The 143,338-nt window shown below is 44.1% G+C and overlaps 3 protein-coding genes across 24 annotated transcripts; 1 reads left to right on the top strand and 2 right to left on the bottom strand.

The window, feature by feature from the left end:
- Positions 1 to 816: 816 nt before the first annotated feature.
- Positions 817 to 8,640, top strand: CKB (creatine kinase B). Of its 2 annotated transcripts, none has more exons than XM_080596142.1 (8): positions 817 to 959; positions 1,721 to 1,933; positions 3,049 to 3,203; positions 3,934 to 4,066; positions 4,956 to 5,127; positions 6,627 to 6,750; positions 7,502 to 7,691; positions 8,277 to 8,640. In XM_080596142.1, exons 1-8 carry the CDS (start codon positions 833 to 835, stop codon positions 8,453 to 8,455), a joined length of 1,293 nt encoding a protein of 430 aa, XP_080452268.1. In that variant the 5' UTR covers positions 817 to 832; the 3' UTR covers positions 8,456 to 8,640. The 2 variants fall into 2 exon arrangements, with proteins under 2 accessions (XP_080452268.1, XP_080452269.1); XM_080596143.1 differs by lacking the exon at positions 1,721 to 1,933 and adding an exon at positions 2,382 to 2,569 and having other exon boundaries at positions 863 to 959.
- Positions 8,641 to 29,690: 21,050 nt separating this feature from the next.
- Positions 29,691 to 93,776, bottom strand: MARK3 (microtubule affinity regulating kinase 3). Of its 16 annotated transcripts, none has more exons than XM_080596126.1 (20): positions 93,681 to 93,776; positions 83,205 to 83,243; positions 77,385 to 77,576; positions 71,440 to 71,493; positions 64,544 to 64,592; positions 63,794 to 63,859; positions 61,507 to 61,577; positions 56,002 to 56,058; positions 54,891 to 55,127; positions 54,669 to 54,788; positions 53,860 to 53,959; positions 53,520 to 53,632; positions 52,579 to 52,732; positions 50,587 to 50,804; positions 45,746 to 45,849; positions 40,897 to 41,061; positions 39,922 to 40,179; positions 37,498 to 37,524; positions 32,454 to 32,498; positions 29,691 to 30,235 (listed from the first exon to the last, which is right to left on the bottom strand). In XM_080596126.1, the coding sequence occupies exons 1-20, from the start codon at positions 93,759 to 93,761 to the stop codon at positions 29,890 to 29,892; spliced, it is 2,496 nt and encodes an 831-aa protein (XP_080452252.1). In that variant the 5' UTR covers positions 93,762 to 93,776; the 3' UTR covers positions 29,691 to 29,889. The 16 variants fall into 16 exon arrangements, with proteins under 16 accessions (XP_080452252.1, XP_080452261.1, XP_080452262.1 ...); XM_080596135.1 differs by lacking the exon at positions 93,681 to 93,776 and adding an exon at positions 91,097 to 91,720; XM_080596136.1 differs by lacking the exon at positions 32,454 to 32,498.
- A 24,462-nt stretch (positions 93,777 to 118,238) lies between these two features.
- EIF5 (eukaryotic translation initiation factor 5) lies at positions 118,239 to 125,808 on the bottom strand. Of its 6 annotated transcripts, none has more exons than XM_080594424.1 (13): positions 125,677 to 125,808; positions 125,311 to 125,506; positions 123,827 to 124,024; positions 123,011 to 123,290; positions 122,671 to 122,752; positions 122,274 to 122,446; positions 121,781 to 121,892; positions 120,964 to 121,103; positions 120,321 to 120,479; positions 119,931 to 120,092; positions 119,494 to 119,658; positions 119,118 to 119,252; positions 118,239 to 118,634 (listed from the first exon to the last, which is right to left on the bottom strand). In XM_080594424.1, the coding sequence occupies exons 4-13, from the start codon at positions 123,080 to 123,082 to the stop codon at positions 118,542 to 118,544; spliced, it is 1,293 nt and encodes a 430-aa protein (XP_080450550.1). In that variant the 5' UTR covers positions 123,083 to 123,290; positions 123,827 to 124,024; positions 125,311 to 125,506; positions 125,677 to 125,808; the 3' UTR covers positions 118,239 to 118,541. The 6 variants fall into 6 exon arrangements, with proteins under 6 accessions (XP_080450550.1, XP_080450551.1, XP_080450546.1 ...); XM_080594425.1 differs by having other exon boundaries at positions 123,827 to 123,970; XM_080594420.1 differs by lacking the exon at positions 123,827 to 124,024.
- Between the last annotated feature and the right edge of the window lie 17,530 nt (positions 125,809 to 143,338).

The following is a 143,338-nucleotide window of genomic DNA, read 5'->3' as shown; positions in this document are numbered from 1 at the left end:
GAGAAAGATAAAGAAACTGTTATGTGAAGGTGAAAAGCACATCAAGATAGTTGACTGCTTTATTTCGGTAAACAATGAAATTCTCAGCCGCTTCATAGCTGTGAGAGAAATCCTTCAGACTGATGGAAGTCACTATTTATGAATTCAAGGTGAGTTTCAGAGGGGTCAAATCCCAGCCTTTCTGCTCTTGTCTTCAGGGAGAAACCAGACTCTGTAATAAAATTTAAGGTTCCCTTTTTGCATATGACAAAAGCAGGAGACCTTCTACACGTTACATAATATATACATGTCCAAATTCAGATATAAATGAGCCAGCCCATGGCTGGAGGCGAGGAGAGGCCAGCGTCCAGCCCTTGGGGTGGCTCAGTGATGGACCCTGCTCCTCACAGGTGCTACAGGCTCACCAGCAGCCCAACAGCCATGGAGAGACTTTGTCAGGCGAGCCCGCGGGCCGTTAATTGCTCCCATCACCGCCTCATGCCGGTCCCGGCCCTACAGAGCCGTTATTTGTGGGGCGGCAGATAATTACACCTTACTGAACCCTCAACCAAGGCACGAAGCCTCAACAAGAAGCCCCGTTGCCCGCCCTGCTGTGTAAAAGCACCGTGTTTTGGGGACACTCGCGGCCCTGGGCTGATGGGGCGCGGAGGCTGCTTCGTGCCCACAGCCCCGCGAGGGACCGGGCGGCGCCAAGCACGCGCCGACCCCCGCCCGCCGCCCGCCCCGAAGCCGCGCAAAATGGCGGCCGGCTTGGCCGCGGCCGGCGACGGGCTGTTGGCTCCGCCCCCCCGCGCCTCGGCCAGTGGAATGAATGGGCTATAAATAGCGGCCAATGGGGCGGCGGCTCGCTCCCTATATAAAAGCGGCGCGGCAGCAGCGCCGCGGCTCCAGTTCGGCGAGGGCAGCGGTTGGGTGCGGAGCTGGGCGCGGAGGTCATTGCTTTGGCTGCGGAGCCCTCGGTAAGTCCCGGGGCAGCCGAGCCGTCCTGAGGCTTTAAAAAAAAAAAAAAGAGAGAGAAAAATTATTTTCTTTTTCCTTTTGTATTGTATGGGTGCGGCTGGGAGGGCGTCGGGGGGAGCGGGATGGGGGGATGCGGGGCAGGGGGCGCGGCGCAGGTGCTTACCGGGCTCGTCCGCGGCCGGCGCCCCGCTGTAAACCCGGCTTAACCCGGTATTTAGCAGGGTAGTTACATAGGTTCGCCCCAGCCAGGTCCCCCGAGGGAGCCGTCCGTTGTATAACGCCTCCCACCGCTCCGCTCCCCAGCGGGGCAGGCGGACCCGGCCGACCGGGGCTCCGCGGGCGCTGCCGGACCCCCCCCTTTCCCTGGGGCGCGGAGCCCCCCGGCCCTCCCCAGTGCTTTCCTAGACCCCCCAGTGCTCCTTCAGCCCCTCTAAGCCATTCCAGGACCCCCCTAGGGCTGCCCTGCCTGCCCTCGGGCTCGTCCCTTCGCCTCCTTCGTGTCTCCGAGCAGCCGGGACCGGCCCTGCCCTTGCCGGGGTGTTTAAAGGACAGGGCAAGGCTTGCGAAGGTGGAAAACTTTTTTTCCCCTATCTTTTTATCCCGCCTTGTTTTGGTGGAAGGTGTTGTGACAACAAAGGTGTGAAAGGCACGGGTGGAATGACAGCCAAGGTGACCTTGCTGGGTGCCTGGCGTCCTCCCCTGGGTGTTGGGGAGGCTTGCCGAGCCCCCAGGTGATAGGCTCCCCCTCTCTCTCCCCCAGTGACTGCGGTAGGGTCAGACATGCCCTTCTCAAACAGCCACAACCTCCTGAAGATGAAGCACTCTGCTGATGATGAGTTCCCCGACCTGAGCGCTCACAACAATCACATGGCCAAGGTGCTGACCCTGGACCTGTACAAGAAGCTGAGGGACAAACAGACTCCCAGTGGATTTACGCTGGATGATGTCATCCAGACTGGGGTTGACAACCCAGGTAACGGCCGGGCCCGTTAGATCTACATAACGATCTGTTCTCCCTCGTTCCTGGAAGTGCTTCTTGACAACAGCCCCCAAGGCTCTCGAGCTGCCGAGAGGCAGGTCTCGTAAAGCGCTGCAGGATGGCTCTAAACGCATGGCCGTGTTAAAAGAGGCCTTGTTCCGTCAAGCCATGTTCCTTGCTGTGATCTGACACACCAATTCCCAGACACTTCAATTATGTAACTGCTCTGCTAAATACTTTAAATCCGAACCAAAAAAAAAAGCTTGTTCTAATTTTTACACAGCTTGGGGGGGGAAATTCTCTTATGCTGTGTGGGCTTACCCGGCTGTTCTGATCTTGTCCTATTCCAAAGTGGATATGTGATGTTCTGTAGCACTTCTATGAAAAAAGGGGGAGCAGATGCGTTTACGTGTTAACATTACAGTATTTATTTTTACTCTAGCAATATCAAAATGGCCCAACTAAATAATCAGAGACTGCCTCCCGATGAGGAGTACCCGGACCTGAGCACCCACAACAACCACATGGCCAAAGTGCTAACCCCGGATTTGTACAAGAAACTGAGAGACAGAGTCACGCCCAGTGGCTTCACCCTGGATGATGTCATTCAGACTGGGGTTGATAATCCTGGTAAAATGCGTTGAGAATATTCTGTGTGAACCAGCTGAAGTAACTGGTGCTTTTGAATATGGTGACTTAAACTAAGCTTGTGGAGGTGGTATTTATGAGCAGACTACAAAAATGCAGTTCTGTCTGTAGCTGAGCAAACAAAGCGATGCGTGCTTGCTTAGAGCAAAGCATGATTGTTTAGGTATCGTTTTATCTGCTGGTCTAAATTAGCTAGTAAAATCGGATGTGCTGTGCAAAATTGTCCTAAACCAAAGCTTGACAAAAACATGTTTTAATGGCAACAGCTATGGTTTTCCATAGCACTGCATTTTGACTAACTGGATGAAATGTACAATGTAGGGTCTCTCAACTGCTCCTATGTGAGAATGCATTTCTAAGTGACTAGACCTACCACTAAAGAACTTGCCTGGTTAGTGCTGCGCTGGAGTACAGCCAAACATCACCCAAACTTAGCTCTTCTGACTTTATTACCACTCCAGGCCATCCCTTCATAATGACAGTAGGATGCGTAGCTGGCGATGAAGAATCCTATGATGTGTTTAAGGAACTCTTTGATCCAGTTATTGAAGACAGGCACGGTGGCTACAAACCAACTGATCAACACAAGACCGACCTGAATGCTGGTAACCTGCAGGTATACACTTTTGATCAATTAAAGGCCTGGGTAAGGTCGTTGGCAGTTGCCTGAACTGATTGCTCAGGCCCTGTCCTCTCAGTTTCACCCTGCGTGGACTGATGGGCAGTGTGCCCAGTGCAGTCTTACTTCAGAGCCTGCTGCTGTGGGGTTTCAATAGCTGGGTAGAACCAGGCAGCTGGCATGCAGCAGGAACTTGCTTGATGGGCTGCTGCAGCAGAGGCTATGCCAAACACGTTGAACGTGTATTTGTCAGCTCTTGGCTGTAGTCAAGTGAAACAGCCCGTTCCGAGGAATCAAGGGCTGTTACAAACCTTAACACTTCCTATGTTATGATCTTGTATACTAAAAATGAGCTGGTGGTCTCATGCTATAGAATAGCCATTGTTATGGCTACCTAAATAAGGATTTCTTATGTTGATGCCTCTGGATTGCAGATCTAAAAGGGGTAACAAGCTCAGATGCTGCTCTTAGATGTAAAACTGATGGCCTGATGGTGTCCCTATTTTCTAGCATGTACTTGGTAGCCCTAGCCTCAGCTTCAGAACAAGGGTTGTGTTACACAGATATTTGTGCTAAAGCTGAAGAAAATGGTCCCCAAGTATGTCTGCTCAGAGGCCAAGTAGTCAGTCTCAAGTATAAGGTGCACGCCCAAATGCACAGGAGCTGCATTATTTAGGGTAAGTATTTTGGCAACAAGGCTGTACTCACCGATTTCCTAATCTTGTAGGGTGGTGATGACCTGGATCCCAATTACGTGCTCAGCTCTCGTGTCAGAACTGGCAGGAGCATCCGTGGATTCTGTCTTCCCCCTCACTGTAGTAGAGGAGAGAGGCGGGCTATTGAAAAGCTCTCTGTTGAAGGTAAAGTGAGAACCCGCTGATCAGGGGGAACTACTAACATCTGGGCGAGAGGTGCTCCTTGCAGTTTGAGAATGGAGACAGTTGGCAAAAGCTGCCTTCCTCAAGGCTTAGTCTGAACACAGAGCTCTCCCTGAAAACGGCAGTTTGAATTCCAGTTGCATCAGCATTACAGTTTCTAGCTTAGAGCAAGAGCACATGTCAGAGGGAAGTTGGACTCTGTTAAGTTGACCTTTGCTGATCTTGAAAGCTTTCTCTGTGTGTGGGGAAAGAGGCTGGTTCATCATGGCTCAAGCTTGAAATGTAACAGGTATGTAGCAACTTCAGGGCTTGAGTCACATTTGCAGTATTTTGTGGCTGCTTTTAATTGACTTTCATTAAGGTTCAGCTTGCTTAGAGGTGTAGTCTTGCTCCAAGTGTGCAGTTGACTAGAGCTCACTCTAGTCTTCAGTGGAACTTCTTAGCTGCAGTTTTTTGTTGTCTCCCACCTCCTTTAAGTGAGAGGGAAGGAGACTCTCAAGGTGCATTCCTGGAGACCGATGCTGTCACTGTTCCAAAACTTCTCAAGGGCAGAGTAACAGTCCTTGACTAGAATACTGCTTGTTGTATTTGTGACCTTGATTCTTCTTGGAAGAAAGCACTCTACTTCTACAGTTAAGCAGCCGTAGTGATCCCATACTGCATGTATGAGAACAAAGGCAACTTGTTTAAGCCTGGAAGGTGCAGACAAATCATCTGATACAGCCTTAAGTTCTGCAATGCCACAAAGGCATTGACATTACAGATGAAAGCAAGGGAGGAACCAAAACGAGCAGATAGTTTGAATGCAGTCTCTAAAATGCTGGCAACATTTGTCATCTTTGGTTCCATCCTAAAAGTGACTCTCTTTCAGCTCTGGGTAGTCTGGGAGGTGATCTCAAGGGGAAGTACTATGCCCTGAGGAACATGACCGATGCGGAGCAGCAGCAGCTGATTGATGACCACTTCTTGTTCGACAAGCCTGTTTCTCCTCTTCTGCTGGCATCTGGGATGGCACGAGATTGGCCTGACGCCAGAGGCATCTGGTGAGTGTATGCCCAGAAGGGAGGCATTGCATGAAGTCCCTGGAAAAAAAAAAATCTTGAAATTTTGGTTGTGGCTAATACTGCTGGGCAGAATGGCAGGCTCTGAGCTCATACTGCTGAATCTGAGGAGAATCTTCTGTGGTATCCTCTGGGGAAGTTGCATCTGAAAGCAGAATTTGGAGAAGTGTTAGCATTGGGCTGGTACGAACAAGCCAGCTGGGCTAGCTTTTAGGCAGAGTCTACCCTTCCAGCACAGGTTTGTGAAGCACCAGACTGTAACCAAAGCAGCCTAGGAAAGGAGATAACTTCTAAAAGAGTTGATGTATCACTGCATTTGTTTCTCATCTTAAGAGTGTAGAGTAACTTCGGGTGACAAACCACAGCATGGGTTTAGCTGAAACCTGGTGCTGGATTTGTAGTAACTCCTGTGTAGTCTCAATGCTTCTGCTTTCAGAAACTCACTGATGCCAGACTAGGATGGCTTTACCTGTACAAGTGATATTTCCCCCCCCCCCCCCCCCCCCCCCGAGACTCAATGGCATGAGTTGACTGCTGCAGAGGTGTGGAGCAGAAGGATTCTGCTTGTTAGATGTGGGTCACCTACATAGAACTCTGCACCTCAGGAGCTTCTGCAGCATAATTAACTTGCTCCCTTGTAAGCGAAGGGCCAGTTTTTAACAGCTGGAACACTCCAAGCTTATTACTGTAGCTGCTTCAATACAGCTCAGAGGAAGCATGCTTTGTTTCTGTAGGTCACCTTTAAGATTGCGTCACCTACCTGCAGATGCAAGCACTAGATAGTGCTGTCATCTGAGCATGACTAATGTACAGGCTTGAAGTGTAAAGTCTCAGTGCGCATAAATAACTTTCATCAGGTACTAGTTAATTCTTGATCATAATCAAGCTGGGAAATTATTAGTGTGATAAATATTGACCAGCTGCAAGCTAAGGTAGAGTGGTCATTGGCATTCGGAGGTTTTTATAGCATCTCTGAAGAGCCCTTGATCTAAATGAATAGTGGAAATTCTCCTTAGTTCTCTTATAAGGTACAAAGTGCAGCCTAACAGAATGTGATAAAATTCTGATAAGTCTTGGTTATACATTGTCAACATGGTGTCCTTATGAACATCTGTGTACTGGGCTGTGTCAGTGTCTGCATTAATCACCTTCCTGCAAACTCTGACCAACCTAAATCTAAATCTGTAAACTCAGGACTAAAATAGGTGGTTGACTGAATTTTACGCTTTCATACATGGCACTAGCCAGGGTTATGGTTACTGCTTATTCTGACCTGTCTAGGTACAGGCCACTTCCAACCACCTCATGAAAAGAGCAGGGTAAAAGTACTAGGTTAACTCTTAGTGCCTGGATGAATAAAAAAAAGCAAGATGAATTTTTTTGAAGGAGCAACTGAATAGGCTTCTCGAAAACAACAGTAATGAGTAATTTGGTGCTGTTATATCTATATTGAAAATGGACACTTTTGTCTTGTCTCCTAGGCACAATGATAACAAGACTTTCCTTGTCTGGATCAATGAGGAGGATCACCTTAGAGTTATTTCCATGCAGAAAGGTGGCAACATGAAGGAAGTATTTACCCGCTTCTGTACTGGACTAACACAGGTAAATCAAATATTGACTGAGCTGTAGGTGTAAATGTTAAACATTTCTCTGGTTTGAGCTGACAATATATGCTCTTCCAATCCAGGAGTGTAGGATACATCCAGTGTTGCCAGAGTATTCTCTGTTGTTCCACAGAGTACTTCTTTGTAATTGGGGTCTGTGGGGGCACTCTGATGAGGCCTTTAGCTGTGAGGGCTCTAAAATGTCTGTACTGGCAAAGCATCATGAAATCTAGAGTGAGTTTTCTTAATCTGATACCCTTATCAAAGTGTCTAAACTGCTTAAAGGCTCTCTACATGGTTCTATAAATCCCAGCATTTAGAGACTGGGTAGGAGGAGAAATTGCTTGAATGCGGATGGACAAAGATGGACTGAAGTTTCTAGGCTGAATGCTTTTCTCAGCATCTGGTCTTCATATCAACTTGAGCCTTACCAGCCCCTTCCTTAATCCTAACAGATATGCCAATTCAACATGCACTAAATCAAGCTTGCCAGTAGATAGTGACTTTAGGCTTTGTAGTGGAGCTTCAGCTTAATCTTGCTCCCAGCAGTGAGAAAGACGAAGGCCTTAAAAGCCCCTGGTTGGTGACTTTCCTTCCCAAATGGAGGGGGCTTATGTGACTGACTGAAATAGCTGCTCCAACTGTTGTGGCTGTTGCTATGCGACTGAAGCTGTAAATGAGCACTAATGGATGACCTACATCTTTCAGGCAGAGAACAATCTCTAAACATTCATTCTTTCTATTTATAGATAGAAAATCTCTTCAAGTCCAAAAACCATGAGTTCATGTGGAATCCGCATTTGGGCTACATCCTGACCTGCCCATCCAACCTGGGAACGGGGCTCCGTGCTGGTGTGCACATCAAGCTGCCAAACCTTGGGAAACATGAGAAGTTTGGAGAAGTCCTCAAGAGGCTTCGGCTGCAGAAACGAGGCACAGGTGAGAAGTGAGGGTGCAGTGATGCCCATGTCAGGCTGCCTCTGACCAGGCAGCAGCGAGAGCCTGGCTACAACCAAAGTCAAGTCTTGGTTCATGCTGACAGTGACTGTCCAGAAGGGAGCCTTTGAAGGCACGTGGTTAGAACCGAGCCTTAAAGTCATAGTTTCAAAGAGGTGGAGATGCAGATACTTTGCTTAAACCTTATCATATCCAGCTTCTGAGCACTCCTAGGCATATCCTTCCCTGTGGTATTCTGACCACCAGATAAGGTGGACCTAGTAAGCCTGTTGTAAGCAGGGATGGGAATTCTGATTTAACTTGTGACTGGGAAATAGCTACAGCATGTACTTCTGGCCACAGGTTAGATTACTCATGGATTAAAAGAATTAAAAAGCTCGCCTAATGGTGTGCTCAAAGTGGCTCATGTTTAGTCACATGTAGCTTTATCTCCCTGCAGGGAGGAGGAGGTGGTGGCAACTTGTAGAGAACTGTCTTGCTGTGCTCCCACCTCAGGCTGGTGAGGGAAGAAAGGTAGACTTACTGGCTCAAGCAGTGGTCACGTACTAATTAAAACTCTTGCTCCAGGTGGTGTGGACACAGCTGCTGTTGGAGGAGTGTTTGATGTCTCCAATGCTGATCGCCTTGGCTTCTCTGAGGTGGAGCTGGTGCAGATGGTGGTGGATGGTGTGAAGCTGCTCATTGAAATGGAAAAACGCCTTGAGAAAGGCCAGTCCATTGATGACCTCATACCAGCTCAGAAATAAAGCACTTTATTCTCATGCTTCCTAACTTATTGGATGAATAATAAAATGTCACTCCAATTCAAACCCCTGGGGTCAGAGCCCACTTAGTTACACTGTAGAGAAGTCTTCCATCCATCTGTGTTAGAGTTTATTTTTTGATGGCTGAGATGTTGTTGAAAATGAAATAAACTGTTGTTTTGGCCTGACGGTGTGTTAGATGTGTTAACTGAATGTCTGTGAGATTTAAGCGACTTGATTTTCCTAGTTATGCTAAGCTGGCTGTTTTTGTGTGCTAGCACACCTTCCTGGCTGCACTGCTGCAGTCTATTTGCTTGAGTGTGCTTACAGCAGTGTCAAAAGCGAGCCTTTAATATGACTGCAGTTGCTGTAAACCTGAGAACTAGTGCTAAACATGAGTCATTTCAAACCTGCCCTACCTTGGAGGCTTCAGCTTGTGCATCTGCTCATGGCAAGTGTAAACTGTTATTAGCCTGACTAGGGCAAGTCAGACTGACTCCTGGAAGGGAGGGGAAATGGAGCTGGGTACAAAGGGCTGCTGTTCAGAGACAGGTCCTCCTGGGGCTGCAGGGCAATGCTCTGAGGTCAGACCTCAGCCTGTAATAATACCTCCACTAAACTAGTTTATGAAAAGATCACGTCCTTTAATCTCTGGAGATGTGCAGAAGCTTGGTGCAAATGCTAATTGCCCTTCTGGGGCTGAAAGTGAGGTGAAGCTCAGACTGAAATGATGCCTCTATCTGAGCTCTTTTGGTTTAACCAAGGAAGAGAGGTGGGTTGCAAGCCAGTTACAGGAAAACAGAAGTGCTGCTTTCTTTAGCTGTTTTTTGTTGGTCTGAGCCAACTGAACAGCATAGTCAACTAAAACATACCAAATACATATTTTTTTCCAGCCCTGGTCTGGCTTGCAAGCTCAGGCTCTTCTATGTGGTGTCATCAAGTAGGTCTGTTCTCCAGGGTGACTGCAATCAGTCCACACATGTGCTTGCTGTGTGGAGTACCCACCTTATTAATCTACAGGAACAACTGTTTTTTTTTTTCCCAGAAACTGTGAGCATTGGACTCTTAAGTAACAGCTTTTGCAGCTCGTGCAACCTGGGAAGCAGAGCACTTTCTCAGCACCTGGGGTTTACAGAGGGAGTGTGCTGAAAGGCTGATAAATAGCTTTACAGAGAGCAGCTTTATGTAGGCTTGTGGAGATAAGTGAAGCTTTCTTTTGTAGAAGCTGAGATATTTCGAAGGCAGTGATTGCGTGCTGTCACTGAGCTGAAGTGATGGCTCCGGCTGGGGTAAGCTAAAGGCTGAGTGAATGTCTCAGATGAGACTTTTCTCAAAATGGAGCTTTTCGTATGATTCAAATTTAGCTGGGTGAGGGAGAGGAGATCACATGTAGGAATTTTGATCTGTGCTGAGTCCTTTTTGAGTTAATTGGCACAAGGCTGGCAAGAGCAGGGGAGGGAAAACGGTGCCAGAACCAGCCGATTAGTTCTGGGTACTTTTTAGATCCTCCTCGCTGTGCTTCGTGTCACTGTTCCACGGACACTCAGCAAACAGCTGGTGCTGCATCGTGCAATCAGAGAGGCAACACTAAATTAATGCTCTCTTCATCACAGCGTTGTTACTGCAGTCAGCAATTATCTAATGCAAGGAGGTGCCTGAAAACTTGCCTCTTTTTTTTTTTAAATTTATGTCACTTGGACTAATAAAACTGTCTTTCCTTGTGTATCCTGTTTTCTTAACTCATCAAAGCTGCTGCATCTCTGGTTTGAGCACCTGGGTCCCCGCAGTCTGAGGTAGGAGCTGGAGCTAGCTAACAAATTATAGTGAAAACGGCAAGGTAGTCTTTAATGCCTGAACCCAACTAGAAAACATTTCTTTTTTCAATCGATTTTCTTTGCCACCCACTGCCTTAGCTGTGTTCCCTCTCTGCTTTTGTTTCAGCTTGTAGCAAGTGATTGAAAATGCTCCAAAGCACAAACGTGGCATGGCAAAAGGCTGGACACAGTGCTCTGCCCCTGCTGGTACTTTCTAAAAAAAACGGCGATCGAGAGAGAAATTAAACCTTCCACCCTTGTGTCTTAAAGTTGTCAAGGTGCAGCTCGGTTTGTTGCTCCCCATCGTGCCCCAGGTTCCTAGCGTGGGGCGCTGGCACCTGGCCATGCGCAGCAGTCACTCTTCCTGCCTTGGGCACCTGCAGCCGCAGAGCTGTGGCAAGCCATCGTGTGTCAGGGATGCCACGGCGTTAAACCAGAGGGAGCGGAGGAAGGTCGCAGGTGGCTGGTGTGCTTTGTACAGGGAGCCGAGTTAGCCTTGCTGACGGAGCCGCCCGTGTCACGCAGCTTTTGGGAAGGAACCGGAGCTGGCAGTGCCATGGGGCCGGGTGAGCTCACACCGAGCATCACCCAGCGGCGATGGCGTCGCTAGCCAGCCTCGAGCGCTGCACGGGCTCCTCTTGGCCAAAAAAGCGCTGATGAGCCGTGGGGGTGGGAAGCCGGGCGGGAGGAGCCCTTCCAGGAGCGCTCTGCCAAGGGTTCGGCAGCTCAGGGCTTCCCCTCGGAGGCTCAGGCTGCACTTATTTCACGTGCAGGTCGGGGAGCAGCGGCGGCTGCTGGCACCCTGCTGCCAGGGCTGCTGGCTGTAATGTGCTCCCGTTGCGCTGCCCTGTTGCACAACCCCACACGTGCTACCGTCTAAACACGCACGCCGGCTTTAGAATATTTTCAAGGGAATGTCTGCCTTTTAATCCCTTTTTCTCCTGGATGTTCCTGCCTCCCCCAGGGAGCAGTTGCCCAGCTGCAGCTGCCGGGGGCAGCTCGGGCGATGCCAGCAGCGGGATGCAGGGCGAGCCACCCCGTCCCCTTGCTGCTGCTGAGCAGGCAGCACGTTGCCTGCTGCGTTCCCAGGCTCCTTACCCGAGAAATGCAGCTATTTGGGCAACCATTTACTTCTCCGATTACGCTTACTGGCGGCAGACTGCCCATAAATGCTTCTTTTAACATTTTTATGCCATCTACTGGGAAATCGTTCCTGGTCTTTTACCCGCTTGTGGACTAAGCCACTTGGAGGACGGTGACGAGGAGGCTGCGAGCTCAGCACCGCGGCGCCGGCCTGGGCGTGCTGCCACACCACGGGAAGCTCCCGGCCCTGCGGGAAGAGGCCGAGCTGCCCGCAGCCTCCCTCGTGCCCCAAGCTGAGCAGGCGACAGGGGACGGCAGCTCCACAGGGAGGTCCCGGGGCTGCAGGGGGGCTCTGGGCTTCTGCACCGATGTGGCTGAAGCGGATGAAGCCTCTGTCTCCTGAAAACAAGGGCTGGAGCGAGGTGGCTTGATCTGTTGGCCGCCCCTGCCCATGTGCCAGCCGCAGCCGGGGACAGGGCAGCGCTTGCCTCCAGCTTTCCATTTTGCCCAGCGTAATTAATCCATCATTAAGCTAAGCAGGAAAACAAGGGTGCTGTTGCCTAACGGCCCCGGCACCCACCTGGGAGTGGTGTAGGGAGGCGGTGTAGGCTCCAGCCTGCCCTCGGCGCGTTCCCGTATTTTACGCAACGCGGCCGAGCTGGAGCTGGGCTGTTGGAGTGATTTCTCCCCACCCAGCCGCGGCAATGTGGTGGCGTGCTGGGCAGGGCACGCTGCCGGGAACGGAGACGGCGTCGCAGCCTTTTCATCTCCTGCTTGCTTTGCTTTTTGCCCCGGGTAAGGAGCAGTCAGCAGGCTCCTTTGGCTGCTCTGCTCTGCCTTCCTCTGGCTTCTCTGCCTTCCCCTGTCTCCTAAAAAAAAAAAAAAATAAAAAAATCCCAGTTCCTAACTGGGCACAGCCCACACGGGCAGTGGATCCAGCCCTCTGCCAGCGGGACAGGGCACGTCTCTGCCACCCCGTGTGGGTTTATTTGTCCCAGTGAGGGAGGAGCCAAGTCCTGCGCTGGAGGAGGACACCCCACAGCCCCAGACGTCGTGATGAGCCTGTTCGGAACAAGCTCTTGCATCACTTGACCCTCTTCCCCTGGTTTTGACATGTTGGGATTTATCTCCCCAGGCAGAAATTACGCGTTCGAAACCTCCCAGCCAGCTCCGTGTAGCGGCACAGCCCAGCGGGGAAACGCCACGGCTGGCTCTGCGCTTGGATTTCAGAGGTGTTTTGTGTGTCAGTATGCTGGGTTTTCCCTGCGTTTTAAAAGATCGTCTTTATTTTTTTTTTTTTTGTACAAATGCTACCCAGAGCCAGGCTGAGAGCATCAGGTGGGAAGACACATCTGCTCCCCACAGTGTGGGGCTGATAAGTAAATAGGCAGCGTGGTCTCAGGCTGGAATTAGCGATTAATGAGGAAAATCTGCACTTAGCAGACAGGGTAAAAATAAACAGAGACACATCCAAACCTAGCAAAGATGTTCGTTTTCCTCCTCCAAGCAGTGAGCAAGAGCGTGAGAGCCCATATAAAATTTCCAGTGGCAAAATGTCTCATGCTCAACACCTGGCAAAGTGGATAGCAAGGGTACCTGTTAGACCCCAGATGAATGGAAACATCGAGGTTTTTGTTGAAAGGCAAAAACTTCAGCCTAGTGAAACTTTCATGGATTACTCAGGAATGAGTGAAACCCTGGCAGGTAAGTGAATGTAATGCAACCGAAAATCCGTGTTCATTACCCAGGTCTGGCAGGGGTGCTTAGCATGCACACTGGACATTTTGCCTCCTGTTTGGAGCACCCCGAGTGCTCGGAGAGCCCCCAAACCACCCCAAATGGTGCCTGAGGCTGGCAGCAGGGCCAGCTGCTTGGCAGAGCCCTCCTGTAACGGAGGACGGACAGCGGGAGGCTGGCGGGACCGTGCGGGTCGTCCTCGGCGAAGGGATGGCATCGGGTCGGCTCGCTGCTGTGCAACAGCCTCCGAGTTGGGACTTGTCCGGGGAGAGCTGACTCCAGAGATACCCGTGGGAACCTGCATGGGAAGAGGATTGCAACGGGCGCGAACGCCCATGGCCCCAGAGAGTCTGCTCCTCGCCACGGCAGGGTAAGGGCTGGCTTTTTTTTTTTTTTTTTTTTAAGGCAAAGCATCACCAAGCGTCCTAATGCAGAGCTGGAGGGAGCCCCTCTGGGATGTCCCCTGCCTGGGGGTGGCACGGGGCTCCTGCAGCGGGGTGGCTGCTGGGGCCCTGGGCCTTGCACCCACCCCAGGGGGCAGGAAGGGTCACCAGGAATCAATGGCTCAGCTTTGTCCCACTGCTAAGAAACCCCAGATCCTCTCCCAAATCCTATTTCCCAAATCCTAAGAAAACCTCGGGAGAGGTTTGAGGACTTGTCATAAGGTCCTGAGCAGAATAAGGCTGCCGAGGTGTCCTCTAGCCCCTGTTTATCTTGCTAAAGCGCTCACTTTGACTTAATCCCCCCGTGGGGTGCTGTAAGCGGGGCGCAGGGCACGTCTGGGTGCCAGGCCACCATAACCACGCTGCCAGCGAGCAGGGCACGCGTCCAGCCGCGGGCTGTAAGCTGGGTGTTTTCTGGTACTTGGTGGTTCAGTTTGGTCGTTCGTTGGGCTGATTATTTATTTGTTTACCTATTTTGCAATGAGCCCTGTGGTTTGCAGAGAGGCTTGTCAGCAGGACGGGCCCGTGCAGCTGAGCATGGGGGGAGCTGCCTGCCGTGGGGGGCAGCAGCGTGTGCCGCTGCCCGGGCTGAGCAAGGTGACAAGGACAGCATCAGCACGGGGAGGGGATCGCCTGGTCTCACAAACGTTGCTTCTGCTCGTGAAAATAAGAGCTGGGTGAAAGCCAGCAGCACCCTGAGGGGCAGGGATGGTGGCAGAGCTGTGTGCTGCCTCTTCCAAAGGCCATGAGAAGGAGGCTCCGTGCAGCGCTGGTCCCAGGCTCTCCGTGACTCCTGCAGATACCTGCAGGTATAACCACAGTGGCAATGCCGGAGAGTGGAGGGTTGTCGAGAAAAACCCTTCTGCTTGGACACCAGAGTGATGGTGACGATGACAGGCTGCGTCGCAAAACTGCACTGGGGGCAGCATCGTCAAAGGAAGCGCTCCCAAAATGCCCGCCAGTTTTTGTATTTATTTTTTTTTTTGAGCAGATGGAAGTTTTAGTTGTTTTGTTTGTGTGTTTGTTTTCCTGACAAGGAATCAAAAAAAAAAAACCAAAAAACAGGCTTCAAGCAGTGGTTATGAGAAAGGTCAGTGAGTGGCTGGTCAGCTGGAGCCCCTGAAGGGGCACGGGCAGCAGATGGTCAGTGTGCCTTTTCCAAATACTTTTATATAATCAGTGTTAAAAACAGCAATGACACATGTTCGTATTTAGCCTATGTGCTCTCACAGCCATTATTTCCTGCTGTACCTGTACACCCTCCTTCTCTCTCTCCATCATCTCCATTTCTCTTGCCATTGGTGTAGCCACATTGCGATTTTTTCATACAATTTAGTTCAAGAGTGAAGCCTACGCAGGGAACAGCTCCTCCAGAGAGCCATCCTCTAGATTTGTTTAAAACGCCCTGCTGATTTGCCTTTCAGCTCTGTTTATTCACTTTAAGTTAAAGCTAACCCAGAGAAGGGATCACTGAAAACACGTGCCAGTTTACCTAAAAGGGTTTTGCATTATGCACATCAAGAAGATAGAGAGAAACGATGAAATGCACTTATAAAACCAAGAGCTATTCGAGGCTGAACGGTTATTAAAAAGGCTCAGAACGCCAGGAAGCAGGATGAAACGACTTGTGCCTGCTGGTAAGATGCTAAGAAGTATGTTCCTGCGTGCCAGCAAGGGAAGGGGGGGGCACTTTGTCTCTTGCTGCACTCTCAGCCCCATCACCCTCCCAAACACAAGCCCCCACCACTAAGCCTTGATTAATCTTTGCTTCTGACTTCTGTGCGGGCCATTCGGCATCAGTTAATATTGAGCTTAGGGGAAAACCCAATAAAAGAACCACTAATCTTTGAACTTGGCGCATAATCCTCCACGTGCTGTTGCCCAGCATGTCCCTTCTTGCCTTTCTTCCCCCCCCGAGAAAGCCCCCGAGCGCTGGCTGCGACAAGGCTGGGACACGACGGCCGTGTCCGAGTGGCTGCAGCTTCCCAGCGAGCCCTTCCTGGGGATATTTTGGGCCTCAGAAGTGAGCCTCTCAGAGAGGTAAACTGCGGTGAAAGACTCTTATCAAGCCAGACTCAGACTGCAGGATATTTGCAAAATAAGATGGAGATTAAATATATATTTATTTTAAGCCTTGTCGTTTCCACTCTGCACAAAGCATGCAGCTAAAGTATATTTGAGAAGCTCCGACAGCTTGGCAGTAATTTCTTTCCTTTCCTTTCCAAGGCAGAACCCCACAGAGCCCCCACTAGCAGCAGCTGCTCACTGGGGGATGTGACCCTGACCCAGGGGAAGGAAACCCCCAGGGCTGGGGCCGGGGACATTGACAACTGTGAAACCCCAGCCTCTGGCTTGGAAAAGAAAACAAGACCACTCCTTCAGCTGATGCTGGGCTCAGTAATAACGTTACTATGAATCTGTATAAAGTTGCAGTTTTTGCAAAGCAGCACGCAAGGCTTTTAACCAGCCCTCCGGGAGCATCTTTATCCCTGTTTGCAGTGGAGGAAGCAGCTCTGCTGGGGCTGGGCAGGAAGGGTGGCTCTTGGTGCCTCCCTCTTGGACGTGGGCCTCTGCCCTCCCACTCAGCTTCGGAGGTGAGCTTTGGAGTCTGGTCACTGCTCTTCTCCAGAAGGACTATAGAAAATATAGAATCCAGGTTTGACACGCAGAATCCCCCCCTTAGCTGAACATCTCTCAAGCACAAACTCACTCACAGCCCTGGGCAGGGATTTTGACCAAGTATTTTTGTCCCAACTAGCTGGATTTTTATTTATGCCACTTTTAGTCTGTTCCTTCCTCCAGATTAAAGAAACAAAAACAAAAGTAAAAATAAAGTACGCAGGTCTCCAGAGAGCTCAACCTTTCCTCTCCCTGCTGCCTGCCCTTCAGAAATGGCATGCCTGCCGAATGTCTCGTGGGAACTGAGAAGACTGTAAAAAAGCAAGTTACCAAAGGTGAAGAGCCCCACGGTCCACTTGCTCCTCCCCGGCTGGGGACGCTGCTCCCCCTTAAGGCCACCTCCCGCCGATGTGGGGAGACCACCACAGGGCACGTCACCCTACCACCCAGCTTGGTGCAGCCCCTCACTTTCCCAGCACTAACACCCCAGAGCAGATGTGACCCTCTCCTAGCCCCCAGTTTCAGGGACTCTGCTTTGCCCTTGAGGCTTTGGCTGTTGGGGGCCGTGGGACCCCTCATGTCCGGGTGCTGGCACTGGCAGCAGAGGGGCTCGGGGCTGGCAGGAGCATTTGCAGTGTATGGGGATGGCAGCCAGGCTCCATCCTCAGCAGCCCGAATAAGGAAAGGGGGTAAAAGCAGGCACGAGCCAAGGAGAAAGCCCATCAGCGCGTGACAGCGCCGTAGGAAACCCGCAGCCGGAGCCAGGCTCTCCTGGCAGCTTCCTTCCCTCGTTCTCATGGAAACGAGAGCGATGCCCTCCTGCTTCGCTGTTTTCTCAGCTTATTTTTAAACACACCGCCTGTTTATGCTTCAGCATCTCCCTTCCCGGCCCCAGCGTGTGCAGGACGTGGGGTGAGCTGCACGGAGCAGGGCAGCCCCTCGAGGTGCAGAGCGAGGGATGCAGCCCCCCATGTGGCATCGCCAGCGAGCCCCGGCCCCAAGCAGGATTGGTGCTGAGGAGCTGGCAGTAGCTCCCGCGCTTGCCGTAGGTCAAAGTCACGTTCATCGGGGCCAGGAGCGCGGGCTGGCGTCTCTACACTGAGCAGACGCTGAGTAAAAATATCTCCCTTGGCCCAGGCGCACGGAACGGCCGCCTTTCTAGTAGAGACTTCCAAATCAGGGCATTTCGGTTCCCCCTCGGTCCTCTCGCTTCCCGCGTGCAGGCTTTGAATGGGGAATGCTCCTTTCTGCCTGCGCTAGAAGCAGCCGTCTGGTGTTCCTATTAAAGGATATAGTTTAAACTCTGGGCTGTCCTGGTGTTCGTGCAGGCTGGAGGCAGCAACCCTTGGCGAGCGTGTCAGGAGCTCGGGTGTGTTTGGGGATGCTCTCAGTTTGTGAAGGGCTCAGCTCTGGAGCGCAGCAGGGCATTGCTACAAACGGGGCAGCCCGCGGCAGAGGTGATGGGTCCCAGGAACTGATTCCCCCTTCCTACCGCCTGGGTGGTGCTTCTCTGGAGCAACCCCCACCAAGGGGGCTTGCAAAACCTGCAAGCCTGCTGTGATGCTTCCTGCAGTGCATTAGGGTTTCGGCTGATGTGTTCACCCTGCCACCCTGATAAGGTTCAGCTTGGCTCAGGCGTTCACAGAAGCCATAGTGTTGTCTGCAAACAGTAGGCGGGGTTACCTCTCAGAAAACCTTGCCCATGGACCAGAAGCCCTTTTCCGTATGTGCACACCAAGGCATGGGGCTTTGCCTTCAGCCAGGCCTGGCCAGCAGTGCGTTGGGCTACCCCTGTCCTTCCTTTTCCCTCCTTTCTCCTCCTCCCAGCTCCCTGAAGGCAAGGAGGGGCACAGGCTCATCACAGCAACAGAAGACTTTTTCCACGGAAACAGATGTCTGCTTCGGTCGACGGGTTGTCTTTGTGTTGAGCTCAGTCCCCTCTCTCGTGATTGTCACTGCCATTATTATCTCCACGACCGCTTTTCCTCCAGGCTTCCGGCACGTTCCTGCTCCAGGAACTCGGTACTTCAGCCCTGCCCGCTCCCAAGTGCCTTCAAAAGGCATCCGCGAGACCTGTGCTTCCTGGTGACAAGTGCTCCTTCCCTCAGATCATCTGGGGACGCCACCCGCAGTGTGTGGCACGGGGCAGCCCAGCTGGCACCCCAGGAACCGCTCTGGGGACCAGGCAGGAGGGGAAGCGGCGATGCTCTCGGCTAGCGCCAAACTGGAGGGCGGCTTCGCTCCTTCTCTGCCAAGGGAGAAAACATCGAATTCAAGTGTGTGACAGCCCAAGCAAGAGCCAACACTACATTTTTTCTCGGTTGCTGTTGGGTAAGAGATTTGTAAAAAAAACTTGTTTCCTTTTGCAGTGGTGGTGAGATGGTCACAGTTACCCAGGCAGGGAGACTTTAGGACACGTCCCCCAGCTTCAGACACTATTCCTGGGTCTCATCTCCTTGCTCTCCTCTCCTGGATGCATGCAGGACAGCTCTGACACAGGCGGCCACATTGTGGCGATAGCCAGAGCTGTCAAAGAGAACAGCCCTTTTCAGCACTGCTTCAGACAGATATCAGATCCTTATGGTGAGGATTCAAGAGATTTTCTGGCTCCCCAGAGACATGGCTGGCCAAGCGTCTGCCTGAGCTGACTGAATATTTATGGCCTCTGAAAAGCATAGCAGCAGCTTGCCCACAGGACAGATAATCATGGGGTCAATGAATCATTCCCATGGAAGATGAAAAAAAAAATGTCACTCCTCCAAGTTCTTCTCTGAGCTCCATGACTGTAATGCATGCTTGAAGGTCCTCCTGGGCGTCCTTGGATGCTATGATCCCCTTTCCCTTCTCTTCTCCAGGAGAGAAACAATTTCAGCAAAATTCTCACAACACTGTGAGAAGTTACTGCTTTACTTCACTGAGAAGAAAATTTGGGATCTTCTCACAAACTCCTCTGCTTATATCTACCAACAGAGAGCTTTTGCTATCCTCCACGTCAGCCAGACTCATCCAGAAGTCTGAGACAGCCAGGAAGAGACTTAGCCTTAGGAAAGTTTGACTCCTGCTCTTCCTGCCTTGTGACAAACTTGCACAAGCAGCACCAGTCCCCATGTGCGCAGCCAGGCCCTGCCCTTCCTCTTTCACACAGTCCCTAGCCTGGCCAGCATGGAAGGGCCTTCCAAAGCAAGGCCACGTAGCAGCCAGCAGAACAGCCAGCAAAAGGAGAAGTTAGTCTAGCAACTAGACGAGAAATATGGGCTAGGAAACGTCCTGGCCCCAACCCAGCCTGGCCTCAGGCCAAAAAAGAGAAATGAAACCGGCTGAGATAGGAAGAGGCTTTTGCTATGGTTAGGCAGCATTCCTCCACTGCCACCTGCCACGGCCACTGTGACAGAGAGGAAGATAGCAGCAGAGTAGGGTGCTCGTCTGTGGAAAAGTACAGCTAGAGAAGGATGTGCCAGGAGTGGGAACTTCCTTCTTGTGGGTCTTCTCCCACACCCCAGGCTGGTTCCTGGGGGCAGGAAGGCAGCAGCAGCGAATACTGGTGAATATGCTTGGGTTGTAACACAAAAAATAGCACGGAAGTGGGTCTCTCCCTCAGGGAGGTCAGTGCTGCAGCCTGTCCTCTTTGGGACTCTGCTCCATTTCTGTGCGGTCTCCTGGTTCTGGAGACGGAATCACAGAATGTGCCGAGTTGGAAGGGACCACAAGTGTCATTGAGTCCAACTCCTGGCTCCACACAGCACCACCCAAAAACCAGACCCTGTGTCTGAGAGTGGTGTCCAGACACTGCTTGCACTCTGACAGGTTCGGTGCTGTGACCCCGGGGAGCCTGTCCCAGTGCCCGACCACCCTCTGGGTGCAGAACCTTTCCCTAACCCCCAGCCTGACCCTCCCCTGTCCCAGCTCCATGCCGTTCCCTCGGGTCCTGTCGCTGTCCCCAGAGAGCAGAGCTCAGCGCCTGCCCCTCCGCTCCCCTCGTGAGGGAGCTGCAGGCCGCCATGAGGCCTCCCCTCAGCCTGCTCTGCTCGGGGCTGAACAAACCGAGGGGCCTCAGCTGCTCCTCGTACATCCTCCCCTCCAGACCCTTCACCATCTCTGTAGCCCTCCTTTGGGCACTCTCTAATAGTTTTATGTACTTCTTACCATGTGGTACCCAAAACCGCACACAGAAGTAAATGACTAGTTGCACAGTGTAGACAGGCTTCAGGCTGCACTCTGCCTCTTGGCACCCCCTTGTCCTCCATGTACTGGGATCACACAGTCTGTGTGGATTCTCTGTAGCGAGATGGCCTAGTTAGAGACCCCATCACTCTCAGAGATGGGATTTAGTACCTTTTCCTGAATCTCAGCCCACTCTGGGATTTTCCACACCGCAGCTGTTGAGTGGGATTGCTGGCAGGCCTTTTTGTCTTTGATGGCATCAAGGCTGAGCAGGGCTGCATTCTAGCTCCTACTTGGCTTAACACCTAGTTTCCTTTGCCACATGCCCCAGAAATGTAGGTAAAGGAGGCCACGTGCCTTTTAGACTCAACAGCAAATTGTACAACTACATAGCAGGGCAGACAACTTGCTGCACTACAATCTGAAGCACTGGTTTGGGAGCTTAGGTTTGCTGATGGCCATGCTCTCTTTGTGTGCACACTGAAGGTTTCTACAGCAGCACCAGCCATTCTTCAGGGTGCCAGAGAGTGGCCTGAGGTCCTCCTAAGCTACATGAAGAGCACCTTCGCTGCAGAAGCTGCCCATGCCTCAGCCCTGATGTGTCAAGGCAGGAGCCAGACCGGCCATCATTCTGCATCCCTCGGAGAGGAGCCTGAGGCTTTGTTTTGCCTTCAGCCTGGCACTAGCACGTGTGTCGGGTGCTGCAGCTTAGGCAGTCACAGACAGGGCTGGAGAAGCCACCTCTCCTGCACTGCACTTACAGACGCCTATGGAGCCTGTCCCCTTCACTGCGTGCTGAAGCAGTGTGAGAGGCAGCCAGAAAATCTTCCTCTAGCACAGCCAGTTCGACAAAGCCAATACCACACAAGAGGTCACTGCCAGCGTGACCCACACGTTGGAGATGTCTCCAGCCTGCCTGCTTGTCCACAGGGTAGCTAAGGGAGGGCAAGTTACAGTGACGAGCACGGACTTTGTAGGCTCAATTTGCTGTAATCTTCAGAGCTGTTTCCAGTGGTAATTTCATTTGAAAAGACGGAGTTACTGTGCTGTTTCCAAGACACTGCTGGGGATGCTGAGAAGTGGAAGCTCCTGGATTTGCCCCCCAGCAGGCTGCAGGGTGCTCAGGCTGGGCAGAAGGCATGGCTTGAGACATCCCAGCCCCACCAAATGGTACAACAAAGAAGTGGATATTATTCTAAAAAATACGTGTAAATTTGAGCTGGTCTTTTTAAAGAGGTTTGTGTTGGAAAAACACTACTGAACTCATAGCAGAGATAGGCCAGCACCCCCAGTTGTTTATGTCTCTGCACTAACAGCTGAAGGGTTTCTGCGTTCGGGGGGAAGCCACTGTCAGGCTGAATCGGGATCTCCCACCTCTTGGTCTGTGGGGCTTCTGCAGCTGTTGAAGCAGGCCAGTGCAGCCTAGACATGGTAAGGGGAAGAAATTACCTTTTTCTGTCTCCAGGCTCCAAAGGTCAAGCAGTGGTGGCAGGAGAAAGGAGAGCCCCTTAACAGCGCCCTGCACCATCCTGGGAGTGAGGGGTGGGGGAACAGGAATCAGACCTCTTTGGGAGGTCACAATTTGGCCTCATTTGTCTTCATCCTCTGCAACACCATACTCACAGGGTTGCCATATCACCAGTGAATTTCTCAGTACAAATCTCTGTTTCTCTGCCACCAGATGACATTGCATGAGAGGTGACTGCCAGTAGCACCCATGCACCCCCAGCCAGGACATGTGTCTAAGCAGTCAGTAAAGATAAAAGGGCCAGTTACAGCCCTGAGTGCAACAGGTACAGTCAGCAAACCACCAATTTCAATGCAGCATCATGCTGATCCAGAGCTTTACTTCCAAGTTTTTGGTTTTCCATTAGCAACATGTCTATGTTTGGCTCATTCCAAATTTAGGACTTGTTTTCATCCCCTCCCTTCCCCTAACTCAGCCGCTAAATGAATGAAGCTCAGCCTTGCAGTCCAAATGCTGAATGCTGCTGCTTCCAAGACATACAGAAAACTGGAAAATGGCATCATCCAAGTGACATACAAGGGTAACACTGAAATATTTGTTGTTCTCACATGTTGTCATAGGGCAGAAGGGGAGGATAAAGGTAACAATAAGTTAATGAGAGATGCTGGATGCAGTTAACAGATGGTTTAAACAGTGTGTTTCCCCCTACATGTTAGTTCTCGTCCTTCCCATTTTATGTTTTCCTTTGCTATAAATATTTTAAGTTACCAGCATCATTAGGTACACAAATGAGACCTCAGCTCTCTTGCGCTCAGCTGAATCCATCCCTATTTTACCAGAATTCACCCCGAGTGCAGCTCTGACCTGAAAAGCAACTGCTTAAGGAGAGCTGCCTCAACTGTGGGATCTGGTCTCTGCTGTGAACCATCATGGGCTTTTATTGCCCAGTTTCCTGGAGAAATAAGCTTTATGCAGCCATGCACCGTGTGAGCACGTGTACCCGTCTGCTGGATCTGTCCTCCCTGTAACTTGTGGACCTGCAAGCTGGCTTCAGCTGGGTTTGTCAAACAGATCTGAGCAGAAGTCCCTGCAAGCCCTCTGAGACCTGAGAGCTCAGAGGAGGAAGGGGCCTTCGTGTGCAGCCCCTGCAAGCTGCAGCTTTACCCCAAGAGCTGTCTGCACCACTCTGAGACAGTGCAGGGAGGTTTGCAGCTGGGCCTCACAATCCATATGACTCCAGGCAACTTCAGGTGGTGCTCACGGAGCTCCTCTTCCACCACCAGACAGCACCTGCTCTCTTTCCCTTCACAACTTGTGAAAACTACTTGCAATTGCAATGTCTCCCCTGTGCAGATCCAAAGGGCCACGGAGGAGAAAAATGGAAGCACTTGCTGGTGCAGCGTTCTCTTCCCTAATAGGAAATCTGGAAAGTGCTGAGGGGCAAAAGTCATCTAGATGGGATGACTCCTGCTCCTCTTCGTCACAGGACTGCTCTGAATTCAACAATTCATTACAGTCTGGTGCTTCCTTGAGCTCAGCCGTCCTCCAGGTGGAAGGATTTGCTGCAGCAATTTAACACTGAGGAGACGCCTTCCCGTTTGCCAAGCTCTGTACCACAGACTTGTGTTGAGACACTTAAGTGGGCCCTGGAGCACTTGTACTCTTTCCCCAGCTAGAACAGCGCTTATCCTGTCTGGAGAGATTCACAGAGCTCTGACAGCAGAGGAAACCTCAAAATTGACTGTTACTTGAATCTAGACTTTAATTAGAAGAAGCATTCAGCCAGGAGGGTTCAGCCAATGCTCATCTCTCCCAAAGATGAGAAGACAGCAGTAAATTTCAGATGGCGGTGACAAAGGGGTCAGTTAGATAAAACCATTGAAGTACCCGTATTTGACCAAACACATTTGCTCCTGGTGGCTGCTGCCACGTCTCTCGGTGACGAGGAGCAGAACTTGCTGAGAACAAAGCTCTGCTCACCGCTCCTCGTGCGTGCCTGTGCCCAAAGCGCCGAGCACTGCTCACCAATGCCGTGACTCCGGTACAGAGCAGCCTCACGAGGCACACAAGGGCTCGGTGCGCTCCTCCTGGCTCTATCTGCAGCAAGGAGTCCTTTCTGCAGAAAGAACACGAAGCCCGAGATCAGCTGCAAGAAGCAGCTTCTACACTTCCACTCCCGGAATCCAAACATCAGGGCCATAAACATTAGCACCAGTCACTGCTAATCCCCCGACTGCAAACTTTGGTTACAATAAAAGCGAAAGCCTCAGCAAAATATGTAACATGAAGAACTCCTGAGCAAATAAGGAAGTTTCATTTCTTGCTTGCTCAAAGCACGAGTGACAAGATTTGTTTGAAGATTAAAACAGACTCCAGGCATGGAAAATGCCAGGCGTAAGGCTTTACGGAGTTACTTAACACAGCGCAATATAAATGGCAAGCGATCCCGGGTTATTTTCGAAAGGGCTGGCTGCAACTTACAGCCTTGATGAGGGCGATTACCAAAGGATGAAGAGCAGAGCAGCTTCATTAATTACATCTCCCAGCAGGAAGACGAGGACTCCAAAAAGCCGGAAAGGCGTTTAGCTGTTGGGTGTTACGTCTGCCCCGCTCGGCAGGGTCGCTTTTTGGGGAAACTGGAGAAAAGCGAGCCGGGGGTTTTTGCTGTGCCGGTACCCTGCGGAGCGGGCCGGCCCCGGGGCTGCTCCCGGCGAGCCCCGGCCCTGGAGGGGCACCCTGCGGCCGCTGCCGGCACTGCAACCTGCCCTCCTGCAGCCCCTGCGACAGGGCTGGGGGCTCGGCATGCCCAGCGGGGCCTCCGGGCAAACAGCGGAGCGGGTGATGGAAAAGCCAGGGGCTGCGCCAGCGGCAGAGGTTTGCTTCTTCATTTATAAAGAATTATTTTTCTTAATAGGAGGGTTGAAGAGCCGATTTTATTCACCCCATACATTCAGGGTGATCCTATCAGCGACTACAAGGAAATACGAAGCGCGTGAATACTTTGTTTTTTTATATGAATATAAAAACGCATGAATACTTTATGCCCCGAATTTCCTAACAGATATCAAACAACAACAGACCGGTATTAAAGCGGCGGCTGAGAACGGCGGCGTTTCCATGCCTTGAAATTCAGCGCCGCGGTTCCCACAGCAACCACAACCACGGGCACTTCACACGAACCTCACGGCTGAGTCTCGGATCACGCAGTTCTGAGCACCCAACACATGTAGCAAAAGACAAGCAAAAGCAGTTTTGTTTTCTCCTGCTATAATGATCTTACCTGCTAAGTCACATCCGCTACAGGGCGTTAACGGCACTTGCAGGTGACTATGAACTCACAGCTGGCAATTAATACCCTGAAAATAGCTTCTGTACACAAATACTTACAGGAGTCAGTCAGTATTGACACATTTTCTGTTTTCAGTTATTGCTGGAATGAAAAGCCCACTGTTCACAGCAAAGCTTAGAAGGCTGAAAAAGAGGGGTTAGGAATCTTTAAAATTTTTTTGCTTCAAATGCAAGACTGTTTCAGCTTCAGAAAAGACCATTTCTTCATGGTTTTGCTAATTTTATCTAGCCCTTCTGCTTGGAGGCAGTACCTGGTGGCAGACCAGAAGAAATAGGAAAATGAAAACCAGAGTTATTTGAGTGAGTTTAAGTGGTAGCAAGGAGTGCACGCACAGAAGGACTGCTGTATGTCTTCTTTCTTCCCCTCCTTAAGCATTTACTACTGCTGTACCACTGGACACTGATGGGCCTTTGGTATGAAGCAGTATAACTTTAAAAAAATTCTTATTACGTTGAGCTTTCATCCAAAACTTATGTATCTTCCTGCTGGCTGACAGTTTGTTCTTTGAAGCAACAGAGCCTTCAAAGCAATGGTCAGTGGTGAAGTCAACGAAACAATTTACTACTGAAGGGAAAATTTCTGGTCAAACATGGAACTGTCACAACCACACGTTATCAGAACTTCAGGCTGGGGGCTTAGTTGGCAGTACTAGTGATTTCTAATAACGTGAAACTTAGCCTGATAGGAAAGCACCAGGGCCCTTCTATGAAAGCTTATAAAGAGATCATGCTGACGAAACACAGGAAATTGCAAATCTACATGCTTAAATATTAATGTACAGTGGGATCAGCTTTTCAGAACTATTTAATGCTTCCTAAACATCTGCAATGTGAATTAGAGAACAATTTTACATCAGTAAGAACCCCCTGAATAGTAGAAAATAATCATCTACTGTCAAGATACTCTGAATATTTAACTCTTCAAGTTAAGAGAAAGACCTGGTCTTGGATAGCTGATCAAGAGAGTGTGCTGCAAGAAACTCTCAACCACCTTTGAAACACAGAGACCACTACGGTAGCTTGCTGGTGGCCTCTGCCCATACCCAGCCTGGTACTGAGTGAGCACTTGAACCAAAACCAGCCAGAGCAAGCGGGTCTTGACCCAAAGCCATGCATGTGCTGCCGCTCTAGCTGATGTCTTTAACAGAGAAAAGGGTTATCTGGGTTGACTGTAGTCCCAATTAAATTGCAATCCGTAACACGTTGTATGACACAGCAGCTGTGGGAAAGGTGATTAAAGCCTCTACATGTTATCCCAATAGGTCCCCGTACATTTGAGCTTATAACTGAAGTGGGGAGATCTGTATTTAAACTCCAGATCTGCTGCAATCTTCCCGTATGACTGGAAGGCCTGAACTTCTGGCTTTATTTCTGTAACAAAGATGTGATATTAATTTTAGGTCCTGATTTTATTTTATATTTAAATCTAGATTATTTTGACAGAAAATATTACAATTAAAAAATCTGTGATCCAATATCTTACTATATTTGATCTCGAAACTTGACCATAATGCAAGAGAAAAAATATGAACCTTGCCCAAATCTCTAGTAAAACCTTTCAATCTACAAAGATTGGACCAGATGCTGTAGCTTGAATAAAAGTCATGTGCAATGCACTTAGACCAGCAGCACTAGCTGTTTCCTTAACCTACCCCCTAGATCAGCAGCACTAGCCGTTCCTTTGAACTACCTCTCCCTGTTTCTCAGCATGGTCCAAGACCTTAAACCTTGTCTTATGTCTATTCCATGACAAGTAAAATAAACCACGGCATTTTAAAAAGCCTAAGTATAGACAGAATTTATATGAGGAAAAGTTTATCTGAACCTATTTATTCCTCTTCAGTGTTCAGTTTTTCCATGTACATATCTATAAAAAACACTTTCATTTAAAGCAGTCAGCCTCTCCCATAACTCTGAAGACATTTTTCTCTACCGATTAACCAAGAGACATCTTCAGAATCAGATGACGTGGGTTTTAGCCATGCAAAACTTCATTCACAAGCAATTCATTATAAGCCCTCCCCTCACCCCAACACTACATTCAGACCACATTCCAGGACACCAGTCATGTTATTACAAAAAAACACTTTTGGGCTGCTAGACATGCATCTTAAAATGCCTAGACCCACTGCTACATCCTTACCACGTGCTGGCCACCGATTAATTTTAAAACTCATCTCTTATGCAGAGAGAAAACAGCTGTAGTGCTGCAAAGCTGTATCATCAGCAGCACTGATAGACCTACACTGATCCTCAAAGCAGATGAATAAACAAAAAGGCCTGCATTCTTGGAAGAAGCTGAAGATTTGAAGAAGTTTGCAGATCTGAAGGAAGCAGTTTCCTTTCCGGGCAGCTCCTAGAGGCTTGAACAGTAAGCGTGCAGTATGATAAAGAAACAAGGGTATATTCTTGCAACTTGGTAATTTTACAAGGTATTTGGGAAGGAATCTGTTGAAAACTGTTTCTGATCATATTAAGTCATTTTTTTTTAATACCTTAAATACAGATTTACTCTGAAAGAACCTTTCGAAAACACCTTAAGAAAAATACTTAAGTACAAACTTTAAATATCCAAAGTATGATACTGGTGCACTTTTTAGAAACAATTACATACTTAACAGGTGAAGTAGGAATGGAGTATTTCAGAAAACATTTAATATGAAACCTTTTGGAACTTCCATCAAATACAGATTTACATCATTTATCAGAATACTTTTTCAGTTCAGACAACAAAGTGCACTGCCAGGTGAAAAAAATACATTTGGAGGAGTGCTTAAAATGTAGGAAGTGAAACGATAGGTGACTCTTCACCTGAGAAAGTACAATGACTGCCCTGAAATGTCTTATTGCTATTACAAAATGGAGTTTTCATGGCAAAAACCATACCGAGCAGCACAGGCACGGGCAGAGCACTGAAAGCCAACTGAACTCCAACTGAACACCTGGAGTTCTAAAGCCATGGCAGGATACAGAATATACAGAGAATAAAATGCAAATTCAGGAATATTTACTACATTTAACAACTATGATTACCCTTTAAACTAGCATAATCAATATCAATGCTTAGGGAAAGAGGGGGGAAGTCTGCTGCCTTCACAGACTACAGGTCACAAGAACTAACTTGCAAAATATTAAGGGGTTTGCATTTTCACCTCGTGTCAAATCTGAACTGTGTACTATGAATAACTATTAGCTCACTGCAAATTTAAAATGCAAATTTCGGCTCCAGTTTAAAGCACATGTGAAGTACATGCTTAAGTGCCTCACTGAAATATAGCCATAAAACATCAATACAAAAAGTCAAGTAGATAATGCGGGATATTATCTACAGAAGTCCTTCATGAAATAAATTGATTATCACTAGGAAACAAAGCCTGAAGAAATCTCTTGATTCTAGTCTGCAAAAATCAAATCCAGCTCACCACAGTGATGGTTAAGAAGTGGGGACCATCCGATAGTAGCTTCGTGTCCTACAGAAAGCTAGTTGGCCATCAGAGTTCATCGGGGTAGGTTTCCACACTGTAAGTCACAAAAGTGACAACGGACTCCTCAGCAGAATCTAGAGACACAGCTGGCATAAAGCCATCAAAAGCAATACAACCAGAGCCAAGTGGAAGCACGCTGGAAGAGAGCTGCAAGGAAAGTTTCAACTGCTGCTGCCTATGGCTGTAGTTTAGTACGCTGGATGTTACAACGGAGGAGATCAGTAGCAAAATTAGATTCCCACTTTTGGGTTTCAATACTGCAGACACCCAGAAAGCAAAGTACTGCCGCACCTGCAGCAATACCTCACAACGGCACTGACTCGGACGTGGTGACTTGCATCAAAACATGGTGGTTGTTTGAGAGTCCTTTTGTGCTTTGTATCAGCCTGACCTAGTCTAACGTGGAGAACTTGGTCTGAAAGAAAAAGTCACTAGTCAATGTTTAGCACACTGCATCGTTCTGCAGAGGAACTGTGGAGCAACGGAGAAAGGCTCTTAGCTGCAATCAATACTCATAAACCAAAAGGACAAAGATACAATTTTAGTAGTTTAGCAGAAGCAGAGGAATGGAAGCATTTACCCAAATTTTAATGCACAAATCAACTACATTTTAAAATTTTGATTCAGACTTAAATAATAAATAGGTGGGCAAAATATAATGCAAGACTTACTCAGTAAAAGTGAACTTTTAATAATCTCATGAGCTCTACTTAGAAAACAGGACTAATAATGTTCACAACCGTAAATCCAAACCCTTCACACACTTTTTTTTTTTCCTTAACACAGCAGTGAACTGTAAACCTGCGTTTACTGGTTATCTCTTCAGTTATTTTAAATATTAACTCAAGTGTTTCCTCCTTGGCCATTTCAATTTTTAGCACCAAAATTAGCCCAAAAAGAGGTACTGGTACAGCTCGATGTTGTAAATGAATTGTTTACATATAATACTTTATATATTATACACACATACTGTACATTCACACGTCCACACAAACAGGAGGCATATTTAAATGAATATATTCTGTGTTTCAATTTGTTGTCAAAGACTTAGGAGCAATGGAAATAAAGCAGAAGGGGTAATATTTTACATAGTAGGCAACTTTAATGCTGTAGTGCACTTATAAAAAAGTCCAACTCTCCCTCCCAGCTCAGCAGCTTTTTTTTTAATATCACTATTCAGAAGGATGCAGAAGTTATTGCCTAAATGTTATTCTATACATTTCCATTGGAATTCTCAAAAACACTTGCTAACTAATTTACAACTTAACTATTTTTCTTGTTACAGCTTTAACTCATTGGCAATTTTGGAAGCAATGTTTTTAAAAGCTATGGATGTTCCCGATATCCGCTTAAAGCGAACTCCATTCAGGGACAGTCTTGGCAGTTTACACACCTCCATCTCCCACTGTACAAGGTTTTCCGCATGCCCATCTCCATGGACGCAGAAAAGCAAGAAACGCTCTCTCTGTTCATAGTCACAATTATTGGCATCCAGGACCTTTCGGATTTCCCTCATCATGTCATTGGGATCCATGGAGCTGGTGGTTTTCATGCTCCACGTAAAACGCAGCGAGCGAGGCTTGGCTTCCTTGTTTTCATCCTTCTGATCCACAGCTACATTGCGGCTGAAAGACAGCAATTTATTAGTTAGCAGGGCAAGAGACTTCCTCCAAGTTCTGTGTTAGTGAAGCAAACTCACACTCAACACACACTACTTGTACAAAAGCAGTGTCTAGGGGCTCTGGCTGTGAGCAGCGCCCCGTTTTCCTCACAGCTACACAAACACACAGTGAAGATAAAGCATTAGCGTTTGGGACTGAAACAAAGGTCAGGCTTGACTTGTGAAACAACTGGAAGTCATTGGAGTCAGGAGCATGAGGGAAGTTACCTTACTGTGGTAAAACTACACACATCAGCTACGATTCAGTTTTAAGCTGGGTGCTGCTCAAAGCCCTATTCTTGGGCCATGTGGCCTGGGGCACCTGGCATCAGCTTGGTTCTAGAAGTTTCTGGAACTTCAAACAGCTGCTTGGTGATGTGTGACAAAATATTGTGACAAAATGGCGCCCAGCCCGCCCCACAGGAGTGCTGGGCCATGGGAAGTACCCACACAAACACAACGGCGACAAGCACCTCCTCCTGTGCAGGAGGCTGGGGACCAAGGGCTGGAAGGGCCATGGCGTGCCTCCGCAGAGGCAACCAGCAGGAAGCAAAATGGAGCTCGGGGCCCTGTGCCGGGTCACCTGCCTGTTGACCCAGGTCCAACACTTGCCACCCAGTTCTGGGCTACATGGGTTTCACTCTGAAATCACTATTTTCACAGATAGGCGTTTGAGAGGTTCGCTGAAGAACCACTGTATTGTAGGGTACTGGGGTTACTTTCAACAGGGTGGAGATACTCTGTCTTTAAATTTGTCAGTGATTTGTTTACCTACATTAGTTACTGGTATTAAAGCGATGAATCTTTCACTGCTAGAAGCTACGCAACTAAGCACCTTGGAGTTTGAAATGCAGGAGGGAAAGTTGGAAGTCACTATTAAACATCTTGACATTGTTAGCAAAGAACCTAGGTAAAAGGGTTCCTACTTTCCTATTACTGCTGCAGTTTTAAGAAAGCACAAAATATTGAGGCTGAATCTCCCAAATCTGCCTTTTTTTTTTTAATCTTTTCCCTTGGTAAGGAGAAATAAGGTTATTCAGGATAATGAAAAAGAAACGTTCCAGAAATTTCTAGTTCATAATGATCCTTCCACTTTCATTAAAATCAGTGGTTGTGCAGCTAAAGAGTAAGGAGCTACATTTGGACCTTTAGGATAAAAAATGACAGATTTACTTTAGGAATGTCTACATGCTGTCAGTCATCTCTTCAAATTTACTTGTTCCCAGGGCAAGAGATTTTAATATACTGACAATAATGCTTTAGTATTTTCTGAAAACACATAACCTAATTGACCCTACACCATGCAGTTTAGGCCTCATGTTGAACTTCAAAGTTCAGTTTACAGTTATTAAGTCAAACTCTTTCTTAAAATATTTGGCAATGAATTTTTGGTTACATGATCCCTTCCTTCTCCCAGCATTAAGCAGACAACTATGAAAAAGTTACACAAAAAGCAATAGCAAAGTCAAAACAAAATAAATCTATCACAAAGATAACACATTTCATAATTTTACATTCTATTAGAAAGACTTTCAGTAACTGTGAGAATCATAGGATTATGCTGTCAAATCCAGCTATGTGGTTTGCCAGATGTTACAAACATCAGCAAGCAAATTAAAGAGTATTTTCTTTTAAGGTTTTAATTTAATAAAGCTGCAAGAACTGGCAAAAGGGATAGAGGGAGGAACACCAACTTTTATTCAATGCTCATTATATTTCAGAAAGCCTTTTCTACTTGAAAACAGTTGGTGGAATGAACACAAATCTGTTGATTTCTAGTGTTTTTTGATATGAAGATTTGAGGAAGAGTTTAACATGAAAAATAGCTCAGCCATTTGTGATTTTGGAAATGAAAAATATATTTTAATGTCCTTCAGCGGTTATCCCACACATCTGCAGTCTCACTAGACACCATTTACCTACAGATCTACAAGACAACAGCAAATTATAAATACTAAAATGCAAAAAAAACACAAGGGAAAAGGCAACATGAAAGATGAAAGTTTAGAAACAAGCCAGTCAATGCTTTAATAGCTGTTTCGCAGACAAAAATGCTTCTTTGTTTAGTTTCAAAGCCTTAAACAAAACAAAAGCTGCTGCCTGAAGCCACTGTGCCACATAATCAAGGGGAGAAAGGTTCAAACTCACCTAAGTAACATTTTAAACAAAAATTTTACCCTCACCTTGAGCCCTCAAATCTCCCGTTCCTCTCATATTCAGTTGGGAGCCTCATTGAAAAGAATGCAGAAGCAAAAGGAAGTGGGAAAGAGAAGACAAATCTTACACTACAATATACAATATCTGAATAGTTGCTCAAAGACACTGTAATCATACCAAAGTTGTGTTAAAATACAAAGCAACAAAGATGTAATGAACTTACTAGATTAGAACAAATTCAGAACATAGCATCTTGCCAAAGTGAAACAAAGCCTATTAACTACAGTTTTTAAAAAGACCCTTAGCTACATTTCACATTGTATGCTTACATAAAAACGTGGTAAAACTCATTAAAAAAGCTGAATAACTAAAAGTATAAAACATTAAACTAAAATTGCAACATATTAAAATTACTTTATCATTTAATAAATTCCTGCTAAATGATACATAGCTCCTAATCATTAAGCTATTTATTTAAAAAAAAAATCACGATGCTTGCACACACACCAAATACCAAAGTATTAGATGTTTAAACAATACCATACCGTTTAAAACAAAAGAACAACATACATATATATTTTAACAGAAGTTTAGAGGTAAATCTGAGATTTCTCATGCTGTGATAGCTATTAATTCCCATGCTGATGCATCTTCTACATCCAAAAGAAAGCCTGAGCTTTCTTTTTGTACTGCTTAAAGTTGCTGATCACTAACATACCACTACCCAGTTATCACAGAGAATTACGGGGAAAATCATCATCTTCCTCTACGTTCCTATTATTGCAGTACAATGTCTCTACATCTCAGTGTTAATTCTGCTTGTAGGGAAGCCATCTTTATAAAACTCTTATCGATGCTACTCCGAGTTAGTACAGGGCTTCACCCAGTAAAGTAAATATATTAAAACACTTTGGCTATCAGGCGTCTAGGGACAAGAATGTAGGACAACAAGCTTATTTTTTGATGCACATCATATTTGTATTAGGTTGCGTGAGGTGTCACAAGGCTTAATTTCCTCATTTTCTTCCTTTTAAGGTGTTGTGGTGAGGAAACAGGCCTTTAAGATCAGTGGAAAGAGCACTCTTGCTCTGTACAGTCTTGTTGCAATGGAACAGACACTGCAAGAGTGCACTGCAGAACGCAGTGACAACATTTGCTGTGCAGGAGATGGAGTTCAAAATCCATACTGCAATATAAATATAGGTTAAAAAAAAAAGAAAAAAAAGAAAAGCTAGGTCACTCATCATGTTGCTCATCACAAGAACATCCAGCCAGAACCCTATTCTGTGAGGTACTGCACAGCACAGGGTAAGATGCTGGTTCCTCTGCTAGGAAACGTTTTCCATTGACTAATAAAATGCTGTAACATGCAAAAGGGATACATAAGGAAGATGGTGAGAAGAAAACAACTGACGAGTCCCCAAATAAATCTAGCACTTCCAAATGTGCTTTATTGGCAGTCATTTTCATCACATTTTTATATTCAAGTGTTAAAATTCAACCTTCTTAAAGGGGGAAACTTCCAGTTGTTCCCCGCAGTAACACAGAAGGATGACCGACTCAAAGGCTGCAGCCTTCCCAATTTCCTTATTTACTTGACTGCAGCCAGTACTTCTATCTGATTTCTGAAACCCATGTTAAGAGTTTAAAACATCAATAGCACTGATGATCATTTAGGTATGCATATTAAGATCATGTGCTACTCTGCTATGGTGGATACCAGAGAATGTAACAAAAAGATTGATTAGGTCTGCACGTACAATCCACAAACTCATCTTTTACAAGAATTTTGTAAGACTGAATTAGGAGAAGGTTGGCAGGGAAAGAATTATTATTTGTATCAACTGAACAAATCCACCACACCTTCCAGATACTGGAAAGAGAGGCTCTTTTTACTAGGGAAAGCAAACAAGTGTGCATGACACTGCACGACAGAGAAATTAAGAGTACTTGAACTTTAAAGTGACATTGTGTTCCTACAAAGTGGAGGCAATATCTTTAAGAGCTGCAAGCATTTACAGATCATTTTACTTCAATTTATTTTGATTTTAAACTTGCCAAAGGTTGTAGAAAATGGGATGATAACCAGAATTCCCAATGACAAATAGCCTTACTGTTACTGGCACCTGTCCAGTAAAGATTGAGGAAGTTATGTTCTCAGACGTTTTTAGGTTGAATGGTTCAGGTTCTGAAACACTGTAGTCTGAATTAAAGAAAGATCATTAGTTAAAAAACACATGCCACCTTTAAATAATAACACTATTTCATGGGAACCTTTTTGAAAAATCTTACTTTATTAAGTTTTTCCGTGCCTCAGTGTTCCACTCATTTAGCACCAGGCACTTGTACTCGGTGACACTCACTCTCAAATATGAAACACCAGCCAGAGAGCGGTGCCCATCTCTGTAGATGCTCCCTCCTTCACGAAGGAAATGGTTACAGCACAGCACTCATGCCTTGGGAACATTAACTTCCTGTGCTGCCAGTATTGTTTTGGTGGGTCTGCAGCTCAGATGCAGCCCTTAGGGCTCCTCACTGCTAACACAATTGTCACTTCTGTAGAAACCACAAGTTGCTGTGTTACGTTGTAAATTTTCTGGTTTTGCTTGTATTGTTACATAAATTAATTTTATGGACCAAGATGCTCCTTCGTCTTGAGAATGGAACAAATATATAGAAAAGTTACGTTCTCATTTGTCAGGCAATGCCTGTAACACTCCTTTATTTTTAAATTATTATTTTTTTGCTATAGAGTTTCTGAAAGGCTTTCAAAAATAAGAATGTTTCCATATATCTATCCTGAGTTATGCTGTGTTTTCTGTTCTTTACATCTTTGTATGCTCTTTGTTAAAAATCCAACTAAACATAAAAGAGAACTGTCTAAAATGATATAGAAAAACAGCAAAAAGGGCAAGATTAAAATCACGCTAATTTACGGAAATGGACAAAAGATGCTGCGGTAAAATCTAGAACACAGAAAGTGATTTTTGCTGTCAGAAAAAAAGTTAGCTTTCCACAATATGCATATTGGCAAGCACAGTGCATAGTACAAGGTTTTATATATGTATATATACACATACATATATACACACACGTATACAAATATATATACACATATGTATATACACACATATATGGATATATACACACATGTATATGTATATAGTAGCTCTGTGTAGCAGGTACACTAGTAGAACTAAGTTGTTTAAGAAGGAATGACTGTATATCTACTTTTATTCAGCTCCTCAGGAATGATGCTGCAGTACTGTACACGTGGGTTACAGTAGTTCTTGCAGTATCAAAGATAGTGAGTTTAGGTGAGATTCATAGCATATGAAAGAGGAAAAAAATGCTAACAAATAACATTTTCAATTTAATTTTGTACCTACAAACAGCATCAGGTGCAGAGGGATACAATGCACATGTAAAACAGAATTTAAAAAGCACAGTCTGGTTCTGTGTAGGTGGTATAAGACTCTGCAAATCTCTTATTGAAAAGACAGCTGCTGCAGCTTCCATTGAATGTATTTCCACTATAGTCTAAAATTTCTGGCCAACTAAAGATTTTTTTAAAAATAATTAGAAGTTACTGTTCTTTTTTAAATCTCAAAGTTGAAGAGTAGCGTTCCAGTTTAAATCTGAACATTTTTCATTTTAGCATTTTTCATATTTCTTCAGAGCAACAGAATAGCAAACTTACACACATCCAGTTGTGGCGGTTTCGCAGATCACAATACTTTGTTTTAAAATGAATGCAACTACAGAGACAAAAGCTCCCTTTTACCAAATGGTATGTGCCCTGTAGCTCTTTATGCGTGATGGGTTAGAACTATTGCCTCTGCTCAGTTTCATCTCTATACTGTGTTGGATCTTTCCTTTCCTTAACTGTCAGTTCATGCATGTTCCTTTTCTCAAGCTAGCTGTGACAGTGCCAGCCAACCCAACCAACATCAGTTCTAAACATTGTCATTTTTGGAAGTGCCCTGATAATTATTAAAGTGGAATGAGATTTACTTGTTTAGCCAGGGGGAGTACCTTTAGACTATGAACAGAATAAACCCAAATTTAAGCAGCTATTAATGTATCTTAGGTCTTCCTAATACTAAATGCTTCCTTGAAATGGTCTGACTAATTTCAAATTAGTAGTACAAAGCCTTACAGTTTGAAAGATAAACAGATTACTTTTTTGGCACTGATTACCTGTTTTTGATCAATATTTGGAAATTGGAAGCATCATCCTTTAAGGAGCTCCAAGGAATGATTCAACATAACTGAATATTGCTGATACATAATGAAGATTCTGCTGGAAAATCCACATGCAGATCAAAATTGTATAACCAACTTTAATGCTTCATAATGGATTAAAAAGATATAGCATTCCCAAATTGTAAGGCTAAATTCAATCCTTTGGGCTTGAAATGTGAATTACACTTCTCAGCTTTTTCTTTTTGTTAATACATTAGTATAAACATTATACTTTGCTTGTAACTGAAGTGCTCTACTTGTACTTCAGCTGCAATTCACTTCAGCAAATGCATCCCATTTTAAAAGTTATTTGATCTTCAATCTTCCATATAAAACAATTCACAGCCATGTTTTTTGTTAGATTCACAGCCATGTTCAGTTTGCTTTCTACTGTATCAACTACAGACAATGCTTCACAATGACTTTTTTTTAATACCATAAAACAGAGAATGTAAGTTTAGCATTACTTACCTTTATTTGCTTGTAACATTATGTTTTGTTTATATTTTCATCATTGTTATCAAACACCTCATTTTTCAAACATAAGCATGCTAAGTGTATTAGTACGAAGAACAGAATTACTTTGGTACTACCAACTCTATCAAAGAAAGAAGAATTCACAAGGCATGCTTAGCATCTTGTTATACAGGTGCCACAGATTCTTAGAAATCATCATGAGTTAATGGATTTATTCTATGCTTTCCTCTCAAGAAAGAAAGTATTTAGTTTTCAGCAGAAAGTTTAGTTTTCAGAAAACCAAGGCTAGAAAGCCAAATCTGTTGTTAATTGCAGGAGCCGCTTTTTTTAAATATAAATAAATCCTACCTTTTGATAAACCTGAATGACATGTTTCTAAAAGAAATTAAGCCAAAATAATAATTAACAAAAAGTTTTGTACAAAATAAATTGAAAAATCCATTTAGAGTGAAGCATGCAAAAAGACCTTATTTAAACGCACACTGAAATTACACTTCAATACATTCCAAAATTAGGCACACGATTTAAGGTCTGAAGACTTTGAACTTTTGTTTTTTTAGCATGAATACTTCCAAACTTATTTTTTCTAGGAAATACATCACCAGTAGTTATTATATGTTAACATACGTACTGGTTTCAAAATCCCTTAAAACTAAAAATGTGCAAGGTCACAGAAAAACTTGTTTGGATTTTCCTCACTTAATTCGTACAGAAAGTAAAATCAGTAACTCCAACTACTATTAGACCTTGAGTACCTTCAAAGTTAGATTTCTTCCTTCCTTCCTAACACTGTCATCCATGTTGTGCTAAAAACTGCCTTAAATACTTAGCTAATTTAGTGAGAGAAGCTGTAACTGTTGCCTACACCAGAACTACGTAGTTAATAAGCAGAATGATTTTGATCACCCATAGAGGAAACTAGAATCAAATAATGTTTTTTTGTTTTGTTTGTTTTTAATTTAAGAGAAGAAATGTAACTGTGTATACTTTGATGGGACTGTCCATTTCCCGAGTACATTGTACCTACTATAACAGAGCACCAACTGCAAGAGGTCCTCCAAATGCAAACTTAACCATCTGTAGCAGTGCTATTGTGTTATAATTGCATGGTTATTTAATCAAGTCCAGATGGAATTTAAACTATTGCAAAAGTACTGGGGGAAAAACTTTTTAAAGCAAACCACACTGCACTGCAGAAGTTGAAAATCAGAAGTAACGATAGAAGTTTGACTGCTGTCTAAACAAGTGCGTCACACTGAATGATAAATACTGTGTTCCAGCAGCACAAGTAAAAAGCTTGCATGTTCACAGTTTGAGTGTCCACATTTGGAATGTCAGATGGAAAATTAAGTAAGGGTATTACAAACAAAAGTATAGAGGGAAAGACGTGCCAAAAGGATGCATCTGATTAAGACTTCACTTGACAAAAAGCATAAGGCTTTGTAGAAAAAAAATGAATTTCATCTTTTATCTCTAAAGAGAAAAAAAAAGTAACTTCCTACAGTGCATTATTTCCCAGAGAAGCGCTTGCTGAGAATGCTGAGTAGCATAAAACATTTACCAAAGTGCTAGGCTGTCCTGTTTTAATTTTTCACAGAACTCGAACTTCCCCTTGCCTTTTTTTTTTTTTTAAATAAATAAATTCCCTAAATTGCAATCAGCCAGTTGTGAAAAATTGGGAGTTTGGCTTAATATTATTTTGTAGAAATGGGAGACTAGAAAGACGATGCTGGGGGGAGAGGCAATGTACAGTCACAGAATGTACAGGAGGGAAATGGCTTGATGCCAATATGATAAGCCTAAAATAAATGCAAGCATACCAGGATCAGAATGATGTATTTCAAAAAGTTTCACATGATGAGGAGGGTACAAAAGTATGGAGATTATCTTAAAACAAAGATAAAGAAACTTCTGCAAACACAAATTGTGGATATCTGAGTGATATATGTATGTGATATATGAACCCACAGGTTATGAATATGTAAGGAAAATAGGTGTTTTTTCCCCCCTTGTAGTCTCACCCCGACTATTTTAGTGTTTGTGGGAACTAATGAAATCATACAGATTTGAAACCAAGAATCCAATTAGAATAAAAACTGTCAGGAATAAGCAACTGCTTAAGCCAAGCCTTGGCTAGCCCAACACATCTTCACACCAAAACCAGAATCTGCACATGAACTGTCAAAATAGGATTAAATCTTTCAAGGCCTGACCAGACTGCTGCCTAGATAGAAACTGTAGTACTGCCATTACTTTAAGATGACCTACGCTAGTGCTGCTGCCAGAAGGAATTGTTGTCTCTTGCCCCTATCCTTTCACCTGTGCTATTTCTACCCGTGAGGAACCATCAATAACCTGAGGATGGGAGAAACAGCCTGAGCTTCTATCACATTAAATATCAAGACTGGGATCCTAGTTTATACATTCTACTGAAAGACCATATGGACAGAGTGAGCAGCTTTTGAATTGAGCTGCAGTATTTCATCCCAGCAACATTTGTACCCCAGACGTGATGACTATGAGCCCAGAATAATCAGCACAGACCAAGCTGTCTCAGATTTTAGCAATCGAATCAACTGGTATAAAACTAAATGGCTTTCTGTAACTAAAAAGAACTGAAAAAAACATAGGCAGGTGCATTTTAAGTTGCAGATATACGGCTAAGCTGTTGACCAGGGAATGTGGACAAAACAATCTAATGAACTACTTGGTAATTTCTATCTGACAAAAAGAAAACATTCCTGGACAGCATCACTGCTCTAAATGACTTACCTTCTTGTTAGTTTCGAAGTTAGTTTGCTAAATAGATTAGTGGAACCCCTGGTTCGAGTCTGAGAGAGCGGCGTCGCTTCGTGGGACAGACTGGGGGAGGCCGGGGGTCCGTTGTAGGTAGCAGTGCGACGCTCTCTGAGCTGGCCGTGGAAAGTGCTCCGACTAGCCGTTCCTCTGGGGAAACGAATACGGTCAGGTGTGGTTGCACTGCTTATGCTGTGAGTTGAAGCAACGGGAGTTCTTTGATCGGGAATAGTGCTAGAGCAGAAAACAAAAAGACAACGCTAGAACTTCTTTACGGAAGCATAACAGTTTTGCAGGAAACACAAAACACTAAGTTCTACAGTAAAGCATAAGCAGACACTTTTTTATAGGCCAGGGTTGGAAATATCAACACTATTACAGCACTGTATGGAATCAAAATTTGTAAGTTAGGATTAAAAGGCTGTCGAAACAGAAACCTACATAGGCAGAAAAATGCAACACAAGTATCCTGGAAAAGACCAGATAAACTAGGCATACAGTGTTTCACTGAGAAGACTGATAAAAGAATAGATGAGTAAAGTTTCCTTCCAGGAAAGAGAAGCAATGCATAACTTTAGTACCTCTCCCTCCACACTCTATCCATCTTTGAAAAACTTGCTAATTTGAAAATATCCTACGGAAAATTCTCTACATGCGAACGGTTCCAAGTAGTGAAGTCCTTCAGAATACACAGATTACAGTCTCCCAACAAACTTTGACAATAGGGAATGTCCAATACTCCTACCGCTAAAAAAAAATTAACGTTCATTATTGCAGGATTATGTCACAGACAGCCTGACACACCACAAGACAAATGTAACAAGACTGGAAATGAGGAAACACACATCTTGTGGGCAATATATACTAGAACACTCTAGAACTAAAATTCCACAGCACAAAGTTAAGAAGCAGTGGGTATAAGTTAGTTTCACAACGATTTCAGGTTCTTACATAGGCCTGAAGTTATCTGCGCCATTGTCTATTGGAGGCAACATCATCTTCGTGTGCACAGAGGCTGACATGGACATCGACTTCTGATGTCGCAGCCGAACACTGGAGAAGGATGTAGTACAAACTGAAGCAGGGCTAGCTGCGTAAGCGAACATTTCTGTCAGGCTGTGAGGGGGTTTGGGTTCAGGCAGAGGCAGAAAGAAGAGCGTGATGGACCAACAACAAGCTACTGCATAGAAAAAAAAGCAAACTTTTCCTTCTATTAACCAGTTTGTGAAAGAACATGAACTCTATTGGCCATCTTATATGTAAACAGCAGTAACTACTCTAAGCTCCTCTCAGAAAGCATCCTCACTACGTATAGCACTTGACATCTGTGAAGTGATAATTCTCGTATCAATAGCATTAGTTAGCAGTGCCACCCTCCTTAGCTGGGGAAATGTACAGAACCTGAATAACCCACTGCTCTGAGCTCATGCACAAGTATAAAGTACTAATGTAATTTGTATCAGTCTCAACATTAAAGAAATGCATTAAAAAAAAACAGCAATGAATGCACTTTCCAAAATTGACCAAAGATAGCTCCATTACTGCAGTGAAATAATCTGCTTCCAGAAAGTATCCATGTTTAGAGAAATCAATGCAAGTCGGACAAGCATTCGCATCGGGACCTACATCTAACAACTCAGACACTTCATGGGCACAACCAAGAACAGTATCATGACATTTAACAAGTCCAGAGATGTCCAAACAAAAAAGCTACTATTAATCAACCTGCACGTATAGGAAGAAACGAGTAGCTCTTGTTGTTCTCTGAAGGAGAAGGTACGACTGTTGAAGAGCATCTCATTGGTTGGCTATGAACCCTGAATTCTTCAAGTTAAAGTTCAGGATTTGAAGGAAGGTCTACAGTACTGGCCAGTAATCTGTCAGCTTTATAATATGGTAAAATAGAAATATCAAATGTTTTTCTTACTTTGCGCCAAAACACTCTTTGCAGCCTTCATATTATCTAGTAATAAAGGGGATGGGAGAAACCTGAGAGGCCACATGATACATCATACATCTTAAGTTTGCTTTAAGAGTAAGTCAGTTATAACTCCAAAATGTTGTTTGAGGTTAAGAAATCAATAATTGTCAGTGCATTTCATAACACTGTATGTTCACTTACAAGTTCCTTCATGGCTATACATACTCATATTCAAGTCCTGTCGTTGCCATTCTGATCCATCAGGCTTTGGAGAGGAGAATGCTAGTTCAGCTACGATTATCAGCTGACCCATTTCTTGGACCTAGCTCTCAAATTACTAGTAGAAAATACCCCAGAATTCAGACATCAGAACTCCTTGCTAAAATAGTTAACAAAATGTGCTCCCTTTTGTAGGTCCTGAAGAAGTTAAAACACAACAACTTCATGTGAGTCATGCCTGCATCTCTTTACACTGCTGAATCCAGCAAGATGCCAGCTACAATCACCGCTAAAACCAGGTTTGCAAAATTATCCAGCTTCTACATTGTAGCAAGGTATTAAGAAATTCCAAGGAAATGAACATTCATCCCAAAAACAACACCCCAAAGTAAAGTAATCCTCAGATATCTGGTCACTAGCCACTCAAGCATTTCACAATTATAGCTCCTTTCCTACCAGTCTGTTGCAAAGGACAAAAGAGAAAGAATCTAGATTTACAACACATTAGACACAGGTTTTACTTCGCCTTAGACACCTTTAGTCATCTACCTCCAACGATGTGGTAACTAAAGGTATCAATAAGGTACCAGAGCACATACTAAATTATGAAAGTTCTTTCTCTGAAGCTTTGCTGGAGATCAACTTCCTTGGATTACCAGCCAGGAACGTAGAAACAGGAAGCTAAAATTCATCAATTAGCACCAAGGCTTATTGAAATCTGAGGCTGTTGTAAATCATTTGTGTTACAAATGATTTAAAGCAATTGCCTATCATTATGAAGAGCATTTAATGAGTCCCCAAGTGCATTAATTAATGCTTAGGCTTTGGAGGAGAGCCAAGAGTCATCTCCAGCAGAATACCTGTGTTGGCCACACAATGTGTTGAAGTAGGGATGTGAAATTAAAAACCCTTTTCTATCAGTCTGGCATGGGGTCTTCAAGATTGCTTTCTTGAACATCAGCTCCACTGACTGACTACCGATTCTTGAAAGTTTCCATACCTCCAAAACCAGTGCCTTCTCAGAATTCAGTGTGTAAAATAAAAACAGAACAACATTTTACCTTTTCTACAGAAAGACTGGAGACTAAGTCTGTGCATCCTGCCTTTTAAAGCGTCTCCCAAGTTTTAATTGGGTCACTGTTAGCATCTAGCTACAGAAAATCAAAAATCCAATCTGCAACAAACCATTTAAAGTAATTACTCCTGCCTTTAACATTTGCTACCAACAGACATTTCAAAAGCACAGAAAGCAATTTTAACAAGACCTTGGATTTTTACTAAGCCTAGAATCTACTTCAGATCTTGCTTCACAGAGAAAAAAAATTACAAGTTTCTAAAGTTACTCTTTACCAAGTTGAGAGAAAAATATTGATATTACAAAAACACACCTGAAGAAAGGCAGAATTCATTCTGAAGAGCCAGTCCCATCAATAGGCATGTTTGCTTAACCTGCATTAAAGGTCTGCATTTCATGCGATCAGTCAAGCCTTTGCCCAGTTACAGCAACAAAATTCAGATTTAATTCAGATTCATTCAGATTTAATTCTGCAAACCTCTACAAGAACTCTGGAACTGTGCCAAAATGAACGTGCAGTTTAACATTGAAGCATTTCAGACAATGAGAAGTCTCCAACTCTAAAACAATTAGCAATACAGTCTCCTTATCTTCTTTAACCCTCTATAAAGAGTCAAGAAAGTAGTAAGCAAAAACATGAGATAAAAGCTGTAAATTTTTTTCCTGATAGCCAAAATATAAATGCTCGAACATTTTAAGTGATCCAAACAGAGGTAGAGTTTGCAGGATGAGCAAATGATGTTTTGATACCATTTATTGTATTGACAATAAAAGGTAAGTTACATGAGGATAACCAATTATGGAACTAAAATAGAACACAGTTGCCAAGTACACAATGTAAATTCTGAGCTTCAAACCATTATATGACAAACTAGAGAGACAGTAGTTTGCTGAGAAAGTCAAGGCTGGGGAAAAAAACAACTCCAAAAAACAACTCCTTAGCAGTATGACGTTATTCCTAAATTAAGAGCATACCTGATTCTCAAGCATTCCTAGTAAATAATAACTTGGAAGAAATATAATAAAGAAATTGTCAAGATATTGCAAAGATATTAGTTGATGAACAAAAATGTTATTAACAAACCAAGAAATCAAGTAATCAAATCTGATCAAAACTATTCTGGACAAAGATTCATTTTCAAAATGCGTTGGGAAAGAAAAAAGCTATTAACATTTCAAATAAAATAAAGGATGGTGAACTTCAATCTAAACAAACTTGGTAACATTAACAAGGACTAACCAATGAAGTCTGAGACAGACACACTAAGAGACAGTACCAAATAGCTGTGCTGTACTTCACAAGACAGTTGACTGTGGGCCCAGCTGGCCAGCTAAGACTTTTGGCACTCTTCAAAGCTAGGAGGAAGAGAGAGGGTCAAAATCATGTTCTTTACCCTAGGCTCCGGAGGTCAAACAAGGGACAAACTTTCCATTCAACATCACAACTTCATCACTCTTCCTAATATGCTTTCGAAAGAAAGGGAAAAAAAATATGTGCAAAAAATTGCAAATCTTTCACCAAATTCAATATATGCTAGAAGAAAAAAAGTATTTTCTTCCCACATTTTATTATGTATCCTAAAATTAGGAAGGGGCAGGGAAAACTCTGGAGAACAGTGGAGAAGGTATACACTCCTCCAAGCTTAAGCATTTTTGTTAAGTACTAGCTATGTTAGTGCTCTCCTGGCAACAGTCAACTACTCAATTGTTACCAGCTTTTGACACTAGCAAAAATTCTGTGAAGAACAGTTGGCTGTAACTTAAAACACTTCTGCCACCCAGGAAATTTGGTGGTATTCTCCACAAGCGTTACTCTACAGATAATGTCTATGTTCACTGTAATATCTACATTCTGCAGCTCCCCTCAGTCCTTGGTACCCAGGAAAGGATGGCACTAGTGGTGGCTGTGGTGCTAACACTTGTGTTAGATGACTCCAGTTTCACTGCACGCTCCAGTCAGGCTTTCAATAAAGTAACAGTAAACATATTGTTCCTCTCTGTTTCCACTCAGAATATGGAGACATCAATGCTTTCCTTCTCAAGATGAGTTCTGTAAATACTGGGAAGCAATTAGACTCCAAGAATATCACTACTGAACGTTATCAGTTCAAGATAATGGCCTATCACTATTTCATCTTCGCTTTAAAAAAAATAACTTTTTCCTTGACACTTTGCAGGGAAAAAAAATAAATTCCAAATAATCACAACTGCAAGCACAGTTTAGAGTGAAACGTAAAAACAGAATGGCCCAGCAGAGATATACTTTGTAGCTTGACACTAAATAAGCCTCTTCTGCAAGTTTATGTTGTTTGACCACAGGAGTTAATCACTCACTTAAGATGATGGCTGTACAAATATGAGATGTATTTAACCAAGCATTAGGATCTTCATTCTGTGTATAAAGACTGCATGAATTAAGCATAGAAAAAAAACCAACAAACATACTTACAGGTGATCCATAACCAAAGATCTGTACTCACCTTTAGGAATTACTCTAGAATATTATTGATTTTTAAATTAGGCATTACAATATTTTGGAAAAGTGAAGACAAGGGACGTACACCATATGAAGACATTTCATATACCTGTTCTCCTTGCCATTTTGTATCACTGAATGCCTATCAGCAGTGGTTCTTTCACTACAAACATATGTGTTGCGCCGTGTCATTGCTCCAGGGGCAGTATTATTCTACAATTAAAAAACATAGGCTTGTTACTCCCTGCAAAAAGGCTTTTCTAGTGTTAAGACTACATATAATTTAAGGCTGTTTTACTTCATGCTACTTCTACACAGTTATAAAACTTGCAATAATTCAATAACTAACATGAACACCTTCCAGTATTTTTAAAGAATAATGCAATAAATAAAAAAAAGAAATCAAGTTGTTCTTGTATTTCATGTTGATGGCTCAGAATTAGTATAGCTTAAAGTTTTTAATTACCAATGTTCTGAATTACAAATTCTCAGCATGTACATCATTCACCTGAGAGAGTCTTTCTTTATAGCCTATTTTTGAAATACTTTACCACTTGTAGATTGTGGAATTTCCCTTTAAGTTATGATCATATCCTTAAACAAGATAGCAAAAGTGAAGGCTTAAGAAACAGATATGGTAAAATTCAGTGGGAAAGTAAACACAGACTTTTAAATATTAAAATACTATAGAACACTCGACAAGTTTTGAAAAACAAGGAAGAGTAAGTCAAATTAAAGAGACAAATAGCAGAGAATTTTAATAAGACATTATAAAAATATACATGTAAATACGAGCATAAGACATTGAGGACAAGAGAACCAGGGGAATTTAAGCTACAGACCTTATTTTATAGGGGAAAAAAGAAATAGAATTACTTTGCCTCTGTCTTTACAGAGAAAGAGGGTGGAGATATGCCCAAGTTGGCGGTCAATTTTCCAGGAACGACTGAGAAGCTAGGTAATTCACAGATAACAGAATTATAAAATGTTAGATGCAATTACTGTAGGGAAAGTATGGTGGTCCAGATAAACATGCACCCCCAGGTTGTAGAGGAAGTAAAAGCTGGCAAGCCGTATATTTTTTCCCCACCCCAAGAACATAACACAATAAACTGCATATGGTTGGAAAGTAGAAAAAACCTTTAGAAATTTTCTTTAAAGAAAAGGATCACGGGGCAAAGCAGGAAGCAAAATAGGATATTAACTTTAAACATCACTGCTGGGGAACATCTTGGAGGCTAGCTTAAGGGAATGACTGGTCAGCACCTGGATAAGCACATGTTGAGTAAGGATGGCCACTAAGAGTCAGGCAGGGGACTTCATGCTCAACTAACCTTTTGGAGTTCTTTGAAGAATTACTGCTATGATAGGCAAGGAAAATTCAATGGACTTTAAAAATAGCATTAAGAAAACATGTCACAAACTGGTTACATTACAGCATCGTGGGAGGAAGGATAAAAAAAGGGAAAAGGTAGTTCAAGCACAGAAGGAGGGTACCCAAACCTTTTTTGTTTCCAAACCTGAAATAAAACTGTTAAGTGGAATATTCTTGACAACAAGAAAATGCTCCTCCTGTGCCTTCTATACACACAGCTTTTGCTGCCTTAAGGCAAAATATTGACTATACAGTCAGTGAGTCTCAAGTAGCGCAATTCCTGAGTTGCGGATTTAGGAATGAAGTCATCTCGTCTATTTAAAAGACAGACAACTTGTTAAATGTCTTTACATGAACGTACAAACAGAAATGAAAAAGTGAATTGCGCAATCTCCTGGCATTAAAAAGTACTAAGAGCATAAAGAATATTTTAGATTAGCAGAACTGAGCACTTACCCAGCTCTTTTTCTAGTCTTTGCCTGTGTTCTAAGACAGAAGTATCGGGATACTTTGTGTTGTCTGGCTCAGATTTCAGAGGTTGTGATAGGAGATCTAGGCATTTCAAGCTTTCAAATTTCAGTTTTAGCAAGAATACAGTCTTTAGGTACAGGAGCCTTTACACTTTTTAGAGTACAACCTTTCATGATTTGATTTAGGCAGCTCTTCAGCTGTGACTTTTTTTTTTTTGTTCAGCCAGTCTGTAGATTACTGATCTCTGGACATGACTAACTTGCACAGGTGCACAGAACAGGACGCCTGAAACTGGTGTCAACAGCATCACACACACTGATGGAATGACAAGACAGAATTGAGCTAAGTTCATCCTCGTGGCATTGGGTGCCTTCTTTTCAGGAGGTGATGACAGTGCAAAGGTGCATTTTAAGACTTCTGAGCACATATACAAAGTCCCATCACAGCATAAAGGATGAATTTGTGGTACAAAGTCCTCCTCTCTTCCTAGAGTAAGTTTTATGCTTACTGTTTAGGCGGGCGATTTTCACATTAGGAGACAGCAAGATGAGGACTGATGAAAAATTTTCAAAGAATCAGCTTCTGACTTAAAACAACGAATCAATCTACGTACTTAAGAGCACTACTATGGTTTTTGGCCCAAATCATTTTCCAAACATGCCATCCATTCTTTCTCTCCATTTTTCTACGCTAAGAGTTCTGGGACAGCCTTATTACAAGCACTGAGGAAAAACCTGAAGCTGAGAGTAATAAACAAGGAATTATTAGTTGCTGCTAACTATGCATCCTCTGCAGCAGGACTTCATTATTAACTTGTTATTTGCCGAGTAAACCTGAAGCTCTTTCACACACATTTGTTCAGCTTGCAGAACTATTTAGTTTGCAAGAGTTCACATGCTCTTTCAACTTCAGAAGTACAGCTTGGAGTCTCGAACTCCAATACCAGACTTAGTTATCAGCTCTACAAGCATAATTCTTATCCTTAAGTGCATGCTTGTAAGCTTTGTTGTTAAATGAGTAGCACGCAACTGGCTAAAGGTCCTAACAATTCAAAAGAGAACACAAAGCTCTAGTGCAGACCAGTTCTACTACTTTTGCAGTATCTGTCAAAGTAGTAATTACTTTTAAACATGGTATTTTGCTGTCTCTTCAGTGATTTTCTGATCATATTACTGATTTTAGGACATAAATGCTTAGTAAGAACACCACCTCTCTCCACCTCAGAATACCTTTTTTTCTACATCAGGACAATATGGTAGCTCTAACATCCTTCTTTCTTATAATATTAGTATGAATCTAGAAGGAACAGAACTCTCTAATCAGTTTTAGAAATTGTGTAAAAAAATCAGTGCTCCCCTCCATCCCCAAAAGCCAGTAAGGAAAAGACTAATCCCTAACAGAGGAGGGGGAAAGAAGGAAAAAAAAAGTAAAAAGGTGCTTGCATAGTGACATGAAGAGCTATAAATAGAGACAATTTTAACCACCAAGTGACATCAAAAGTCTGGCTACATGTTCAGTTTTGTTCACTTTGTAGTACTGCTCGTAAAAGATCAGAGCTGCGCACAGAATCAGAAGAGGTAAGTATCCTATTGCTGTGAGCTCAAATTTTGCTTCCATTACAGTAGTATGAAATTGGAAATAAAACAACTAGAATAAATCCCCATGATTTGGGAGTACTGTAACAGAGCAGATCAAAATATGCTAAATAGAGGCTAAATGTAAAACATATTGCAACTGTGAGGCAAAGCTCTTGATTAAGGCATCAGATAATACTGAGCGAGGTCCAGTTTGAAAATTCTACCATTTGGGGACTTGATAGCCTAAAACTGCCACGTAAGAAGAAACAGAATCTGAACAGTTTCTGGACTGATCAAAAACCAAGAAGGGCAGGGGACCAGAAAAATCAGAAGATCCACCCAAATCATGAGCTCTCGTTCACATTTATAAAGAGCTGATGCAGTAGAAGACATGTCTTCCTAAGGAATCTCTTTGACTGAAATCCTCCAGCCAAGTCACTTTCAGCCACTGATCCAATTGACAATATGCAGCCAAAATGAAGTAAAAACAAGAAAATCTTACTTCATTTCTATCACTTCATACTGTCAAAAAATCTCTGAGCTCACAAAGTTCTGTTCTCCTTTGTTGTAACTAATGATGCTGAGTATATGACCAAATAAGACACCTTTGTGGGATAACAGCTTAGAAAATCACTCCATAGTGAATTGAATAAAGGACTGGGAAGTTACTTCTGAAAAGAAGAAAATCTTCCAATACAAAAATCTCAAAGTTTTAGAAACTAAAAGTTACAGAACTCAAGAGTTATTATATGAAAACACATTTCCAACTTTGCCACGTGGAGAGGCACCACAAAGTGTACAAGTTAAAGCCAAACTGAACAAGGATTTTCCAGATTTTTCCCTTCCACCTAATACTTGACCCTGTAAATTCATTAGTTATGCATCTTAGTGTGGTTTTTGTTGTTGTTGTTTGGTGATAGAGGAAAGCCCATAAGGATAAAGTCAGACACTGTGCTTTTAAGCAAAGGTTGAAAGCCACCCTTTGAAGTTTTTAGAGCGACATCTATTTGAAAATCCCTATATATGTAACTATGACTTGGAACAGCCTGTTTGAGAACAAAGATGAACTGGCTCCTTAAACATATGAAACTAAGAAATAAGATAATACAAACAGGGACCTCATTCTTCTGTACAAAAGGCCACAAAAGAGTAATTGGGGATATCAAAAATAATATAACGCATACTAAGTTTCAGGAGACAGCCTGGTTAAATTTCTTTTCCTCCTTTTTTTTTTATTTAAATGTTTGTGGTTTTGTTTTTATTTTAATAAGCAAACTACTACTGCTCACTAACAGCTGCTAGTGCTAATTACTAATACACCTACTAACTACTTCAGGAATATTAACAGATAGCTTGCGTAGCTGACTGATGAGGGAAGAAAAAGGCAAGACTATGAAGAGTATGAGATACCAACATTTACATTAGATGAAAAGTAAAGCCAACACCACTGATAAATCGCAGGTTTAGCACTTCCCCCCCTTCAAAATAAGTGTTTAATGGTTTTGATAAATAAGTGCTTCTACTTACACTAGGAACAGCCGAACCTTTCTTACGTTCAGGAATATCAGCCTTATTTGGATTGCTGGCATTTCCAAGCATTGGGCTAGCTGGTGCAATTCCTCTTCCAGCAACAGCACTACTGCTAGATTTTCTTGATTGAATTCCTTCCTCTTTGAGGTCACTGTCTGTAGTGCTAGTCTGGCTTCTTTTGGGATATGCCACTACTGGGGGGATGGATGGTCCAGCTTAAAAATCAAACGAATGAAAGAGAAAATGGATTTTTCTTCTCAAAAGTCCAGTTGATATTTTTCCCTACTATGGAAATTTATTCACACACATATAAGGATCAAAATAATAAACACTGGGAATCAACATTGAAAAAGGTTGTTCTTTAAATTATTAAATATACACATTTTAGAAGACAGTAAAATATTGTGAAAAGAAAAAGAAATTAAACAATTGTATCTTAATGTTCGCCTTTGCTCTTTGAAGGGGAACCTGAAGCAAGTTTTTCCCCCTTCCTTCTCACATTTTTTTTTTTAATTTTAGATAAAATCTGACAAATTTAAAATTCAAGTCACCTCTAGCAAGGCCTTCCCTTGTATTACAATTCAAAGATATGTAACACTTCTGTTCAGTTTGCTAAAGGCAGGGAGGGCCATAACAAACAACTATTTGAATTTATTAGGTGAAGATATTATTTGATTTCAATGGAAGAATTAAGAATTTTATGGAGTCTTTTGGTGTTTGAGTATTGACACTGTTTTAGCTTGGTAAAAAAAAAACAACACTGAAGAGTCACCTTAAAGACACTTAACAAGTAATTGACTCATTCAAATCTGATGACCCTTCGCTAGCACAAACCTGACACACACAAGCTAACATCTGATAAAAATGGATTTTTGAGACATGTACCTGGAGATGCAGCCCTGTACTACCAGCAGTACTAATGGCCTGCATGCTGCATTTTTAGAACAGCCCAGAAATGGCTTCAGTTTGCCACAAACCTCCCCAGGCATGGCAGGAGCAACTGGGAGGAGCAGAAAACTGTTCTGACACACCTGAGAGCGATGCAGCCATTCAACAGCCCCAAACTCCCACTTGCATAAATAGGTTCCTAGATACTAGGAAAAAAAGCCTGTGCGGATGTCAGGATTTTGTTTTCTTCTGTTTTCCCAATTGCATTTCCTCAGAAGAGGATACATCAAGATGCATTAACCTTCTAGTTAGTATTTTCAATAACAGCTAATGAAGAACATGTATGTATGTGTACACACACATACATTACATATATGTAAAAATAAAAGACAGTATCACAAAACACAGCAACTGTCATCCCAAGAGACTCCCCAAGAAAAGCAACCTCTGAATGCACTAGGGTTATTTACAAGTAGACCAAACAGAGACTCTTTTTATGAGGTAGTGTCTAGGCAGGAAGATGTTTAAGATATTTAGAAAACCCTAAGCACAGTCTTGCACACTCACAAAGCAGAAGCGTTCTAAGTTTGTCTGAGTCACGGATCTTTAGAAATTTAATTTTTGCAGGACAATCAAATGATGCTATCCTCAGGAAACAGGATACAAGAAATATTGGCAAACTGGCATTTCTACAAGTTTTATATGCAAGCTGACCTACTAGTGTCAACAAAAAACAAAAGCTGAACAGACATACAAGCGTATGGGGGAGGAGTGCTGAGCTTTTCATTAAAAAGGCTGTTGCAAGATTCTCTTCAGTTTGTGTAACAAGGCTCCCAGAATGGTCAGGAATGCAAGGGAAGACACAAGGCAAAACAGAAAATTAAGTTGACATATTCAGCATTCCTCTAGAAGCTATTTTGGAAGGCTTTCTAACAAAACTGATTTTAAAAAATATTAGTTATTCAATAAATTATTTAATCACTGTGCTGTGAACTACACTGTCATCCTTCTCCTTACCTTCGGGGGACTGAGACAATTTCAGAAACCAACCATGACCAGCAGTCACCATATGCCACAACACCAAAAATGAGAATCGCTCACCGTGATCGCTGTACCGCCGCTGCTTCTGGCTAGAAGATATGCTTCTCTGAACTTTGTGATGAGGAGATTGTCCAGTGCTATTATTTAGATCACTACTTGGCCTAACTTTGGCAAGTGAAAGATTGCTGCTGGAGCTTGAATCACTTGCATCCAACTACAATACAAATATTAAAACAAGGAGTTCAGACAAAACAGATTAAACATCCACCAACATGCCTCTACTATGTAAGAAATTTTGTGATAGCATGAAGTTGCTTAGGAGCCCGAGCATCAGTGCCTCACTAAGCCAACTCCAACTTCTCTTAAATTCTTTGTAACAGTCTTATTTGAAGCTTTATGTGAAGCACAGCAGAATTTGAAGCTCCTGAAAGGACGGCCAGATACAGAAAACCAATCTTTATACCTCCCATCCTCTCTCCTCAGTTCTGTAAGATTTTAACAGGAAGAGAGGATACACTCAGTAGCAAGCTACCATACCAACTCCTCCAGCAGAGGAACCAAGAGCAATTTACTGATGCCTAGCCCTCTCAGCATCACATGGAAAAGTAATCTACAATGCAAGAATGTTTTTAGGGTGATCAGTCCTATTCTTCAGTTCTCTTAAAATATTTGTAACTAGCACATTCACGCTTGAGCTCATAGACTAGAGAATATAGTAACTGTCATACAATCCTTAAGAGGAATACCTGCTCACCAAGCAGAACAGTTCTTGGGAGCCTAAAGACAAGTGTTTACTGAATCAGATCATGCTGAGAACACACACAACATCATTTGGACAGTTCAGTTGACACTGATGATCAGAATAAAGTGATTTCCACTGTACTGGACTTGTGTACATTGCAGGAATTTTATGTCTATAGTTACTGACTTAATTTTTGCTTCTGATTTTGCTATGGACACCAATTCCTTTGTTTCTTTGCATTTGGAAGAGTGATACTTACCTCTGATGATTTCCTTCCTAGCAGTAAGTACGTGGCTGTGATTTCATCATACTTCATTTTACTAAGGGATTCTTGAATTTCTTCTTGAGAATATCCCATTCCTACCATAATATCTAAAAACAAATACATACTCTGTAAGGAACAAACACTTCGATGCTTACGTGTTTAAGTTCAAGAGAAAGAATGGAACATGTAAAGAACGAAACAGTTAAGTGTGAGAACAAAATCTTGATGAAACATCAATATTAAAAGATTAGTTACTTCTCCCAAATGGGAAACAAATACAGAGTGGTGGAAAGAAATAAAAAAATATATCATATTCTGAAAAATCCTCAATTACCTATTCTTTTCTGGTCCGAGATGTCTAGTTCTGGTTCAACAAAAGGTTTGAGTTCATCCTCCTCATGCCCTGCATTGATCCACCTGTCCTTCATAATTTGCTATAAAGAAAAACATTTCTTATTATAATATACTTATTGGCAAAGAAAATGAGCTGTGGAAAAAACAACTCCCCGATCTATCAACAGTAATGCTTTTTCTCATTTTTCTTTTTCAGAATGGGTCCCTACTCTAAGTTTTGCTTTGCTCCAGTGAGGAGAAAGAACCATGCACATCAAGGCAAGCCACTTTCCAATCAGCTGCACAAAGCTGAAGAGTGAAAAGCCCAACAACACAGACCAGAAGCTGTGCTACCTCTCTGACAAGTCTAGCTAGTAGATTCATACCAAACTATGGAAGCATACGCAAGCCAGTATTATTTTCACCTTTCTTCTCCATGACAGTACAAAATGCAGACAGAAAGCAACTACAGCATAGCCTAGTACTGAATACTTCCAGATCACTTATGTTAAGTCCTGGTAGATCACCCATTAATGCAGGAATCCAAAAACTAGCTATCATGAAAAACTGCATGATGCACACTGTGTAATGTCTCATTCATTCTGGAAGTAACTGTGGGGTTAGATGTCTTGCAATCCCTGCAAATGAAACCTTAAAAAACAAAAGTCATGCCCTTTACTCAATCCCCTTGGAACCCACTCCAAATAAACTATTCATGAACAGCATGACAATAACCTATTGATCAGCTCAAAAATAAAGTTTGAAAAATACAATGCCTAGCTTACTGAGGCAGTTTATTTGTGCCATTACCTCTAGAGTGCCTCTTTTCGTTGGGTTTAGCACCAGGAAACGTTTGAGGAGGTTTTCACAGTCTGTGGACATGTAGAAAGGAATCCTGTATTTTCCCCTTAGCACTCTTTCTCTAAGTTCCTTGGTAAAAGAGTAAGAAGTACGGTAAGTTGTAAGCAGCACATAACTAAAACATTAGGTAAACATGCCCTCTGAAAGCCAACATTTTCTACGCAGACTCACCTTTAAGTTCTGTCCATCAAAAGGAAGAGATCCGCTCACAAGGGTATAAAGAATAACACCTAAACTCCAAACATCTACTTCAGGTCCATCATATTTCTTCCCTTGAAAAAGTTCTGGAGCAGCATATGGTGGGCTGCCACAAAAGGTGTCCAGTTTATTTCCAACTGTAAACTCATTGCTAAAACCAAAGTCAGCTATTTTAATGTTCATATCTGCATCTAGTAATAGATTTTCAGCCTGGAAGAGAAAGAATGGTTCATAAAATTAATTTAAAACACTTGATTTAAAAAGCTACTGCCCGTTTTTACTCATTCTTAGGATGAAAAAAGCTGAAACATCTATTAAAATTCTCTTCCTTGCAAGGTATTTTGATATGTCTGTCATTCATATATTCTGTTTTAAAAAAAGTCTGTACAATGGCTTTAGTCTATTGTAGCTGTTACGATAACTGAAAACTGTGTTATTACCATCCATTTTCTCCACAGAAATTCATCCTGAGGTGCTGTAACTTACATTTTCATCTATTAAGCTAAAAACAAGAACATTCACTATCCATACTTTACATGACATTCCTTCAGAAGTTTGGTGATACGCACAACCTTTAAACATTTTTCACTATTTTTTTTTGAGCAGGATATGTAGCAACATTATTAATACAAAAGGCACAGTTTAAAGAAGGGATATACCACTTTGTAATATGGCTTCTTTGCAACTTGGCACAGTTTTTTCATCACAACCGATATTTCATTCTTTTCAAGACCAAAACTCGTCACACCTGTATCAAAGCACTTAAAAAATTAATAATAATAATAATCCTCTCAGCTAATACTGACCTGCATCAGATTTAAATCTGATCAGAGGCTAAAAGATTATCTTTCAGAAATCATTACATTTCAATATTGAGAAGCCTTACAAATCCTTTTCCTTTAATTTTAAATTGTTCTATACCTTAAACATTCATCAAAACTTGCTATAATGCAAGAAAAAAAAAACAGAAAAACCAAACAGCTTAATATATGCTACATTTTATAGGTACAATAAAGATGCCACCCACAAGTACATAAACTGATTGACAGACACACACACACACCACACACTTTTCCCTACTCACCTTGAGATCTCTATGAACAATATGCTTTTGATGGCAATACTGCACTGCAGATACTATCTGGATAGAAAACAAGCGCAATTATATAAGTGACATCTCAAAGAAACAAAGTTTTAACTAAGAAGCTCAACATTTATTACTGAAGCTGACAGGTACTTATCCACTCAGAGCTACAAACTACTACAGGGACCAGCATATTTGGGAGAAAGCTGCTAAATAACTTAGGTGCTTGTTATTCAATCTACTTGGTTTCTACTACATCTGAAAGAGCATTTTGCTCTCTCCAGTGTGGCTAATTATAGAAGTAGAAGCAATGACTTTCAGAAAGGTTACTGAAGTATTTCCATTCCAATACTGTATACAGCTACAAAAGCTTTCCAACTGGACTGAAGTTTTCCAGTCCTTATGCAAAGGTGATTTTTCATGCCACAGCATGGCATGAAAAAGAGAAAAGGCTAAGAAACGGCCTGGCTACAGAATAAATTACTGGGGGAAAAGCTCATTTGTTGAAACTTCAGTTATGTGGTGAGACATGACTGCATCTGACAAAAGGCCTACAGTGCATATGCTGTATTGTATTTGTATACTGCACAAGAGGAGCAATCTCAATGGAAAAAACTTCTGTCTCTCTCACGTGTAACAGAATAATTTCTTCCATCATAATTTCCAACTACCTTATTTTTCTTTCTGCTTTATATAGCAAGCTATATAAGCTGCTTACACAGGTGGCCTAGTATACTGCTCTGGAGTTACGAGCATTACCAGGGAAGTTAGCATGTATAGAAAAGCCGAGTAAGGCCATATTGCTACATGATCGCAAATGCTGTCAAATACATTTTATTGTGATGCACACGTGGTCAGAACTGAGGCAGCAGATGTCCTGACTTTTCAAAAGTCTTAACTGCACAGAAAAATAATTTACTGTAATAACTACACTTAAATATGTTTCCATTCTTTGTTCAAGATTAACATTTCTAGTCCAGAAAGATGAGATCTCATTAATATTACAAAAAGTAACTCGGTATCCCAGCTTAGCATACGAATCCTCCTGTCCCTGTAGGAAGCAATGCTTCTTTTTTAGTATTTAGAATAAGTGAAGGTAAGGTTCTTGGTAGGTCAAAGAACTGACCTACCAGTCACTTTGCATCTAAAACTTAAGCAACCAACATTGTCTTAATCTCTGTGCCCCTGAATCATGCATATATGCAAAATGCCACCTTAGGAGCCAAGTATTCAATGACAAGTTGAAATATTTCTATTCCCTACACTTTCATTCTGCTTTCACTTGTTCCTTTATGTACTGACTCCCTCCTTCAGACTCCCAGCTCAGCTTTTCACAGTTACTGAAACTGCCGAAGCTCTCCCATGGCACCGCTTGTACCATCCTCGTGGCTTTCCTTCCTTTCCTCCCCACCGCCGTCACTCAGCTCCAGCCACCAGCCCGCTTTCCCAGGTGCTTCCCAGGCTGACGGCGTGACAAAGACCTCATGCTTTATTCAGGACTGCAGAGACACGGCACTACGCTGCGCGCTTCTGAACTGCTTTTACTTTGACTACCTAAGAGCGGAAAGTCTAGCAGATTATCAATCAGTTGTTTTCTCTGGGGACGCTTCTGAACTACTCTGCATTGCAAAAGGATAGCACAGGGACTGCAGAAGCGAGTCAAATCTAAATGGAAGGGAAATAATGCAATATGTGTAAGAAAGATTAACAGCAGTCAAAACTGAATGAAAAAAACACAGCATAAAGCATGGCTTCACTGAATCGAGTTCCTTGCCTTCCACCTTCCATCACTTCTTCTGTTGACAGCCCCCTTGCTCCAACCTATGTGAGTGTGAGAAATTTGCTGACACTTGGGCAGGTGGGGAGAACAGGGGGAGAAAAAGACGACTTCTAGCTGTAACAATAGGAGCATTTAAATACATTTCTTTGGAGGGATTTCAAAAATTTGTATAATCACAGGATTTTAAGAACATGATAGAACAAGCTACCTCTAAGTAGACAAACTATTCTTCATAAGGATTAACTGATAGAACAAAACAACAAAAGGAGAGATAAATGACCTCTCCAGGTCCCTTCCACAGTGCTACAATGAGCATTTCTTTTCTTAACTGGAACATACAATAGTAAGATTTATTTTGTGGATTTTTTAAAATATACATTTAAGACTTGTCCTAATATCTACCAGTACTAAAAATTCTACAATCTGCTTCCACAGGGAAAAAGTAGGAAGACCAAAGGAAGCCAGATCTAATCTGCAGCAGTGAAGGAGGAGAGGGAAGTAATTCATTTGCAATTTTTGTCGGTGGGAGAGCTCGCCTTCATCCCCCTAAGACTTGGCTCCCCATTTTTGCATTCATTCTCATCCAGATGGGCAGACTTCCGTACGGAGTAAGGATGGTAAGATCGAACCAGAACTGCTTGGAAGTCTGCTAGGGAAAGAAAAGCTAGGTGACATTAAGAATGCAAAACATTCTGGATTTGAATTTCTCATACACGGCTGCATAAAAGAAGACTGAAATGGAGAACTGCAGAGCATGGCTGTATTTTTAGTGTCCCTTGTCAAGCATGACTGGAATAATTTGATCACTGTCTTCTACAGGGTTTTTTCCCCTGCTAAAAGCCCTGAATATGCATAACAAAATGGACAAAAAAATTATATGTATATTTTTAAACAAGTGAAGACGGGCGAATTAGCAAATTCATCTTTGCCTGATAGAGAGGGAGACGCTAAAATACCTCCTCAGATAAAACACAGATGTTTTATGCAGAAATCACATCGACTGAAAGAAGAAACAGGATCTGAAAATATAGTAATATAACCTATTGTAAGTACTAAGCTCAATAGCAAGGCACAACTGTTTCTGCAGCTTAAAAAGGCTCCTGCCTGTTAAACTAGCTAGTGAATTAAAAAAAAAAATCCCTATTATGTACTAGTCTAACATAAGAACAGCTGCATTGAATCAGATAAAAGTTCTACACAGAGTGTTATCCCTCCAGCAACAGCTAAAAGCTACATGAAGCTATTGTGAGACTACAGCAAAGTGAATAGTTTCATGACCCATAAACCTAGTAAGAACTAGGTTTGATCTGTCCCACAGAGTCCTGGTGTTGAATAAATGTCAAGCTCTGATCAAAGTTTTCTGATTTCTGTCCCACACGCATGCTCATTTCTCTAGCAAACTACGATGAGCTTACGCTATAGCTCCTTTCCTTGGGAAAAAAGAGAACCCTAGTAATAACCCAGACACTCACGCTTTTGATGCTCTCAAGAACCTCTTATCTTTGAGATCAAGATCCTCTAAAATTGGATAAATTTAGTAACCAGCAAGTCAGCTATTCAGGAAAGATAGGTAGCTAATTCCTCCAGGTTTCTGAAAGGAAACCAGACTTACAAAAAGAAACTTAAAACATATTTCAGTAGATTGAAGAACAGCCGTCTATATATCTTTATGAACAGCATTTACCCTACTGAAGTAGGGGAATAAAGCAGGGAATCTGAAGTAAAACATTTGATGGGTCAAACATCCAGCTTAGCAGTTAACTATCTTTTAAATTCTTTTCCTTCATGTTTGTTTTTGAAAAAGTTTGTTTTAAAGTTACATATACCCTGTACCACACATATTATTCCATAAAGTGAAACACTAAGTGTACTTGTAAAGTAAGTCTGACATGTTTCCACAAGTTTTCACGTAAAGGCGAGTTGAATCCTTCGACAAAAAAGGCAATTGTTGAACAAATGTGCAGCAGAATTACTACAAGATCTTTTTCCACACAATTCCTGATAAAAGAAAGGTAGCACAGAGAGCAAAGAACCACACCAATGGTAGTTTTCAACGTTCACGGTAGAGAGAACAGCAAATCCTCTCAAACTATTCTGAAGTATTTCAGGTGACGTTACAAAAAGAAAGGTTATGGTCTGGGATTTAGAAAAAGACAGCTAAACTGGAAATGACTGCTTTAAAACCCAGTACAATTGATCAAATCTATTCCAACACACAGCACAGAAGCACTTAAGAAATTCTTAATCGCAAACGAAAGCACTCTAGAGTTGACAGAACATAAGATATAAAGAGACATAAGATTTTATTAAAGAAGAAAAAAAATTCCTTACTCTGAAGCTGTGTATTACTCTAGTACACACAAATCACTTCTCCTGGGAATATAAAGTCTGCAGCTGCTTTTTCTGGGGCCTTGTTTTTTGTTCTTATTTTTATGATTATTTTTGCAAAAGATTAAAGAACGTATGTACAAGATTTAAAATGAAGAGAGAAAAAGAAACAAGGCTTTTACAGAAATGCTTTTGTTGCATCCTTATTTTGGATTAAATGGGTTTCTATTTTTCTCCTTACTTTCACTGCTACTTTTGAGTTTATTATTTATATTGCTTTAGCAAATCTTCCTAACAAAACAGTTGTGACAGTTTCCTAGTTCCCAGATTATTTCTTATGGTCACACTATCCACTCTAGAGAATTGTAAAAGTTTTCTTTATACGGCATTTTGTGAAAGTAATTAATTTCCTGGAAGTTTCATACTTAATATCAAATTACTTCTATTTTTGTATGGCTGTGCTTTAAGATGTGAAGCTACCGTAGCTTTTCCCTCCAGCAGTGAAACTGCCGTGTCATTGCCACAATTTACCAGTTGAAAACCCCCACATATAGTTCAAGCAAACACTCTTGTCCATATTCGTTATTTTAAAGTGTCATTAAACAGAAGCATAATTTTAATGTTGTGAGAAGAAATATCATTTAAATTATCCAATGGGATGGAAACAACATAAGCATTCACAAGTTTCTGCACATGAGCAGAAACCAAAGTATATAAGACCAAATAGATCTGCAAATGAAACTTCAAATGCTGCAAGAGCAGAGACTTGGATTTTTAACTGGTTATGCAAAATTATGTGCATATGTTCAATACTGCTTTACTGTAGAATAGAAATGCTTTTTACAGATCAATGAAATTCCAACATTTTTGCAAGTCCGGTTTATCCGTCATAAAGAAAACAAAAAAGCCTAGATATTATTATTATTATTATTTTTTTTTAGAACAGCTGTTTAACTGCATCTCTTTGTGCAAGTGCATGGTTGTAAACGGGTGCCTCTTCCAGGCACTGCCCGTGTTTGCTGCTGACCTGGTTTGTAGCACGTTACACTTGAACAACTTCCAAAAGCTTACAGACAAGCTGAACGTAGAATATATGAAATCAACCCGGAGGAAATGAATTTTGAAACAGAATCCATGTCCAAATCAAGCAGTCATTGTGTTCTGGCACTCCTGGACACCCTGGCACAAACACTAAGGAAGCTAGCACTGCTGACTGGGCTACTAACCCCTTCAAAGCACTACTGTAACCAAGTTTCCTCTTACTCAGTGCTAGAAGTCCACACACCATGCTGAACACTGCTAGAAGTCAAACACAAAGGACAGCTGTTTTACCCATTTCACCACTAAAAACGGGTGTGGGGGAGTAGGAAGCTGATGTATAGGAATGTTATACATACCTGTCTAAATTTAGCTCTAGCCTCCTTTTCCTTCATTCTTCCATGTGCAACCAGATAGTCAAACACCTCCCCTGCGAGTCAATAACGAGACACGTTAATGCCGGTGTCAGAATGTAGAGATTCCTCTCTAGCAGCTACCCACAGCAACTTCACTGGAATGATTACACTTCAGGTTGATCTCAAGTTTAAGATTACAGGTTAGCTCAAGAGAACAAGGCATAAGTGATGTGAATACAAACAATTTACTACAACATTCTCTCTTACACAAGGAAACAGTAAGGCTTAATGAAAGACTGGATATAGATAGAAACATTTCCTTCCAATTATTTAGGACAGAAACTGAGCAGCAGCACTTCTGTTTTGTAAATAAAGATGACCTGTACCTTCACAGACTTTCTCACAAGGGTATCTTTTGCACCACAAAAATAAGCCTCATACATGAAAGCATTTGATGATATCTGTAATATTGTTATATCAGCACCAGAATTTTTCTTTGTACGTGTGCATACAAGTGTTCTAACCAACACAGAAATCTTAGTTCTAACCTAGGCTTGGAGGAGGTATCTGCAATGAAGTTCTCAATAATGAGGCCAGTAGGACACTGAGATAATCCACCCCACAAGCATCAGATAGGTAAGACACACAGAAAAACACCACTTCTGAACAAGCCCAATGGTGCATGGTTCAGATGTCTAAAGGAGAATAAAGTAGTACTGAAGAGCTGTGTTTTTTTGATGTTTTGGTTTTTGTTTGCTTTTAAATAAAAAAAAGGTAGAGTCATACAGCAAGAAAATCAACAACTGAGCTATCTGAGAGAGTGTCAGGATCTTCTACAAAATAGTCTTGCTTGCTCCTGTAGCACATTATTTAATACCCATCTCAGAAAATTCTCTCAGGTGTATTTCACAGCTGTTTCTTGAGAAAATTTGAAGGAGCAAAGCTGAACACTCCTTTATAATTCAGGGGAAAACGATACCAGAGAAAGAAATATAGGCAACTTATGCAAATGTTGCAGTTCTAGGAATACAGTTTCTCTCGTCCTCCAACCACAGAATTCACACAGTTCACGTGTGACCAGTATCTCAAGGAGGAAATAAGGAAAGCAATCGCCGTCACTCAGATCACTGGCCATGCCTGTCTTGCACAACACTGCACATGCACAGGGCGCTGCTCACGGCCCTGCAGACCTGCACACATTTCTCCATGGTTCTAAAATCTTTAGAGCGCTGTTGGCCCTTCTACCTTGTGGAAGCCAATCACTAGATGGCAATAAGACTTCACTTTTAAGTCTAGCACCAACAAACTGCACGGAGACGCCTTCACAAACATGCACTAGCCAATATCCTAACTGCGTTTTACCAGCCTTGTTTCTGGTTAGACAAAGCTTGGTGGAGCATTTAGGGACCCACTAGAAGACAACTGAGGCAGTTAGAGGATCTTTACCTGATTTAAGAATTAACTTCACACAATCTAACAAAGTTAGAATTCAATGCTGAAACTATTAACTGAGAAAAAACTCTGTATTTCCCTCCCACAGCTAAAGAAAATCCTCAACTACTGGAGATTCCCAGATGCTGATGCTAAAGAGTCACATTGACAAACAGAGGGCTATTAGGTTTTAGCCAGCAAAGAGTAACTTAATCCCCAATATCTTAATTCTAGCCCTGGTGAAACTATCTGACACTGCATGATGCAGTCTTTTTTTCTTCCTCCTCTGCAATCAGGAATAAATGTTAAAGTTCCTCCACAACCTCCCTCCTAAAATGGACATAAGGCTAAGCCTAATAACTCTTGACAGTAGAAGGTCTGTGACTACGGTATGTCAAATGTCATCAACTTTTAAAAAAACAGAAGTTTCAGTACTCGTGCTTTTGAAAGCAACAGTTAAAAATACAGAAGTGTTTCTCTTTTTATTTATTTATTTTTAACCAAGCATCTTATATAAGACAAGATACCAGTCCTAGGGAGCTTAATACAATAAATTTAAAAGGTTGACATTTATTACTGACAGAAACAATCAAAGGCTGAACAAAGATTCCAGTTACATTTAAGTTGTAAAAACAAAGCAAATGTTACTAAATCGCATTAAGTTTGGAATGAAGTTTTACAAGTTATAATTACGTAGCCTGAACGAGTACTTAAGAATATTAAAGACTTTGCTTAAAAAATTTAACCTACCATGACATTAGTATTTGATAAACGGGAAAATAAAAATTCAAAGAAAAGAAGTGCTTTCTGCCACTTGGCAATTTATTTACATTTGCCATCACAGCAGAGAGGTACTTACCCCCGCTCGCATATTCCATTATTAAATAGAGAGTTTTTTCAGTTTCAATGACTTCAAATAACTTCACTGGAAAAGAAAGCAACTTATTAATCAGTTAGCTGGTTGCAGAATTATCAACTCTATAAGGAATTCTGTCAGGAAAAAAAAAACACACAATTTTCTTGATTCTTGACAGTACCAGATCATTACTCTAAACCATCTTTTTCTGTCCTAAATGGAAAATACAATAGCATATTTACTCAACTCATAAAATACAATCATTTGATGTGATTATATGGGGAAAGCAACTAGATTAAACAAAACTTCCATAAATTTGAGCGTCAGTAATGGCCATTTTTACACACTGTACTGGCATACATGGCAACAAATAAGTTATCAGTCAGTTGGCTGACAGTACCCTAACAATAGTACATTGTTTAAACTTCACAATCCAGATCAATTTCTTGACCATTTCTTGTTTTGGTACAAAATTCTTTTAATGAGAGCCTGAATCCAGTAAAAATCAGCATTGTGATAACTCTGCTCCTTTTGAGCAATCAGCTATGAAAATAACTATTTTGTGTAGAGGGCCTAAAACATTTTTTTGTTTTTAAACACACAGCTATGACTAGGTATTTCTTACTGCTATTTTACAGTAAATTACCCCCCTATTTTAAGATTATCTTATAATTATCACATAACATTTTTAACGGTGGAAAAAAGAGGTAACATTTCACTGGATTTGAATATAAAGAGAAATAAACAAGGTACCTATATTTGGATGATTTAAGATCTTCATTATCCTTACTTCTCTAAAGAGCTGAAATAAACATAAAACATGAAATAAGTTAATGAAAATAATAGGTAACACTCTTTCTTTGTAAGCCTGATCATTTTGATGTACTTGCTTAATTTTAAACATAAAGGGCAAACTTTATTAGCATTTCAAGGAAGTTCATAAAATAACAACTTATTGGAGAGAACAGTTAAGTGCTTGCTTCTTTAAAGCTTCCGCCAAACCCTCAAAAACCTGCAAACACCCACAAAAGTGCTCCAGATAGCCCAGGAGACAAGTGATCTCAGCTCTGTGGTTCTCACACTTTTGGGGCCAGAAGACCATTATGAGCCCACGCAGCTTCTTGATGGCCACTGTACATCACATCTCATATACCCTTTCACACCTTTATAGAAAATCCTGGTTTCAAAGTTTTATGAACGCCCCTCCAGAGCACTGTTTGAAGACCACTGCACTGTGTTAGTGGCATGGGCTCTTCAGCCAAAGGGCCTAGTCAGAGCCTAGCCTTCCACAGGACACCACAGAAACACTGTCCTATACGACAGGAACTGAGAGGTAAAAAATCAGCTGCTTTTATCGCACAAAAATTGCATTATTCAACTAAACCAGCAACAAACAAGTTTTAAGCACAGATGGTCAGGCAAGGTTTCTTCCTGGGCCTTCAGAAGCATTCCTTCAAGACGACTGAGGCACAAAACCATCTAGCTCCGGACTTGTCACCACAGCTTCAACAACTTTCAGCGCCAGACATCTAGCCTCCAAGACTGCTGATGCAGTACACCGAACATTAGCCAAAAATAACGGGGCAAAACACAGTCTTTTCCTGAGCAAACAATCCCCAGCAGACAGAAGACACACCACCGCTTGAGGGTACAATCTCAAAGGGATCAGCCTGCTGCCACCCTCTTCACCACCCACTTTCCTACACAACAGGCCTGTATACTTGTACTTAAACACCTTGAAGTGCAAATACTGTTGTGTTCAGATTCCCTTATCTTCCTACAGCCACTCTTTACAAAAAAAAAAAAAAAAAAAGGAACTTCTGAGGTAGCATGCTATATGGTAGTCACGTGTGAGATTTTTCTCCCTCTATAGTTTCCCCCCATGAGAGCCTAAGCCTCCAGATGGTTGACATTCTTAAGCCTTGATTATTTTCTAACAGCATGCTTCCAAATGAGGGAGTAATCAAGTGGTTTTATTATAAACCTAACACCAACGTCTACAGGAATACCAGTAACGTAACAGGTCGTACTGAACATAATGTAAAGAGACTGAAGCAGAAAGAAAGTACACAACTCCACACGAGTGCAGACAAGGAAAAAAAGAAAGGATTTTGTAAAGAAAGACATAACAGCATTGTTATTAACAGTAAGAAAGCAAAAGATGCTGCTGTAAGATTCTCCTCAGGTCAGATTTCACATAAAGTGGATATATTTAATGGCTACATTTATTAATAATGACTCAGAAAATCTGTAGGTGTAGTTACTCAAAATAAAAAAAAAAGTAAAACACGGGAAACAAAAGACAAACAAAGCCAAGAAAACAGAACCATTCCACCCTTCTGCCTTTTAATAAAACAAGCTGCAGCAAAAAATAAAATCACGATATGGAGACCATTTCCAACAGTTCTTTGCTTTCTAATGCTTCTGTAAGGCTACCATTTGGATAGCAATACTCATTAAAATGCCTAAAAGGCTTTCTCCCCTATGCCACAGCTGTGAAAGGCACAGTACCTGAACACAGAATAAAACTAAACAGTTTTTAAATAGTTTTAATTACAGTATATTCATTATCTAGATCTATGCCTGACACTTTGCTAGATGATAAACTGCCTAAACGCAATCAAGACTGATCGATCAATTACATTTTTGGCCATGGAAGACAAGTTTCACAAATTGTGGGCATGTTTTCTTTTCCCCCCTCAGATAAGGAAATTGCCTTTTTTTTTTTAATTACATTGTTTCTGTAGCTTTTTTCATATGTACTTCAATGAGGTAGAGCACTTAACCATAGCTCTCTAAACATAAGACATTTAAATGCAGTTGAATTTATAACTATATCTTTTTCTTACTTTTTTCATTCGGTTCAGATTGTCTGGCCCGTAATATACCCTGAATACTTTGTAATTTTTATTGCAGCTTGTATAACTAAAAGCCTCTGGTCAGCCTGTTTCGAAGACAGCTTGCAGAATTTGCTCACGACTGACTGTCAGTTTCCTCTGGACACCCTTCCGACCCCCAGATCGAAGTCTGTTGGGTCAGACTGATCAAGTGCAACCCCACTGCTGCACAGATGCAGCCCTTGGCTGTTGTTCAGCCATCAGCCTATTTATCGTCACCTCACCTACCTACAAAGGTATGTTCAGCGGATTAAGAATGGCAATGTCAGCAATGACCAAAATCATAATTAGTCCCACCAAACAAGAACAATCAAACAAAGGCAATACAGAACAAGACAGTAAAGATGAGGCCAAAACTCATGGTATCATCATGTAAACAAATACACTCATTAATCTAATCTTTTTATAGAGAATGCTGACTTGGCTGGAGCCAGCTACTTCCTCCGCTGCAGTGTACAGTTTGATGCTCTAATGTGATAAAGGCAGGCTCATATCACATTTTGGGCTGTTGTAAATATATCATTGTTCCACAGGACTACTAACCCAGATGAAGCCTATCAAAAAGTGGCGTCTACATATGAGCTATTTGCAGTTGGTGACTAGAAACAAGCTCTTTAAAAATAGTTATTTTTGTCTTAGGCGAAGTTCAAAATAGAAATACTTGAGAATAGGATACAAACTCCACCAAATGTTTTATTATAATTTTAGTTATATAAATGCACTTCAGATTGTGTTCTGTAGACACTTTAAGTGTTATATTTGGCATTTTGACACAGACAGCAACTTCAGCAGGGACATCTGCAAATGTCTGACATTGTATTATATTCTATTTCTGATAGAGGAACAGAACGTAAAACATGATACAACTTTCACATATTATACTGAAAGGTTTTCTAGATTTAATTCCCCCCTAAATGATATTTGCATCAACCTCCAATAAATGAAGCATTAATTATTACCACACTTCCTAAAGCCCACAGCACAATTCATTATAGATAGCAAGTTATGGCAAAAGCCCACACATCTGAGGTTTTCTGACACAGGAACACAGAAGAATCTGTAACATTGTAAGACGTAACATAAGGTTCTCTACTCAGAAAATAATTTTCTTAGTTTCAGGAACTTGTCAAAATGTGACCATAGAGGCAGACTATCAACTGTAAACAGTGCTTATCAGTTTAATTTCTAATACAGAGATTGAAAACTACTCCCAACTTGTTGAATAGCTCATTTTCCGTCAACAGGAGCTCTGCAAATGTTTCTAGGGAAAGACAAACATCCTAAGTCTGCCAAACAAATGTCTTTCAGCTTTGTTGTGGTCTCGTCCTTTGACTGTAAGTCGTGTTAGATACAGGGAAAGAATTTAATACTGCCAGTGGACAAACAGAGCAAAAAGAAAAGTAGCAATGGAAACACAGACACATACTGAGTAATAATCTTGAACCAATTTTACTTGAACTTTATTATGCTGATACATCTAAAACAACACGGATTGGGGAAATAGGGAACCAGCTTTCAAGCCAACTCTTTGAATAAGCTGAAAGACAGATTACAAAGTGTTCCTGCATTAGCTATTGCAAGAGTTTCAGTAACAAAGGATTTCAAAAAACACTGACAAAAAGTTTGCTAAAAAGCAAGTCAGTACGCTAGTCAGATGCAGAGCACATTTCCTGGCCTCCTTCCCCTCAAAGCAGGGAGGCTTTTCACAAGATGTTCTCCCAAGCCAGCTCAAGCTTTAACTGTGTGTTAGGCTCCTCCTGATAACTGCTCACCGAAACAGGCCCTATATATAGTTAGCAGTCTCAATCAGGAAGCCTTTACACAATGCAAGTTTGCACCAAATAATGCACAACTTGAAAACGCACAAAATACATGCTATAAACAAAAAAGTCTGTCCCTTTTAAATTTTCATACCTTCCTCGCACTTTTTAAAACAGACCGATCAAAAGTCAGAAAGAACATGGTGCATATTCAAATTTGTAGTTAAGAACTCTAAAAAGATTTTACAAAAAGGTCCAAACAAGTGGCAAAACATCTGCACAAAATGAACAAAAAAATCTGGCTGAGAAGCCAAGTTCTAAAAAAGGAAAATGAGAAGTTATTTAGTGCTATTACATGGGCTTAGGAAAAAAAAAATCTTGCGTATAATGGCATTGCTGATTCAAAAGAAAGAAAGAAAACAAACAATTTTTTTTTTGGTCTAGAAGGAAGTGAGCTACTGTAACATCAACACTCATTTCGAGCGAGACTGATATTCACTGCGATTGGGTACAAAGTACATTTTGGGAGAATAATGATGACTAACAACACTAGCATGGGAAAAAAGCTCTGAGAATTCTCTTTTCTTTTAAGGCAGGAAAGTAACACAGTTTCCTCTTCGCTAAGCAAAAGCAGCAGAGCTGTAATAAGCTACGAAAACTAGAGCGAGGAGTAGCTGCATGTGGCTACCACTGACTTCCCCAGCAGCACAGAGCCCCTCAGTGCTCTGAAGAACCGCACTTTGAAAACATATCCGTCAAAGCTGCAGCCACCCGCAGCTCACTGCAAAGTACCGCTCCAGAGAGTACGGCGCCCCTTCGCAAGGGTAACTCCCCTCTGGCAGCTGGAGTATCGGCGTGGAAGACGTAAGACAGAAATCAGGATCAGAAACCTTAATCACCGCTCGTTTCACCACCTGAGGATGAGTAGGGTATGCAGACACTACACCACACCCTCTTCTCGGCACAGCCCTTCCCTCCCCACCATACCTCACATATTTCATCACTCCCTCCAGCAGCCCTGATGAGAAGCACTTCATCTCCGCTTGCCCTGAATCTACAGGTCATGCGTGCAGCTTGCTTCAAATGTGCTGAGACTACAGCAGCGCTGATAGCACTGGGGGGAAGCGGGCGAGCGCTTTCAAAAAAAGCTTTGATGAAGCAAAATCGATAAGTAATGCATTGGGTATGTACTGTTTACTATAAGCGGCTGCTTAAAATTAAGAAAATGGTTTTCCACTTCTGAGAACACTGAGATATCTTGCTAAACCTTTTTAAGTGCTTATATAGCCAGTGAGCTTAGAGAAGCGAACACATTAGCAATCTCACTCCCCAACTCTGACTGGATTTCTACCCCACTATTTGGTACTATTCTTCTAGACTCCCATTTAAAGACCCTAATGGTAGGAAACACTGACTTAGAAATCACACCTTACAATCTAATTTTATAAATTGTAAATAAAAATGAAACAAAAACTGAGACGGAGACGAGAGTGGAGACCAAACAGGCTGAAACCAGGAACCAAAGGGTCAACAAACACACTTCCAACCAGTGCCGACTGAACTCCAGCGACTGGTGAAAGGTTGGCTTTGTACCTGACTATTAGCTCAAGCTAACAGCATTAAGACACAGTCTCCAGATAACACCATTTGAAGGAGTAAGAATTTTTTTTTTCCTCTCAAAACACATTCTCTCTACTTTTCTCTGACCATTTTCTCCAATGCTCAGTGACCCCTCCCCTTACCATCACAGCTTTTCTTTTCCAAATGCACCCAGAAGTTAATATAACTTTTTAGGTACTCCAATTTGCCCAGATCTGCTGCACAAACCCACTTTATGTAAATCATCATATGACCTCATTTGCATTTCATTTCTTCTCTGCTTTGCCAGAAATTAATAATAATGTCAAGAATTAAGCTGAAAAAAATCTGAGAAAACTGTAACCACATTATCTACTTTCATGTAGCCTACAGGGGCAGTAGAAGGTAATGACGTTGCTTCTTGCTAAAATGATGGTGGCTTTCTTCTGTAGGCTGTTCTCTGCCTCTCAACCAAACCATACAATGCAAGGACCTGTGTATTTTTCCAATTTACTTTTGCACCATTAATTTTGATAAAACCATCTTGCCACACAATCTTTTCAGTATTTGCATAAAACTCAAATGTGTATATTCTTCAGTTTGCTCTGGTTATGCAATTTAATATTGTTTGCAGTTAAGTTCTGGGTATTCTCTCCTTCAAACAGAAATACTGCAAGGAACTTTTTTTTTTTTTAATCAAAGTACTCAAAAGTAAACAAGAAGACTGACTGCAGCACTTAAAAGGACAGAGTTAAAAAAGTCCTAGGTAAAAGTGACATTTAAATGTATTTCCTGCAGCCACTCCAAAGCAGATTGGCTTGCTTGATGAAAGAGTAGGATTTATCACTACTTACTAAAATAGATAAGGCGATACAACTGTAATGGCACATTAAACATTTGAGACTAGAAGGAAGAAACCAGAATAGCCATGCTTCAAGCTATTCCATAAAACTGTAACACCATTTCTGCTGAAAATTATGTGAAAGCCATAGACACTGCTTGGCCTTCAGTCCAGAGGCAATGTTTTCAAGGCCTGTTTAAGAGGACAGAACATACGCTTTGTGTTTTTAAGCTCTACAAAATGACCAGCATGAAGGAGACACAGAGGCATGACACCAAACCACGAACATCCTCGCTACAGTTAGACTACGTTTGTGAGAAAGGAAGCGGCTAACACCACCGTCTTCTCTTTGCAACTCTGTATGAGCTCATCTATAAAACAGTACGTGCATCTTGAACAACTGCAAAGTCATCAAAAATATCTGTTAAAAATGCCATTATTAAATACAGTAGTCAGATGTGTGAAAGTTGTGCAGTGCTTCAGATTCTACAGCATAGGCATTCACAATTAATCGGAGGTGGTAAAAGGAAACAAGTTATAATACAAGTTGAAAGGTTAAATGCAAAAACCTACCTTTTGTAGACTAGTTGGATTCAGCTGTGTTTTGTCGATTATTTTTATGGCAACCTAAAGAAAGAATTCATAATCAGTATTTTCCATATGAATAATTGTAGCATTACAACAAAATGGACAAATCCAGTAACAAATGGAAAGCATGAGAATTACACAAATACACTCAAGGTTCTTCAGAAAATTATGTACCTGTATTCAGTTTTAAGCTGAAAGCAGTTGGAATTAATGACTAAATTATAATTTATTTCTATTTCAACAAATTAAAAAGGAGAGTGGGAAAAAATGGTACTTTGAGACAATTAAGACAAGAGAAGCTCACTTAGTCTTTTGCTTCACAATAAAATCATCACATATTACAGTGGAAATTCCAATACCAGACAGTACCCTGACAGAGAGCAGGGTGCCTACAGATGATATTTACACAGTATAATTACACTTCAGATTACATGGTACTAACTGTGCATTGGCAGTTTACGAAGATGCTTCTAAAAGCAAGGACTTCAGAGCAAATTGAAAGTAATGCAACATAAATTTTGCAAGAACTAAGTTCACCTTTGGAAACCCACTGAATATTTGTATCAGTTTGCTCCCTGATGGATATGAAAGGAAATATCACTTTTGTGTCATCAAAAACCCATTGGTTGTACTGCAACAATTTGTGAAGTTTGTTCCTTTACTGAATCTCACCTTCTTGGTAAATACTTCACAGAAATGCTAAGTAACAGAATGAAAATTTCACAAAATAATCAAAAGAAATTCAGTACCATGGTAACTAGTCAGAGCCTGAAAATTTGAGACAATGAATAGGCAGAGATGAGCCCCAGTGCAGTATAATTTGGATACAGGCTGAGTTAAAACAGGAAGAAGGAATCTTTCTAGAATTACTTGCCAATTGGTATTTTTCCTTTCTAAATTAGAGGCTAAACATACCAGAAGAAACTCCACAGAAGCCAAGGAGATGGTGCCTCTCAAAAAGACAAGATGCTGCAACTCCGCTGATTATCATACTTCACTGGTACAAAGAAAGGGCTCTCAATTCCCCTTGAATTTTTGGCTCAAATAGCAGACACTGCTCCTTCCTATGCCACAGCTCCCATTTTGCTGCATCGCTTTGTGCCATCTTTGTCATTTCACTACCGTGGGCTTGGTAACATATGGAATATAAAAAATCTTACACCAAAACAAATTTATTTCCCTACGTTCAAGTGCAAAACACATGGATGGGCCCTCATGACAGAAAGGGTAAGAGGTGAACAGTGTTCGGTGCCTGGGTGTGTCACAGACTTACATGATAGATATATATGTGGGTTTTTTTTTTCTGAAACTGAAATTCAAGATTCAGTTTCAGCCCTCTAGATTCAAGATATGGTAAAATATTACCAAGAAACTATTTAAGAATACTTTTGCTTTGGAGAATATTTTCTTCTAAGGTATGTTACTGAAATTACAGATGACTATTTCCCAAGGCAAAATTCCATTACAAAATCTTGAGAAATCCCTTCAAAAATACAAACGAAAGACATACACATTAAGCAACAGGTATTTTTATATTAGCAGCTGTACACGAAACCAAGAAAGATTTTTATCTCTACCTTTATGCCTGCTGAACTGTTCTTACGGAGGTTAACAGTTATTTACTTTCTGCAATTTCTCAGACTCAGACTAGATGTAGACCACTGCCTTTTTCAACAGCAGATAATGGTATTTGGTAGGCATCTGGTGTCCCAAGACTATCGATGTCACTAAACATGGCTGTTTGCTGAAGTAAACTTCACTCAAAAGTTGCATTTGTGTTCTAAGCGCTACTATTCTCATCAGTCTTTGTAAGATTTAAGCTTGTTTTAACCCCCAGCGTCTTGGGGCACTTGGTTTCAGAGAAACACACCTCACCTCTCGCTCTGTGCGTCAGTGCCGGATGAACCGAGAGCTCTCTGACACTGGCAGACAAATTCAGCCCTGGAGATACAGGGAAGGAACACACCTCAATTTTCTGAAAGGCAGATACACAGGACTGTTCAGTCCACTAATTATAGCCTTAAAGGCAGGATGAATTTTGAGAACTCCTATCCACTTGAACACTGGGTAGTCCAGTGTGTTAACACGGACTTTGAGAGCTTGAGCTCACCAGAACGGGACAATTTCAGGCCCCTTGATAAGGCCTCCAAACCACAAACAAAGGGAGGCTGCCCTCAAGAATATTCCCGATGAGCTTGAGAAATAAAATCCTGTTTTACTCAGCACAGCTAGTGAAGCATCAAATTGCCTTCTAAAGCAGAGACTTTGCTCTCTTTACACAAAGCAAATTTGGAACGATTTCAAGCATTGTGTGCACCGGCCAATGTTGGAGGAATGAAAGTCCACCTACACCATTACATTGTTGCAGGAGCCATAATATTCTGCGAGAGATTATTAGCAGAATTAAAACTGACTTTGCTTTCGCCATTGACAATAACGTGACAAAAAAAATTCCTCCTACGTTAATTAAAGTGGTCAAAAAAAGCTGAGACATTGAGCAAATCGACCAAACTGCTACCATTCAGATTATTTTCTCCCTCTTAAATTTCACTGTTTTTCCAAGTGAAGACAAAAAAGATGACAATGGATTCCTTGGAGTCAGGCTTGGATCCTGGAAGAATTTTGTCTTAGTAGAAAACTTTCACCTCCTGGCTATTAACTCAGTACTGCCTTTACTGCACAGAAGCGTCCATATGTTTTTGGCTGCAATTCCAACCACCTTGGAAACAGCAAAAGGTACTTTTATCTTTTAGATTAATTTTGGCAAGTATGGAAAATTTGTCAGAGGAAATAACCTCAGATAAGTTACAACAGAAAATACATGGCTTAAAGTCAAAGAATTAACAAAAGCAGATTTACAATGAAGATTCTCGATTTTAAAAGGGCAGACAGACTACAAATAATACCCTCCTTGACAAAGGATCTCAAAGGAGTGTATTTCCAGGCACCAGCTCTAATGCAGGGAAGCTAACCCTCCCTCTGTACCTCTGCTGTGAACGGGACATTGACTCCTTGGCCAGACAATTCAACCCCCCCAGCTTGGACTGATGTTCTGCTCATCCCCCACAGGGCTGCACATTTCTCCCTGTAATTTGAGGGTAGGCTCTCTTTCTGCAGATAGGTCCTGAAGATGGCGATGGAAGAAAATCCTGGAATTTACTCCAGTTGGAAACATGAAAGCTGTTATCTCAAGCAAAAGGAAAATTTGTACGGGAGGACTCCAGAGGTAAGGAGATGAGTAACTACGCTAGAAGAATGCTTGAGCAAACACACCCTTCCCCCAAGAAGCGACGGAGAAGTGCTGATCTGATGCATGATTTAGAAGTTAATCAGTGCGGAGATATAAAAAAAAGGGAACTGTCATAAAGTGAAATGGAACTGGACTCTTAAAAGGACACTAGGAATAGACACCCAGATAACAATAAGATAAGATAAGCAGGGTTAAAATACAGCAAGGATACAGTAGAGAGGAAAACTTATTCACATGTGACTCCCGAAACTAAATATTTTATTTTAGGTTTCCATATATAAGGTGGAAAAAGGAACAGGAACAAAGACAGGATAGGCAGCAGGAATGAGTGTATAAGTCAGGAAGTCACAAATTCAGGAAGATGAGTGCTGTCTGAGGCCAGACGGAGAGAATTATCCCAGAACTAAGGGTGGTTAAAAAAAAAAAAGCATTCCTGCTGCAAAGGTTTCTAACATTATCAAGTACAAAACGGCAGCATAGGTTTAGAAAATATCTGATAATTTATTTTTTAAGGGAGAAGTGAATAAAGCGCCTACAAGCTTTGTAGCAGAGCCATTTCTCATCAAATTCTTGAGCTCAAAGCTTGCAGGGAAAAACAGGGAAAGAGAGAGGGTTAAATGCAACATAATTTCCTACTGTTAATTGCGCTTGATGGAAACACACCAGGTATGGTTATCTTGACTATTGTAAAACCTCATTTAGGAGGACACAGAAATTATTGAACTAGATAAGCTGAAATGTGCACAGATCAATTAATTAACAAAAACCACAACTGGGTAAAGAGATATCAGGCTAGAAATAAATGAGTAGGAGTTTTTCAAGGATCAGACTTGTGACCGATCTTGTTTAATATCTGTATCAGTGGCCTTGACACGGCAAGTCAAACCGTAACTCTTTCAACAAACTTAATTATTAAGAGGCACTGTCACATACAATGGAAAAGTGATACAAACAACCTTGGAGATGAAAACCAGCAAAGAAAGAGAGATTCAGCAAAGTACAAGGTGCTGTTGATGATCACAACCAAACCACACATCAGTGTGCCAGCTATGAAAAAATGTGAGCGCAATCCAAAGATGGCTCAGATAAATATTTCTGTAAGGGCAAGAATAAATTAATGACACCAGGGAAATAGTTATCTAGCATGTTGTGAACAATCCCGGTCACACACATCTAAAATATGAAAACTATCAATAGTTCAGCTAGTAGGAAAAGAAACTTTTGCACATCTCTCCTACAAAAATTGTTTAAAATATCTTCAAGATATTCCTGTAAAAATAGTTTGTTTCCTCCAAAGGAAACCTGGACCAATGGCCAGATCCTTGGAAGTATTTATGCTCTTAATTGATTGAATGGCATCTATCCCATGAGAATTACAGAAACTTAGTATCTAAATCTTTCCAAGTTTTGTCAAAGATTTTACACCATAACTTGATTTGTTGAAATTTCAAACAATAACAAAACAGAGGTCAACACACAGTTGTGCACAAAGAAAAGAAGCCATAACAAAATTTTTGCAAAGCCCCAAACAGGCCACATGATTCTCTCTCACACCCATACCTATAATAACAGCGAAGAAATACTAACCAAGCATTTCCTGTGTTAAGTATCAGTAAAAAGAAGACATTTAAGTGGAAAGCAGTTAACTGTAAACTTTGTCTAGAAAAGAGCACTAGCTTTAACACCAGAAAATGACTGCTGATCACCAGAACTGACAGCTTAACAAAATAAAATCAACAATCCCTCTCAGCAACTCTTGCAAAATGATACCTCCTCAGTTCCTCCTATGGATTCCATATTAACCCTGGAAAAAGAAATTCCCCTAAAGTGCTGTAGTCAACTACTTAGCTTTCTTTAAAGATTTTTGCTGATATCAACAAACATTTAATTAATTAGACACGCTTGTCAAGAATAGGTCAACAAGGAGTTTCTCCTTCTTTTTCAGTATGTAGTGTTGCTATTAAGAATAGCACCAAGCTACACCTTGCTCTAACAAGCAAACAACGATAGGGCTCACCAAATCAGAACCATCACTAGGTCCAAGTTATTAATTACATTACAACAGCATGCAGAAACTAATTATGGGGCTGAGTTAGACACTATGAAGGGATAAAAGAGAAAGCTTGTCTGCACCACACAACAGAGCAGCAGACCCGCAAACCAGCTCCAAACAAACTGGAATGTCTTCCCAAGGCAGCCCCGCACTGCGACACCAGCAGAACTGGGAGATGCATGGCTCTGTCCAGGAAATACTGTGGTTAGGCTACTTAGATCAAGAATAATCAAGAAGGTGTAGTAATTGCCATTCTGGCTTTCGCCTCCAATACAGCAGTGTAGCAACACCAAGAAGCAATCTTTCCAGCAAGCTTATTTAATTGCTGTATATTTAGCCCTTTTTCAGGAATGAAGGATTTAGCAGAGAATTCTAGTAGCAAACTTGAACACAATTCAGAAGTGCAGGGACTTGTCAGAAACACAAATCTGAGACCGTTTTCAAGAGGAGTTGTTTTGGGGTCATTAGAAATAGAAAACTGGATTTTCTTTTTAGATTTTTTTTCCTGCGTCAGTGACAATATCTCTAGTAAGAAGTGCTAAATGTTCACAGACTTGGACGACAGCATTCTGAGACAGTATTCAAACCCACTACAATTCACTGTTGTTTACATTCACACCACTTTACCTCTCTGCCTGTAAGGATGTGCCTTGCCAGCTTTACTTTTGCAAAATTCCCCTTTCCAATCGTTTTGAGGAGTCTGTAATTTCCAATATGCGGCTGCTCATCGGCGCAGGAAGCTATAGAATTCCTGCAACGAGCTCCGGACCGCCCAGTTCGAGAGGAAACTTCCTGCCGTCCATCTCCATGGGACGTGTGCTGCAATAAAAACATACGCAGATAAGGCTGAGAAATAAAGAAAAAGACATCAATAATGAGAAGCATACAACATGCGAAGAGATTAACAACTCCTTTGAAGAACCCTTCGAAGGACCCAGCTCAAACTTGAGATTCTCACTGAACTTTGCTGTAACATGGACAAGGAGGCTCTCACTTCATAACGCTATTTATTCCATAACCTGGGAAAGAGCAAGTGCAATTTCGGCTGAGCTGCAGGAACAGGGAAGCATTTTTAGGCAAAACACACGGACTGCAGAATCAGAGTCAGGGAACACCAAGGTGTGTGATGTTATCTCCTGTTTGAATTACCTTGCCTAACTAGAGCAGGAAAGCTTTGTGAAAGGAGACATCAACAAAGCTTTGCCAAAAGCAGACAGTAAAAGGTTATGAACCTTATTGGACACTTTAGCACTACTGATAAAATAAAAATTCCTAAGAGTTTTTTTTTTTCTCTTGTGCCGGGATTCTCGTTCCTTCAAAACTTCATGACTGAAAATACTCAAGACAGCCTGAGAACAAGGGAAGAAATCTCACCCAATATAAAGGAACCTCAGATATCAACAGGCTGAGCATCAGTTAGGGACACCTGAGATGCTGCCTGGAAACTGTTAAGTTCCTTCCACTTAGTTTCTCTGAATCCTTCCACTTAGTTTCTGTGAACAGCTATTAATTGTAAAAAGATTGGGTAGATATCCATAATATTCTTTATTTATTCATTAGATCACATGGCTAGGGTAACAGCAAAGTACGTTTTCACTGCCTGGTAGGGATCCTGTTTGTGAAAGAGCAGGTCCCCCTCGTGTCCCTTAGCTCTCAACTCGTGCATGAGGTCTCCACGCCACGTTCACTAATTAAAGCATTACTCAGAAATGCTCAGTAGTCTGCAAATGTGGAGCAAGTGTTCGGCTACCCAGAGATGACATGCTAAATTTACTGCCACCCCAAGAATTCCCACATCATGCGGTCTGCCTGAAGACACCCAGAGGAGGTTCGGGATAAAAAGCAGAGGATATTCCTCTTTAATTCTTCCCTTTTAAAATGTTAAGTTTTCTAGCTCTCTCTGCTCGTTCTTTTCGTTGATTATACAGTTCTCTGAAGCAACAGCATTCATCAAGTAGTTAAAGCATTAGCCTCAATTAAAGCTTTGCTACAACCCAAGTGCCAAAGCAGCCCTATTTTCTGTCTGAACTCTACCCAAGAACACAGCTCAGTTTAGAAGACAAAACTTCAAGGTTCCTTCAAAATAGTCCTAAGTATTTTGAGGCCTAGTCAAGATGCTATTTGCTTCAGTGCCTTAGTAGCAAATACCCCTTTATTTAGAAAATCATTATTATTAGGTATCTGTTACATCAATATGCAACAAGAATTTGCATCAATGTGCCCAGCTACCTATTTAATTGTAATATATTATAGGTGGCTTCGACTTTTCTGTAAAGCACCACCTTTAGAGAAGAGGGTCTTTAAACACATAACCCAGGGTAAGATTATATTGAGCTTGTATTGGAGATACCTATCTTGTTATCCACTGGCAGAACAAAGTATATTTTGTTCCATGTCTTTTCTACAACTTTGGGAATTCAAGAAAAAAAATAGAGCAGATACATTAGCCTACAAGAAAGGAATGTTCAATAACAGCATTTAGAGGTGTTTTTTCCTCTCAAGTTGTCTAAGCACGCTGTCCTGTTTCTTAAACAAAACCTACATTTTCTATATGACTAAGTACACTGTCTGTATTGTACTGTAGCCTTTCCTTTTATCTCCCAAACACTGCAATAGCTTTCTCCCTTTCCATGAGGCCTGTATCACACTCAGCAGCACAGTGTTACCTCCATGTGTCCCGCACTCCCTTCTGTTCTTTCTAACACTTCCCATGGTGCTTATTTCAGCCCCAAAGGGCCCCATCCAGTCACCTATCCTTCCAACTCCTTTCTGTGCTAGCTGTAGCTCTCCTACCTACTGCTGCTCTTGCTGCAACCCAACAGGGACAGCCACAACTATGGCACACGGCAGCACTCGGTCTGAAAAATCACTGCAGCAAAAGGGATGAGAGATCATAACTGAAGAGCTAACAACCACGGTACAGCACGAGTGAAAAAAACACGCGCTTGCATGACACTTGGCAAGTTCACAATATTTAATAACCTGATGTAACCTTGTGACCATACACTCTGGCATCTTAAGTTCCTTGGTTTGTTAATTTGAGTGCAACAGCTGTGATCAAATTATTTTTAAAAAGACATTCATTTCATTTAAGAAATACTACGGAAGGGAAGGCTATGGCAACTCCTGGAAAATTGTTTCAATAGTTACTATTAAAAAAGAGAACAAAAACTGTGGTGCGTATAATGTTTTAGTATCAATATGGCTTTAGCTTCTCCTTATGGCCTCATTACTACATTGTTACCAGATTTCTACTTCAAATATAGCACTTAATTACTCTGGTCACAAGACCCCTTCACTTTAGTAAGATATATATATATATGTATATATATACTGAACTCCCTAAACAGACTGCTGTAAGAATAATTAACAACTAGGAAACATTTCTTGTAGTTCTTTCAGAACCCTTTCTGATTTTCCCAGCGTCTTTCTGTAGGATTTGTGCTAGAACTTGGACAAGCCATACCGACAGCAGTCACAAGAGGATTAAACACAGATTACATCTTCTGTTCAACGCTCTGCTGAAGGGTATCTGTATCTGATCACCCCAAACTAACCCCAACTCTTAAAAAGAGTTATTGCTTCCCAGTCCCTTAGCACAACTTTCATACACGTGAGATACCAGGAATGATCTTACATTGGGCTGTAGTGAAATACAGAGCTTCCTTACACGCAGCTTATGATGTGCTCCTGGTGATCGGCCCATCCTGCCCTATTTAATATTCTAGCAATCTCTATCCTAGTTTTTCGAGCAGCAGTATGCATGTCTTCTAAACCACTGATAAAAGGCACAGGAACAAAAAGCGCCTCCATAACAAGATCCAGTAGAAATGCAAGCGCTTGGTAACAATTCCTTGTTTTCAATACTATCTCGAGACCTACGACAACTGGGTAAGTGCTTACCCATCGAGCATTCTCAAGGAGAGGATCGACAAGACCAACTGCCCAGCTGAAGGAACTACTGAAGCCAGTGAAATCCTGTCCCAACAACGTCACTGTTCTGCATGCCATTAATGCCAGGCTGGCGCTAGTTGCTCAGGCCATCCTCTTCATCCCTCCATGCAGTGGCAAATCAGCGCCAACCCTCTGTGCTTCCCTGAACTGTGACTTCTAACAAACCTTGCAACAGGCAATGCAGACAACTTCTCTGTCAGCTCCTTTGGTACCTTCAAGTGTCAAGTTATTCAGACCAGCTAGAAAAAAAAGCAGCAACTGCTGATGCTGGATGTGAACGTCTTCCTACGTTGCTACCCCCAGCAATCATGTAGCACGATGTCCTGTACACGGCCATGAGGATATTTCTTGGATATATTAGAGGAAGGCTTACTTTTTGCAAGTACAGCACCCCAGGAATACAGCCGTACTGCTTTACACGGCACTACATTGAGCCGATAACCTGCCTTAGAAAGGGAAGTTCAGCAGAACTGCTCAGGTAAGAGCCCTTCCACACCCGGCCATGCAGTACAGGCACGCACACTGCCTTTAGCAAGGGCCAGCCTACCTCCACGCAGGGCTTACTACTTACTAGCTTAAGCTCCCCAGCATGTGGATTCAACAAGAAAGCAGCTTTTAAACCACACAAAAACCAGAATACAAGATCTGCGTGTGTGCTGTCTTGTGCTTGAACTAACAACTGTCAGACCTGAGCTACCTTATGCTGCAGTTCAGACACGGGCAGCGAGTACAACGTATTCCCAACCGGGGAATCTGTGCAGAGACCATTCAGGACTGATCTTATTCATGTTCTACCCTGCATAAACAATACACATGGTAAAAGGCATCACAGAATTTTCCTACACTAACATATTCCTACCCTAACATACTCTATGTAGCAAAACATGCTAATTAACACATCTAGAGAGCTTCACTGTCCCCTGTTGAGGAATGAATTCTTGTGTCCTATCATTTTTTTCATGCTTTCTAGCTTTGCACTTAAAGGGAAGAATTAACAGCTGTGAGCTTATTTGGACTAGTGTTGATAAATTTAACACAATCTCCTTGTATGGAGGTTTGCATTTCCACCCCAACTCTGATTATTTCTTTTCAAGAATATGACCTTTTTCAGCTGTGTTTTTTGAATATCAAGCTGTGTGTTCCTAAGCAGTTCAGTTCTCTCCAACTGACTTGCTCATAGCTGCATTCAGCTCTGTAGAAATCTGTCCATTTACAGGAATATCTAATTTGGACTTTTATTTCACTTCACATTAAGTAAATCCATCAGCAAGTCCTTCCTCTGTCAAATACAGAATCATTATGTTGAACAGAACACAAACTTCCTAAAAACTGCAGAAAACAGCCTCCAAGTTTCAACATGGATTTTTATTTATTTATTTTTTAACTTACGGAAATGAAGGAAGAAGAGGGCTTGGTAGCATACAGTACTAAAAGGCATAAACTCAAAACCCAGCAAAAGTGCTGCTCCCACCCAAATCATTTTTGAGAAGCCATGGTAGGTAGATGGGAAGAAAACTTAAATGGTGTAGGCAAAAAGTACAAATATAGATGGTCCAGGAAACGTTCAAGTCAGGCACTGGCTTGTACAGCATTTGGCTGTACTTGGCTACTTCCCAGGGTAGCTTCCTCAGCAGCTACTTTGAGGCAGCAAAACCGCCACCACAGATTAACAGTTCCTACCTCGCCCTAAAGAAATAGCAATAGCATCCTCTGCTCTCTTCATTGAGATGCAGGTCATTTGTCTTTTCCTAAGCAGACCCTCAACGCTGCAGATTTTGCCTCCCTCAACCCACCAACGCCTAGATTCTGCTCAGCCTCGTACTTTTTTCCCTGGTCCACATTCGTATGGCCTTGAACGAGAAAGGGTTTTTTTTTTCTTAAAAGCCTAACTTTAAAACAAGCATGTTTTTATTTGTAATACATTTTTATACGTTGTGGTAGATAAGCGGCATCTCTTGGATGTGCATTCATTGTAAGCATAACACTTGTGACACCGTGCCTGAGGGATTCCCAAAATACCTCTCTTCATGCAATAGTCAATGCAGGAGAGACTACTACGCTGCAGATGGGAACTGAAGCGAGGAAACTGCATACATTGTGTGGCCCTGGGCTAGCCAGTGTCACCTTTTTTTTTTTTTAAAAAAAAAGAAAAGTCTTCTGAATTCCATTCACAGCAAGACAGCATGTTCTTCTGTATCTTGGTATGCATCATGTTCAATTTTAAAATCTTTTAAAGACTTCAAATACTTTTTTTTTTGCACATAGTAGGAGGGTCGTCAAAAAAAAAAAAGCTAGAAAACTTCAAGCCAATGAAATAACCTCTCTCAGAAACACGCATTCTCCCCCATCCCCCCCACCCCAACCCCACCCTGTATTACTCAACCCTGAAGGACTCGGAAATGAAGTAAAACATCTCCACTGGTGAGAGACCTTACTGCGAGGGAGGGGCTGAGCCTAAGACCAACTACATTTGGAACACAACACAAAACCCACCTTTTCGCAAAAGCCTTCCCCCAATGATGAGCCGACATCCTTTCATAGCCAGATAATGATTAGCATGAAGAGAAAGAAAAAGAAAAGAAAAGAAAGTAAAAAAGCAAATGAGGTATGAAGGTGCTGGTAACCGAGATCTCTTTGGCAGGTGTTAGCTTTATCCAGTAACTGCACGTTTAGAGGTTTCTTAACATCCAGAGCACTAGAAACACAGGACAGGGGATGACTAGTGTCAAAGTTCTTCTAATATTTAAGGTGGTGCCAACAGCTGAGAAAACACCTGGAAGAGACCCTCTGATATCCATGTGAAGAGCTGAAAAACATTAAGAAATTAGAATGGCGGAGACATGCAAAAATCCATGTTTATTGATAGTAAATAGGAAGCGTTCTTTCTAAATCAGGGAGGACAAATAGCATCAATATTTTTAAAGCAGTACACAATAGTGAAAATTACTTTCTGATCAACCCACTGAACTATGAAAAATTAATCTTACCAAAATCTCTAGGAATGTTCATTACCTTAGCTGTTATCACATTTGTATGAAATGCTGTGAAATGCTATTATAGAATTTCCTGGAGAGCTGTCAGACTAGCAAGAACCATGATAGTCTCATCGGATTCAGCGTTTTTACTTATACTAAGGAAAAAAAAAACAACTTTTAAAGCCTATCCCTTACAATGTTAATAATCTAAACACTCCAGGACATGATGAACATTTGAAACAGAGCACATCTCTTCATTACCTGAACTTGGACACAACATATAAATACACGGGAATTTCTCACCCCCCACACCTTTCATAGCACTCATTTATAGAAAAACATATCAGGACATAAATCACAGGTTTTTAAAACACCAATATATTTTAAATTAAATATTTGAAGACTAATTTCACTGCAGCCCACCCTAATAGTGTACTGTATTTTACTTTGCATTTATCACTGAAATATTTAAGAACATACAGACTGCTGAGTACTACTCAGTGTAAGAGAAAAGAGGTTAGCCCTAAAAATATTCACAGAGGGAGTGTCTTATTGTGCAGATATAACCATGAAAAAGCACAGTAAGGCATCCTGCAACTGCTTACGAAGGAATTCTACTGGAAAGTCAAAACAAAGACTTGAATTTCTAGTAACCACTAAGAGGGTTCACAGCAAACGTTTAGCCACAATTGTCTAAATACAAATCACTGCTAAGGGAATCCCTAAATCATGATTTATTGTAAAATATTATAGAAGATAGGAAATGCAGGAAAATAATGTAGTAGAAAGATAACTAGGTAAGGATATTTTATGCTCATCCTGTTTTTTACTTCCCTCCTACCATTGACCAGAGCATGAAGCAGGACACCAATGGAGGTGGATTTTGTCTGCTTATGTTTGTGTAACCAATTCTTTGGTTCCAGCACATATCATTAAAAGACAGCTTTTAAACTGGCTTGCTACATAATCAGTCTTAAGGAGGAACAGTCATGGCTTCCATCTCATGAAATTTTAAATGCTGTCTTACAAAGGAAAATACTACCCGACGTGGCACTCCAGTTACCGATCCACAAAGGCAGATTTATTCACTGAAGTGATAACCATTACGGTTGCTGGGATCAAGTGGAACAATCGAGAGGGTCAGAACTCAGCAAGAGAGATAAACAGACCTTCTGTGAATGCATTAGAGCTGGTAAAGGAGAGAAAACGCTAATTTGGATGCTTCCATTGTCAGAAGGGGAAGGATTCACTGCACAGTTCTCAGCCCGTTGTCCTCATTTATTTAACTGGTATGACACTTCATGAAAATGAGCGGCCGCTTTAATTGGGTCATATTTGTCAAACAACCAGCTTAAAGGGAGAACCTGAAGAGTAAATACAATCTTTAGCACACACAGACCATACCTCTTGGCACACATTCCCAATTCCCTGCATGAGGGGGAGGAGGGAAGGAAAGAAAGAGGGAAAAAAAGGGAGAAATGTGTCAGGACCAGGCAGCTACAAACCCAGCCGAGCACAGCAATCCACCTCCCTGCACGGGGCAGCCTGGCGGAGGCTGACAGCAGGGACTGCTGTACAAGAGACTGCTGCTTTACAGTGGGAATGCTACTAATGAGAGGCTTGCATTCAGCTTGCATGGCCCCAAAACCCGCACGAAGGGCTAAGAGACAGAGCTGACCCTACAGACCCGGCAGGGACAGGGCCGGCGGATGAGTGCTAACAGCCTCTGGAAAAGGCAAGACGCTCCCTTCGCCGACGTGCAGAGTCCTTTGCACCTCTCCCTGCCACACGCTGCGTTGATGCATTCGATATTGTTCGGTTCATACTCTATGCAGCGTATGAAAGAGGGAATTTGCAATTCTGTGATTAGTGCTGAACCACACAACAGTGAAGAAATCCTGCTTATACAGTCAAAAAGATAAGTCTGGGGCTGGTTTGAAAAGCTTTCTAAAAGCTCTTTTGTTGCTTCACATTATCAAGATCTGACATTTACCATATCTTTCAAGCCAAAGTTTCTTTACTGCTGATTAAAACGGATATTTATTGACACCAGCCTGGGGAATAATAGCTGAAGAGCCAACCATATTCTATCCTTCATCAACAATACTGCCAACTAAGTTGTTTCCAGAATCATCATTGTCAGTAATTACATGCTAAACAACAAAAAAAAAAACCTCACGGTTGGTTTTCAAAGACCACATTGAGCTTGCAGATAGAAAACTTTGCTTAGGCTTTATCCCTGCAGGAACAAATTTCATTTGAAAGTTAATTTTTGTTTATATGTACACATACACAGAGCTCAACAAGCTGCTGCTGTACGGGCCAAGAACTGTTACATACCTAAGGGCTGAATCTGGGAGGCTCACTGCAGTGTTATCAACAGGCATACTCAATACCTTTCAGGTCTATCTTTTAACAGCAGTAGGCACCTGCTCCCCACACATACTCTGACGATTTTTAGGGGCAGGTGATCTCTGCATTAAGTGGAGCCAACCTGGACAGGCCACAAGCCAAAAAAAAAAAGGTGACCTCCATTTCTGATCTGGCTGACACCCACGAGGCAGCATTACTTGACTGAGAAGAGGAAGTTGCAGACACACGCTACTTCTGTATCAGATGAAATGGAGATCTAGAAAGACAAATGCCTCTGCTCTTAAAATTCCTTAGGCTTAAGTCACCTGAGATGTGCAGCTCATGGGAACTGTCTGCTTACATCAACAGGAGCGTTTCTCAACTAGAATTAAAATAGAGAATCGGGCAGGTAAAGGATATTAAGCTATTTGGTAAGAAAGCCTAGAAAGAAGTCTACCAAGTTTAGTGTACTAAAAACCATATTTCCTCTTGTTTATTTTCGTTCAGTAATTTCTGTAGTTGTATTCTGTTGTGCAGACTGCTTCTTCTAAGGTCAAAACATGAGTCACATTGAGCAGTGCTGATAAAACATAGGAACACCAAGTCTGAGCTCCTTCTGGGGTAAGGTTCCATAGCTTAGTTTTCTTAGCTACTGGAATAACATTTTAAAAAAAATAAGTTAGTTCCCAGAAAGACACGAACACAAATTGTGAAAGGCGCACCACTGCAGTCATCTCTTTTTAAAACCCCTATTTTAAGTTATCTTAGCCTTTAGGTGCTGTACTACCATTGGCTTAAAGCAAACAAAACCCAAATAATGTTTCTGGCCTTTCCCACCTGAACTGGAAAATCCCATCTTCTCTTTTGTGTCAGCGTTTGCAGCCACACGGAATGGGGATAAAACCCCTTTTTTTGGAGGCTTAGTTTTAGTCAGATCACAGAGCTGACCAGACCTGTTGTACAGCTACATGATAATTACTGCCGGCACAAACCACAGGTGGGAAGAGGCAGCCAAGACTGATCCCTGCAGCAGCCTTACACTGGTCAAGCTGACAGTGAAACTGAATGATTAAATGATACAGCACAGATTGTTTAGCAGAGCTGAAGAACGAACCATCCCCCTTCAAGACGTGAAAATGCTAGCAGTCAGCGAAGTGCAGTATCGCACCACCTGATCAGGTATTTTTTGAGTACAACCACCGCAGCGCTGAGCCTATCAGGTATCGCAGGCACTAAGAAAGGCACAAAAACCATTTCCTGCTCTCTGAAAATGTTAAAAAGAAAATATAGACGATAAAAATAGAAAAAAAAAATACATCCCAGACTAATTCCTAAAACATTTGAATTCTAGTTATCTTGTCACCTTCACTTAATTTAATTCAAAACAGAACTTTTATAACTGGTGGAAAATAAGAGACAAGGTAGCTGTCTCTGTAAAAGAAAGTCTACCACAACTCTTGGCCACAGGCACACTTCCTCACCCCCTTCTTACAAAAAAAAAAAAAATCACTTACGGAAGAAAACATTCTGATTACAGATCTATTTGTAACAGGAGAAGTCTGATAAATAATATATAGAATAATGCAAGCTTGTGTACCGTCTGCAAATGCTCTAATGCATTTCATATCTAATTGGTAATAAATCAAGAGGTAATGCTAACCTTTGCAGTATCTTAAAAGTAAATTTTTGAATCTAATCTTCACTATTTTTTTAAATAAAAAAATTAAATGAGATACTTTCAGTGCACAGAATCCTTTTGTATGGGCTTGTACAAGCACAGTTGCCATCACACTGGCATTCTTCAATAGCAAATTTTTCACATTAAGCACAGTCACGGAGATAAGAGTGTATTTCAGTCTCGCTTTTACTCAAATTACTTACATTTTCAATTCAGATTGGTCTAGAACTAACATTCAAAGCAGTTACCTTTCCCCTCCCAGAAAAACAGCTGTGCAATGAACACAAATGAAAATTAAACTCTTTAGCCTACGTTTTTTCTTTTTTATTTCATGCTCTTAAAAAATAAAAAATAAACCAACCTCCATACCACTTGTCTTTCATTCTTTCTATCTACAGTTCTCTATCACCTTGCCACTCCTGGACTTTTTCTTTAATGAATATTTGTCCTATGGTCCAAAACCTTGTTCCTTCTGCTCCTATTTCTTTGTCACCGGTTGTCCTCCATCCTGCCATGCATATGTTCCTCTGTGCCTCCTCTTACCTTTTGTTTTCCACCACCTATTTTCATTGTGTTTCCAAACTCCTTCCTCTTCCATCAATCTCCTCTTTTCCTCATCACTAGTAAAACAGGTTTACTCACTCTTCTGTCACCTAAAGGTCCTTCTTCTGCATCTACCTTCACTCCTGGTTTTGGACAAAGGAGGTCTCTGCTGCTTCTGTTGCTTCTCCTACACGCACGATGTAATGCTGCAGATGACAGAGAAGATCTGATCCTCTCCTTCGCTTCTGTCCCCTAAGCTGCTGGCAGCCATTGCTGGAAGCGACAACACCAGCGAGGAGTTGTTCCACCTTTGTGGTGAGGAGCCAGCTCATTTGCAGGCAAACAGCCAGCTTCCAACTGTCCAAGTGTGAAGTTCCTATGATCACAGATCATCTGGGATGCCTTGCCTCTCAAAACCAGGTGACTCGTAGCCAAATTCGTTAATCTCAAAGGCACTAATGGCTTGATAGCTGCTAGTGGCTTTTGGGGAAAGTCACTGTGACAGTATTTCCACTTCAGCAGCGTATGCATGAAGCGTCTCGATAAGGAGTGGTATACACTGCTTTAAAAGAAAAAAAAAATAAAAGTACTGACAATTAGACCATGACTACTTCACAGGAACTGCCAACTGCTGAACGTGGTTAAGTGCAAGCATAGGCAACGATAATTTATGTTCACCATCATTCTGGAGGCTAACTTCATTTTCAAAACTGCAAGTATAGGCATGGATAAACTATGATCAGTACACTTGAATCAGATTCAACACCAGCCAAGGCTTTGTCAGCAGCTGTAACCTTCCAAACAGCGAGAAGGCATTCAGGGGCTCCCTGACCACGGCCCAAAGGCTGGCTGAATACTTTGGCACTTCATAAGCCTCTTCCCACCTGAGCTTCAAAGAGCCGTAGGAGCGTTAACTAACTTCTCAAGTGAGAGAATGTCAAGGGCTCAATTTACCTGCCAAAAGAGCACATCAAGCTCTGGGGTGGAAGAACAATTACTGGAAGCATCAAGAGTGTTACATTTTGTATTTTAAAAAAAATAGACCTGGGGTAATTTTGTATCCATTTCCAGCTGTACCAGTAATTCAGACAAAGCGTGGATTTCAATGTAAACAAGGCAGGACAGGATACATTTTGGTGAATTTGTAGATAGCTGATGGTCAAAACAGGAGAGCCTGCTTTCTGAGGGATACAGCACTGTACCGTGGCGTTTATTCAACAGATCTGGCAATTACTCAGATTAATCACTCTCTGTCAATATCAATACCTACAGGTATTCCTGTGGCCAGCAGCCCAAATTACTGCAGTTGAAAGATATGCCTTAATCAAAACCTAAGGCGATTCATCTGCAAGCAAGAAAATCCCTGTATGTTAAATTATGGAGATTACCAAAGAGAAGTGCTAGACCAATATTCTGAAGTGCGAACAAGGTGCCTTAAGTGGAGGATATGTAAAACCTAACTTCAAGTGGGAGAACACACAGCTCATGAGCCATGTATTTCCTCAAGCACATGCTAAGCCTTTCTACCACTGAGTTACCTGTCGTGGAGTCAGAGCTAACTACGCTGGAGAACCTGATCTGAACAGTTTTTAAAATGATTTACTGGGTGGCCTTCATGCATTTACGTGGAGCCTGAAAACCTCAGCCAGGTTTGCTTCTAGACTAAAATAATTATCTGAATAAACTCTGTAAAGTATTTTCTGAAGTATGCTGCATCACCTCTCCCCATGGCATAGGAAGAGCCACATAGTACTTTAATTATTTTCTTCCACAAGGCAGGAAGCTCATTGAGATTTTACAACCAAAAATGCTTAGCTGGCTTTTTGTTCAATGCAGCCCTTAGCCTGCAGGTTGAATCTAGTGCTAAAACAAATAAAGATCACAGAAGTTAGAAGTGCCTATTATGTCAATAAAATCCAAATCCCTCGTAATGCAGTAATTGTTCCATGCAGCATGTTTTCCAACGCTTTGTCTGGTCTTGTTTTAAACAATGGGGCTACCATCACTTTCCTTGGACTGTTTATGGTCTGAGCAATCCAATAGTTTTTCCTGATCTTCAACCAACGTTCACACTTTTTATGTCAGACAAAAACATACGCAGGACCTCACAAAAATCCCCCCCCCCAAGTCAAGTTAAGCATCTGACTTGTAAAAAAAAATACCAGACAGCCTTTACAGAAAGCTAACCGCCAAGTTCACCGATCAACTCGTTTTCGACCACGGTGACTGACAACTCCCTTCTGCATAGGCAATCGCGTTTTCCCCAAGCAATAAAGGGATAAACGGTGAGCTAGGACGTACTGGATGGAGGGAGTTTTAGCACAGGAGCCACACGGTTCTGTGTGCAGAAAGGGAGGCTCCCACTGGGCTTCATTTTTGGCTGCCTGCTCATGCGGTACAACTGTTCCCCCCCCCCCCTTCCTTTTTAGCATGCGACCTGTGTGATTGTTAATACAGCGTTTGGCTCAGCCCGGTAAACAAACGGTGATTCCTACACCTTATCTTCGCCTAGAAAAATAAATTTAAAAAGGGGGGGGGGAAGGCTCCCTGGTTAGGGAGCTGATTTCGATAAAAGGCACCTTTTCCTGCCACCCGAACAGGTGACAACGAGCCGCCCGGCGTCATTCCCACCCAGCGCCCTGCAGACGAAGCAGGGACGAGGCCCCTCATGTAGGTCACCCAGCCCACCCGACCCAAACCGAGGGGCTGCCAGCTGCCTACCGCGGGTCCGTGGGGCCGCCGGCCGGGCTCCCCCCCACACCCCCGTCCCCGCCACCCCCCTCAGCGACCTCCCCGGAACGAAGCGGGGCCGGCGGGGCGCTGCCCCGGGCACTCACGTTCTCGGTGTCGCGCTCGTTCACCGTGGGCAGCGGGGTCCGAGTGGACATTTTCCTGGGCTCGGGCGGCAGCGCTGCCGGGGCGGCGCGCACGCACTGGGGCCGGGCCGGGCTTCTGCGGCTGCTGCTGCTGCTGCTGCTGGGAGCCGGTGGTCGCGGGCAGCCAGCATGAAGGACCGGGGGGCGGCGTGGCGGCGGCCGAGCTAGATCCCCCCCGGGATCCCCTCCTCCGCCTCCCCCGGGCTCATCCGACGGCCGGGCCGGGCTCCGCGGGGCTCAGCGGCGGCGCCTCATGGGGCGCCGGGGAGGGGACGGGACGGGAAGAACGAGGCGAGGCAGCGGCTCGCTGGGGAAGCGGCGGCCGGGGGGCTCCCGAGCAAGCCGGGGGGGGTCCCCTTCTCCTCCTCCTCCTCCTCCTTCCCCACCCTCCGCCCCCCCGCAGCCCCTCTTCACCGCGCGGCCGCCGCTCGCATGCCGGCCCAGCCTCAGCGCCCCGCGGACGGGCGGTGGGTGCCCGCCTCTCCCTGCCCGCCCGCCCGCCCGCCTGCCTTCCTCCCTGCCCGCCTCTCCCTGCCTGCCCCCCGCCGCTCCCCGCCGAGCCAAGATGGCCGCCCGGCTTCCTCCGCGCCGAGCCCAGCTCCGACATGAACCGGAAGGGCCCGCCCCGCGCCCGGCCGCCGCGGGGAGGCCGGCGCCGGCGGCGTGTTGCTAGGGGCCGCGCCGCGGCGGGGCGGAGCGGGGCCGCCGGCAGCCCGGGCTCCCCCCCCCGGGGCGGCAGGGAGCGGGGCGGTGCGGTGCGGTGCGGTGCCGCCGCGGGGGGACGGGTCCTGCCCCTCCCCGGGCCGCCATCGCCATCCCAGCCCGTCCCCTTGGGATGAGGGAGATGGGGCTGTTTGGGGTGGGGAAGGGAGCGCTGAGGGGAGACCTGGTTCGTGTATAAAAACATCTGGGGGGGGGGGGGGGGGGTGTCAGAAGGATGGAGTCCGTCTCACTTCAGTTGTGCCCAGCCACAGGACGAGAGGCAGCGGGCACAAACAGGAGGTCCTGGCTCAATATCACAGAATCACAGAATCATCTAGGTTGGAAGAGACCTCCAAGATCATCTAGTCCAACCTCTGACCTAACACTAACAAGTCCTCCACTAAACCATATCCCTAAGCTCTACATCTAAACGTCTTTTAAAGACCTCCAGGGATGGCGACTCAACCACTTCCCTGGGCAGCCCATTCCAATGCCTAACAACCCTTTTGATAAAGCAGGACTTCCTAACATCCAACCTAAACCTCCCCTGGCGCAACTTTAGCCCATTCCCCCTCGTCCGGTCATAAGGCATCTGAGGGGCACTTCTGTACTGTGAGGTGACAGAGCACTGGGACAGGTTGCCCAGGGGTTGTGTCTCTCTCCTGTGTGAGACTCCTGCTCTGGAGATATTCACAACCCGCCTGGGTGCCACCCTGTGCGGTGTGCTCTAGGTGATCCTGCTCGGCAGGGAGGTTGGACTGGATGACCTCCAGAGGTCCCTTCCAACCTCGGCCATGCTGTGATTCTGTGAGGAGCAGGGCAGAAGGAGAGGCAGTGTGTGAGGAAGATGTGTGCAGCGTGAAGGACCATAACACCTCCCTGAGGAGCGAGTCCTCGCCTGGCCAAGGGACGTGGGGACGGGCCCTGCTGCTCATACCCAGGACCGCTCTCCCTCTGGAAACTCGTCCGCTCTAGCACGGTGCTCAGAGCAAACAGCACGGCCAAGATTTGGTCCTCAAGCCTCCAACTGCCAAAGCCTATCCTTGTTGTTGATCACCGCCGGCCCCAAAGAGGGTGTGCACAAGTGTGATAAAGAAGGGAGCTCACACACGGGGAAGGCTTGCGGCTGGTGTTAGCGGATCTAACCTGGCGCAGACAGGCTCCAGAGAAATACTGCGGGTTTAATGGCTCGTTGGCTGGAGGAGGGTGGAAGCCTGTGCTATTTAAACATGCTTCATCTGCCCAGCAGTTCCTCTGCACAGTCATTTCCAAGTTTACAAGGAAGAAAGAGCATGTTATGAGAAGGTACAATTATGAATAAAAAATGAGAAAAGAAAGTAACTTTTGTGTATTCGGTGTATAGCTCATTTAGAAACAACATCTATTTTTCTTTTTTTTTTTTTTTTTGTCTGGAGAAAAGGCAGAAAAAACTGCAGAAAAAAATGCTGGATTGGGTGGGATTTGTAGAAACTTGGCATCTCTGGAGATCTGGCAGTATAGCGATAACATTTTGTCTTTCTAAAGCATAGTTTATCTGACAAACTTTATGCCTCTTATAAATATTTACCAGCTTGGCCTTGAAATCCATCCTACGATGTAGGTAATATTTTCCTCACTTTTAGAGACACTAGCAAGGAAATATAGCCCTTGAACACTACCCGATAAATAAGTTGCATGCCTGTTACTCTATCATCAGGACCAGAAAACTCCACACCACCTCAACTGAGGAAGGAGAAACTCGGGATTTACACAGAGTCGTATCTTCCTTGCTTGCTCCCAAGCTAAGTTAACTCCTTGCTCTGTGTCAGTGACAGGAATTTGGGGTAATTTGAAGAATACTTACCTCTTGTGCAAACGATCTGTGTTCATACATATGCACATCTATACGTCTGTGTGCATATATACTCGGCTTGTACACATCCATGGTGGAGCCGCTCTCCTCCCGCAGCAGGCAGGACCCTTTGCGCTGGGAACGGAGAGGGAGTTGCCTCTATCTGGTGTGCCAAGGTCAGGCACAAAGCCTGAAGCAAAGCCAGGAAAAGTATCCAGATCTCCTGACTCTCCGTGTTTGCCACAGGGCTGCTTCTTCGTCGCTTTCTTTTCGGTTGCCAGTAGAATGTGTTCTCTAGAATTTGTTTATAAAAAAAATGGTAATTGACTTATGGCAGAGTCAGGAAAAGGTAAAAATAGGCAGAGATTTACTTTGTTTGTTAACCAGATGAATGCTCTCATCCTGCATTTTTGGGAACTGCAGCTAGCATGGGAATGCTGAACTGCAAGCAGCAAAGCCTGGGAGTGATTTTCAGAGTGTGAACTGAACTCACTGGAGCTGTTTGTACATACAAACATAAACTAAGAGACATTAAAGTATGGTGCTATATCCACTTGTGTTGCCATTCCATGGACACAGATCAGATTTTATGCTGTATAATTCTGGAGAGTTAGGTGAAAGTCCTAGACCCATCAATGCAACAGGAGTTCTGCTGTTGCTTTCGGTAGAGCCCACATTTAACGCTCGCTGTCCAAATAAAAAGGGGCTGTGGAGGGGGTGGTGAGGGAAGAGAGGCTGAGGGGGAAGGAATGTTTGTTTCTTCCAGGGTCATGTTTCCGACTGGCAAAGTGATTTTGAAGTAAGAACTTTTGAAGAAAATGCTTGAGACCACAAAAATAACAGCACCTCATTTTGCTGTTTTATGGCCGATAAATGGCAACATTGATTAGTGTTGGTTGTCCCATGTAGCAAAACCTGCCCGGGAAATGACAAATTACATAACAGCTACTTTAGTTTTTATTTCATTGTTGCTATATTCTGCCTCTCGTGTTTAGACAGATGAGTTCATTTCAAAGTGTATTAATATCTTAGAAATCTGGACATAGTAAAAAAAAAATAATAAGATTGCGTGGGATTCCTATTTTTTTGTTGCCCATAAATATTCACAAATCAAAAAGTGATTTTTTTTTCCTATCTAAACATTCAGAAAGCTCAGAAAGAGATCTAATAGTCAAATTGTTTTTTCTGGTTCTTGTGCTAGTGATAGTGACAGTGGTTTCGTAAGTGGGACTTAGATGACAATGCTTGTATGTTATATATTACCCAGAATAGGCTGCAACTTTTGCTTTGAGTTGTAGTGAGTCTATCATGCTAACAGTTGTAAAAACTTGTTTTTGTCAGTAAAGTTGGAGAATATGACTCAAAGACACACAGGAAGCAGCTTTGCTAGTTAAGGTGCCATTTTATGTCACTTTTTTGGCTATCGCCACACATGGAAAACAAAAGAAAACAATATGATACAAAACAACATCATTATGTGGAAGCATTTAGATTTTTTTTTTTCTTCTGAACATTAAAAGTCACTGCTAGTCACAAAGAATCTCTCAATACTACACTGCATGTGCATAGTAGATCCTTACTTTAACATTGTGATCAGAGCAAAAATGATGGAATTGATTACAACTGCTGGACAAAATGCAAGGATTTATTTAAATGTATTCAAATGTATGTTTTTTTTTCAGTGTTAATTCTGGAAAAGCGATTACATATGGAGAACTGACTGAGATATTTATATTCCCCTCACCTCACTTTAGAGGCTGGGGACTGAAAGACATCAGCTGGTGGAGGCAAGTAGAAAATCAGCTAATGTAATTGTTATAGCTGCCTTGTCCTGCACTGCGGCTGTGACAGTATACACCACCTGGGAATCTTCCGAAATGTTAAATCAGTTTCGGTTATACAAAAATACCAGTTTAGACTGACAATTATTAATCTGATGTGACTTTTTGGTGCTTCTTCAAGCCTTTAAAAAACACATTTTAAAAGCCACAGGAATGCAGCTGCTATTATGCATTCTTATTCTGATGCCTTGTTTATTTGTTTATTTGTTTGTTTCTTAGAAATTCTAAGATTATTCCATGTAGCGGATGATTTTCAGGACTGCTTCATTATCGGAGTTGCCTTTAAAGCTAAAAGCATTATTTGTATGTGTTTTCAAAATTGTAACTTGCAAAGAAAATCTTAACAGTGTTTTATAATTGGAAGGAGAAATGTGTGATTTTGAAAATGGTGGTGACAAAGCTATTGATAGAAAAGCACTGATTACTGTCTACAACCTCAATCAATAGTCCACACTCAATCATAATGAGGCCCAACTGCAACCCACTGCAAGGCCAGGGTGAAATGTGTTTTTGACAGCAGAGAAAACAATGGAAAGAGAAAAGATTTGCCTCCTCACCTTCACGTCCACACTGTCACACCAGCAGATAAAGAGAGCTGAAAGGTGGGATGAGATTTTGTGTATTGACTTATTCCTTAGACTTCTTCCATGCAGTTTTGACTTCCAAGCTTGCCTTTCCATACAGGGGAAGACTGAGTCCCTGGGGACAGCAGAACGGCTGGGGCAGCACAATTGCTCTGCGTACCTCAGATATCAGAGAGATCAGGCACCGGGCTGCGAATATGAGGAAACAGGAGCAAGCAGTGGTGGTTCCTGGATCACAAGCTCCATGTAATTCCTTACCTGCCAGGCCAAGCTTTGCCTGCAGAGCTATATGGCACGGTACCCAAGGTGTGAACTTTCACGATGGGATTGCTGTCAAGTGCATGAACTGCACTATTCCCTGCCTGTTCTGGCAGGTTGGCACAAGGTCAGTGTTGAAAAAAGTGAGAGAATAAAAAATATCTCCCTAGCTTTCCATAAACCTGATGCCTTGCAGGTTACAAAGGAAACACAAGGACAAGGAGTCAGTTGGCAGTCATGCTCTGAACTCGACTCTATGAAGCTAAAATAGGTGTTTTATAACAACCCTCTTCTATTCCTACTAGTGCATGACCCCAACAGAGCTGCATCTTAAACACAAATCCTTTCGGATGCCTTGCGATCTGAGTCAGGCATGTTACTGTTCCTCCTACACCGTTTCCTGTGTGGTTAGTACTGAATCAAAGACTCCATTCACAATGATGGGAAAAGAATAGATGACTCTAGTACATGTAATGTTTTCAAGCGCAAATTAATAATTGGTGTGCCTGAGTGTTAGTGGGAAGCAATTGTTTGGTAGCAGTGAGATAAATTCCAGGCTTTCTGGGCACAGGTTATCTAAAAAAGGTATTGCCCACGCTTGTTCAAAAAGGAACGTCTAAAATTGTCGACAGGCTAATGGAAAGTACGCAGCTCAGCTGAAATTCCCAGGGCCCACCATAAGCCCCAAGAGCTGTTTTTGCCAGGAGAGACTTGCCAAGAAGATGTTAGGCACAGCTTCCTTCTCTGTCTCCAGCCCAGAGCATCGGGCGTCCAACCAGCAGCTCACGCCTGTGATAACCACACGCACCTTCATGCGAATCAATGGTCCGGGAGCCTCTCAGCTGCCATCCCTGCTGATTACACACTTCTCCAGAGACCTCTAAGTGTGTCTGCACAGAGTTAAGTGAACAAGCACACCCACTTGTAAGCCCGGACTGTTTATGCGACAGTGTGCTTTGAGGTAGGAACTTGGGCTGAGCGCAGTGGTCTCTGAAGGTGACCTGGATGAAGTCTCAGGTTCTTGCTCGAGCTATCTGCAAAGCTGTGGCAGAACCAAGCCCTGAAGTCCCTCTCCAGATTTCCCTGAAGTAACTTGCATTTGATTTAGATCTTATCTTTCAGGGAAAAAAAAAATCTTTCATCTTCATTTGCATATTGCCAGGGGCAAGGAAGCCATGAGCAATCTGGGAAAACTGTTCCTGTCGTTGTACACCCTCACCTTTAGAAACGTTTGCTTCTGCTTGGAATATACCTAACGGCAGCTTCCAGCTACTGGATTTCTCCTACATCTGTCTCTTGGATGATCAGACGTTCACTCCCAACCAGGACTGGGCTCACCCCATAGCCATCTCTTTAAGAAACTGAAGAGGTTTAAATCCTGAGGTCTGTCACCAAAATTCACCCTATTCAGTTTTGTAAGCATTAGCATGCGTGCTTTCACTGATTCGTCTCCACCTTATCAGTCCGTCTGTGCTGTGGATACCAGACACGAACATGGTATTCCAGCTGTAATAACACAAAGCCCAAATACAGACGTGATATAACTTATTTTGCTGATGCCCCAGTCAAAGAACCCATTTAGCCCTTTTGGATACAGTAACTGAACTCTGGAAACATATGTTTGGCCGTGACTCACATGCCCTTTCAGTATCTCTGACCCTTCCCCTCAACACACACGGAGTCTCCTGCCTTCAAAGTGTGCTTTATTTTTCCTACAAGTGGGATTTTAAACGTTGGTCATACTCAAATGTGTATTGCTCACCTGAACATAGTTTTTCAAACTGTTTTACTTTGCCCCAGTGACACATCTTTTAATTTCCACTTCTCTCCATCTTGTGGTCATCTCCAAGGCTTATCAGTAATCCTTTCTGTTCCTTTATGGTCTTTGATAAACTCATGAATTGGTGCAGATCAAGAACCTTGATAAAAATGTGAATTGGTGCCGACCAAGAATCAGCTGTGCTGGGTTACAGCACCATATGGCATTTTTTCTGCCAATAAAAAAATGGTTTCATAAGTAATTGCCACCTTGGATGTTCACTCAACGCACCAGCATCCTGGGGTGGGGAAGGGCTGGGGGGAAAATAACTCGGAGGAAAGCCAGCTGGTGGCAGGGGTTGAGCAAAGGGAAGGGCTGCAAGGACAGAGGGTTCAAAACCTGGCTGGGGAGGATGCTGGGCCGAGCAGAGAGCAGTGTCTGCCACCTGTGGTGCCCCCAGTGCCCCTCCAGGAGCATCACGGTGGTGGTGTAAGGCGATCGGTTAGGTGTTGGGTACGTGCCACACGGCGTTCCCATCGTTATGCTTTCTCACTCAACGTGTTCTGCTGCCACAAGTCAAGGGCCTTAAAGAAGTCGAAGTTGGTTTTTTTTTTTTCCATCAGCTTCATTAACTTTATCGCTCAATCTTGCAATCTGCTCAGTAAAAGATAACAAGTCAGTTTGAAAGGGTCCCTTCCCATAAAATCCTGTTGATTGGCATTAATTATATTTCCCTCTTTGTTAATCGGGATCCATGTGAGTCATTCCATTGTACTGCTGGGACTCGTGTCAGGGAGACAGGCCTATAAATACTTACACCTTTCTATCTACCTTCTTCATAAACTTCCACAACAATTACTTTCCTTTGGAGCTTCCCTGGTGTCCAGAAAGTTATCGGTGACCGCACACAGCTGCAGCGCTGTGTTGGTGTGTTGGGGATACATTCCCAATAATCGCCTGACAAAGGCAGGCACATTATGTATTCCACTGAAGGGAAGGTTTTCTGAACGATGAATTAATGTTACAGTCGTGAACAACCTTTACAAAATCACAGGAGGATTTACTTTGCCTGTTTGTCTTGAGTTTCTCTATCATGATATAGCACCAAGACTACAAAACGTCTTTTTTAAGTGCACAAATGAGTTTTAAAAAATGATTTGTAGCAGACCAGCTAGAGGGCTGCACAGCACAGGTGGATTTTGTGTATGGTCCCAGCTTCTCAGCACCTTTGCTCTTCCAGTACTAAACCACCTTTTGCCTTCCCTTCTCGTCAAATGCTGACAGCGACCTGCGAAACGATGAACGATGCAACAGCCCTGCTGTTACAGTAGATGTGTAGTAACCTCATCACTTTTTTTTTTTTTCAGTTTCAGAGCACCAAGGAGGTGAGAAATACATATTATATTTGGGCTTGTTTCATAGGAAAAAAAGAGCTGCTGATTTGAAAATATCTGATAGAAGGTCAACAGCTTCAAATGGAATTGGGAAAATATCAGATTAATGCTGTTGCCACAGTCCTGATCAGAATTCACATCACACAAGAACATAAAAACACTTTTGGAGAGCAAGAGGATGTTTTATCATCTGAGCACAGTGCTGTTTTCAAGATGCACAGAAGAAAAGAGGAAAATGAATTAGAAGGAGTGCTTTCTGATTATTGAAATAAAAACCAGCAATTGAAAATTAGGACTGTCCCGGTTGAAACAAACACAAATAATCAACTCAAGCACTGTGGTCTCGTGTCGGACGGCGCTGACGATGGCTGCATTCCTCGCTGCCGCCACTGCCGTGAGCCTGGCGAGCTCTGGGCTTGGAGCCCTGGGACGTCGTCATCCCCAGACAGTCAGGGCAGAGACCCTGCTTATTCCTGGCCGGGAGTGCCAGTCGCAGCTTAGCTTTTCTTCACTGATGACACAGTCTCAGGGTTCGCTCTGCGGTTTGCATGAATCACATGGCTCTGTATGACTTGCTCGAAGTGCCCGGCGCTATATAAACCTGATAAATGAGTCGTTCCTTTTGGCAGTGAAGTCCGTGCATGCTGCAGGTATTCCCTGTGGAGAAAATTCAGCCTGTGGCGTAGAGCCGAGGAGTTTTCTCATTTTCTATACGTCTTGTATTGTTTCTTTTTCTACAGAATCACATGATTTACAGGCAAACGCACTCACAAACATATTGTGTTAATTACCATTCATTGCTTTCCTTCCCTCCACCTTTGCCCTTCCCTGTTTTAGCCTGGTGCTTCCCCTGGGACTTTCTTGACCAAAGTCTCCTTTCACCATTCACAAAAACCCCTTTCCCGCAGGAGCAGCCACAGCTGCTGGGGGCAGGGTTGGGGCGCCCCGGGGTGCCGCAGCCAGCCGAGGGCTCCCTGTGTCCCACAAGGGCTGTTACGGGGGTGCCTTTATGTCCCCTTTGCCACCTACCTTCTCCATCACCTCTCTACAACAGAGCAATAAGTCTTGCCGGCAGGACTTACCCTTACAAGCATAGGATCCCGTTGAGCCCATAAATACTTCCCAGCATTGCCCAAGACTGCCAACAGCAACGTTCCCCTACCCGTTTACAGGAGATGCTGCACATGGCGTTAATATGACTGTTAACACCCTTAATGTTTTTCCCACTCACATTCTCTGCCTATAAACGAGTTTTCGTATTTTGGTTCTGGTTTGACTTTCTTCTGTGCCTACTGTAGCTTGAGCCACCTGGATGTCAAGGAGTCGTCCCTTTAAATTTTTCTAAAAACTTTCATAACAGTTTCAGATTTTTGGAGCTGATTTTGAAAAGGGAAGTAATGTTGGTGAGAAATTCAGAGGTATGACTTTTAATGCTTTAGAAACCTTTTATAGTTACCTTTCTTTTTTCAGTAGCAAGGTGGAAAAAAGGAAGAAGAGAGAACCAAAACACCCACGAAGAAGAGCCACCCGTAATTTTTCATATAAGCCTTTTGTAAGACTTTCTGAACAAAGGAGAGATTCCTCTCTCTGGAAGTCAGCAGAATGAAAAGGACTTGCAGATTTTTGAAGATTCAGCAAATGTTTGTTCTGATTTTTCAAACAACTCCCATTGAAAGCACTTTTGTGCATCTACAATAGCAGGTGGAAGGGTTCCAGCCAAGGTGGGCGATGGGCATCGCCTGCCGCGCGCGGTGCTTGCCACAGGCCGGGAGCAGCACAGCTTCAGCGGCACAGGGACCGGCTGGGGGAGAGCAGGGAGGGAAGGAACCTGCGGGACACAGGGGAAGATCTGACAGACTGGAAAAGCACACGGGCCTGAGGAACGGGGAAAGAGCTGGTGGATGGAAAAACACCCAGACACTAATCCTGGGAAGATTTTCCTTCTGAGTAACTTCACTCCTCTCATAAGGAAGGGTGAACCGAGAGGTTCTACATTGGGTATGATCCTTGACGTTTTACCTTTGAGTTCTTATTTTCTAGTACTAACTGCCTCAGCAACCTTCAGATGACCTGCCAGGGCGCTTGGCCCCAGGAGATGTTGCTGAAGGACCGAGGCATCAGCTGCAACCACCTGAGACCAAGCCTGAGCTCACCTGGGGCCGAGGTCCAACTGCAGTGAGAGGAGAGGGGACGTTTGGAGGACGTTCGAGGACCTGGGCTGTAAGCCCTTCGGTAGAGAAGAAGGGAGCTTAAACTAAACTTCAAAATATTTGTTCCAAGGCAGAGAAAACGTGCTCTTTCCATACATTTGCTGCGTGTGTGCGGTGTGCCATACGCCGCCGTGTCCTGTGGCCCCATGTGTCCTCCAGGTTCCCACATCCTCCATGGGAAGACGCAGTGCAGACTGGGGCAGGACTTTGGAAATGCATGCTGTCCTCTGCAGAGAGCAGCACTGCTGACAAACGCCGTGTAAGAACATATACACACACAAATATATTTATATCCCTCTCTGTGTGCATATGTAACCTTGTTGCCTCTATAACAGACCCTCCCGCTACCTGTGTCACACACGCACCCCTTGGGAACCTGTGGAGGCTGTAATGCATAATGGAGGAGGATTTATCACCTTCTCTAATACCTGAGGAAAAGACTAATACTATTTTCTAAAGTACCGCATTGTTTTTGGGCTCAGCTCTACTGCTCTTAATATTTTATGCATGTGAATATGATGTACTGCAATGAAAATATCCTTACATCTTTTTCTAGTAAGTGCATCTATCAAAACAGAGAATGATGTAGAGGAGCTCTGGGTCTGGAAGGCACAAGGAAATACATAAAAGATGAAGTCCTATTTATGTTGCTTGTGCATGTTAAAAAAAAAACAAACCAACAACAACCCTCCTACATTAAAGGAACGCTCTTCAAGCTACAAAGTAAATCAGCCGGCATGTGGCCTCGCTGTGCTCGCGCATAAGGATCCAGGCTTTAATTACAGATCCCACTGCATTTCCAGAGGAATCCCCTTTGCTTTGCTGCGGGAGTTGGTGAGGCCAGGGAGCAGGGGAGAGGGGGTGCACATGGGACTGCAGCCTGACTCCAGGGCACAGGGACAGTTTTTGACCCAAATCTCGCCTCATTCCTGTTCCCCGGCTGTGCTGCCTCACCCAGTCGTAGCCAGGCTCAGCCCAGCAGTGACTGTGAAGCTCTGGGACACCGAAGCCCAGGGGACGTTTGTGCAACCAGCCGTAAACGCTGGGCAGAGCCAGCACTCTGGGCAGCTTGCAGAGTCACGGAGCTGCTCGTTGGGATACGCCGGCGGTGCTGAGCCGGAGCTGGTGCCTCTACCAGGAGCAATGTGCATGCATTAGCGCAGCGGAGTGGGCTGATTTACCCTAAGCTCAGCAGTTAAACTGCTTTAGGGCTCACACGGGGCTACTTCAGGTCTCTCTCCGAGCAGGATTTTTGCTTAGCTGTGGTTCTGCAGGTGGGAGCCGTCCATTTGGAGCGTGGCGAGGAGCCTGGGTGGGGAGCCTTGGGGAAATAACGAAATGAGAAACGTGCAGAGGCAGCCTTCCTTCTGCGTTTCCTAACTCCGGAGCGGCTGACTTGGTAACCTCAGCCTTCTCAAGGCTGCCTGCACGTCTGCAGGGGCACTCCTGGGCTGCAGGGAAGCAAACTGGGCATGGTGATGGGGCTGGGGCAGAGCCGGGGCCCAACGCAAGGTTCTTGGGTTGCGGACCAGTGCAGGGTTCGGGACCAGCAGGCTTCAGCTGGTGGCAGGGAAGTGCAGATGGGAAGAGCTTGTTCGGCCCGGCTGTTGCAGGAGACGCTTCCTAACGGGGACAAGGTGCCCTCCTTCTGTCCTACTTCCTCTGAGGCCCACCTCTGCCTCCCACCCACCTCCTTATCCCAACTTCCTCCTCCTCGTCCATCCCACCCCCACCCCAGACCTTTCTCCTCTGTTCCTGGACACCCACTTCTCTTTCTCTCTTCATCCCACAGCTCTCCCCAAAGGCCAGGGAGTGCTCATGCAGCTTCAGTCCTCATGGCCGTGTGTGGCGCAGCCACTACAACTCCTCGTGTGGGTCGTCCTGCCCTGTTGGTCCCAGCAAACATCTGGCTGGCTCCTCCCGAGCTTTTCCTGACGTCCCCTGTGCTGGCTCCACGGCGAGACACTCCTGGCTACCTGCAGGTGGATGCTGGTACCTGTGCCACTTGCCACACAGCAGCTTCCCGGCCCTGCAATTCGGTTCTTTCCTAAGGATGCTGAATGGTTTTGTGGGCTTGTAAGCATTTCATAACTTAATAACAGGTCATATTAATTCATCTTTTTGTGCTCTGCCTTTACTCTTTCAAAAGATGGAAGTACGTTTTTAAAAATAAAACTTTGCATATGCTGCATGTGGGAAGTGGTGATTTCTAGCTACGGACTGAGGGGGCAAAACTGTATAATTTAAAACTGTATCATAAATAATGAGTCTGATGCCTGTGTTACTGTGATTTTACACTAGTCTAAATGCGGAGTCCTGGAGCTGAGAGTCAGCCCCAATATGTTGTCACTCCGCCGCAGAGCAGCTATATGCTGGGAGACGAATCCTTGGCGGGCACGAACGAGAAGAGTTTTATTAACTTTGTTTTTCATTACAGTTAATGAGCCAGGCTGCGGATCCTCCGGATGACTCAAACCGAGCACTTTTGCACCAGGAGGTAGGCTGGGGTAGGTGTGGAGCCCTGGACAGGAATCAAGGACTGGCAAGACACCAGGAAAATACCTGCTCATCCTCGCTGCCTTCGGTGCAGCTACGCTGACTTGTCCCAGCCGATGATCTGGCCCTGAAGTCACAAGGCAGCACCTGAGGCTGAATCGTGCTGCTCAGTGCCTCTGGTTTCTTTGTGAGATGCTAGCACAAGGCAGGATGGGCTCAAGCCTCCAAGGGAGCAGACGTTTCCCATAGACCCACCAGTGCCCAGTCTCTGTCCGGAGTACCACATCCACCTCTCCCTTGGGGGACCAAGACGTCCATGCTCCATTTGCGGCGTGCACGTTGAAATATTGGCAGGCTGAAAAACCAAACCAAGCCGCAGCCACGGACAGCACTGGAACAGAGCCGCCCAGACGTGGCCTGTGTCCTTCCAGTGGCTTCAAACCACGAGGCAGAGAGGGTTCCTGCGGCCGCCCGCCGCCCCGGTGAGCTTGCACAAGGGCTGCGGGGAGCGGCGTGCTGCGACACGGCGCGTGAGTCAGCAAGGTGCCAGTCTTACACAGACCTGCTCGCATTGCTGGAGAACGTTGCAGCTGAAAGGGCTGCCGGGAGTCCTGACAGGGGCGACAGTAGGGAGGAGCAGAGAGGAGGAAGCAAATGCTGCTTTTCCTTTCCCCTCCTTAAGCCCGATCCCTCAGCCAAGACCTCCTCCAGGTGCAGAAGGCCCCGTGTTTTCAAGCTGCCAAGCAAAGGGCTAAGTTGCTAATTTCTTTAACTTTGAACTGAACGCATCTCTAAGATAATCCTCCTGCACCAGGCTCTCTGTCTCACAGTTGGCAGGGGGATTTTCACCACCTAACTTGTGAAAGGCAAAATGTCGACACGGGGTCCCCACAGCGCTCCCTCTGCTCTTTCTGGGGTCTGCTGGGCGTAGGTGATGCGGGGGCGTCTCAGGATGGAGCTCAGAGTTTGTAACCCCCGTGGCAGCTTCCCAGCAGTGCCTTTTCCAACCGTGTGCATCCTGGGCAGCACCACAGGGCCAGCGAGGAGATGAGAGAAACCTCTTCTCATAGCCCAGGTGCTGCGACACGGCTCGCCTCGCCTCGCCGCGGGGCCGGAGCCAGGGTGTCCCTTCCCCTCCGAGCAGCAAATCTTAATTTGGTACACGAGTGTCAACAGGTGTCGTGGAGGGAAGAGGGACGAGGGGATATCGGTGCAGCTGGAGGAAGTATTTATAGCTGCCTTTTATAAAAACCGTATAGATCACATCTCTGTTAACGTATGTAACACAATCGGGAACCTGAGCTTTTCATGATCCCCTGGCTGCAGGATTTCCTGTGGAATCCTCTACCGGCCGCAGAAACAAGCTAAAAATAAACACATTAAAAATGATACACGCACTGAAACATGCACGTGCCTTCGCCTCCTCACTGGCTGGTGACTTAGGTGGTGGCAATGGGAGCAGGGAAGGGGGCAGCCCCTGGAAAACTCAGTAATGCCTGCTCCTGTGGGTCAAAGTCCCCCAGGTGTACATGGGTTGGAGCACTCACTGTAGAGAGGGTTTATGAGCCCCACATGTAAAAAGCTGAGCTGAACCTGTGCTTCCTACCCTCTAATCACCCCCAGGATGTTGTGATTAAGCCGTCACTTGGGGCAGCCACCGAGCTGCAGGCAGCAGGGCGAGGCGGGGTGGCTTTTTCTGCAGGTGAATCCGGCCTCTTCCCCTTGCTGCTGCTGCCGAGCCATTACACCACCTGGCTTGCAATTTGCCCTTCTTGCACAGGTTCCTGGCTGCCTCCATCCATCAGCACCTTGGCTTTTTGGGGTGTTATGCCCAATTATCGGATAGCAATGGTGCCTGCAGGAGCCCCATAGCCCAGTGCTCTGCCGTGTTGTAACCCCAGGGCCAGCTCCTGCCCCCAGCCCCGCTGTGTGAGGCCAGACCACCATGGGCACAGCCACGCTGTGGCCATGGGTCAAAGCCGCGTCTTGCTGGGGGGGACGTAACGCTGTCAGGAAAAAGGTGCCTTCACGAGCTGCTTTGGCACATGTTCCCTTCCCCGGCATCCTGCTGCCGGCAGTGAGGTGCTGGAGGTGTCACCTGCGAGCTGGGGGTGCCGGCGGTGTCACCCGCTCTCTGCAGGGACCAGGTCACTTCTGCCCCACTTCTCACACTGCAGAGGGACCGGCCGCCCACATTTTGGGGATGTATCTGTGGGAACAGCGGGAGGGAGGGGGTGGCTGCCGCAGCACGGGCACTAGGGATCACAAAATGGGCTTTCTGCAGCTCTTCATGAAAAATCCCTTCCCAGCGGGGCACCTCATGCAGAACAAGCTCCAGCTGTAAGGGCTGAACCCTGGCTTTAATTTGTGGAGTGATTTTCAAGCAGTACCAAGAGCAGGGAGGCAGCCAATGGAGAGAAATAGTTTCACCCTTTCTGTGCTGGTGGGGAAGAAGGCCCACAGGAATAAAGGCTGTTGTCTACCTCTGTTGTGTTTGGAGGTCAGACTCAGCCTGCTTGGATATCTCTGAATGACAGCTGGAGAAGAGTAGGATGAAATCCTTCCAGCCTGGGCCAGCATTACCCCTCATTTTATTTGCTTTAGCCTCTCTGGCTGTGATATGTGCCCCGTCACACCCCATTCACAGCACTACTGCAAAGCCTCCTTGCCTGGCTTGTTGCTCGGATGGGTGGGTTCGGCAGGCTGTGTTCGGCATCCCACTTGTCCTAGGTCTGGAGTGCAACGTTGCCCATGTTCAACCCCCACTGAGGGCAATTACTGCTTTCACAGGAACAAAAGTGAGAAGAATCAGCCACAAAACACCCCTCCCTTGGGTTGATATACTCCAAATAGTGTCAGGGGCACTCAGAAATGCACAATGCTATTAATCCAGACGGCAGGGAAACAAAAGATTGTTTTTCAGAGATGGATTTGGAGAGTTCTGAATCAGAAAGTCTCGGAGTCCTCCTGCGGCATTACAGCTGATGTGGGGGCAACCACATCAGACAGTCCTTTCCCCCCCAGGTGGATGGACTAGACATAATCTGGTCCTCATAGGTTAGCAAGGCTGGGGTTATTTTTCTTTAGAGTTAACCACGAAGGTCCCCAGCCCTCTTTCCGTCCTCCATTAAATCCGTTTTCCTATGAAATTGGAAACATTGATTAACAACCTGCTAGGGAAGAGAAATCACTGGAGTCTCTCTGCTCGCCCAAGAGATGCTCCCTGCTCTGGGATAAATGTACGTTTCATTTTTGTTCATATGCTGCATTTTTGTTCTGCAGAAGAGAGAAAGGGCTGAGTTGTCTTCAAGGAAGACTACAGATTCACAGGGGAGAAAAAAAAAAGCAATTTCTTTGGAAGTCATTTTCTCTTAAGAAGTTCTGTCTGCATTTTTTATTAATAATACAACACCCTGGATGTGTCAAAAAATATGAAAATACATTTCCTGGTGGGGAGCTCCAGTCTCACAGACCCTGGCAGTACAGCTGGGTTGTCATTTGCTTCTTGGAATTTCATTTCCTAATCAACACGTCTGTGAAATCACTGCGTTTTCAAAGTCTGGTTTCCACAGCTGCTGTGATCAAAGCCTGGGGAGGTGGGGGCAGAGTGGGCAGGGGGAAACACGCCATCTTCAGCAGCAGCCTCCCCGAGAGGGAGAGGGAGGAGAAAGCCCATGTAGCAGAGAGAACCGAGACAAAGGGAGTGTTGATGTCCCCACGTGGGTTTAATGTTTCAGAGGCAAACAAGAAAATAGGGATTTGGAGACCCAGCTCTCAGCTTTCATATCCAACTGGTCTCTGCTTTAGCGTTTTTGTTTGTCTGTTTGTTTTCCCTTCAAATATAAGTATTGAGTTTCTTGGGCAGCAAGAGGCAAAGGAGCAGGGGTGTGGTGAAGCTGCTGAGATGGTGGCCCCGAGGAGCACAGCGTCCAGGGAGCAGCCACCTCTTCCAGAGAGCAAGGCTGGGAAACTGGGGGCAAAACAGCCTCTTCCCACACAGCGGGTCTCACAGGTATCCAGCGATACTCAAATACATTAAAATTCCCTGAATCAGATTCAGATGATCAGGTTTTGCTTCTCTGACACCTGCAGGGCCATAAATTCAGTGGGCTGACAGTCACCTGAAAGCCCTCCCAGGAAATGCAGGCTATGCATGTTTTCAAAGAAGATAGAAAGAGATGAGAAAAAGAAGAAAAAAAACCCAACACATTTAAATAAAACAAAACAAAACAAAACCCAAAACACCCTGCTGTCCTCATTTATCATGAGGAAGGATTATTCTCTGTTTCCCAGAGCCCCACAAAGACACCACCAGCTGCCTCCCGAAGGTTGTCCCTCTCCCCCAGCCGCCCGTGTCCCTGCTGGCCGCGTGTGGGGGCCCCAGCTGCAGGCCGCCAGCCTCGCCCTGCCCTCGCCTGCGCCTCGCGCGGCACCGCACAGCGGCCGGGGGCTCCTCAGGCGCTGCCGAGGCAGGAGCGAGCCCCTTGTCTGCGCCTCCTGGGGCTGCTGGTCACCGAGTCACAGAACATCCTGAGTCGGAAGGGACCCACAAGGGTCATCGAGTCCAACTCCTGGCTCTGCACAGAACCGCCCAAAAATCAGCCCCTGTGTCTGAGAGCGGTGTCCAAACGCTGCTTGAACTCCGTCAGGCTCAGTGCCATGACCACCTCCCTGGGGAGCCTGTCCCAGTGCCCGACCACCCTCTGGGTGCAGAACCTTTCCCTAACACCCAGCCTGACCCTCCCCTGCCCCAGCTCCATGCCGTTCCCTCGGGTCCTGTCGCTGTCCCCAGAGAGCAGAGCTCAGCGCCTGCCCCTCCGCTCCCCTCGTGAGGGAGCTGCAGGCCGCCATGAGGCCTCCCCTCAGCCTGCTCTGCTCGGGGCTGAACAAACCAAGGGACCTCAGCCGCTCCTCACACATCCTCCCCTCCAGACCCTTCACCATCTCTGTAGCCCTCCTCTGGGCACTCTCTAATAGTTCTGTGTCTTATTTTATATTTTGTGGTGCCCCAAACTGCCCGCAGTGCTGGAGGTGATGCCGCACCAGTGCAGTACGGAGCAATCCCTTCCCAAGACCAGCTAGCAATGGTGACTGATTCCTGCTTATTTGAGCCCATTTTGGGGACAGGCTGAGGACATTCTTCTGTGGTCAGCCATAGCAGTGAGGTGCCTGAATGTTGCACTGGGGCTGCCTTGCCTCCACCGGAGAGCTGTGTGGGGAAGCATCCAAGCAAGTGCCACTGGTGCAGCTGCTCCTTCACCCAGTGTGCCACCTGGAAAAAGATTTGGGAGCTGGGGCACCCGCAGCACAGCACAGCACACTCGGCCCTGTGGGGACGTGACGATGTCCTGCCAAGAACAAGCCAGCTGTGCACAGCCTGAAAGTGTCCTCCCACAGAAAGGGCATCGTTTTGCCCTCAGAGCACGTGAACTGATGTTACACGGAGCAGGGTTTTAAGATCATCCAGGCTGCCTGCACGACACAGGCTGGAGCTCAGCGAGCAGTTCCTTCCCAGGTGGAGCACTCAGCGCTTTATGCCTTCCAGAAGAAAACACCTCCTGATGTACAGCCTGCGTGTGCTGCAGAGGCAGCTGAATCCCTTGAGCGGTTTCATGACACATCTTACAGGAGAGGCTGATTTCCACCACCCCTATCTCCATCCACCGCCTGCCAGAACAAGCAGCTCCCCACTCCCCGCAGCTTTCCCCCCGGAGAGGCGTTTTGGGGTGCTGGTGACAGAGCACCCGTGCCACCTCCCCACCCCCAGGCTCCCCAAACCCCTCGGGGACCTGCAGCAGGTGTGACCCTGCTTCCCCATGCAGGCTGCCAGCGGGTGCCAGGAGCCCCCTTCCCCATCTAGCAGAGAATTTGCAATTATTCCTCAGATAGGTAAAAAATGCCTTGAAAGGGAAGCGAGCACCGTGGGGGCTGGGAGGGAGGCAACCGATCCCGGTAGCTCCGGAGCCGGAAAATATTCAGGGGTGAGAAAATTGTGGAGGAATGGAGGAATGATTTTTTTTTTTTCCTGAAATTTTGAATTTATTTTGCTTTTTTTTTTGCTCGCCGTTGCCGCTGGTTACAGCCGGGCCCGGGGGGGTCGGGGGGGCTTGGGGCGGCGGCTCCGGGGCACGGGCACCCCCTGGCGGCTCGGGGTTTCCCTGTGCCGGTGCTGGGTCATAGCGGGGGGCTCAGGGGCACGGGCGGCAGCGGGGCCAGCTGTGTCAGGTCCTTTTCTGGTTCCCTTTCCGTCGCCCACCGCGGTCTGCTCCCCGCGGCACGTCGGAGAGGATGAGGCAGTGCTGGCTCACGTGTGTTTGTGGGTTTGAGCGGGTGGATTTGGTGCCGGCTGAGCCCCCACATTGGGTCCTCTGCTCCAGCCTGGGGGACGTTAATGGGAAGTGGGTCACTGGTATTGTCAGAATTTAGGGAGGGAAAGCAGGTCATGGAAAATTCCCAGGAGCAATGGTTTCTCTGATTCCCGGGTACATCCCAGGGGATAGACCTCCATAACATGAAGTCTCTGTTAACTACAAGCATCCCACTGAGAGACACCAAAATCCCCTGCCGCTGCCCATTTCTGGACCAAGACAGAGCCTTTTTTTTACAATGGCAGAGCAAGTCCCGTGGGGTGGGAAATGGCAGAGCAAGCCACAAGGAGCCATCCCTGCAGCGTAAGCACTGTGCTCCTCCGAGAGGAGCAGCTCCTCGCAGGTCACCGAGCGAGGCCCCAAACAGCAGCTGGCCTCTTTGATCCGAGGCTGAAGGTGGGTGTGCGCTGATAAGGAAGGGAGGTCAGAGAAAGGCGACTGCCATCCCTCATTACCCTCCCGGCCAGCTATGTGCACGGCAGGTTGTGTCATGAGCGCAGCCACTCCTTCCCCATCCGGCACACATCTGCGGGTTTTCCTGCAGAACAGGTTTTCTGGTATTAATGATACCACCGCTTCTATCTTCCACTCCCAACCCCCCCAGCACTGAAAAAAAAAAAGGAACAAAGGAGGTGACAATATCATAAAAGACTACGTTAAAAAGGATCCTGCAGTCGTTAATACCTTGCGCTCACGAAGCACCGCAGCTCCCTAGCGAGCATCACCAAACGCCCCCAGAAAAGGCTCTTACAACAGACAGGTACCTGCTCTCACACGTCTCCTCCCACGAGGAACAATCCGTTCCCCCTCGGTGATTCAGATAAAACCACCCCCTCGCCCAGGACAAGCCTGTTTGCGTTACAGAATGGGAAGTCACCTTTCATTCCTCCACCACACTGGACCGGGATGGAGCCGGCTGTGTCCGTGGTGCTGTGCCCGGCCACCCTTGAGCCTCCTCCACTCCTGCTCCCTCCAGGGTTTGATCCTGAGCACTGCTGCACCCTCGTGCCCAACCTCGTGCTGCAAAACTGGAGGAATCTCCAGGTCCATGCAAGTGAGGATGTTCACCAAGAGTGGTTATGGGGGAAAGGCCGGCTGTTTGGCTCCAGAGCCTTCGGAGGCTTTGTAGGCACCTCTCTCTTCCCATGCCTTTTGTTTTGTCAAAGCCAAAGGAATTTCTCCTCTCTTCTGGCATCAGGACTGACCGGGAGCTGACTAGGTGGACTCGTCACCCGCCTCACCCCCTTTATTTTTAATCAGCTTGAGAACTGCACAAAAGATTAGTTCTGCTTATATGTTACTACTTTTTATCATTTTTAAAATTATTTTGTTTTTAATTTCTGGTGTCTTGAATTCAGCAAGTCATACTACTTAATAGAAGTTTTGGCTACTCCGTTTGGCTGCAGTATGAAAGTGTTTGTCCTCTGTGACATCTGTTAGGTAAGATCCAGGTTGCTTTCACTACAGAAAGGTTTCCCTTCCTTTTATCTGTACAACTCCACCTAGGCAGGGACTTCACTCCTCTGGAAGAGGTGCATTCCTGGATTTCTGGCAGCAGCTCAAGTGGATGCACGTCCAGCCTCAGTCTGAACACCATTTGTCTTGTTTAAACTGATCCTTCTGATTTTGTCAAAAGTTCACTGAAAGTCAACAACTTTTAAAACCACCCCTTCTGCATTGTGGATCTTACGTGTAAGTCTTTCACCAGAGTAAATGGAAAATAAAATCTACCCATCCTGATACTGAAGAAAGCATGGAAAATGCAAACTCCTGGATTAGGCATCAGGTGATAAAAAAGAATCTAAAAGAGATTATTTAAAATCCCGTGACTTTCCCCCACAGAGTGGCATTCTCTTGTGATTGCAGCCATGCTCCTGCTTCCCATTTCAGCCCCTCACGTGCTTGCCCCCCAACCGTGGCCACTCTGAGCCAAGGCATTTCCAGCTGGGACCACCGAGCTCACCTGCTTGTGGTGCAGAACACCGACACAGGCAGGCTGAGGCAGGAGGCAGAAGCCCTTAAATCCAGCTTTCCCAGCAGCAGAGATCAAGTGAAAAAGCCATCGCCTCTGTATTTAATCTTTTTCTGTATGATTCAACTCTGTTGACAGTTTATACACCTGTAATTTCGTCCCTAAGAGTGATTCTTCAACTATCAGTTCCCTGTCAGTGCAGGAATGGGATAATACACGTTTCTTCACATTTCCCCTAAAGCTGCCGGATGTCTTCCTTAATGACACAGATACAAATCCAGGCTAACTCCATTGACGTCAATGCTGTTAGCTGGGTTTTATTAGTAGCAGATCGATATGAAAATCAGTAAGTATCAAGCAAAAATTCAGAGAGAATAATGCAAACACCCACACAGACTTCCCACTGAGGAGCTCCTGGTGCTGCTGCTTCCCTCATTCACAACGTGCTGCTGATATGCTCAGACCCCAGCCTCAAACAGAGCTCTCCTTTGCATCATCTCTTCCCCTCTTGAGAAAGAAAATACTGCGCACAAAATGCATCTAACATCAGGGTAAAGAGATAAGATTAGAAGTGGGAAAAAAAACAGCACTCTCCTGCTGCAACCTCAGAAAATGCTGGGGCCCTGAGAGCAGGAACAGGCTCTGCAGCCTCTCCCCTCACCTTGCTGGTGCTCGGCTGCTGGTGTTCAGGGCCAGCTCTGATACCGTGCAGCCAAGTAACCTTGGATCCGAGCACTGCCAGGGGAGCAGGGCGAGAAAGAGCTGGGAGAGGCCGTGCCTGGTCCCCCTCCTTGCTGGCAGAGCTGTGGCAGTCCTGGACCCCTGTGCGTGTGCCTGTGCCAGCCCCGCACCTCGCTGCTCCCGCTGTGCCCTGCCGGCCGGGCTTCCTGCTCCTCGGTGCGGACCCGTGGGGCCGTCACTGGAAGCTAATGGCATCCTGTTTACAGAAACCTAGCAGGTGGCTTTTTGCCGAGGCCAAATCACTAAAGAGACTTAGCTATTTAATTAACAGCAGTTCCGAAACACGTGCAAGTAGACAGGCTGGTGTGCAGAAAGATGGTTTAACATGAAATGTTTTTCCCTGACATCAGAAGGAAGGGTTCCCTGTTGTACTAACAATGGCAACCCCTCTTACTTGAGTTCCTAACCCAAGACGTTGTCTTTTTTCCACTGAAAAACACAAAGGAGTTGCAGAATTTTGCTGAGTTACAGGCAGCATCGCCTGAGTGCTGGGGCTGTGTCCGTGGTGGATGTCAGCCGGAACAGCTGGAAGGAGGCTGTGGAGATGTGCTGGTGCCCTGGGAAAGCTTGCTTCTCTCTGATCGCTTGTTGCCATTTTACACTTCTCTACCACCTCAAGGAGAATTTGGTCTGCTGCGTAACCAGACTCTTCCAACTGCTCCTCACCAGCTCCAGGTCAGGAGACTCTGGCACCTCCACGGAACAAGGTGAGTGTCTTCAAAATGTTGACAACACAATCAGCCTGCCGAGCACATAAGTAATCAGTCTCAATGACTCCACTAAATTTATAAAACCTAAGCTGAAAGTTAAGCACACACAGAGTGTTTCACAGATAAGGCTTTAAAGAGCAATGTTTTCAGGCTGCTTTTTATTGTCTTTCCTTCTGGGTTGTCTGTTCTACAGCTCCATGGCTCGGTGGTGTTACCAAATGCTGAGGAGTCAATTCTCAGCAGCAAGCCTCCAAGGCTCTTTCTGAGTAGTGTTTGAGAAAAAAAATAGCTGCCACACTTTGGAAAACTAATTGGTGGGTCAGCTACTTCTGTTATTTCTGTCCTTGCCACTTCCAATCACCGGGGACACAGAACTGCCGTGATCTTTATTGCTGCATGGCTGCCAACAAATGAGAAGACAGCTTTGTTACAGATCGCCATATCAACTGCTCTCCTCTAATACCTCTGCTTTTCAAACATCAAGGTGTCGAACTTGCACAACTGGAACACTCCCATGTGCTAAGCATTACCCCATCGGATATAAATCAGCTTGTTAACTCTGTGGCGTATCTGGACAGCAACGTATCGACTGAGCTGGAGACATCGGCGGAGATTAGGATCTCCTAGTGAGCGTCTCAGCCCAAAGAACAGGGAAGTTCTGAGCAGGAAGGATAGGATAGTCTTGTGCATAAAAATAAGACCAGGACACAGGAATGCGTTTGGGCAATACGCCTGATAATTTGGTTTTCGCTTTGCTATGTTAAGACAGGGCAAAGATATCCTTGTCCTGTAGAGAACGCCGTGACCTCCCTGAATGACAGGGGCTGGGGTGGGGGGAACAGCATGAGGTAGAGAAGTCACACAGAGCGCACAGAGACAACTGGCTCTGCTTTTGTAATGCCTCCTGCGAGTGACCCCACGGCGCGAACTGCACCCTGTTTGTAAAGATGACCTCTCGGGAAGCTTTGCACTGTGGTTGTGCTGGCTGGGACAGCCACTACCACAGCAAGGGTGAATATAAGCACTGAGTGTGTTATTATGCCACCGCAACCACTTCAAATCACTTCTCCCTTATCTTTAGCCACTGCCTCGCTACAAGCCTTGAGCTACACACTCTTGGGAGCAAAGAGCACCCTGGTATACACGGCTACCGTATCTGGCTGAGCGAGGCCCTGACCTCTAATGAAAAATGTTAAACTCTAGCTGCTAAAAGTAAAAACAAGCAATTTTATTTCTTATACATACAACAACCATCAGGATTTCACCCTGGTTCAAACCTCTGAGCTCCTTTCGTCTGTGCTGCCCCAAGCGAGCCCATCAGCCGAGCTGCTCCCGTTGTGCTGGCTGCTGCTGAAGGCTGTTGAGGTGTGCTAAGGCTCCAGATCGCAGGCTCGTGGAGGAAGATGAAGGTTTATGAAGCCAAGCTAATGGACCTGCTGCTAGACTTTCCTCCTGCGAAATCAGTGCATTCGCTATGGTACAGAGCGAGGGAGGTCACCCAACACCTACGGTTTCCTTTCCAGGTACCGGGAGTTTCTCTGAAGTTTCGAGAAGATTGCATCTAAATACCAAGCTGCATTTTGAATTTGTACTCGTTACTTGTAATCAGATAGCAGCAGCAATAAATTCAAAGGCTCAGAAACCTCCTAAGTCAGACTTTTTCCTTCCCTAAAGGAATGCTAACAAACTGAACACCCGTGTTTGTTAGCTGGTGGAATCCCCAGTTAACCCTCTGAGATGGGAACATCAATACGTGTGTGAAGATGGGATGTGAAGTGCAGCACAGCACCAGGAGTCTCGCCCTCTGCTAGCGGTGGGTGCATCATTTGTAGAACCACACATCTGAGTATGAGGGTACAGCTTTATTGTACGCTTAATCTGATCCCCCTGTGGGCTACCACAGAAAGAACACTCGCTGAATGCTCCCACCCTGTTTGCACCAAGCCTACCTCATACAGCTTTGCTAGGATTTCATCAATTCGCTAATCCCGTAGAAAAGTATTTCCCAATTTCCCTACTGAAGGGAACAGGTTTAGCTTGCCGGCCACTGAGTCTGGGGTGGAAAAAAGAGATAATCCCCTTTGGTGGCAGCCTACAATTACAATCAAACCCGTTCCAAAACGAAACTACCACCACCCTGAGACTTCAGGGTATCACAGCTGGTAACAGCCAGCCCCACATCAACCATGCCTCAAACAAGTCTCCCAGTCACATTCTGGACAGGGAGTCAACCCGGATCTGCAAAGCCTCATCTCAAACTGTCAGCGTGGAATGACAGATTACTTTGGTAAACGGTGCTGACTTACCCTCCCTAGGAATCAGGCTTGATGAACTCGGAGATGGCACTGCCCATCCTGCAGAGAACTCTCGTGTGGTCTGAATTAAGGGGCCTCAGTATTTCTCAGCACTACTGATGACAAGTGACCCTGGGAATGTGCGAGGCTTCTCACTTCCTTCACAAGCAGAAATTCTGCTCAGAAAGGCAAAGCAAACTCAAACCTCTGCCCAGGGAATTTGCCAATGTACAAGCACCCACCTCCCAATAAAACATTTAAGTGACTGTCGGGGGGAACCACTTAAGAAAGAAAAGTCCTATATCCATTTCACCAACCTGGCTGGGAGATAATTGTGAATTTCCCTTTCTGAGCATTGCTTAGGTCCGTCCAGGCTATTGATACAAGCTAGCATAAAGACCATGGCTGAAACTCCACTCTGAAGTATCATAGATCACAGAATATCCTGAGTTGGAAGGGACCCACAAGAGTCATGAAGTCCAACTCCTGGCTCCACACAGGACCACCCAAAAATGAGACCACATGCCCGAGAGCAGTGTTCCCACATGCCCTGGGGAGCCTGTCCCAGTGCCCAACCACCTCTGGGTGCAGAACCTTTCCCTAACCCCCCGCCTGACCCTCCCCTGTCCCAGCTCCATGCCGTTCCCTCAGGTCCTGTCGCTGTCCCCAGAGAGCAGAGCTCAGCGCCTGCCCAGCTGCTAATGAGTGAGCCCCTCTGCCCAGCCCTCCTATTTGTCAAGATCTCTGTACCAGGCCTAGCTTTAGCATCATTTATGAAAGCATTGAAGAGAACTGGCTCTAGAATGGAGCCCTGTAGAACTCTCTAGTGACTGAGCACCAGCCTGATACTAACTCCATTTACTACAACCTTTTGAATCCAGCCAGAATTAACAAGTGGTTTTGAAATACAAACCTTGTTTAAACAGAAAGAACAAGTTTACTTTTAGAATAAAAAATAAATCAATCCCAGGACTAGTCGCATTTGTATTTAAAGTCACATTTTGTACAATTGCAATAAAATACCTGTGTAAAGGAAGACAAGAACGCATCACCTACTGCACCTTCAGCCCATCTTTGTAACATGGTTTGCCAGCTGTGCTAGTGCTAAATGACAATTTGATTCCCAGATCCCACGCAACCTAACAGTACGCTGACAGCCCTACACTCCACTGCATTACTGAGGAAAACCTGAAGCTCTTGCCCGTTCCATTGTAGCCAGCAAACATTTTTTCTTCATCTGATCCTAAACTCTGCTAAAGCTGACAGAAAAAGCAGGTCATTGCATGGCCTTGGTATGTCACAACCGCAAATCTCACCATAAGAATAAAATGCTTTTTTTTCTTGTAATTCTGCTTTCAGAAGAACAGAGTTATGGATGAGAAAAGTCATGGTGTCAGGGCACACCAAGAGCTAGCTACAAGGAAGTGTTCAGGCCCTGGGAGCTGTTTAACAGGCATACCTTCACCTATGCTTCTCCCAGGTCAAAAGCTACTGCTCAGTCATTTGTTTCCTTATTTAAAGGTACAAAAGTTAGTCTACTCCTAAACGTTAATCCTCAGACTGTTCTTTTAGAATTGCAAAGGTCACTCCCATGGCTATGCAGGTCAACGGTGTGGCTTCCTGTGTTCAAGGGAACTGATCTCACCTTCTTCCTTTCCTCATCCTCAAATCACTTTAGGAGAGTGGCAGGTATTCAGGCACTCCCCTGAATCAGTGCACAAGTGCAGTGACGTAACTAGTCCAAGCACTGAAACCCGTATTTAGTGATTTCTGGTAAACACCTGTGCCAGGCATGTATTTTTTAAGTAACTTTCTCTCAAACTTCCTTTTTCAGTCCAAGACAGAGCCATCACACCCAGCCCCATTGCAATGTTGATCCCATGATGTAAGTTGCACCAGGTTGTATACTTACTTGGAAAAGAAACAAAGTTTGGAGCCCTGAGTGAAGATTGACCAAAACCAAATCCTTTATTTCCACAACTGTATAAATGTGCTCCAAGTATGTGTCCAACACAAGTTAGAAAAACAAAATAGAACATGCCATTCGCAAACTAGAGCCGTTCACCGACGTGCTGACTCCTTGGTATTAGGCTTAGTTACACAAGACCAGTCACAGTAAAAAGATACATTTTAGAGTACAAAGAGTAGCAGGATGTTAAGCCATTTCAGCTTGCGCACATACAAGTCACACTTCTGGCAGAAAACGCAGAGAAGTTTGATTATGCTGGAAGCTACTTTGCATCACTTTAAATGGCATCAATATCAATGTCATCATCTTTACTGTTTGCAGGCTTCACAGTTTCAACTTTAGGGACACTGGCAGTTGTAGAGTACACCACCTGTGAAGACAAGAGATGTACCTGTTAGTGCTTAATGGCAGCGGGTGCTACAGAACACTTTTGCTTTAGTGTCAGGAGTTGCTAACATCTACCTGCTCGACAGTTCCCCTTGTCTGTCAGGAATGCTTAGTGTGTACTCCCAAGCACACCTGTCTTTAGCAACTAGAGGTGCACATGCATGTCTTCAAGCAGCAGGGTCTCAACCAGGAGCAAGTAATACAGAGAGAAGCAAACATGCATGCAGTCAGCTGGAGTGTAGCTACCAAATTCCACCTTGGTAGGAACTGTGAAGAAAACTGCTATTTCTCCCTTAATCAGCTTTTCTAACACCCCCCCTTGACTCTTCTAAGACACAAGGTTTTATACTTGCCAACATGCAGAGCAATACATTAAGCGAGCTATTTTATAGCATACTAAGACAAAGTGCCTCGAAGTGTACAGAGCAGTGTAATTCTGGAGTTACAGGAGGCGAGCCTTTCCTACCTCTATGTTTTCATCTTCATCCTCTTCTTCATTACCGGAAGATTCTTCTTCAGCTTCCTTTAGCCATTTAATAAATGGTTCTGCTTTGACACGGATTTCTTTGGCAAGCTCCTTTGAAACGTATTTCTTTGAGGCCTGAAAGACCGAGTACGTAAATTCCTTTAGTGTTTAAGCCAAATCTGTATGAGATCGTACTGCAATACACCAAGCCTAACTTCACCCCACTACCTTGAACAAGCCATTTTTGAAAGACACATTTTTCCCAGATAATCATTCTGAAGTAGGTGACTGTTTGAAGACATCTGCCTAAAAGATTTTACCAGAATGGCAGAAGCAGGTGCCTAACATATACGGCACATTACATACTACCACTCACCTTTTCTGCCCAGCCAAGGATGACTTCTTCTTCCAGAAGATCTGCATCATACATTTCCTTCAGAATATGTGGTATTTTAGAAATAAGCTGAGACTGATGCATGGCTACCACACACTCAAAGCCATGGAGAAGGTACCTCTGAGCTTTCTTGTTATTGTGGCAGAACTAGAATTGCGAGGAGGGAAAAAAAGAAAAGAGCAAATAAATTATGCTTCTTCTCTAGAATGAGTTGCTGCTTCTGCTTACAGTTCAATGAGACGGCAAAATCTACAACAGCTTGTATTATTCCTCACAGCACTTTTCCCAAGCTGGGAAGTACTGGTTTAAAAACTACAATAAAGTCATCCCTCCCCAGTAAAGCAATCCAGAACTGACCCAAATAGTTGTCTCAAACACATGAGGTTGTTACACTGGGTGCAGAACAAGAAAAGTCTTACACGAAGGAAGTGACGTCTGTATTTCCTTATCTGTTCACGAATTTTTTCGTCAAAAAGGACTTCAGTGAGAACTAGAGGGCCCATGGCCTTCACATCCAGTCTCTCTGCTTCTGCTACAATGTCTTTGTCAGAAGAATCAATGACACCTTCTTCCTTCTTTTTCTAGAAGATAGGACAGATAGATGTTTTAAAGCCACTTGGAGCCTGCATTAACACTCTAAACTCTTTGCTTCCCTACCAATGGTGGAACCAGTACTTTTGTAGGAGTTCAAGCCCTGAAGTTGGAAGACTTCAGTGTGTGTGTGTACACATATAAAAGCAGCTTGCTCTTCATCTCCTTCTTAGCATTCTACAAAACTACAGCTCAACAGTGAATAAATAAATATTCACCTTCACAAAATCAAACAGTATGTTGACTCTCTCCTCCACTGTTCTTTCCAGGTCTTCACTAAGTGTAAGGTTCTTTGCATGGTCACTGATTTCATCCATTCTACGCCTCTGGGCTTCTTCTGTTGTGTCTTCACCCCAATCATCATCATCTTCCTCCTCCTAAAACAACAAAAGATTCATACAGTGTTACTACAAACTTATTAATAGGTTGAGTTTTCTCTAGATACAGATCTGAAAGCATTTTTGTGAGTATTTCTGATTCTTCCCTACAGAAGGAAAAAGTTACACTATGATCAGCTGGTCAGAGATGGAGAAAGGGCTGATGGAGAAGAGTAGAAGTAACTAGGTGTGCATCTGTAGACATCTGTTGTTACCGTGCCATGCCTCATCAGTATCTACTACAATCATTTAGATACAATCCAGGTCTCCTGAGAGGAGTGTGCAACTGTCACTTAGCAAGGAGCACACATACTGAGGAGTTGGTAGAGCTACTATAATGGATGTGCAGGGATACTTCTATTGCAGCGATTAACTTCTCCTTATAGTACAACTTTGATATGATGTTGACTAGCAAGGAATCTGAAGTTTCAAACCAGAGCAAGACACAATCCACCCTCATCTCCCCACATTCCCTTCTACTTACCACAACCTGTGGAGGAGTAATCTCCTCTGGTGGTGGGGGTGGAGGTGTCTCATTGCTGGACACAGAACCATTCTCTTTGTCCTTGCCTTTTCTATTCTTCTTCTCCTTTTCTTTCTTCCCTGTACTAGTGTCGCCACTTTCTGAAAGTGAATGTTAGTGTAGTGTATTAGCTTTCTTGATTCCATAGATTCCCTGTAATAACACCTCTGCTAATTCCCCAGGTATATCGATCCAGATTCTTTTATTCACAGCAGGTGATGCACAGTGCCCGTCTCCAGCTGCACTCACAGGATAATCTACACAGCTCATAAAACCCCTGGTTCTAGTGAAAGTCTTGTTTCTCATCCTGGTGTCCAAGTCCATATAACAAGTGACCTCACAAAGCAGAAATCCCCGGAATAGGTTAGACTTTTCTAATTTAGCAAGCTTAAATTGCAGCAGGCAACCAAATGCTTACTACAGAGTGTTGCTTGCAAAAACAACTCCATTACAGTTCACGTTTACTACACTATCCTTCCGCTTCACACGGACTTAAATGGAAACCCGCAGTGAGCACCTGCTGATTAACTCTTCCTACTAAATTTCACCCTACTTAGGCAAATAAAATTCTGCAGATACTGCTACTTGAGAAGGACGCAAGAGAACTGACTGCTCATATTTAAGCTACGAACACAGATACTTCATCCCAACCCACAAATGCAGTACACCAGAACAGTTTTACAGTTACTGGACACTAACTATTTGCTCTTCTACTAACAGCACTCACACTAAAGAGGTTCCCTTTACCACCTCCCCTCAAACAAAGGAACCCACTTACCAGGTGGGTTTTTGAGAATGAACGTGCAGAGTTTATGGTTTGTGTCAAGCATGCCTCGATAGCCACAGGCTTTGCAAGAGTTACCTATAGTTTGTTTCTTAGGATTGACATGCTGTAAGAGAGAACAAACTCCAGTTAAAATACGATTCAGAGAACAGATATGCATTAAAACCTAAGCCTGCTATTTACTTTATCATCTCCGTACGATTAAGCCAGAGGTTTACATGCTTTAATCAGCCCTAACAGAGTTGAGTTTAAACATCGCAATTTAGCTCCGAAGTTCTGGGCAACTGTAAATCTAAAACCTGGGATGGGTTTTAGATTTCTCTTCATTTCACTAACTAAAAATTAGAAATTAACTAAACTAACAAAGCTAAGTCACTGGATTTCTCTTCATCGGTATCTGAATCAGCTTTTAACACTGCACCACCTTCACAAACATCAACGCACCACTTCTGTACTGTTACCATTAACACAGAAAGAGAGCACTCACCAGATCAGTTTCAGGATTCTCACACTCAGGACAGAGAACAAATTTTTTAATGAATCCATCCAACATGTCTTGCAACTTATTCGCCTCATGAGATCCATTGACAATGTAACGGTCATTCTTAACATCAAACTGGGTCTGTGCTCCCAGCTCACAACCAAAAAATTTGGTAGGATCTGCAAAAAAATCATAATAATCAATGGAGTCCTTGGGTCTTTATTGTTGATTGAACTGCAAGTAGATATGCCATTGCTCCTTCCTGATCATTATTTCTTCCTTAATCGCTTTTTCTTACAAGTCTTGAAATAATATTAATACTTTATTAGCTATTTAACACTATCACTTGAAACAAAAGTGAAAGCCTTCAAAAAAAAATGCTGTGTCACTGCAGACTACTTACACGTTGGAGGCCGATTAAGCGCCTTTGCAACGTCAACCATGTTGACTATAACCGTCTTTATTCCATTTCCTTTGCCCTCAACCTAAAAAAAAAAAAAAGCTTTTAAGTTTAAATGACCGCAATAGCCCAACCCCATGTATACTTCTTGATTTAACTACATCTAAGTTCTGCTTTGAAGTGTCTTCTTAAGAAGAGTTAATGTGCACTTACTCTGGACAGAAAAATGCAGTCACCCCCTCCCTATCACTGGCTAAGTTCAGTGTCATTATCTCAGTTCTGCTACATCAAGAGCGACTAACCTGAAACCCTACCTACTTACCACTAATGGTTAGTAAGTTACCTTGGCAATCAGACGGGGCATTTTGTAGCGATAGAACTGATCTGAAACACTGCGGTTGACGTTGACAGACATTTTGCCTTATTAGTAGCTTTATCAATAAGATGAAGAGATCTTTGATTGCAGTTTTTTGGTATCTTCTGTCTGGAGAAGACGGGATGACATAAACGACTGCAAGAGTTCTCGGTCTCTGACATGAAAAAATTTTCGCCACTGAGGCTGTAAGGTTCTTGCTTGTATGCTATGTTTCCCCAATACAGGTACCAGTGGCTGCGCAACAGCTCTGCAAGTGTTAATAAACAGAAAAAAAAGTGAAATTTATCTTTACATACACCAATGAAATCGTACTACAAAGCAACATAAGAAACTATTTCTGGAAACGGGAAGTAGAGTTCGTTATGCTATGGCTTTCATCAACTTGTGAAGCTTAAGACAATAGCCTTGAATTGTACTGCCGAGTAACTCTGCCTCACCTACACCACAGAGCTTTCCACCCTCTCCTTTCTTACAACCCCGAACCCACTGAACAGCTTAAGAATATTGTCTGCACAATTAACTCCTGAAGGAGTGCCATGATCAATAACGAAGGGAAAGAACGCTGCTCAATTTACAGAGACCAATGGCTCTTGCACTCAGAGGGTCACGTGGTACGTTTCAGGCTGCAGGGGAGAGAAGTGGGAGAAAAATCTGGAACGGTTTCAGATTTCACATCATAGCATGAGCCTATTACATAAACCGAAGCCCGTCAGAACGTTGAGAAATGTCAGTGAGATGAAGCAGCAGCAATCTGTAGCCCCATATAATTTTTACATGGCTTACCAGTTTTTTGGATCGGAGTAGAAAAGAGTTGAAAATTAGGTAATTCTCCCTCTCACTTATGGATTCTCATAGCAGCTTCTGTTGAGTTTTGACTTAACAATAAGCCTGATAAAGTCTGACATAAGTTGCTTCACTGTAGAAAGCCTAGCAATGCAGAGGTACAGAGCAGTGCAGCAGCTTTTCCAGTTGATTTTTTTTCTTGGGGGAAGGGGGGGGGGAAGGAAGGGGAAGGAGGATGAATCCTATTATTAAAGTTGCCTTAAGCAGTATTTACATATTTAAATTAACGCGTGTCCCTATAATCAGATCTAGCATTACGTAAACCACAACTGGTTGAGGTGACTAGACAGGCAACCCTGACTACAGCATGGTTATTCTGACACGTCATCATGTTATCATTAATGGCAGATGTGTTGACACATGAAAATAGCCTCCTTAGTATTTAACGTGTAAGAGCGTGCCTATCGATTCCACACAGTCCGAGTCCCTCTGGCCAGGTTTACAAATCCTTTCACAAGAAGCGTGCTTTGCGTATGCCATGTATTCTGCATTAGTCCTGATGCAGTTTTACCCTTCAGCAAAAACTGCACCACGAATTTCGTTCCAAGCACGAGGCTTCCTTCCCCAGGATGTCTAAAAAAGAGCCAGCATGTGATCTGACCACGTGCTTGCAGAGGCACTGAGGAAGCAGGTATCTTGGTGACTGAGCATAAGCTTTTTAGAATGCGTGGTTTCCCCTCCTTCCATATTACAGCTTTTGTCTGTCTGCTGTAGACTAAAGCTCCCTCTCCTGGTCTCTAAGCCACCTCATCCCAAGCACCCCCCCCCCATATTTATTGGGCAGAGCCGAAGAAGCGGGAAGGCAGACAGCCTCCCAGCTTCAAAGCCCCGTTTCCCCGCCCCGCTCAGGCCCGCGATGACTCATAAATGCAGCAATTAAGCACTGAGTCAGCCCCAGAGAAGATCGGGGGGGGGGTGTGGGTGTCACCTCCAGCCACGCATGCGCTCCCTAGGAAGGGGGGGACGCTCCCTAGCCGCCCCCCCCAGCCTCCCTCCCCTTCCCCAGGGCTAACCCTTGCCGATCGGGCGCCCCCTGCCCCCCGCCGCGAGGCTGTAACTGCGGCACAGCCCCCCCAAAAGAAGCGTCCCCCACTCCCCACCCCCAACCCCCCCAAGCACGGGGAGGCGCGGCGCAGCCGCCGCCATTTTGTCTCGTCGCATGGCGCGGGGAGCTGGGTGGGGGCACAATCAAAGGAATAATCCACCCCAAAAATTGAAAAAAATACGAAATTAAAAAATATAAGGGGCGAGCGATCGTTGTTTAAGGTATCTCCATGTTCCCTTCTAAAAGGGTGCCGGAGATTTCTTCATAAAAATACACCCCCCGTCAACAACGCGGCGCCCCAGCCCGCCCGCCTGCCGCCCCGCACCGACCCCGTCCTTCCAACCGCCCTCACCCGCTGCTCCCCAGCCCAAACGCTCACCGTTTTCGTCCAATAAAGACATAAACCCAACGCTGCTCGCCCCGGGCTGCGACGAAGCCGAGTGTGCGAGGAGAACGAGGCCGTGGGGGCGCTTATATCCAGCCGGAGGCGGAGGAGGCGGAGGCGGACGCCGCAGCCTCCGGGTCCGGGCGTCCTGAGGCGGGCGTTATCAGCAGGGACAGCAGTGCCGGACAATCTGCGGGCAAGACACAACCAGGGGCATCGTTAGCGGCGGCACCTGTGAGGAGAGGGGGGAGGAGGAGGGGGGAGAAGAGGGAAGGGGGGAGGGAGCTGCGGCGGCCGGCGCGCAGCTCAGGCAGAAGGGGGCGGCTGACGGGACCCCGGCAATGGCTGCCCCGTACTCACCTCTAGAATGTTCTCGCTCTGACTGAACAACGCCAAAGCTGGGATCAATCAGCCAGCGGCGCGCCCCGCCCCCCCGGCCCCCCCATTGGCTCGCCGCTGGCTCCGGGGAGAAATTATTGGCTCGGGGCTCGCCGTGCCCTTCGCCCACTGGTGGAGACCGCCGTCAATCAAACCGCCCCTCGCTTCGCTGCCCTTCCCCCGCCCTCCCCCCACCAGTGCCCCAAAGGACATCGCGTCTACGCGGGGCGGCTCTCGCGAGACTGCGCTGAGGGGCGGCGGGCGGTGGGCTGAGGCAGGGGAGCTGCGCGCTCTCCCCGGCTCCTTTCCCGTGCTCCGTTCCCCTCGTTGTGCTGAGAGACGCCATCACACGTGTCCCCCACAAGCACCCTCCAAAAACACACAGACCCCTTCGGGGAGGGCCCTGGTCTTTCTCTCGCCTCGGTTTCCACACAAAATCGCCGCCGGCCCTCGTGGCAGGGTGCTCTGACCAGGCCGGGGCCGTGGTTTGTTTGAAAGCACGACCTGCAATGCTGTAGGAATGAAAATTTGGGGGGGGTGCAGCTCGTCATAGACGGGCAGCGGCCAAATGCTTGGCATCGCAGCAGCTAATTTGTGTTACAAACACTTTTAAACAATTAAAATGCTGAATACATTGTGTTTTTCCTGTACGGCCTGCTTTTGTGTGCAGGAAAAGGCCTATTTATTGTCCCTGTCATAGCGACTCAGCTTTGGATACCTCTGGGTGCTGGGGCTGCCTTTGTCTCTTACAAAGGATAATTCAAATTCTGTGTGCACCTAGTTTCAGTTCTTAATATAAAATGCTGCTAGACCTCCTTAGCTTAATCAGCACCCTAGATAAAGCAAGTTTGGATTTATATGGTTTAAAAGCAGGAACATGGGTCCTTTTTTGTGCTCTGTTCTTTCCATGTCTTCCATCTCCAGCCCTCCAATATGACAGGATTACATATTTTGGATGTTTCAGAACACAAATAATTTTGGCAAAGAGCTTTTTTAAACTTTACCAATCAAGTGATCAATCAATTCTCTTACCTCTTTCAATACTGCCAGGCAGAACAAGAAGACTCCAGTTCCTGTCACTGTGGCTTAATGAACAATGTTGGGAAGCCTCTTGATGGCTATGTGGGTGTATAGGGAAAAAGAAGTAATGAAGATAAAAATGAGTAGCGACATTATATAATGTCATATACTCTAAATTTCTCCCTAAGTTAGTTTTGAAACAGATTTCCCAGCTGACTTTGATAACATGTTGGCGTGGTCAGAGCAAACCCCTTATATTGAGCCTTTAGGTATGCCTTGAACATTTTTGGTCTGATACGCAAAAATACTGCGTTTAAATACTAAGGTGACTGATAAATGAGATTTTCCTAGAAATCATAAAAGAAAAGCTGGACTATTGTTATGGACACTTTCTGTGACACACAATAATAAAAAACTTGTTCTTTCAACTAGAGCGGCAGAGCAACAAACCTGGAAGAAATAAATGTGCATGTCCCCCAATACTTTCTAACAAGATCCTCTACACCATGGCCTCTGCCCTGGTTGTATGTTTCTTTTCAGCCCATGGAATAACAAGTCTTTGTAGCCAGGATGTTGTCTTGTAAAACATCATGTTAAGTCTGTCTTGGGCTTCACTATCTGCATTTGAAAAAGTTAAAAATCAGGATATTTTAAATGCCTCCTTGCCTCCTTCAAGGCAAGGTTGGATGAGGCCCTGTGCAACCTGATCTAGTGGGTGGCATCCCTGCCCATGGCAGGATGGAACTGGGTGATCTTTAAGGTTCCTTCCAACCCAAACCGTTCCGTGATTCCGTAATTGATAAATAGAAAGTAACACTTTTTTAAACATGAGAAAATGTTAGCACAAAATAAGGAAGTATCTCTCCAAAGTATGTGATGCTTGGAAGTTATCATGAGTGAGAGAAAATAATCATAAAAAAGTAGGAGGCAAGCAAAGCACAGCAGGAACTCCTTTGCTGTAAAAATATGCAGCATGTATAATTTGCTAAATGCCTCCTTTCTGCGGCTTTAGTTTCATGCTACAACACCTCTGAGGTTAATAAATTGCAAGTGTTAAAGCATACCACTGCCAACACCACTTTATTGAACAGCAAAAGGGAAATGAGCCCCTGGATTTGGTGCTATTTGACATAATGAGTAACTCTGAAGATTTATGATTAGTAGTATAGAGAAGGATTTTTTAAAGTTTTATAGTATATAAATTGACATTGAGTTAAGAGTAACCTTTTTAGATAGTCTTCCTTCTTCAAACAACAAGTCCCATACAGATGAAGTCAGAAAATACTCTCTCGGATTATACAAAATAGACTAAACTTGTGGATTATCGTCTCCTTAGTCCCCAGTTGTTGTTTTTCTCACCGGAAAAATTCACCAATACTTGATGTTGGATCCCAGATACTTTTACTGAATCATAATATTTATCTTTTTTTCACTTTAGTATCTTGTGGCTTGGACAAGACAAAATATACTCCTCCCACTCTAAAATGTCATGGTTGCACGAATCCTGAAGTTCGTAGTTTACATTGCTTTTGTGACCTTCAAAATACAACCACTTGTGTGCTTTGCATTTCACAGATGTAAACTAAGCAGTTTTTATATATAACCCTCCCTTGTAAAGACATTTTAAATGGCATGAGTAAGTCAGGTTTTGGAAGTGGCCTAATGTCTGAGAATAGGAAGTTTTCAGCAGTGGGTCTCATAGTGTGTTTCCTTATCACAGGAATGTTTTATTATGGTTCAGTTCAGCCTTGGGCTATTCAAGTTATTTCTATGTTGCCTTAGTTTTTATTAAAAAATAACAAAGAGTTAATGTCTGCGATAAGGCAGCAAAACCAACATTCGAGAATTAATGTGTCTTTAAAATGTAAATCTTCAGAAATTGGCATTTAATCACAGGTGTTTATATTTTCACACAGACAACTGTGCATTCTGTCTGCAGTTTGTTCTTCAGCTAGTTTGTCATTGTGATGAGGTTGGCTATAAACATTACCCCCGTTCAATACTCAGCTGGTAACCTTGGTCTTGAAAAATATTTTTTCTTTGCTGTAAGCTGCGTATGTTCTCTTCCAGTGGCTGGTTCAGAGCTGATATTTTTTCCAAGGTGGGCAGGAAGCCTTAGAGAAGCTGAGGACGTGATTCCTCGTTGTGCCATCTTCGCAGCTTTTGCTGCTGCAGGATGCCCAGGCACACGGTGCTGCCCCTGCTGTGGGTTCTGCTGTGCCTTATGTCTCTGGGCTCCCCGTGTTCCTGCGGCAGGGCCCTGGGAGGCACTGAAACGCAGCCTGTCGGGGAGGGCGATGTGGTTGCCTTCGAATGTGGCTGATTCCTGACAGTGAAAAGGACTGATATGCAAAAGCAACTCAGACATGCTACTGCTGTATCTATAGGAATTTCAGAAGATGGAAGGCCAAGATTATGTACAGTTACACTGAACCCTGAATAGTAATACCCTGCCTTCTGCCTGTCTTGGAAATGTGTAGAGAATGTTTAATTATTTACATGCCAGATTTGAATATGCAACCTCTGTGGAATCACAAGTCCAAATTCCTTCAGGATTGGTATTTGGAAGATAAATACATTGAATAGCTGTGACCTTACTGTTCAGCAGTCATTCCTGCTTTTGAGCAGAATTGGACCCTGATCAGTGGCAAGGGCAGAGGTTTGTTCTGTTCTTACTGCTCAGGAGCTCTGCAATAATTGCTGCCCTGCAGCAAGCACACTGTTCATCTTTTGTGCAGACTCACTTCATAAAATGCCTTCTTTTCCATGCTCTGTAATGTGATGGTTAGCTATTCGCATTAGTAGATCAGGAGTTAGTAAACAGAGAAGAAAAAAATGATGAGAGCAATATACACATACAGCCATTATTTTCCAGTAGTTATTTTTGTTGCTTCTATATCTATGCAGAAGTGCTAAAATATCCCAGCTCGTGTTTGGGTCTGAGTGCACTAGAAGGGCTCGGTGTTCTGCTGGCAGCATGAGGCAGGCTCTGCCCCAAATCTGTTGTTCATATTTCATCAGACACCATGAAGCTCCCTCCTGCCCTCCCTCTTTCTCTTGCAGCGTGTGGCTGTGTGCGTAAGGGAGGCGCCTCAGCAAAGAGAAGCAGCCAGCTTTCTCTGCAGAATATAAACTAGTGTTTGAGAGCTGTAAACGTTAAGGGAAATGGACTTTTTTTTTTCTGTATCCCATTGTTTCCTATCAGGATGCAATGAGAGGTATGAATACCAGGGAGGGGAGCAGTGCTAAGGGATGGCGAGCCTTCCGCTGCCTCTCTAGCTAGCGCTGCTCAGTATGAGACCCACACACGGGGTTACCTGCTGAGGAGCACTACCTGTCTATACCAAAACTATTCAAAAGCGAGTACAGTTCACCATGCTGTATTAAACAGAATAGGGAGTGGATTCCGAGGGCATTGTTAAATGTAAATGTAAATGTAAATCTAAATCTAAATCTAAATCTAAATCTAAATCTAAATCTAAGTTTGGCAGATAATATCCTGACTCCATCTGGATGTTTGTTTGCCGGAATGCCCTTTCCTAAGTAACAGTACTAATATATCTTTACTTAGACCAACTGATGCATCTGGAAAAACTAGCAAGCTTCCTGAAGAGATGAGCAATACCCATTTGTGTGTGCTGAGAGAAGGGCTAAAGGCTGTCATGGGGTGGTTGTGGACTCCTGACCACAGGCTATTCCTCAGTGGCGTTCTCTGTGCAAGTATGAATTTCCTAACAAAACCCACGAGCAATAATACAGTGCCTGGGGATTGGCAGCTCCCCCACGTTGTTAAGCACACATTTTTGGATTTTAAGCAGCGCATGCCTTCAGCAATGCATTAGAAAAATGGATGTTTGAGCTATCAGGCTATGCATACTCAATGACTATCAGAGTGGTCTTGCTGTCTTTGTTGGCTAGGATAATATAGATTTTCACTGTGGTATTCCTTTATTTGTTAACACATTTATGAGTGCTTTGCTTTGCTTGTTATTTTTACCATTCTTGATTTTTCAGTAGTGTACCTTTACCTTTGGCATTGCGCTTGGCTGGTCCTTTGTCTGGGGGAGGAGTCTGTTGGGAATTTTACAGACAGTAATTCTTTGGAGGACAGGACAAAATAAAGTATCCTTTCGAGCAAATAAAACCAGACTGTGTTTAAAGAGGCAAATAAACATAGGCAAACTCACAGAAATGAATGGGGAGTGCAAACGGGGTGGAAGTTCAGTTAGGAGGTGAATTCAGCACGGTCTGGGAGTCTGTGAAAGAGGGATGTCCTGACCAAGAGAGCTGTCTTTTATTCCTGTGTCTCAGCAATAGGCGGAAGTGTTGGTGATAGGAGTCAGAGAAGCCAAGTATCCTTGGTTTGTCCAGGTAGCAGCTTTGGCTACAGGCCTACCTGGCAAATACTAGCATTATCCAGCAGCTGCATGCTTGTGGTTGACAAACCTGCCAGCAACATTTATATGGTTGCTGAAAGAAGTGGATGTGGAAGATAAGGAGTCCTTGAGGAATATAGCTTCCAGCTGAGAACCTGCTGTCAGAGCTGCCTGCCTGTTCATTATGCTCATTAGCAGCCACTGCATTTACATTTCCATGCTGCTTGTCATAGTCAGGTCTCAGACATCAAAATCTGTGTGTTTGTGAGTTAAGTTAAAGCTCTCTTCTAGTAGCATTTTAGTGATTTACACTTTTATTTCCATTTCATTAAACAAATTGCTCGGGTCCTCCTCAGCTGTCGTGTGCTTTGCCATCACCTCCACATATAGATCCTCTCCCATCCTTTTCCTTTGGTCTCTGAGGGTCTGGCAACCAGTGCTGTGATTACCAGTATTGATTTCCCAGCAGATGTTGACTCTTAAGTAGTAGAAAAGAGTAACGACTGCTTAGAGTTACCTATTGGCTTTCCACTTTTCCCAAGAGGAGAGTGTTTTTGCCTCTGATTTTGAGACTGTATCTCCAGAAACTTCCCAGTCTGGGGACACTTTAGAGATCTTAAATGCTCTTAATCCCTTCCCTTGTGTTCAGAAGCATGTGGCTGCTGAGCTAGTTTTTAGGGGTCTGCACTACAAATTACATCTTCCTTTGCTGTTCTGTTCTGTTCATTCAAGCACGGAGGAGTGTCTGCTTTAAAATAATATGAGCACATTGCTGGGAGAGTTGGAATTTGGAGGCAGTGCTGAGGAACAGCTAATGATTATGTTCATGCTTCTGCTAGGAGATCTGGTAGAGGAGAAGATATGCCTGATGCTTGTGCCGAAAGCAAAGAAAGGTCTGCTTTAAAGGCAAAGGAGAATCTTCATGTTCTCCAGAACTAAACCTTCAAAGGAGTTGTTTGGCTAGAAGGGCAGAGTCATGTATTTAGAAACAGACAGCTAGAGAGATAACAGGAAAAGTTTTGTCTCCAAAGTCTGATTTTATATCCCTTGCAGACTTGTCTGTATTGCAACATCAAAGGTGTTTTGCAGGGCACTGCAGGCTTTTAGGCGGATAACGCTGAATTTGTAGGCTGTAATTTAGAATTTGCTGCTTGTTTGGTATGTTTTGCCTTGAGCTTGAGTACAGCTGGTGCAGCTGCTTAATAAAAATACAGGGATTACCTTTTGTAATGAAGCAAATAATACATGGCTGCGATGCAGTGCCAAAGTCTTTGAATGCTCTGGTGGTTTGCAGCTCAAATATTTATATTACTAATGTAAATTATTTGCCAAACTGAAAAAAAAAAAAAGAGGTGTGGTACTCAAGAAAATAGAGGCAGCAACTTTGTTCTATGGTTTGCACATGCCAGGTGTTATGTATGCTAAGGCTATTACTCAAACCAGTAACAATATGAATATAGTTGATAACACACATGGTTTCCAAGAGTGGTGGAGTGAATTAAGGCTGGCATCGGCCCATGTGGATTCTGTGATGGCTAATTAAAGCTGACATTTTATTTTTCCTTATTTAAGAAACCGGGCTGAAAATACCCTTGAATGTGAATCCACATCAATGATTTTATTGACCTTATGTAGATTTTTCTTTTTGAGAATAACCCAGGGGACACACTGAAGGCAGAAGTTTCTTACAGGAATATTACTGCCTTGAACTGTTTCTCCAAATCAGTTTTTGAAAGCTCTTAACACACGCAGTTAGGTCAATGAATGTTCAAATGCATAATGGAGGCCGAATTGCGTCTTGAAGCTGTAGGATGTTATTTTATGTTTCTTTAGGAAACAAATCTTGTCCGTATTGATCGTTTTGGAGCTTTTAACCAGAAATAGTTTTAGGAAACAAACTTCAAAAACACTTCCTGAAACAGGCCTTTTCATAGAGTTAAAGGGATCTAAAATAAATGGTAATAACATGATTTGTGTCTAGTATCTCTGTCCACACTCAGCTGGGAAACTAGAGTATCAACAACTCTGTTAGATGAGGTGGTGTTTGTGAACGCTGTGGTGCAGTAACTCTTTCAGGGCTTGATTTAAGGATTCCAAAATGATCGTGTGCGTATTAGAGAGATCACTAGTGTATAACATTATTCAGCCCCAGGGAGTCTAATTTGTTCTTCTCTCACTAGTGCCCTTGACGTGCCTGTTAAGCCCTTTTTGCATTAGCAATTTCAAGCACGGTAGTTATTCTGCATCAGTGCCTGATGGAGTCATGGGGTGCGTGAATTAATGGCAACTTGCAGTCGTGCAGTTCTGCCTGGATTTTGTATCTGGTACATCTTCCCTGCACTGGCCACACTGTGGGACTTGTTAGGGTTGCTCACAGCCGCTCTGCCCTCCGTGAATGCAGAGGTACTCAGGAAGAACACACGAGCTGTTTCCAGGGTTGTTTGGCAGCACCTCGCCCAGAGTTTGTTTTTAATCATTCTCATGAATGATTTACTGTTCCCTTTCTATCACGTTACTTTTTCATTGTTGTCTCCGGCAGGCAAAAGGCTTTCAAAGGGTTCTTTAGGGCTTAATGTGTTGTTTGTCCTAGATATTGGGCATGACTTATTCAGAAATGTGTAATAAATACGCAGCTCCTCTCATATCTGATTGTTTGCACAGTGGACAGATTAATGGATGACTGGGTGACGGATGAATACTCGGTTCAGAATATTTCTCCATTCTGGATTAAGTTAGGGAGGGTGTGTGGGTGCAGGTGGGATCTCTAAGGTCCCATGTAAATGTTTGTGAGCTCATTCAAGCCCACAGAGATGCACCGGTTAATACCAGTGGATGATGGACCTGTTTAACTCAAAGACTTTACTTCTGGGTAGTCTTTCCTGGTAGTCAATTTGTTCACTTATCCTGGATTATGCCATGTAGATATAACTCTTGTGTATCTGGAGATGTATATTTATAAAAGGTTATTTTTACCTTTTAGGAAACCAGTTCACTGGTTCTTTTGACTATTAGCACCTGCTGTGGCTAAAGAAGGCACTTATTTTTCCTGCTTGATTTTTCTTTCTCTCTTTTTCTTTGTTTTCCTGGTGCACTGAGACGAGGAGTGCTGTGACAAGGACTTTTGATAGTTTAGTCTATCTGCTGCAAGGGCAAGCCTCTGTGAGAGTCAGCGCACTCTGGATAATGTTTAGTCGTATACATTTAATAAAACTTCTTCTTGCTTTGTAGATAACTGATTTTGAATCTCGGTGCCAGTGCTGCTCCCACAGAGGCCTGCAGTGAGCAGCTGATTCACACAGATGAAGCTTTAAATATCTTCCCTTGCAGATGCAAGACTCGGATCGCTTTCTCTGCAGGCAGTCCCGTGCAGACAGTCCCACCGCATTCTGCCCCCTGGAAGATGTTCAGGTGGGCAGGAGAGGGTGAACGATTTGGCCCGTGCAGCTTGTCCGGCAGGGTGCTAATTCTGGTGCACGGGGAGGCATATGCTATGACGTGTGCGGACAGATCGCTCACAGTTTGCTCAATTCCTGGAGCAGCAGGGAAACGGGCAGAGTAGCGCTGGGCTGCCAAGTCACAATCTGCTAGCTCGATTGCTTGAGAGTCAGCCCAAACCTCCTTATCCCCTGCTGCAGAGTAAACTGCTCAGTAACGTTCTCTCTTTTCCTAGCAAAGGTCTTAAGAAGGCAGCTCTGTAGCTTACTGCAGGTTGTGCCAGATTTGCTTGTTGTGATCCGGCTCTGCAGTGCTGTGTTTGCCACAGTGATTCTAACCTATACAGAGCTGCTGAGAGATCTTTGGAAAACAGGATTGTGGAGGAAATTCTCCGTACGTACATGGACTCTGAACAGGAGTATTGTACAAGAGGCTGTGCAGTGTATTCTTCCCAAAAAAACTGCTAACAAAAATGAGTGAATCAAAGGAGAGTTATTAGTCATGGGTTTCCCATAGCAGTCTCTTTAATGGATTGCTGATGGATGGCTGCTTGTCAAGAAATAAGCAAAAATATTGGACGAAATGAAGTCAAATTCTTAAGTCTTTACTCAGGACCAGCTAAACTTCAACTATTCACTCTGACCACTTTGGAAAGTTTGGCATGCATCAGTTGTATGAGAGAGCTGTGCCAGACCTGTGAAAAGCCCTACTTGTCTTACCTCTTGTGCTGTGTCTTATATCCTCCCCATTTCCCACTTACGTTAACCGTCTAAAGCTTTTTAGTGGCTCTGGCATCGTCCACAGTCCGTGCTAAGGCATTAAGGACAAACAACAGGATTGTGTTCTTAAATCCTGCTTTGAAAATCTCTTCATAATATGTCCCTGGAAGAAACTCCTTTGCTGTTTATTTTCATTTGTCCTTTGGCTGCGCCTGGACGCCTGGTCATTGCCCAGAATCTCGCTGGCTGAGTACCAGCACGGAGCAATTTGCAGCTACATGTAAGCGACTTCGGTTCGTTTTGGCCCTATCTCCACAGCATTTCCCAGAGCCAGTCATCTGTGTTTCAGCTGATCAGGGTGCAAACTGAACTCTGACTTGCCTAGCTGAGCCTGCCAAGAAAAGCATTAGCTAAGCAGAAACAGCTTGTAGCTGAGGGCAAAGGTGAGAATGCATTAAGTATCCACATCTTGACACAGAAAGGATGCAGCTACAGTCAAAACAGGGGAAAGGGGACTGGGCAGACACACAGCCGGCTTATGTGACCCGGGAGCGCACGCTGCACTGCGTGCTGAGAAAGGCCTCTTTGTCTCTGTGCACTGTGCCTGCCTGTTTTGTCTGGGATGGAGGACAAATGCAAGAAACGCACCGATGTGGCCTTGATGACATTTTTTCTGTTTCTTGGCACTGCTTTGTTGTGCTCAGAAAGGCCTTGAATATGTTAGGCTGTTGTGTATCTCTCTGCTCCAGCCAAGCAGAGATAGTTGTACGGCTGATTTTGCAGTTCCCTGCTCTAAAGTGCAGGCTAGAGGATAGAGAGGGTGGCTGAATGCTGCAGCGCCTTCCTAAAAAGAGAATTCACTGCTGAATCACAGCTGGGAGACAGAATAAAGAGACTGAAATTCTTTGTCTGTGTCTAGGAAGGAGCTGGGAGCAGAGGTGAGGAGGAGACCTTTAACCATCACCTTTAGCGCTGGCTGGTGTGGCAGCCTGATCCCATGTCATGCAGCATGAGGCTATTTGTATTGCTGTCCTCTTCCCATTCAGATTAGATCTTGACCAGTGTGACCTGCATTTCCAGACTTTATTTTGAACATCGCTGATGCAAGCCTTGCTTCAGCAGAAGCCCCGCTGTGTCCATGAGTACCCCTCAAAGACATCATTTCTTATCAGTTTTACAAGGAATGGTCTTATCAGAGTTCTCCGACTTCAGCTGGATTTGCACAATCCATTCTTGTTCTGACGAGGCTTTACCACTTTGATGTATTCAGCCTAAGGCATATCCCCTCAACCGCCCCATGGGCTACAGATGGCCTGATAAAATGGATTTGGCTTCCATTTACAAGTAGTTTTCTTTTCAGGCTGTCTTTCACATCTGTTTCTGCGATGGCAAAGTGATCGTACTGTGGGTCTTGAAGCTGTAAGACTAAATGTTAGAGACACCAGTTCTATATTTCCCTGAACTTTGACAGCGTTGGGAAGACTGGATTTATGTCTTGACCTCCATATCTACCAAATGTTGGCTTTACAGAACAGTTTTCTAGGGGGACAGGCCCTGATTCTTGATTCAACTGTATTTGGTGGGGCTGTTTTGTGGGAAAAGGTAGCTTTCTGGTCCTGCAGTGAATTGAGGCCCAGCCAGCTGAGTGTTGAGTGTTAGCATAAGGCACTAGAGTCCTTTAGCCATCCTGGTTGCTGACAGTGAGAGGCAGCTCTATCAACAGAGAGTGCCTGGAATGTAATGCTTATTTCCTTTCGTTACCCCTTACCTTGGTGTCTAGCAGAGACAACCTCTGAGCCCACTGGGATGACAGTAGCTTTGGGCACTTGTGGAAAGTTGGGACTATGTGGGCTCAAAGCCACTCCCTTTGCATGGGAAGGCTGAGATAAGCCCCAGGAGTTAGCTCCAATCTTGTGCCTTAATTGAATACTTCCCATTTCCCATTAACTGCGGGGCTTTAAAAGTTAAACACGTCTCTTCTCTTTAGGCCCTCTTCTTTCTTTGTTGCTATCACATTTGTTCTCATTCCAGCTTCCTAAGGGGAAAACCAAATGCCATTTGCAGTTCATTGCTGCGTATTACATTTATTTCCTCCGTGCTTTCCTTCAGAGCATGAGCCCAGCCGACCAACTTCTTATCAGTTTGACAGGCTGTGACTGTTGTCCTGGTGACCGGAGGAGTTGCACTATCATCGTGTACAGAAGGCAGCGAAAGAGATGCCTTGACCTGTGGGCGTAGCTGTGTGTGCACATGATACGATAGCAAGTTGCTTGGATACACGAAGATAAGATCCAAGTCTTGGGCTATGTATGCGAAAGATGAAGCAAAAACAAAATGGAGAAGCATGCAAAGTTAAGAGCTATACAAGAAGAAATGAGAATATGAGTAGGAGTAGCAAAATGCTCAGCTCTCCTCGGCATCTGGTCTGTGTTCCAGTCATTTAGTGCATTTGTATTTGAGAGATGCTTGCCTGCCAGCCTGCTGTCTCTTTGCCTTTTTGTCTTTTTCTACCCCCTCCCACATTTCTCCCATTTCTTAGGTTTATGGACATGAAAAAGAATAATGTTAGTAACACTTCTGAGTCATGCTTTTCATCCAGGTGCACCGTGCTTAATCCATTCATATACACATTCCTGAACATCAACTCCGATTCACTAATTACTTATTTAGGTGAGTTAATCAGACTTGTTTTGTGGTGCCCTGTCACAGATTAGCTCCTAGGTGGTAGGTGCTAGAAGAAAGCCCTGCTCTGAACGGCACACGATCCGAGTGGAAGACGAGGAACAACAGATGGAAGGAGGGAGATAAGGGAGCACAAAGAAACAGTGAGACACCGTTACTCAGCACACGGGCAATGGTGTCAGCACACCAGCTGCCTGGCACTTGGGAACGTTTTTGCAGGCTACACAGCATGTTCTTGTTTTAGCGTAGTGGTGTTGGCTGGTTCAGTGAGAAACTGGCAGCTTTCAGCCATCAAAGACAATGTGGGGTGGGTAGCCTGGATAAAACCAAATCCTGGCTAGTACAGGCTATGTATTTGCTAGGGGATAAGAGCATATTCAGGTCTTCCACCTTTAAAAGGCTTGCAAGGAGCCCGCTGGTTTCTGTGCTGAGCAGGGACAGCTTTAGGCTGCTGGTCCCCCCCCGGGACGTGGCCCTGCGGCTCGGGTACCCTGTGTCACCTGTGCCATGGCACTATGTTGTAGCCGTGCTTGCTTTGGGGAGGAAGTGTCCAGTTAATCCCAAAGCCAGTTAATCTTCCGTGGCTAACCGAGAGTCGAATATGGTTGGTTTACTGTAAAAACTTGCCTTCCTGAACACTTACTACCAGACATATCCCCACAGACATGATCAGGGTCCTGTGCTAGACCCAAAATTGTGGGAAGGCTAGGCCTGCCCACCCTCAGCTCCCGTCCGTGCACCCCAGAACAGCCTGCACAGGGGATTTCTGTGGGAAGCACTGGCAGGGGGAGCCGATGCAGCAGATCCGTCTCCCGGGAAGGTCTCTAATGCAACGCTTCAGTTTGGGCTGAATTTCAGCGGTGGTTGGTGGGGAGAAGGGATGTGCTGGTGAACAACATGACCCAGCCCCGTGCCAGGGCTCCCAGTGGGAGATACCACGTCTCGTGGCTGCAGGGTCAGAGCCCTGCTGACTAACAAGGAGAGGCTGGAGGATGTTGTGGGATGGAGCTGCTCTCATGTAAAATTCATGGTGTTAGCAGGGCATCTTAAATAAAACATTACCGTCCCTGAAAAAGACATGAAGTCTTCATTTTGTGCTTATAAAAAAGCAAAGAAAGGATGCTTAAAGAACGAGGGAATTCAGGGCTGTCTTGTGCCAGGCTGGTGTGACCCTAAATCTACTCTCCCAGTACTTTTGCACTGGAATGACCCACCCATGTTGCCTGTAGGAGTGCAGCAGTGAGGGAACAATACTTTGGCTTAGAAGAGGACTCATGCTTTTTGATAAGCAGGAAAAAAAGAGTTGCATTTCTCACTGCTGCAGTAGCTACAGCCTCTGAGGCACCTACGTGAACTTCGGTGACATAGTGCGTGATGCTGGCGGATGGGCGAGCAGAAGTGGCCCAGCTCTCGTTACAGGACAGCTGATAACATGGCTCACGTTACATTTCTGCTTCTGCTTTTTGTTTGCCTGACTATGCCTATTGTCCTGCACTCATTAGCACTTCTTCTGTTACTAGGCTCAGGCAGTTTTCCTTGTGATGTTCATAACTTTCCTAGGTATTGTGTGTTACTGACATCTCTAAGGGACTTGTGAAAGTCCCGTGTACCTGGAGGTAGTGAGGAACAATTACGTGGCCCTTCCTTTGTGACATGAGTTCTTCCTTTCATGGTAAACCTGATTAAGAAGAAGCTATTGTTTGTTGTTGTTACGAAAGGCTCTTGTGATAAATGGGAATCTGGCACCAATAACTAACTGCGTAATTTCAGGAGGGTGAAACTGAAATAACTGCAAAGCAGTTTTTGCTATTAATGAATGCAATGAGTTATTGTTGCCTTCAGTTCTTTTTCAAGGCAGGATTAATCTGCTGGTTTTAACATTAAGATGGAAAATGAATGTGTCAGTGACTGATAAAGTATGTTTTATTTTTGTATGAATTGATCCCAAAAGAGTACAGTTGCAGAAAATTCAATGCAACCCATGTTTGTCTCCTGTAAGGTTATTCCCTGGATAGCACGGTTGCTCTGGCTAAGTCAGATAAGCATATGGCTTTAAGAAAAAAGATCTGAGCTCTCCAGCTGATTGTTTCCTCCAGTGTTTTGGCCAGTTTCAGGCAGGTTTGACAGATGGGTTAGGATCTCTAAAGTATGAAAGTTCTGACAAGTTTTGTCAAAATCAGCTGCTGGAAGAGGAGACAGGATCTACTGCCCAGACTTCAGAAATGTCCAATTCAGAAGGCAGTTCTGAGCAGATTCCTGTTCTGTTTGGCTATTCAGCCTGCTGCTGGCTCCACATCCCATATGACATGTTGCAGGTGATAGGTAGTGGAAGCGACCCACGTGCAAGTCTTATGTAAAGGTGTAGGGAAAAAGGATGGTAAGTCTGGGGTAAAAGAAGCCATCTTTATGATTTTTATCCCGAAACACTGTTTTTCCTGGGAGAAATGTTAGAATTGTGGCATAGCAGCGTTAGGTGCTGCTGCTGCGGTGCACTGCTGGCCCATCCTGCCAGCTTGTGTCACTCAGGCCATTCCAGCAAGTTTGCAGGATATGTCCCATGTTCTTAAAACACCCCTAAGCATCCCTGCATATGTTTCCCACTCACCCCAGGAACACAGAGTTGAGTTCCCAAGCTGTGCTATGTTTAGGATGGCCTAGCGAGAAGCCTCATTCATTTGAACCACTTCTCTTTGCAGGAAAATCTGCAGTTGCCTGCCCTGCGTGGAGAATGCAGCCGGTGTAGCTTTAGCTACAGCGCATACCTAATGCTCTGTGACGGCTTGGTCTTTGCTTGAGAAAGAAACGTTATTTATAGCTTGGAAGTTGAGTTGGATCTGGTCCAGTCATCTTTGTGTCTGCCTACCTTGTTTCTTCTGAAGTTGTTTCTTCTGGGGGTAGACACCTAGATGGTACTAGCAGTTAGCTCAGGGAGGCACGCTGACTGTGGTGCAAGCTTCAGAGCTTGAGATGAATTAGTAAGGACAGGAGAAAACAGTTTTTCCAAATTTAAGTGTACACAGTATGTTGGTGGAAGTGTCTAACTGTGGGGCTTGCAGTGCTCTGTTGGTTATGTTCACCATTTGATTTCTGCTTTGTAGGCGTATGTGCAGACTGGTTGCTGCATGATGATTCCTCACTTAGGGAAGCTGGGGAAATTCAGAGCTTTAAGTTTGAACCCACTGTTGGAAACATCCTGGTAATAGAAATAGCTACCTGGTTCCCTTCATTTTCACTACAAACATGATGTAGTTCTTCAAAGTCCGTCTTCTGGACAGAGAGAGGGCTGATGCTGCTGTCTGGGGGGAAGTGGGCAAACATTTCATGTTGATTTCTGGAATCTACTAGTGAAAAATATCAGGAGCTCTTGATTCCTCTTGTGTTACTAATCAAAGGAAGAATGGAAAGAAGGAACAAATAAGCACTTCTTTAGAGCAGAATTCAATGAGAGGAGGACAAAATGAACTGAGGACCCTGAAAGAAAACATAATTGCATTATCTGTAAGCTTATTCAGGGAGCCTGGTTCACAAATAGGAAAGGATCAGGAACAGCTCGAGTTGTTCATTAGAGCTAGCCGTACTCTTGCAGTCTGGTGGGCAGATTTGCTTGATGCGAATGTAAAAGTCACTGGAGGTAATATTAAGGAGGACTGAGAAAGACAGGTTAAAATCAGCATGACTCTCGTTTCCAAGGAAGAAGTAATTTTGAAAGCTTACGGATGAATGGTCTAACATATAATGCACGAGGCACAGTGACTGGTACCTGCTGCAGTCTGCAGGTCACTGCAGGGCCAGGGGCCAGCCCCTGAAGTGACATGTCCGCAGCTCCACTGCTGCTGCTGAAGTGGCCTGGGGAGTTCTAAAAGACTATACACAGGAATTTCCTAGCTGAAAACGTGTCATAACCTGTTCTGCATTACACAGACTTCAGGCTGATGAGGAGGCATTGATCGCTGAAGGACGGGTGGTTGCTTAGATGCAGGTGTTTATTATGGTTACACATAAACAAACAACATGTGAACAAAGAACAGTGGACAGCACTGTATATCTTGATGTTTTAATTAGCTGTTTTCATAATGACAAAAGTAAGTATGAGGTGGTTCAGGTGGCAGGAAGACCTTAAAGAGTAAATAGGCATGAAAAGTGAGAGCTGACTAAGAATATTTTAGTTTATGATCAAAAAGCAACAAAGTGCAGAGAGGGTTGTGCTAATTTAAGTCCAGTCAAGCTAGGTGGAGTGAAGTTATAAAAAATAAAACAGGCAAATTCTTACACATGAAACATGGGAAAAAAAGGTGATAGTAATGAATAAAAAACAATTATTATAACATCATGAAGTCAGTAAGGAAAACCAAAGGACCTCCAAAGAAGCGTTTGGTCCATAGAATTTGGAGCTACAAGGGTAATGTTCAAAGTACATTAGATAAGCAAAGGCTCTGAGAACTGATAAAATTTCCAGATACCAGAAACTGTCAATGGATATTTCAATATTGCAGAAAAAAAAACCACAAAGTGTTCAATAAAAGTTTCTATTTCCTAATGAGGGAAAAGGCCAGAGGACACAACCGTATAATAGTACACTAAAATCCTCTCCATCTAACAGTAATTCAGGATATGCTAAATAACGCCTGCTAAAGCCAGATGCTTTAAATTAGCAATAGCTAATAGATTACATCAACAATTTTCGGAAAACTAGCTGAGTTTCTCAGCAGTTGAGCCAGATTTTTTAAATATCTTGAGAAACTTGGAAACTCTGCAGAGCTGGAGAATTATTTTTAAAAGCATTAACAGGACACTGAGGTAATTTGGTGCTTGATCTCAAATATAGTTAGGCAGATGATACACACTTGATTAATAAAGAATTAGAGTGTGATAGAACCAATGCCAATTAATAAAGCCAGAGAGAGCGTGACAGAAGCAATGCCAATTAATATGGGACTGCAAGTTCAGTTGGTAAAGCAATAAGTAGGTTGACACAGGAGACTTTCTGCTGGGCATTTGACTTAGAATAAGAATGCTAAGTATTAAAATCATTATGGCATTTCTGAAATAGAATACAACTGGGCTACTTTATCTCAAAATGCAATTAGAAATTATGAACTGTCATTAAGAAAGCACATTTTAGTGGGATCACCCAGGAACTAAATGGCTTGACAAGGAGCTTGAGGAGCTCAGTCTCATTAGCTGTCAAGCTAATCTGTACCTTTTTGCTGGTTATAAAAGCAGACTAGATTCTCAGCAATGATGAAGACTTCTTCACACTGGCTACATGAGGTTAGTGAAATGATTCATGTCCCCAGGATGTGAAATGCGAATTAGCTCAGACACACTGGACGAAGGCTTTGGATTCCCCAATAGGCCAGATGAAAACCACGTGCAGACCAGACACAGAGGCTCCCCGTTAGGCTCTGGCCA

Source organism: Anser brachyrhynchus (assembly GCF_964034855.1).
Source record: "Anser brachyrhynchus genome assembly, chromosome: 5".
NCBI lineage: Eukaryota > Metazoa > Chordata > Aves > Anseriformes > Anatidae > Anser > Anser brachyrhynchus.
The sequence above is the reverse complement of the archived record's forward strand: the minus strand, read 5'-3'. Positions and strand labels throughout refer to the sequence as shown.

What these genes read in the sequence shown, in the direction of transcription:
- CKB (XM_080596142.1), top strand. Translation starts at nt 833, where the DNA reads ATGGGGCGGCGGCTCGCTCCCTATATAAAAGCGGCGCGGCAGCAGCGC. An exon ending in TGAAAAGCTCTCTGTTGAAG is followed by an intron (nt 4,067 to 4,955) that starts GTAAAGTGAGAA and finishes ACTCTCTTTCAG; the next exon opens with CTCTGGGTAGTCTGGGAGGT. An exon ending in TCTGTACTGGACTAACACAG is followed by an intron (nt 6,751 to 7,501) that starts GTAAATCAAATA and finishes TTCTATTTATAG; the next exon opens with ATAGAAAATCTCTTCAAGTC.
- MARK3 (XM_080596126.1), bottom strand. Translation starts at nt 93,761, where the DNA reads ATGGATGTGTACAAGCCGAGTATATATGCACACAGACGTATAGATGTG. An exon ending in CGAAAAGAGGCACTCTAGAG is followed by an intron (nt 53,960 to 54,668) that starts GTAATGGCACAA and finishes TTTTCTTTATAG; the next exon opens with CAAATTATGAAGGACAGGTG. An exon ending in CAAAATGGCAAGGAGAACAG is followed by an intron (nt 41,062 to 45,745) that starts GTATATGAAATG and finishes ACCCCCTCACAG; the next exon opens with CCTGACAGAAATGTTCGCTT.
- EIF5 (XM_080594424.1), bottom strand. Translation starts at nt 123,082, where the DNA reads ATGTCTGTCAACGTCAACCGCAGTGTTTCAGATCAGTTCTATCGCTAC. An exon ending in TTACTCCTCCACAGGTTGTG is followed by an intron (nt 120,480 to 120,963) that starts GTAAGTAGAAGG and finishes TTGTTGTTTTAG; the next exon opens with GAGGAGGAAGATGATGATGA. An exon ending in ACAGACGTCACTTCCTTCGT is followed by an intron (nt 119,659 to 119,930) that starts GTAAGACTTTTC and finishes TCGCAATTCTAG; the next exon opens with TTCTGCCACAATAACAAGAA.